The 144,179-nt window shown below is 36.4% G+C and overlaps 3 protein-coding genes across 5 annotated transcripts; all 3 read left to right on the plus strand.

Moving 5' to 3' along the window:
* Window positions 1–13,121: 13,121 nt before the first annotated feature.
* Window positions 13,122–89,628, plus strand: LOC121372455 (centrosomal protein of 164 kDa-like). Of its 3 annotated transcripts, XM_041498761.1 has the most exons (35): window positions 13,122–13,227; window positions 16,580–16,686; window positions 18,080–18,191; window positions 24,157–24,293; window positions 26,769–26,830; window positions 27,470–27,616; window positions 28,410–28,517; window positions 29,297–29,368; window positions 29,970–30,038; window positions 31,320–31,409; window positions 32,233–32,256; window positions 34,758–34,870; window positions 35,568–35,685; window positions 37,963–38,060; window positions 40,020–40,151; window positions 43,976–44,093; window positions 46,157–46,333; window positions 47,163–47,282; window positions 47,858–47,980; window positions 55,363–55,506; window positions 60,908–60,991; window positions 61,540–61,608; window positions 63,630–63,820; window positions 64,205–64,407; window positions 71,572–71,618; window positions 73,243–73,304; window positions 73,805–73,958; window positions 75,535–75,690; window positions 77,029–77,170; window positions 79,491–79,709; window positions 80,768–80,852; window positions 81,220–81,308; window positions 82,184–82,256; window positions 83,030–83,200; window positions 85,099–89,628. In XM_041498761.1, the coding sequence occupies exons 2-35, from the start codon at window positions 16,593–16,595 to the stop codon at window positions 85,226–85,228; spliced, it is 3,933 nt and encodes a 1,310-aa protein (XP_041354695.1). In that variant the 5' UTR covers window positions 13,122–13,227; window positions 16,580–16,592; the 3' UTR covers window positions 85,229–89,628. The 3 variants fall into 3 exon arrangements, with proteins under 3 accessions (XP_041354695.1, XP_041354699.1, XP_041354698.1); XM_041498765.1 differs by lacking the exon at window positions 40,020–40,151; XM_041498764.1 differs by lacking the exon at window positions 32,233–32,256.
* A 6,612-nt stretch (window positions 89,629–96,240) lies between these two features.
* LOC121372006 (leucine-rich repeat-containing G-protein coupled receptor 5-like) lies at window positions 96,241–98,610 on the plus strand. Its single transcript, XM_041498244.1, has 2 exons — window positions 96,241–97,469; window positions 98,319–98,610. The coding sequence occupies exons 1-2, from the start codon at window positions 96,241–96,243 to the stop codon at window positions 98,608–98,610; spliced, it is 1,521 nt and encodes a 506-aa protein (XP_041354178.1).
* Window positions 98,611–127,069: 28,459 nt separating this feature from the next.
* Window positions 127,070–134,844, plus strand: LOC121372010 (brain-specific homeobox protein homolog). Its single transcript, XM_041498249.1, has 3 exons — window positions 127,070–127,328; window positions 132,004–132,188; window positions 134,590–134,844. The coding sequence occupies exons 1-3, from the start codon at window positions 127,070–127,072 to the stop codon at window positions 134,842–134,844; spliced, it is 699 nt and encodes a 232-aa protein (XP_041354183.1).
* The last annotated feature ends 9,335 nt before the right edge of the window (window positions 134,845–144,179 follow it).

The raw sequence follows: 144,179 nt of genomic DNA on the forward strand, positions 1-144,179 counted from the left end.
CAATGTTTTTTTGTTTTTTTCTTCTAATCTGTACTTCCGATGTTTTGAGTACCTACGTTACGTAAGTCCGATACACCTGCCGTCAACTCGGCAACTGAGTTTATGACAGATGTATCGGACTACAAACAACGCTATAAAGTTAATCGTTTGTAAACGTGACACAATATTAATAATACGTGAATGATATAATATATCGCTGTCACGGGGATTCTATAATACCCGTAACTGAATAAAACACGATTGTCCAAATATCTCTCCTAACTGTATATCAATTAGATCTCTCTGTAACAGGCAGTTCAAAACCGCTTTGGCTCGTCTAGGTATGATCAGAGATACGATCTTATATAAAGTATATATTATTATAGCACGTTTAGTTCACTAGAAAACACAACAAAAACACAATACACTTTGGAATCTGTATTAACCTACGCTGACAAATGTACTGCCGCAGTAATCAATTAATAACAACAATAATAACAACCCAGAACTGATCACTTAATTAGTTAATCTCTAGGTGTCTAGTTTACACAATATGCGAATCACTTCACCGTGACACAACACCCACACGTGTGATAATTGAGAAACGCTAACACACACACGTGTGATAATTGAGAAACGCTTCTAGGGGAACTTAATTAATAAAGGAATTACAACACTATTCCTAACTGGTTAATTTTTAATTAACCCTTAACTACCTATTCAGTAACCTTGTAACACAGAATTAATACTGGTACCTATCACAATAAAGACAATAGCCTACAGTTTACCTAGGTCTTCTAGGATGACTGGCTAAGCTTTATATTACCAAATACTCGTATAAATATAGACCAGTAAGACTACGATTTACTTCGTCAGATGACCGAAGACACTGTCTAAATAATATTGGTATAATACAGTATTAAAATATTTTAAAGTCACATCAATCACATCAAGGTTATACAATAGAGCAGAAATAAAATATTTACCAAAGTCCAAACGGACAACGTTCCCGGGAAGCCTTCCTTTTTGGTTCTCCCAGATATCTCTCAACCCTAGCTATTTATTATAAAAAATCAGAATATCGCCTGGGGGTACAAGGCGGTCCTCCCCCTATCATCTGATATTCCACCTCTCCCAGAGTCTGTATATTTCTCTCTGATCGTCAGTCTGGCTGTCGCCAATCTGCGACCAATCCCCTGGCCATAAACAGCACTACCGGAGATATTACGTAACTACTAGCCACATGGCCTCCACACCTGCTCTGGGTGTGTATTAGAAAAGCTCGATGACCGTCGCGCAGAAGTATTACGTAACAAGTTGCCCAGCTGGCTAAGTGCAATTGGAACTGCACACGGCCTTCTAAAACAATTAATATCGCCACAGGCGAAAAGAAATTAAGAGCATGTACCATCACAATCGCATAGTTTGGTGGTGGGTTTTTTTGTTGTTTTTTTTGGGTTTTTTTGGGGGGGGGTAACGTCTGTATCAGATATGTAAACATGAATATATATATACAGTATATGTAAAAATGAATATATAATAGTGGGTTAATTCATAATCTACCACCTACAGGTAAGGTGAGGGTTAAATGACTGAACAACTGACCTAATAATGTGGTACATGATAATGATGATGATATTTGGCTAATGTCAGGGCTTTAGATTGCACCAAAGCTGCACATGTACTATATATGCTGGGGTAGATTTTGCAAAAATTATAAACTTCAGATTTCAATTATATCAGGGTAGATTTTCCATTTTATATGTAATGTTAATTTCAGCTAAATAAATGCCTTCTTAAATATGAATATGATGGATTAATCCATTATCTAATTGATCAGGGTATATTTACAATTTGTTATTTGTAATTTTCATTTTTTATTTTTATAAAAGTGGGGTGGGATATAGTCCAGTGGATTAAGCATTTGCTTGATGTGAAGTAAGTCTGGGATCAATCCCTGTCGGTGGACCCATTGGGCTATTTCTTGTTCCAGCCAGTGCTCCACAACTGGTGTAACAAAGGCCGTGGTATGAACTATCCTGTCTGTGGGATGGTGCATATAAAAGATCCCTTCCTGTCTGACGCCATATAGCCAGAAATAAAAATGTGTTGAGTGCATCGTTAAATAAAACATTTCCTTCCTTCCTTTATTTTTGTAAAAATATACCGGGTATGTGAATAACCTTACTGTATGTTTCCTATCCGTGCTAGGAATAGTTTAATAGGCTGTATTTTAGAGTACCTTAACCACCAAAAGTACAAGATCATCCACTGAGTGTGCTTTTTCCTTAGACCGGCCTCGGTGGCGTTGTGGTAGGCCATCGGTCTACAGGCTGGTAGGTACTGGGTTCGGATCCTAGTCGTAGCATGGGATTTTTAATCCAGATACCGACTCCAAACCCTGAGTGAGTGCTCTGCAAGGCTCAATGGGTAGGTGTAAAACACTTACACCTACCAGTGATCCATAACTGGTTCAACAAAGGCCATGGTTTGTGCTATACTGCCTGTGGGAAGCGCAAATAAAAGATCCCTTGCTGCTAATCGGAAAGAGTAGCCCATGTAGTGGTGACAGCGGGTTTCCTCTCAAAATCTGTGTGGTCCTTAACCATATGTCTGACGTCATATAACCGTAAATAAAATGTGTTGAGTGTGTCGTTAAATAAAACATTTCTTTCTTTCTTTCTTTTTCCTTAATATGGTATATTAATTTATGTATTTGTTAGCTATTGTATATTTCAGATAAGTAAACACTTTATGTAGACACTAATAATTAAATATGTATATCCATTATCTAACTAATAAGGGTAGATTTTCAAATTATAACAAGTTATTATTTTTTTCTATTTTTATTATTACTATTTTTTAATATTTGTGAATAAACATACTTTATGTTTACTATTAGTACTAGGGATAGTTCTAGGAAAATGAGACACTTAAGATTTCAATAGGGTGGATTTTATGGTACCGAACTACCGAGGGTACAAGATCATCTACCGAAGGTATTTTTCCCAAAATATGGTATATTAGTTTACTTATTTCTTAGCTAATATATATTTCAGCTAAGTAAACACTGTCTTATATAAACACTAATAATTAAGTATGTATATGATGGATTAATCCATTATCTAAATGATCAGGGTAGGTTTCCAAATTATAAGAAATTATTATTATTATTATTTTTATTATTATTATTTTATTTTTTTTAAATATATGTGAATAACCTTACTGTATGTTTAATGTCAGTGCTAGGGATAGTTTTAGGAAATTGAGACACTTAGGGTAGATTTTACAGTACCTACCGACGGTACAATATCATCCACTGAGTGTAGGCCTACTTTTTCCTTAATATGGTATATTAATTTATGTATTTGTTAGCTATTGATTTCTCGTTCCAGCACGACTGGCATATCAAAGGCTGTGGTATGTACTACCCTGTCTGTGGGATGGTACATATAAAAGATCCCTTGCTGCTAATCGAAAAGAGTAGCCCATGAAGTGGCGACAGTGGGTTTCCTCTCTCTCTATATCTGTGTGGTCCTTAACCATAGGTCTGATGCCATATAACCGTAAATAAAATGTGTTGAGTGCACCGTTAAATAAAATATTTCCTTTGTTGGTTAGCTATTGTATATTTTATCTAAGTAAACACCTTCTTATGTAGACACTAATAATTAAATATGTATATGGTGGATTAATCCAATGTCCAAATGATACGGCTAGATTTCCAAATTATAAGAAATTACTATTATTATTATTTTATTTTTTTTAATTAAAAAAAAAAATATATATGTGAATAACTTTACTGTATCTTTACTATCAGTGCTAGGGATAGTTTTAGGAAAATGAGACACTTAAGATTTCAATAGGGTGGATTTTATAGTACCTAACTACCAGGGTTACAAGATCATCCACCGAGGGTACCTTTCCCAAAATATGGTATATAATAATTTACTTGTTTGTTAGCTAATATATATTTCAGCTAAGTAAACACCTTCTTATATAGACACTAACAACTAAATAAGTATATCATGGATTAATCCATTATCTAAATGATCAGGGTAGATTAGCATATTATAAGAAATTGTTATTATTATTATTTATTATTATTATAATTAAAAAAAAAAAAAAATGTGAATAGCCAAATGCCAATTTGGGTTCAATGTCTGCATAATTTGGTGCACATCAATAATCTACTGGATGCCACCTGGGCACCCTTGAAGAAAAATCCAAGATGGCAGACAAAATGGTGGCCAAATCAGGGAAATAGCTATAGCTTGCTTATAATTTGTTAGATAAACAAAAATTATTGCATTTACCCTATGGTTGTAGGAGCCAAGGAGAGCAATGGTGCTATCAAAATTCAGATTTAACTAAATGGGCCATGTAATATGGTGGTCCAAATTGAGAAAATGACAATAACTTCCTTATTATTCGGTACTAAAATGTAATTCTTGCATCTAACCCATGGTTTTAGGGGTCATGGAATACGATGAAAGTGGTTCAGTTCTTCTATACAAGTTAATTTTAATTATTTCAAGATGCCAACCAATACAGGCAATGTACCTAAGGAGATGGAACTGTCAAAAATAAAGTGCCACTGTATATTTGTAAAATGATTAACACAGTCATTAAAAAAACTTGTGGGTTTAAGATAATCAATTAATAATAATAAAATAATTCGACAGATATAAAGAAGAAGTTTGTTTTGTTTAACGACACCACTAGAGCACATTGATTAATTTATCATAGGCTACTGGATGTCAAACATTTGGTAATTCTGACTCGTATAGTCATCAAAGGAAACCCGCTACATTTTTCTTAATGGAATATTTTATATGCACTTTCCCACAGACAGGAAAGCACATACCATGGACTTTGACCAGTTGTGGTGCACTGGTTGAAACGAGAAAGAACCCAATCAGTTGAATGGATTGACAGATGTAAAATGCATTGTAACATTATTTTACAGTGACCTTTTCTTGGCCAATAGAATGTAAGATATTTGGTAGTGTTGTGCGTGGTTTAGTATGCATGATGTAATTTTGTTAATTTGCAGTGTAATATTATTTTAGGTGGCCTAATACTTGCTATTTATTCCCAGTGTTATATACCATTATTGTAAAAATAAAAATAAAAAACCAGACCAGCTAAAACTGAATTCCATTGCAAACTGGCAAAACTCTATCATGCTCACTAAACAACACACACAGTACCCGAGAGAAAACAAAAAACCCAATATAGGGTCACTTTAATATAGTGTTTCATTATTCATTTCAATTCAATTTATTTCCATGCTTATATCCAATTAAGGTTCAAGCACGCTGTCCTGGGCACACACCTCAGCTATCTGGGTCATTTGTCTAGGACAGTGGGTTAGTTGTTTAGTAGTTAGTGAGAGAGAAGAGGGTGTAGTGACCTTACACCTATCCACTGAGCCCTTAAGAACTCGCTCTGGGTTGGAGCTGGTACCGGGCTGCAAACTCTGTACCGAGGCCAGTTTTTTATTATTGCATGTAGGTCATCCTCTTTAAACCAACAAGTCTTTTGTGTGACTGTTACTTTTAACAGTTCCACCTTCCTCGGTTCATTACTTATATTGGTGGCCATCTTGAATAAATTAAAATTAACAGGTATAGAAGAACTACTTTCATTGTGTTCATTGATCCCTAAAACCATGGGTTAAATGCAAGAATTACCTTTCTGTATCAAACAATAAGCAATTTATTGCCATTTTCTCCATTTGAACCACCATATTGGCAACCATCTTGTATTCAGGTGACCCATTTATGAAATCTGAATTATGAAGGAAGGAAATGTTTTATTTAACGATACACTCAACCTATTTTATTTACGCTTATATAGCATCACACATATGGTTAAGGACCACACAGATACTGAGAGAAGAAACCCGCTGTCGCCACTTCATTGTTCTTCTTTGTTTTCTGATTTGGCCATCATCTTGGCCACCATCTTGGAGTTTTCAAATTTCTCAAGGATGGCACCCAGTGCATTATCGATGTGAACACCCAACAGTGTCAGAATCCATAGATAACAACTATGTGTCAAATTTTGCACACCCAAGTGGTAATTCTTCGAGACTATCATAAAGACAATGACAATGACCTTTATTCTCATAAACTGTAGGCTTACAGTATAGAGAAGAATGAAATACACACACACACACACACACACACACACACACACACGCATATATATATATATACTACTCAAAAGAATTTAAGGGTCAGACGATATTTTCGACATTATTTTCTGAATGTCAGTTATATTAGCTAGACCATAAGGTCACGCATGGTATTGTTCCATTTTGATGAAAGTGGGTCTAAGCAACCCATAAATGAATTAAAATCCACTGTCATTGACACTATCGACTAGTTCTAATGGCGAAAACATGCTTACATTTGCACGTAAATTAGGGCGAAAGCGAAAGGTCTGCTAAGTGCCCATAACTTGCTTTTTCACAAAGCGCTTCATTTGCACGCTTTGCACGTGTATTCCATGTTCCCAATGCTGAATTTCCGTATAACTGGAGCTTGCGTTCGTGTACGGTGCACACTCCAAATTCGACAATGGTACGACTTCAACTGACTATCGAAGATCGAGGAAGGGCTATTGCTTGGCTTCAGGATGGCAATACGCAAAGAAATGTTGCTCTGAGACTTGGTGTCAGTCAGAGTGTCGTTGGCCGACTGTGGCAACGGTACCAAGCAACGAATTCTGTTCGAAATCGTCCACGTTCGGGAAGACCCCGAAGCACTACAAATAGAGAGGACCGCTACATCACCAATATGGCTCTACTCAACGCACAACCACTGCACGCCGATTACGTGACAATCTGCGGACTGCGACTGGAACTCGAGTGTCTGATCAAACCATACGCAATCGTCTGAGAGCCAATAATCTACGCTGCCGTCGCCAGGCTGTTCGACCACCACTCCTACCACGTCACAGAACGGCCAGACGTCACTGGTGCACGCTTCATCTGCGGTGGCAACGTGTTCAGTGGGGTCGAGTCCAGGTTTAGTCTCCAGTTCAACGACGGTCGGGTTCGTGTCTACAGACGTCCTGGGGAGCGCTTCGCTGACGTTAACGTTAGACAACGTCACCGTTTCGGTGGTGGCAGCGGCATGGTGTGGGGCGGCATCTCTATCCACCACAGGACCCCCCCTCTGTGTGGTGGATGGCAATCTGAATGGAATCCGCTATCTGAATGAGATTATCTGGCCGTTGGTTCTCCCAGGCCTTCAGCAGATTGGCGGCGGGGCAGTTCTGCAGGATGACAATGCCAGACCCCACCGCGCCAGGGTGGTAACGGACTTTCTCAGACAACAAGGTATCGCCAGGATGGATTGGCCAGCATATTCGCCTGACTTGGCCCCAATAGAGACCGCCTGGGACGAATTAGGCAGGAGAGTTCGGGATAACCATGCCCTCCGGCCAACCTTCATGATCTGGGTCAACTTCTTATGGCAGAGTGGCAGGCCATTCCCCAAGAGTTCTTCAGACGTCTGATCAACAGCATGAGGCAACGATGTGTCGAGTGTATTCGCGCCAGGGGTGGATTCACACACTATTAAACGAATGTTCTAATGTGTAAAATCCATCTTTGACAACCTTCAACTTTGACAGCATGTCATGTGACTTTCTTGTATACAGTGACGTTTATTTGTGGTTTTTTGTAAATATGGAACAATAAATAAAATATTTGGTGTAGTTTACATCATCAATCTAATACACTCTAAAACTTATTTGGTTATAAATTTTTGACCCTTAAATTATATATATATATATATATATATATATATATATATATATATATATATATATACATGTATGCATGTATGCATGCATGCATGCATGCATACGTACGTACATACATACATATATAATTATATATAGATGCTATGATAGGTACTATATAAAATTAGTGGGCAACGGGTGGAGTAAAAATAAGGAATTGCTTATAATAAATATTTAATGTGATTAGATACAATGTAATTGTTATTGGAAACTCCGACAGTATTTACATACATGTACTTAAAAGTTGGTATCCTGACATTAAAAGATGCAAACTCAATGTGCTCAGTCAGAATAAAATGTGTTCAGTTATGTTTGTTAATGGTTTGACAATGTAAATTCTAATCTGCTGTCAAAGTGTTGCTTAAACATTTCACTACCTGTAATTCTGGGGGTTTTTTTTTTATATTATATTTATACCATCTCCTATTAATGAGCCATAAATTTGCAAGTGCATTTGAAGAAATCATTCAGCTCTCATAGTGAAGCCATTGATGCCTCTGGGTGCCACTCATGTTTCGTTAGCTTTCCCCATTCCCCATTGTTTATAAGTGTCCACTTGTTTCTGTCAGTTGCGCTATATAAAATACTGAGCTGTCCAACACTGCCTTTTACCATCACCTAAAATTCCAGTCTCCTTACAGAAAATTCCATTAATTCTGCCTGCACGCCTGCTGACTTGTTAGTGGTATGGTCCACACTGCTTGCCACTCATTTAAGACTTTTGATTTCAGAACCTGCAGCCTGTTTTTATAACAGAACAGGATGACCACTATTATTGCAAGATTCGTCATTTTGATGTATGATCGCACAAGTACCTATAGTGACAATAGCCGATGATTAATGTTATTATAGGTGTTAAAACTGTATTGATATAGTTTATATTTTATGAGATATTGAGTAAAATAGCTTGTGGATGGTGGCCATCTTGGATTTCAAGATGACAGCCATATATTTGATGTCACCATTGGATTCTTAGACCCCTGAAATGTCAGTCTAGGTGTTAAATCTGTATTGATATCTTTACTACTAAATGAGATATTGAGCAAAATAGCAATCTAATTAAAGTTAGCTTCACTATTACATGTGGATCTAACAGCAGCCCATTGGAGCTCATGTCCAGTTGACCTTTCATTCGACCAATCAAAACCTTACTTGCAAAATCATGCGAGTGATTTGACAAGAATTTGAAAACATTCGGGATTATGCTGAGGGTATACGAAATGATTCGGGAGAATTACGAAGTATGCCGAAAACTAATTTCAATATAAAATTTTATATAAAATTTGTTTCAAGACAAAAAAAAACCTGTGATGGTATAGCCATAAAATCTGTTTATACTAGTATACAATCCAGAGTTTATTACTACACTTTCCCCCCTGTTTTTTTCAGTGTTGAAATAGACCAACAAGGTCGCCTATTGCATAAATAGTCTCGCCCGATATTTATAGAATTTGTATGCTCCCAAATAACGCTATAAAAGGTGAAGTGTAATTGGTCGATATTTAAATTGTTATTTATAAATAAAATGTCACCTGGACATGAGAGTGCACGCAATGCTATTAGATCTACTGGCGGACCCAGTAGAGCTGTTAATCAGGTTGGCAAAATAGCATGTGGACGGCGACCATCTTTGATTTCAAGATGGCAGCCACAATTTGCAAACACTTCTGTCACCACTGGATTCCTAGTCCCCTAACATGTGGGTATAGGCATTTCAACTCTCTCGATATGTGTATTAGTTCAAGATGGCAGCCATACAGGGTGCAATTTCCAGTGGGCCCTGGACTAAATATCCTTGTATTGGGTTAATCTAACCATTTGCCAATGTTCATGCTTTCACAAAAAAGTGCACAATTGATCAGCTAAGTCGCTCCACTACTAGCATGGATAGTAAACATACTGTAAGGTTATTCACATATATTTGATTACAAAATAAAAACATTACATACAATTTAGACATCTACTGATCATTTAGATAATGGATTAATCTATCACATATAGTGTCTACATAAGGTGTTTACTTAGCTGAAATATACATTAGTTAACAAATATGTAAATTAATATAACATCTTTTGGGAAAAGTACCCTTGGTGGACGATAATGTACCCTCGGTAGTTGGGTACTGTAAAATCCATCCTACTGAAATCTTAAGTGTCTCATTTTCCTAGAACTATCCCTAGCACTGACAGTAAACATACATGTACCATAAGGTTATTCACATATATTTTTAAATAATAATAATAATAATTTCTTTTAATTTGGAAATGTACTCTGATCATTTAGATAATGGATTAATCCATGATATACATATTTAATTGTCATGTCTACATTATAAGGTGTTTACTTAGCTGAAATATACATTAGCCAACATATATGTAATGTAATATACCATGTTAAAGGAAAAGTACCCTCAGTGGATGATATCCATGTACCTTCGGTAGTTAGGTACAGTAAAATTCACCCTTTTGAAATGTTAAGGATCTCCTTTTCTGAAAACTACTTCTGACATATATAGTAAATATGCAGTAAGGTTATTCATATCTATTTATTTAAAAAAAAGAAAAAAAGAAAAAGAATTACATATGAAAAGATAATCTACCCTGATCAGTTAAATAACAGATTAGGCCATCACATTCATATTGAATTGTCATGTCTACATTAGACAGTGTTTACGTAGCTGAAATATACATTAGCCAACATATGTGTAATGTAATATAAAACTACCCTCGGTGGATGATATCCATATACCCTCAGTAGTTAAGTACCATAAAATCCACCCTTTTGAAATGTTACGTGTCTGTTTTTCTGAAAACTACCACTGACATCGGTAGTAAACATACAGTAAGATTATTCACATCTACTTAAAAAATAATAATATAATTTTAATGGAAATGTAAATGCAAATATGTAATAAAATGGAAATCTATGCTGATCAGTTAGATAGTTGATGAATAATTCATATTCATATTTAATTTTCAGTGTCTACATAAATAGGAGGGGCCGGACGTAGCCCACTGGTAAAGCATGGTCGGTCTAGGATCGATTCATTTTTATTGGACCATTGTGCTATTTCTTATTACAGCCAGTGCACCACCACTGGTACATGTATATCAAAAGCCGTGGTATGGTTCATATAAAAGATTACCTGCTACTAATGAAAAAATATAGTGGGTTTCCTCTCTAAGACTATATGTCAGAATTACCAAATGTTTGACATCCAATGAATCAATGTGCTCTAGTGGTGTCGTTAAACAAAAAACAAAACACTGTTTACTTATACATATGCATTTCACACACGCACACATTTATTTCAACTTATTTCCGTGCTTATATCCAATTAAGGTTCAAGCTCGCTGTCTTGGGCACACACCTCAGCTATCTGGGCTGTCTGTCCAGGACAGTGGGTTAATTGTTAGTTGGTTAATGGTCCTTAAGAACTTGCTATGGGCTGGAGCCGTTACGGGGTTGCGAACCCTGTACACACCAGCCTGTAGTCCGATGGCTTAACCACTGCGCTACCGAGGCCGGTTACACACACACACACACACACACACACACACAGGCACACGCACGTATGTATGTGTGTATGTATGTATGTATGTATGTATGTATGTATGTATGTATGTATGCATGTATGTATGCATGTATGTATGCATATGTATATTAAAGGTAAATGAACCTTCAGTGGTACTTTATTCAAATATATTTAATAAAAATCATATTTTAAAAAATAAAGAAACAGAAATCTACTCTGATCACTTAGATAATTGATTAATTTTGTGTCTACAAAAGTAGATTTTTACTTTGAGAAAATAGACAGCCAAGAAGTGTGTAATTTATTAACTACATCAGTGGATGACTTCATGTGTACTTGGTAGTGAGATAATGTATTTATAATCCAACCTACTGAAATCTTAAATTTATAATTTTCCAAAAACCTACCGTAACTACTGTTGTGTTGTTGTTATTATTATTATTTAGGACAATTGTTATTACAAATAATTATAATTAAAAGTAGTGGACAACATTTTTCTAATCGGTTAGACCTGTACTCAATTATACAGTAATTATTTTAAATTATATATTCTGTAGTTGTTGAATGATTTTTGTTGTTGTTGTTTGTTTATTTGTTTATGAAATTAAGTTGTACAGACATTCATTGCAATTTTGACGTTTAGATAACCGTAACGACTGGTGTAAAATTCATCAAAATATCGGCGGGATTATCCCACAGAAGATTAATTGATTGATTGAATGTTTGTTTAACGACACCCCAGCACAAAAATACATATCGGCTATTGGGTGTCACAAATGGTAGCCCACAGAAGAAGAGTAGGAAAACAACAAACAACGACATTGATATACGCTACATAACATTCAATTACACAATTTATTAACCACACTGTATATTATCAAATACTTGTTACATTAATATCTACAGTTGGAATAATTTATATATATACACCAGAACATTACTCGATGTCGTAAAATCTCGATGTCGATCAAACCGTTTGCTCGTGAATATTCAGTAGACTCTCACTGGCTGACGACTCTCAGTGTCTACGATTTAGTCTCTCCTTTTGTAATGACTTCTTCTTCTTTTTAATAATCATCCACAATATACAACACTGAATTGCCCTGAAAATCCATTTCTGGGCATCTTTGTTTATAAGTTTTTGGAAAGAATGTTTGTTTTGGTTAACGACACCACTAGAGCACATTGATTTATCAAACATTTGTTAAACATTTGATATTTCTGACATATTTTTTTAGAAAGGAAACCTGCTACATTGTTCCATTAGTAGCAAGGGATCTTTTATATGCACCAGCGGACGAACAGGATAGCACATACCATGGCCTTTGGTATACCAGTCGTGGCACACTGGCTCGAATGAGAAATAGTTTAGTGGGCCCACCAACGGGGATCAATCCCAAGCTGGCCGCACATCAAGCATTACCACTAGGCTACGTCCCAACCACAAATGCTGTCAGAAATTGATGACAAAATTTACCTGAAAAACACTGAAACAGCAAAGTAAATTTTTTATAGTGAAATATAATGTGATAAACCCCATTTTAAAACCGGACGTCCCATAATGGTGCCAGATTGAATCTCATTATGAGTAAGGGCCCCATTTTGAAAAAAAAATGAGAAAAAGGCACGTCTATGACACTATGTACACCGTTTCAAAATAATTAGTAGTTATGTCATTTCTTTTTACGTTCAGTATTAACAGTAAACTGTTGCACGGTCGTAGACCGAATCCGACTACAACAATCCTCCAGTTATGTATCCCGACATGCTTTAGTAGAAACAAAATGGTGGATATTTGTTGACAGTCGCGACGAAGAGAAACATTTACAATTTTATGCTACTTTTATGCATTATGCGATCTTGGAATAATGGTAGAATGAAGTCTATATACAAAGGTTTACATTTATTTTTTCAATAATGAAGTTGCATGATTATAAGAATCCAGAAAGTTAAATATCTCTGTCAGTAACATGCTTGAACACATCATGATTCATGATCAACTTCGGATCAAGTTCAACTTGTCATGGGCGATCAGATTGACAAAGATCAAGTGATCAGCACTGCCAGTTATAGTCAGATCTAGCTTATATTTTTGTTTTCTGTTCAAATAAATGGAATGTTTAAACAATTTTGTATATTTTCGAGGTGGAGGGCGAGATCTAGTTCATGGCATGATCAGAATCATGGTGTAGTCCGAAGGCGAAGGGACTTAATTTAGAATATGTGGTTCTTCTACATCTGAACTTTGTTACATATCTTATATGTAGCTTGTATTCGAAACTTGTGGAACCATGTTTCAAACGTTTCTCAACCGAAATAGTGAACAAATGGACACACAAACCAAAAATGTGTAACCTACCTTACTCGCTAAATCCCGATTGAAGTACTTGTGTCATTATTAACAAAATAAATCTTCCAATGACAAAAGTCCCCTGCCATTTTAAATATGCTTACATAGAGAGAAGCAACTTGCCATGCACGTTAAGAAAAGTATTTGCAACATGCCCCGTTCACTAGTTCATGGTGTAGAGCTTGGGTCGAACCTGAAGGATCCACACCACACACACACAGTGGACAAATTTTGTTAGCTTTTTCCACCCATCCCAACCAGTGTTCAACGACTGGTTTGTCAAAGTATGTGGTCTGTGGGAAAGTGCATGTAAAAGATTCCTTGCTGCTAATGAAAAATAACAGCAGGTTTCTTCTGAAGATGTATGTTAGAATGTTTTTAATGTTTGATATCACAGTATTATGAAAAAAACGTGAACCATAAACCGGTCTATTTATATCTGACTTGCTTTTAAAAAATCTGCATACGATTGAACCTAAAACAAGTGAACAAATGAGTAAGAGACAAGTAGACAATCAAAATATTTGTGTACCCGATTGCCATTTTGCACTGTGCACACTATATTAAATGGCGTGTAATGTTAAACAAACCTAATAAACAAATGTTTTACACTGCTGTCATTGTCAAAGTCTTATCTGCTTCGCAGATTCATTGCATAAGAGTTTTGGTGACATGTGACTCGCGTCACTCTTGAAAACAATAGCCCGTTTTATGAGAGTAGCTGAAGAATGTCAGCATTAGACCTCGACATGCATTTAATCTCATCACAACAGAAAATGGCATGGATATGGATATTTGTTGGTTGATTTTAACAATAAAGTGAACAAGGTAAAACATTTCATCAAGGGATCATGCAACATGGGATCTTTTATATGCACCATCTTGTAGACAGGATAGCACATACCACGGCCTTTGATGTACCAGTCGTGGTGCACTGGCTGGAGCAAGAAATAGCCCAGTGGGCCCACTGATATGGATCGATCCCAAACCGACCGCGCATCAAGCGAGTGCTTTACCACTGGGCTACATCTCACCTGCATTTGACATCAGATTTACTTCTATATATAACACAGAGAGTGTTTTTGACCAAGCTGACCACATCACATTTGTGTGATATTTAACAGGCAAACTCACCATGTTTTACCAACTATTCCACTAGTTAAGTAACAAACTGAAATAATACTATTGCTCAATATATATACATACGTTATGCAGCTTACAGACAACTTAAATTTAGTAGAATATTGCTGTATAGTGCATGCTAACTAATGTTTGGTTTAATCATTAGCATGCGTACATCTCTTTAAATTTAACATTATGAACTATTAGTCTCTTGTTTAGCCTTGCTATATTTGCTAAACTTTTATGCTTGCTAACATTTTTTGATTGACAGTATGAATGTGACCTCAAACTACATGTAATAACCAATATTTTCCAGGATTTCCCATATTTAAGCCCCAAGCTTAAATGCAAAAAATACCACCTTGGAGAAAATAAAATTTTATCTGAAATTAGGCCCAGGGCTTAAAGTTAAAAAGTTGACCCCAAAAAATTATATTATAATAAAGATAAAAGGTGCAACTTAATATAGTATCAGAGCACATAATAATTATTGTTCCTAACAATTAACCTTTAGGCTTATAGTCACAAACATGAAAAATATGTTTCAATATCAGAGTAGGTAGCTAGCAGTTATTAATTTGACTTTCAGTTGAGGAGGGGCAGTGCATGCATGCATTCTAGTTACCTCGGTTTCTTAGTTGAGGAAAGAGAAGAGGTGAATGCTTCTGATGCCTATTAATGTCAATGTTTGTGTAGGGTTATTTTAAAGAAACTGTCATGAATTTGCAGCCATTTTTAAGATGTCAACTAACAGAGACATTTTAATGACTATAATTACATATTAAATAAAACATTTGTGTAACATATATCAGTGGCTGTGTATATTAAGTAAATGTTTCTGTATAACATATCGGTGGCTGTATATCAAGTGTGTTTCTGGTCGTCCTAGTGTTTGTACTAACTCAAACTACAGTTTATCAAGTGTGTTTCTGGTCGTGATAGTGTTTGTACTAACTCAAACTACAGTTTATCTCCCAATCACGGCTAGCTCTGGCACTCGCTAAATTCGCTAATTGCAAATTTTGAAAGCAGTTGGCAAATTTTATTTTCATTTGACGAAATTATTTTATGTGATAATTGACATGATGTTTACTTCATGTGTAATTTTGCTAAATTAGCTAAGGATTCTTGATGAAGTGTGTACCAGCACATTACAATTTTAATATCGAGATATTTATTTATGTAAACATATTTGATATTGATTAATTGGAATGTGTTTTATATTTTTTAATAAATATTTATTTATTTATTTTGTATCATATTTAAATGTAACAGTAAGGAAATATGACATGAATTTGTAACTATGGTAATTCATCTTTAATTGAAGTACATTTAATATTTGTCGTTAGGTGTACATTTGTTTTCTATTGTTAATAGTTAAATGTAACAGTAAGGAAATATGACATGAATTTGTAACTATGGTAATTCATCTTTAATTGAAGTATATTTAATATTTGTCGTTATCGTTAGGTGTACATTTGTTTTCTATTGTTAATAGTAAATACGATATATCATTTTTTGTAACCTAGGGGAAAGTCCTGATGTAAAATATTATCCGAATTTAGGCCCATGGGCTTAAATACGGTAAAATTTCCCATTGGCTTCATTTCTAGTGTGCTTAAATACAGGAAATACTCACATACACACGCACACGCACGCACACACAAACACAAGAATAATGTAAACTTGTCTAAACATGGAAATGTTTTAGTTCACTAATCACCAAGTATATTATTTCAGTAGTGTCAGTTATTTTTCTTCTTTTTTGTTTACAGAAATTTGATATTCATGATGGCGTTTAATGCTGGCAGCAAGATAATGATTAATGACCAGCTGATCCTTGAAGAGGATTACGATGAAAACTATCAACCTTCAGAGGCGGGTGAGTCGGTCATACAGTTTTGTTGTATCCGTGTAGTAACAATATCAACCTTCAGAGGCGGGTGAGTCGGTCATACAGTTTTGTTGTATCCGTGTAGTAACAATATCAACCTTCAGAGGCGGGTGAGTCAGTCATACGGTTTTATTGTATCCGTGTAGTAACAATATCAACCTTCAGAGGCGGGTGAGTCGGTCATACGGTTTTATTGTATCCGTGTAGTAACAATATCAACCTTCAGAGGCGGGCGAGTCGGTCATACAGTTTTGTTGTATCCGTGTAGTAACAATATCAACCTTCAGAGGCGGGTGAGTCGGTCATACGGTTTTGTTGTATCCATGTTGTAACAATACTATGTGATAGTAGCATGAATCTAACCAGCAATCCTTGACTGGTACATCAAAGGCTGTGGTATGTACTGTCTTGTTTATATGGGAAAATGCAATTAAAATATCCCTTGCTGGTTTTTTTGGTAAGATTAGCCTATGTTAGCAACCACCAGCGATTAGCACAGTTCATGGTAGCAAATAGCCATATCGTCCTGGTCAGGATTTCTTCAAAATTCCATTGTGGGTAAGCACACCACCTGGTGGTTGTGGTGGTCATTACCTATGTGGCAGTCATGGTTTTTATTCTCCTTCTCCACCCCTGTTTCTGTCTCTGTCCATCTCACCCCCCGACTTCTCTGTCCCTTGCCCTCTTTACACCAAGCAATAGTAGTTAACAATGTGCTGATGTTTTGTAAAACAAACATTCCTTTCCTTTCCAATATGATAGTCCTTGAGGCCATGCTTAAAACATTATCTACTAAGTACTATAGACTGAGGTTCATAAGTTGGATAAATTCACTATGTATATAAAGGGATGTGTTGCTACATGTATGCCTCCACCCCCCCCCCCCCCCCCCCCCCCCCCCCAACCCTTTCCTGTCCTAGACGGAGGAACTGGTTGAGGCTGGCACTTGTGCCCTGGACAGGTGTGCACTACAACAGCTTGCTCTCATTGTGCACGTTAAACAATTTTCCATTCCATACATGTACGTGGAAGGTGTAGGCTATGTGACAACAGCAGATTTTTCTCACTCTCTAGCTGGATCAAGTGCCTTTCAGGCTTTCTGTCAGAGGGTAAAACGAGTATGGTGCCATACCCAATTTTTTGTGCAGATTTTGACAGATCTTAACCCTAACCCTAACACTAAACCTAACCTATTTTCTTTCTGGAGGATGCCCCCAATACCCTCTGTCGACTGCAGTTGCATTCACAACACACATTGTAAATATTCAATTCCATAGCACCATACTCAAAAATGTCTTTCTGGCAGAAACCCTGCCTTTATCTTATCACTTGTTTGGTGTTGATTTGTAACTAGTAATTCATTATTTGTTGTTCTTTTCAGAGATCCTTGAATATGCCAACGTCCTGGGCATTGACCCAATGGCCGAGCCACACCTGATGTGGATTGCTCGAGAAGGATTCAATGCTCCTCTCCCAGAAAACTGGAAACCATGGTTAGTTGGTGTTACATTGATTATCTTATATGCACACTTGACAGAAAATACCTTCTTTTTTTGTGGAAATGTATAGATCATAACTAGAAGCAGAAGCCGCATAATGGGGTGGTATGGAGGTTCTGTATTTGAACACCTGAAATTCTTAATTTACTTACAGGAGCATACTGAAACTGAAGATTATTTTTTTCAAGAATGTACAAAGTCCCATTGGGCCCTCAAATTTCCACCTTCCAGGCCATCACACATACAGTATCAATAACCCTCCTCACTTTGAAATTCACTCTGTGGGCCCTCAAATTTCCACCTCCCAGGCCATCACACATACAGTGTCAGTAACCCTCCTCACATTGAAATTCACTCTGTGGGCCCTCAAATTTCCATCCCCCAGGCCATCACACATACAGTGTCAATAACCCTCCTCACATTGAAATTCACTCTGTGGGCCCTCAAATTTCCATCCCCCAGGCCATCACACATACAGTGTCAATAACCCTCCTCACATTGAAATTCACTCTGTGGGCCCTCAAATTTCCATCCCCCAGGCCATCACACATACAGTGTCAATAACCCTCCTCACATTGAAATTCACTCTGTGGGCCCTCAAATTTCCATCCCCCAGGCCATCACACATACAGTGTCAATAACCCTCCTCACATTGAAATTCACTCTGTGGGCCCTCAAATTCATCCCCCAGTCACATATACAGTGTCAATAACCCTCCTCAATTGAAATTCACTCTGTGGGCCCTCAAATTCATCCCCCAGGCCATCACACATACAGTGTCAATAACCCTCCTCACATTGAAATTCACTCTGTGGGCCCTCAAATTCATCCCCCAGGCCATCACACATACAGTGTCAATAACCCTCCTCACATTGAAATTCACTCTGTGGGCCCTCAAATTCATCCCCCAGGCCATCACACATACAGTGTCAATAACCCTCCTCACATTGAAATTCACTCTGTGGGCCCTCAAATTTCCATCCCCCAGGCCATCACACATACAGTGTCAATAACCCTCCTCACATTGAAATTCACTCTGTGGGCCCTCAAATTTCCATCCCCCAGGCCATCACACATACAGTGTCAATAACCCTCCTCACATTGAAATTCACTCTGTGGGCCCTCAAATTTCCATCCCCCAGGCCATCACACATACAGTGTCAATAACCCTCCTCACATTGAAATTCACTCTGTGGGCCCTCAAATTTCCATCCCCCAGGCCATCACACATACAGTGTCAATAACCCTCCTCACATTGAAATTCACTCTGTGGGCCCTCAAATTTCCATCCCCCAGGCCATCACACATACAGTGTCAGAAATTCACTCTGTGGGCCCTCAAATTTCCATCCCCCAGGCCATCACACATACAGTGTCAATAACCCTCCTCACATTGAAATTCACTCTGTGGGCCCTCAAATTTCCATCCCCCAGTGCCATCACACATACAGTGTCAATAACCCTCCTCACATTGAAATTCACTCTGTGGGCCCTCAAATTTCCATCCCCCAGGCCATCACACATACAGTGTCAATAACCCTCCTCACATTGAAATTCACTCTGTGGGCCCTCAAATTTCCATCCCCCAGGCCATCACACATACAGTGTCAATAACCCTCCTCACATTGAAATTCACTCTGTGGGCCCTCAAATTTCCAATCCCCCAGGCATCCCCCAGGCCATCACACATACAGTGTCAATAACCCTCCTCACATTGAAATTCACTCTGTGGGCCCTCAAATTCATCCCCCAGGCCATCACACATACAGTGTCAATAACCCTCCTCACATTGAAATTCACTCTGTGGGCCCTCAAATTCATCCCCCAGGCCATCACACATACAGTGTCAATAACCCTCCTCACATTGAAATTCACTCTGTGGGCCCTCAAATTCATCCCCCAGGCCATCACACATACAGTGTCAATAACCCTCCTCACATTGAAATTCACTCTGTGGGCCCTCAAATTCATCCCCCAGGCCATCACACATACAGTGTCAATAACCCTCCTCACATTGAAATTCACTCTGTGGGCCCTCAAATTCATCCCCCAGGCCATCACACATACAGTGTCAATAACCCTCCTCACATTGAAATTCACTCTGTGGGCCCTCAAATTCATCCCCCAGGCCATCACACATACAGTGTCAATAACCCTCCTCACATTGAAATTCACTCTGTGGGCCCTCAAATTCATCCCCCAGGCCATCACACATACAGTGTCAATAACCCTCCTCACATTGAAATTCACTCTGTGGGCCCTCAAATTCATCCCCCAGGCCATCACTCATACAGTGTCAATAACCCTCCTCACATTGAAATTCACTCTGTGGGCCCTCAAATTCATCCCCCAGGCCATCACACATACAGTGTCAATAACCCTCCTCACATTGAAATTCACTCTGTGGGCCCTCAAATTCATCCCCCAGGCCATCACTCATACAGTGTCAATAACCCTCCTCACATTGAAATTCACTCTGTGGGCCCTCAAATTCATCCCCCAGGCCATCACTCATACAGTGTCAATAACCCTCCTCACATTGAAATTCACTCTGTGGGCCCTCAAATTCATCCCCCAGGCCATCACTCATACAGTGTCAATAACCCTCCTCACATTGAAATTCACTCTGTGGGCCCTCAAATTCATCCCCCAGGCCATCACTCATACAGTGTCAATAACCCTCCTCACATTGAAATTCACTCTGTGGGCCCTCAAATTTCCACCTCCCAGGCCATCACTCATACAGTGTCAATAACCCTCCTCACATTGAAATTCACTCTGTGGGCCCTCAAATTCATCCCCCAGGCCATCACTCATACAGTGTCAATAACCCTCCTCACATTGAAATTCACTCTGTGGGCCCTCAAATTTCCACCTCCCAGGCCATCACTCATACAGTGTCAATAACCCTCCTCACTTTGAAATTCACTCTGTGGGCCCTCAAATTCATCCCCCAGGCCATCACTCATACAGTGTCAATAACCCTCCTCACATTGAAATTCACTCTGTGGGCCCTCAAATTCATCCCCCAGGCCATCACTCATACAGTGTCAATAACCCTCCTCACATTGAAATTCACTCTGTGGGCCCTCAAATTCATCCCCCAGGCCATCACTCATACAGTGTCAATAACCCTCCTCACATTGAAATTCACTCTGTGGGCCCTCAAATTCATCCCCCAGGCCATCACTCATACAGTGTCAATAACCCTCCTCACATTGAAATTCACTCTGTGGGCCCTCAAATTCATCCCCCAGGCCATCACTCATACAGTGTCAATAACCCTCCTCACATTGAAATTCACTCTGTGGGCCCTCAAATTCATCCCCCAGGCCATCACTCATACAGTGTCAATAACCCTCCTCACATTGAAATTCACTCTGTGGGCCCTCAAATTCATCCCCCAGGCCATCACTCATACAGTGTCAATAACCCTCCTCACATTGAAATTCACTCTGTGGGCCCTCAAATTCATCCCCCAGGCCATCACTCATACAGTGTCAATAACCCTCCTCACATTGAAATTCACTCTGTGGGCCCTCAAATTCATCCCCCAGGCCATCACTCATACAGTGTCAATAACCCTCCTCACATTGAAATTCACTCTGTGGGCCCTCAAATTCATCCCCCAGGCCATCACTCATACAGTGTCAATAACCCTCCTCACATTGAAATTCACTCTGTGGGCCCTCAAATTCATCCCCCAGGCCATCACTCATACAGTGTCAATAACCCTCCTCACATTGAAATTCACTCTGTGGGCCCTTTGAGGTACACACTCATAATCAACTGTAGCCAAATTTATGTTGAGCAGCCACCAAAGTTCTGTCAAAGTTGGCCTCTTAAAGGAATGCTTAAGCAAGGCTTTTGAACTGGTATGCATATTCAACAATATATTTTATTGCTTATCAACAAATATAATCTTATATTTCATTTGTAAAATGGTTAAATGTGATGACTGTTATATATATTTTTCAAAAAAAAATAGGGGAACCTGAAATATTAATGTTAATATCAACTATTAGACCGAACATACGTTTTGACCATAAACATCGTAGTAAAGAACGTTCAAGTCTGTTTATCAACACACTGAAACACATTCCATAGTTTGCACATGCATCACGCAGTTGCCCCGTACACGTGTGTGGGGTGTCATTCTCAATTTTGACAATTTCTAGGAAGGTCCATTAATCACTGTGGAACATCATTTCTGTCAGTCTTTTTCATTCTGTTGATCATCAGTTTTTATTGTTTTGTTTTTAGTCATTTTTATTGTTTAAATTTGCGATTTACTGATAAAAAATGTCAACTTTCAAATTTCACTTCTGACCCCAATCGTCCTTCAAAATCTTTGGTGGTCATAAAACCTACTGTAATACTAAACTACTGGTTTTAATGTTTGCGCAATTAATTCACTATTATCATATAACCATTCCCCACAGCTAATATACCTTACAATTTTGACAATTGTAAATTCTTATTAGAGTTCCCCTACTTTTTTTGAAGAGTATATAATGGGCACAGCCATTTTGTTCCATTCCCTCTAACAAGCCGGTGGTTACCTAATACTTAACGCGTAACGTCAGGAATGAGTCTTAGAACTAGAGAAACAAATGTACCTGGTTTTTGCATTATGCATGTATTACAATGTTCTGTAATAATATCCATCCCAGTAAGCCAGCAATAAGTATATATTATTTTTCAATACAAACTAAACCACTATTATCAAAGTAGCTACAGAACAAGTCAAATAATTGTACCATGTTTTGTCCATGCATTAACTTACGTACTGAAATGATACACGGAGTGTTTTCTTAGTTAATTGGTCTATTCTGTTAGTTGCATCTACCTTATTGGCAGGTGTATATTTGATAGATACCCAGACGAGCCAATTAATTACTGCTGTCTAGACACAAAAATGCATACCGGTATTGTGTAATAACCTGTTGCCCCTAAAATGGTAATGGACATGGTTTATTACTGTAAATAGTTATGTAAAACTATTGATTAAGTAGACTTTCCCATCTAAAATCACAAAACTGACCAATTACGTAGTCCTAGAGAGAAAAAATTTATCACTTGGGTATCATGGGTTGTGTTTTTTGCTCCCAGTGTAGCATGCCAATAGGCCTAATAGTGTACATTTTTCCTTTGGATTATTTAACAGAGAAAAATACTATAAGTCCATTTTGTTTCATTAATGCAACTTGAAATATATTTAATTAAATAGTTTATTATATTATCACGTCATTTATTTTGTTTTACAAGTCAGGTTGATCAAAGAGAAGCGCCTTGTCGTAAATTACTGCTTTTGTTTATACTGTGCATACAGGAGTTGGTCGGAGCTGACGTCACTTCGCCCCAAGCTAGAGTACCAGAATAATCACGTTTTTCATTTGTTAGAGTGTCAGTATGTGTTGGTGGTCCGGGTGTGCATCTTTCCAACACATAAGGCACTTGTTTGAGTTTATTTTCCTTTTAAGACAGGTGGCTGTTTAATATAGGTTACTTTTCACTACATTAAATGAATTGAGAGAATTAAAAGATGGCTGCCTTTCTCTACGTTTTCTCTGCTAATGAAGGAAACTGTCAGTTATAAGATAATTGTCCTCCCCCACTCTCCACCACCCTCCACAACCACTACCCTTGAATGTATTACCATTTCTTCATGACTGGTGTGTCAAAGGCTGTGATATGTATCATCCTTTTTTGTAAAAATGCAGTGCATTTCAGTCATGTGATGGCAGTAGATTTCTTCTTGCATTTCACTTTAAAAATGATCCGAAGTTTGGACACGTTAAATGCAAGGTAACATGGGTTTAAACAAACTAAATTTGTTATAGCACCATTCTTTACATGCCTGTTCATCTGTTCCCAGTTGATGCAAATACTCTTTAATGGCCACTTACTAAAAATGATGTGCTGGGGTGTGATTAAAGAAAACATTGTGTTGCTTTCAGTCAAGACCCGAGTGAGGATATCTACTATTTCAACTTCGCCACAGGAGAAAGCACCTGGGACCATCCGTGTGATGAGTTCTACAAAAACATGGTCAGCGAGGAACGGCGGAAACTGGCTCTGGGTCAAAACAAATCAGGTATGAAGATACGTCAAGAATATTTACTAGAACTGGCTCTCAATCAGAACACACCGGCCTCAGTGGTGTCGTGGTTAGGACTCGGTCTACAGGCTGGTAGGTACTGGGTTCAGATCCCAGTTGAGGCATGGGATTTTTAATCCAGATACCGACTCCAAACCCTGAGTGAGTGCTCCGCAAGGCTCAATGGGTAGGTCTAAACCACTTACACCAACCAGTGATCCATAACTGGTTCAACAAAGACCATGGTTTGTGCTATCCTGCCTGTGGGAAGCGCAAATAAAAGATCCCTTGCTGCTAATCAGAAAGAGTAGCCCATGTAGTGGCGACAGCGGGTTTCCTCTAAAAAATCTGTGTGGTCCTTAACCATATGTCTGACGCCATATAACCGTAAATAAAATGTGTTGAATGCGTCGTTAAATAAAACATTTCTTTCTTTCAATCAGAACAAATCAGGTACGAAGATATGTTAAGAATTAATATTTACTAGAACTGGCTCTCAATCAGAACGAATCAGGTACGAAGATATGTCAAGAATTAATATTTACTAGAACTGGCTCTCAATCAGAATGAATCAGGTACGAAGATATGTCAAGAATTAATATTTACTAGAACTGGCTCTCAATCGGAACGAATCAGGTACGAAGATACGTCAAGAATTAATATTTACTAGAACTGGCTCTCAATCAGAACAAATCGGGTATGAAGATACGTCAAGAATTAATATTTACTAGAACTGGCTCTCAATCAGAACAAATCGGGTATGAAGATACGTCAAGAATTAATATTTACTAGAACTGGCTCTCAATCAGAACAAATCGGGTATGAAGATACGTCAAGAATTAATATTTACTAGAACTGGCTCTCAATCAGAACAAATCGGGTATGAATATATGTCAAGAATTAATATTTACTAGAACTGACTCAATCAGAACAAATCGGGTATGAAGATACGTCAAGAATTAATATTTACTAGAACTGGCTCTCAATCAGAGCAAATCAGGTATGAAGATACGTCAAGAATTAATATTTAACTAGAACTGGCTCTCAATCAGAACAAATCAGGTACAAATTACGTCAAGAATTAATATTTAACTAGAACTGGCTCTCAGTCAGAACGAATCAGGTACGAAGATATGTCAAGAATTAATATTTACTAGAACTGGCTCTCAATCAGAACGAATCAGGTATGAAGATATGTCAAGAATTAATATTTACTAGAACTGGCTCTCAATCAGAACAAATCGGGTATGAAGATACGTCAAGAATTAATATTTACTAGTCATAAAATATGTCAGAAATTAATATTTACTAAAAAATTAAATACATCAGAAATTAATATTTAATAAAAATGATTCTCGTTCCAACCAGTGCATCACAACTGGACAAAGGTCGTGGTATGTGCTTTCCTGTCTGGGAAAGTGCATATAAAAGATCCCTTGCTGCTAATGGAAAAATGTAGCACGTTTTCTCTGATGACTATGAGTCAGAATTGTCAAATGTTTGACTTCCAATAGTCGATGATTAATTATTCAATGTGTTCCAGTAGTGTTGTTAAACAAAACAAACTTTAACTTTAATAAAAATGAAATATGTCAGAAATTAATATTTAATAAAAAATTATTGTTTTTTCTACCAATAAAATTTATCAAGTTCCACATGACACACCTAAATGTTACCTCTGGCTGGTGATCTTTTGCTAATTGCTTGTATTGGAACTAGAGAATGTACCAATAGGATTCGAACCTACTGCGTATTGGATACATCATTCATCTCCAGTTATCCAGGATCACATGTACATGTACTACTGATTTTTTATATGAGAAAACAAATCTTTAGTAATCTCACTTGGTAGTAGATTTTAATCTTAATTTTAACTTTCTCTGTCTTTGATTAATTTCTGATATATGTATATATATACAGAACTTCACATACGTTCTTTTCGCTTCCTATTTATTGCACAAGTTTATTTTGCGCAAGAATACGTACCACGAGACCGCGTAGCGGTCGAATGGTATGTTCTTTCGCAAAATAAACGAGTGCAATAAATAGAAAGCGAAAACAACGTATGTATGTGAAGTTCTGTATTTATTACATACTTTCTTTTATGTTTTACAAAAATGGTTTTTAATTTAACGTCATTACAACACTTTGTTAAATCTATGATCAAAAGTCCTTTCAAGGATTCATTTAACATTAAGAATCATACTCTGCGGCAGCCTTGTGTAATGTTTCAAATACAATGTGACGTCATTTGTAAATCATATATGATGTCAGTAAATAAAAGGCGCTAACTGCAGTAAAAAGAAAAATGGAATTCTCCATTTAAAAGTTCCGGTCCAGATTGCACATATGTACGATACAGAATGAATTTATTACACGGTTTCAAAAGGCCTTTATCACTATAGTAAGATTGAATAGGTATGTAATATTTTTTTTTATCTCATTGGGTTTTTCGTTTTTGTCTGTTTTCAGCTACACCCAAAAAGGAAGCCCGAAAGAAAAAGGAGAAAGCTGAAAAATCTTCAAATTTAAAGGTTCATTTATAGTTTAAAAAACAATACAAAGAGACATGAACCTAGATTTATTTATTTTAAATAACTTTAAATACATTGTTTTAATTGTTTTAATAATATGCTTGCATGAGTAAATACATGTATTTGTCTTTGTCAGCCTGTAACTACAGAACTGTCTCTTTGAAATAAAATAAAATAAAAGTATTAAGAGTTAGACATGAACAATCTAGTGTGTGAATAGTTGTCAGAAAGTAGTTTCAGTTGTTTTTAAATATACAGGTAACAATACGCTATAAGACATGAGACTGCAATAAGTTACTGTGCTGCACTCAAGTACGGTGTTTTGTACTAAAGAGACATTCTCAATTTCCTCTCTAAGCCTTTTTTATGATTAAAAGTACATGCTACATTTAAGTACATTTTAAAAATCTTTTAATATGAATATCTGTATATCCAGTTTGTTTTTGGTCATCCTAATGTTTATAGTAGCTCAAAGTTAATTTCATTCTCAGTAATTTTCACCAGAAACCCTTAGATATTGTAATCAAGAAAATATTATATTGTAATTAGTACTGTCCAAAAATTTCTATGAGCTTAAATCAAAACAAGAGTGACCACAAAATCCAGAATGTTTTTTTTTAATTTTGTTTGTTTGAACAGCATCTGGGCCCACTGAAGGCCGAACAGAGCAAGGGCATCCCGTCAGTCCACCGCGCAGGGAAGCTGGGGCCACTCAAGTCTTCTGATGGTCTGGCCGGGTCGTCCAGTCTAGGGCCAGTCCGCGGGTCAGTGGGGTCTAGCCAGCCGGTAACTTACAATTCATGATACGTTTTACTTATTACAGAATAACACAGAACCTACACACCACACACAGCTTAATACAACAGTGGGGTCCAGCCAGCCAGTAACTTACAATTCATGATACGTTTTACTTATTACAGAATAACACAGAACCTACACACCACACACAGCTTAATACAACAGTGAGGTCCAGCCAGCCGGTAACTCACAATTCATGATACGTTTTACTTATTACAGAATAACACAGAACCTACACACCACATACAGCTTAATACAACAGTGAGGTCCAGCCAGCTGGTAACAATTCATGATATGTTTTACTTGTCACAGAAACTACAGAACATACAGCTTACATACTTGCTTAGTCCTTTTCGAGTCCACTGGCACACAAGGCAGAAACAAGGGTCCTCCACTTTATCCTATCTGCATCCTGCTTTGTAGCCGGGCCCCAACTTATGTGTAGTTGTTTTATTTCTTTGTCTGCAGTTTTCTGCCAGGTTTGTTTGGGCCAACCATGTTTCCTCTTTCCTTCTGGTGTCCATCTCAGTGCAGTTTTGGAGATGCTGTCATCTTTCTTAGGCCATGGCCGATCCATGTCCATCTTCTATACAGCTTAACACAACAGTATTTCTATTTGTTTTGGGTACATTTTCTACAACAGTATGTAAGAATCTATCTGCAAAAAAGTTATATTCTGCATAAGTTATTTCTGTTTGTGTTAAAGTGTAAATGGCAGTTTTGATTGGAAGATTGATTATAAACCATCTGAATAAGACATTTTGTTTTGATTTTCACTTAGATCCGCTCCAGTATGAACACAACAACTGGATCGATGCAGTCCAACAAGAGTATAAACATCACCAGTAGCATGAGTCTGCCTATATACTCGACAGACCTTGAACAAGAGGTGTGTTCCTTACTCTAGCATTATACTAGTATTAAAATAACAGTAAACATGATTTACTTTCATTACATTAGAAGTTTGAACACTCCCAGTGGCTTGATTCTGCAGCATCACTCTGATATAACGATAGCACATTTATAAACATTGCTAGGGCTCGGTTTAGGAAGGAGCGAGCTGCCACTTCTATTTAGGACAACTAAATGCCAACATTGTCCCTGTCATATTGAAAACAAATTTTGAGTTCGAAAGTCTTGGCACCTTTTTCATGTCCTGTCCATCTGTCACAAAATCTTGTTTGGATCGCTGTAATACACTGAACACCAAAAGAACCATGGATATAATTTCCGGCTGTAACATTTACTACTAGATCGGAGAAATCTAGTCTTGAAACTGAGACGGGACTTGGTCAATCATGTATCCTGGAATTGTAGGATATTAAACAAGCTTCCGTTTCATACATTGTTTATGTCCCGAGTGAAATAACTTTGAGTTATTATGAGCTTTAGCAAGTAACAATGAAAATTAGTTCATTAAGGGACATAAACACGATATGATTTGGTAGTGAGTTTAATATCCTATTTATTACCCACAAACCAATCTTAATTTATATCACTCATCTCATTTAATTGACATTCCTGTTGGGCTGTAGTGCGCCAGTTGATATCATCATGTTACGTCGAAGTGTTACGACCCACTTGACATTCTAGTGGGACGTATCACTTTGATATGTACTAAGATATTTTTAACCATATGGGTAATAAAACTTATATATTTTCTTTCAGGGCCACGCGGATGAGCGTCCGAAGAGAATACCCGACTTCGAAGCCCAAGACATCGCAGCGCTAGGATACGAGGTATTAACCCTGGCTTTAGCAAGTGTGAAATATTTCAGGATTTTAACCTACAATGGTTTCATTCAATTATCAATTATGGCAAGTCCCATGCTTTTCTCATCATCCTGGTGTTCATACTGGTTCAAAATTAATTTCATATCAAAATGAAAAAGTACATTCCTCTCAAACTAGGGTCAGTCGCTACAGTATGTTTTTCATCAACAAGAGACTGTTTATAGTAGCTCATTTTTATACCAATAATACTATTGTTTTAGCTTTTATAAAAATATTGTTTGTAACCGATAACCCCTGATATTGTTTGTAACCGATAACCCCTGATATTGTTTGTGACCGATATCCCCTGATATTGTTTGTAACCGATAACCCCTGATATTGTTTGTGACCGATATCCCCTGATATTGTTTGTAACCGATAACCCCTGATATTGTTTGTAACCGATAACCCCTGATATTGTTTGTAACCGATATCCACTGATATTGTTTGTGACCGGTAACCCCTGATATTGTTTGTAACCGGTAACCCCTGATATTGTTTGTAACCAATAACCCCTGATATTGTTTGTGTGGTAGCTTGTTTTTGAATGTGATGTTTCTCGTTGCAGGATTCCGAGGGCAATGTGGACAGAGATTCTAACTCTAACTCGGACAATGACAGTTACCACAAAGATGTGGTGAGTTCAGTTAGGACTGCTATGAAATGTGACGTTTCATCCATGTATCCCATCTCATCCTTCTGTCCATTCATCCATCCATCCTTCCGTCCATTCATTCATGTGTCCATCCATTCATCCAATTATCCTTTTATCCATCCATTTGTTCATCCATATATCCATTCATCCATCCAATCGTACATTCATTCATCCATCCATTAGTTCATTCATCCATCTATCCATCCATTCATTCATCCATGTATTCATTCATCCATCCATTAGTCACATGTATCTTACAGGGGCGGGATGTAACCCAGTGGTCAAGTGCATCAATCCCCGTTGGTGGGCCCATTGGGCTATTTCTCGTTCCAGCAAGTGCACCATGACTGGTATATCAGAGGTTGTGGTATGTGCTATCCTGTCTGTGGGATGGTGCATATAAAAAATCCCTTGCTACTAATGGAAAAATGTAGCAGGTTTCCTCTCTGAGACTCAAAATTACCAAATGTTTGACATCCAATAGCTGATGATGAATAAATGAATGTGCTCTAGTGGTGTTATTAAACAAAACAAACTTTAACTTTATCTTTTAGTTCATGTATCCATTCATCCATCCATGTATCCATTCATCCATTCATCCATCCATTAGTCCATTCATTCATACATGTATCCATCCATTTAATCGTCCATCTATCCATGTATTTTATCCATTCATCCATGTATCCATTCATCCATCCATTAGTCCATCCATTTATCCATCCATTAGTCCATCCATTTATCCATTCATCTATGTATCCATTCATCCATTCATTGATCCATCCATGTATCCATTCATCCATCCATTCATTGATCCATCAATGTTTCCATTCATCCATCCATTAGTCCATTCATCCATCCATCGATGTGTCCATCCATCCATCCATCCATCCATCCATCCATCCATCCATCCATCCATCCATTCATCCATCCATTCATGTATCCATTCATCCATCCATCCATTCATGTATCCATTCATTCATCCATGTATCCATTCATCCATCCATCCATGTATCTATTCATCAATCCATCTATGTATCCATTCATCCATCCATTCATGTATCCATTCATCTATCCATTTATACATTCATCCATCCATTTATTCATGTATCCATTCATCCATCTGTTCATCCATGTATCCATTCATACATGTATCTATTCATCTATGGATCCAGTCATCCATCCATCCATCCATACATTCATGTTTCTGTCTTTCATCTATCCATCTATGTTTGTATGTGATTATTATATTTGTTGTGTTTTTAGGATTTTGGAATTAGCAAGAATCTGTCGGAGTTGTTGTTGACGGACATGAAGAATGTTGATGAAGAAGCCTTGCGGGGATCCTTGGAAAAGGTCAGCTTTCAGTTTCTCTATGTGGGGAAGAAACGCAATGTGTTTGGTATCTTGTTTAGTGTAGCTTACCAGCTGACTGCTACATCTTCATGTGCTTGTGTGGTCACAGCATTAGGTATCATTCTCTGTTAATGATCTTCTGCTAAGTGAAAGTTGTTTAAATATATTTTCTATATATATTTTGATCCATCATCAAAATCCACTGGATGCTACAACTTGTAATTTTGCTTTTCCCATTATACAAACTAGCATTATACTACATTGTATAGTCATATATTATTATATTTTTCCAAACTTCATTTGAATGAACTGTGAATTTACTTCATTCTGCATGTGGAATACAATCATATATACAGTCCTGATAACTGTACTGTAATATACTAATATGAGTTACGCTGTATACATGTAGCGTGATATCGCCACACTGTGTGTCACATACGTTGTTATACAGCCCTGAGGATGGTATTGCTGTATTTCACAGTAGTCTTAAGTTGTACATTGTTACTCGCCTCACTCGTGAGATATTTTCGGGAGCGTCCCTGATTTTTAAAAACTGAATTCTCTTTATAAAGCACTATATAATCAAAGAGCGGGATTTAGCCCAGTGGTAAAGCCGATAATTACGATGATTAATAAATCAGTGTGCTCTAGTGGTGTCGTTAAACAAAACAAACTTCTTTCTAAAACAAATGAATTTCGGTGTAATATTTGATGTGAGTTATGTTTAAAATGAATGGTTTTGTTTTGTTTTGCTTTACTAAAATTAGATGTATTATTGTAGATTATTTTGTTATAACTATGTGTAATATATATTCTTATCCAGCTTTACCAAGGAGCGGTCGTTCGGGTATAAATGTTTAACTTTGTCTACAATGCACATGGGTTCCCTGGGTTTTAATCGGTGTGACACTGTTTGCGCTTGTTATATAATTTTTTATTGCACCCTGCTTTATAAACACACTTAGATCTTATCGGAAAACATTTAAGAAATTTAATTTAAAAATTAGCCAAATCCTTTTCATGGAACAATACATCAACTGAATTATGCTAACATTATTTGAGTTTCTTATTAAAATCATTTTTCCATACACTGTCATTGACAACTTTTATCACTGTTTTTAACATCTTCATATTATAACATCTTCATATTATAAAGTGGCTATTTTATGTTTGTATCCAATACAATTTGGATTTCGCCAAATTATCTGTTAAATTAAAAACAATTGCAGAATTTTGGTTACTTTTTTAACAAAATAGCAATTATTACATGAAATTATTTTGCCAACTTAAAATAAAATTTGCTTCTTTTCTTATAATTTGCAATTGACAAATTTGGCGAGTGCCAGAGGTAGCCCAGCAATATTTTTTAAAACCATCTTTCATATTTGGTTTTATATCTTCTCGTCCGTTGTCTTAAAACCATCTTCCATATTTGGTTTTATATCTTCTCGTCCGTTGTCTTAAAACCATCTTTCATATTTGGTTTTATATCTTCTCGTCCGTTGTCTTAAAACCATCTTCCATATTTGGTTTTATATCTTCTCGTCTGTTGTCTTAAAACCATCTTCCATATTTGGTTTTATATCTTCTCGTCCGTTGTCTCAAAACCATCTTCCATATTTGGTTTCATATCTTCTCGTCCGTTGTCTCAAAACCATCTTCCATATTTGGTTTCATATCTTCTCGTCCGTTGTCTCAAAACCATCTTCCATATTTGGTTTCATATCTTCTCGTCCGTTGTCTCAAAACCATCTTCCATATTTGGTTTCATATCTTCTCGTCCGTTGTCTCAAAACCATCTTCCATATTTGGTTTCATATCTTCTCGTCCGTTGTCTCAAAACCATCTTCCATATTTGGTTTCATATCTTCTCGTCCGTTGTCTCAAAACCATCTTCCATATTTGGTTTCATATCTTCTCGTCCGTTGTCTCAAAACCATCTTCCATATTTGGTTTTATATCTTCTCATCCGTTAAGATGGTAAGTATTGCAGGCTACAAATATAGCAAGATTTCGTGATCCAGCAAACCCAAGATTTTGGTTTGGAAGTGCAAGATTATGAGATGGCATCCCAGAACATCTAGATTATAGTTGTTCATGATTCCAACTGAATATGTAAAAAAATCCCCAAATCCATTACTTGATCCACACTTCTGCCCTTTTAGCATACAGTTTGAAAATTAAGTGCACTGTCACAATAAAATCACTGTTTGCATTAACTCACATTCACAATGTTTGCATGTTAATCTGTTAAAACCAGGTTTGCTTCATAATTTACTGAATGAGAGTGTTCAAGATCGTTTCACAACTTACAGTATGCATGTGTATTACTTGATTCATTTGTGTCACTGTGCTGTGAGTTATTAACCTATCATTCTTATATTGTAAATCATTATTAATAATAAAATTTTAAATAAAGTAAGATTTACAGTATACATTTTTAACATTCATTCATTATTCATTTTGACACCCTATAGCTGATGTATTTTTCATGCTGGGGTGTCGTTAAACATCTATTCTATTCTATTCATTATTCATATATATATATACTGTTTCAACAAAATGTTTGTATTGACTAGTTCATTCACTGACTGACATTTATTTCTTTTTGTACTGGACTGGGGTGTTGTTAAACATTCATTCATTCATAATTTAATTTTTGATCTTAGTCAGTATATTTTCAGGGATGATCCAAGGGTTCATTTAGCCCTGTGCAACTTCAGACATTCATAGATTCTATAATGACTGCTAAATATTTAACTTGTTTATATTAAAAATAGAGATGGAAGAACTGTGTTAATTTTAGTGATACTTAAAAACTGTTCGTCTGATTGTTCTTTGATGAAAAGCTTACAGTAACGCATACTTTTCAAAACCCTGCAGAGTTTTCTACATTGTTTTTTTAATATTATTTTCATCTATGAAAACTCCCAAGAAGACCATTCAAGTAGACCTGTGTTATTCCAATCTAAGCTCCATTATTGTTTTTACGTTGCCCTGTGAACAAGTATATATAAAATATAGTTTTACCCAACTTAGACGTATTTGGTAGCCTGTCTGACTTTGTGTCTCAATTATCACTTTCTCTTCATGTACCTTAACCTGACCTCACAACTTACTGCATTTCTTCTTTTACCCATGGGTGGAACTCAACTCAGCAGCAGCCAATCAAAAATATTTCATTGTGTTGATGCATCTTAGACAAACCATTTCTGTTTAATAGTAAAACAATGTACTTCATAATCAGGTACATTATATATCTTGGGAGCTAGTGCATGTCTTTCTATCAGTGGAAGACAGGAATGTAGGTGTGAGCCACTGACAGTGATTGTCTGTATATTTTAACAGGATTCACAGTCGCTCAAGTCCACAGGTCGAGATGAGTCCGCTTTGAGTCCTCTCGACTTCACCGACGACGACCGTAAACGCAAGGCCGAAAAGCTTGCTGATGCTGCCAGCAGGTTGGTTGTCATTTATTACACAGTACTTCCGACCCTTCTATTAATTTAAAGTGACAGACCCTATTTTTTAAAAACACTATGACCTATGTTTCACAGTTGGAGCCGTTTCTGATCATTGAAATCAGACATTACTTACATTTTGTTGTTTATATAGACTTGAAAAAGTCTGTATTGTACAGACGAAATGTCAAGTTTTAACTTTGTGTTGTGTTTTTTAAAAGTGGATGGTTTTAGACAAAGACTTTAGGTTTTAAATTTTATTGTTTAAAATATCCATTTCCTTGCAACCAAGGTGTTTATGGTCATCCTGGTGTTTGTAATGCCACGAAATGTATTTTGTCATAATTCTAAAAATACACATGCGTCTGAGAAGTAACAGTTGTGGAGATGAGCTGTAGTGTATTTTTAATAATGTATTTCCCCGTATCATCATCACAGACTCTTGTTTCACCCTATTGCATCTTTATTTGGGTGTGTTACAAGTTTGTAGATTAACCAAACTTAGTGTCTTGTTTTAACGGGTTCAAACTGGGGTCCGCCACTTTAAAGTTTACAACGGTCACAGATAACATCTAACTACTGAAGTTGAAAATATATGGCTGACTGTAAACACAATAATTATAATGGGTCGTGCACTGTACAATGTGAACCATAAAGGAGAGTATGTTAATAATGTAAAGTTTTGTTTTTGTTGCAGACGGGTTGAGCTGAAGGATGAGGAGACAAAGACTCGCTCACAGAATGACAAAGTTCTGACTGAGTTGAAGAAACGGCTTGGAAGAGAGCTGGAGAATGAGAAGTTAGAGCTCTTGGAGGTAAAATGGTCGTTAGACATGTACAAGCTTAGTGTAACTAAAGTACTTTGTGGGGGCATCCCAGCGGTAAAGTGCTCACTTGATGCGTGGTCGGTGTGGGACCCATCTCCGTCGGTGGGCCTATTGGGCTATTTCTCGTTCTAGCCAGTGCACCATGACTGGTATATCAAAGACCGTGGTATGTGCTATCGTGTCTGTCGGATGGTACATATAAAAGATCTATTGCTATTAATGGAAAAATGTAGCAGGTTTCCTCTCTAAGACTATATATAAAAATTACCAAATGTTTGACATCCAATATCCGATGATTAATAAATCAGTGTGCTCTAGTGGTGTCATTAAACAAAACAAACTATAGGTACTTTGTGACAATTAGACATGTACATCCTTAAGGGATGTAGCACTTACCTGATATATGATAAGTGACAGGTTCAATCACCTTCACCTTGAGTTTGTGTATGTGCAATGTGTATATATACTCTTCAAAAAAAGAAACGCAAAAGGGTACAAATTGGTTATAACTCCGATTTTATGTTTCCTACCGGTTCATGCTTTGTGAATATAAGGTCATTGCATGTCCCAAACACATTCCCACGGTTACATTCGATAAAACGCAGCTACTGTACAATAAAGTTCCAAAATGTGAATATTCGCAAAAACGCAGCCACGTGCAAACCATGTCACCACTGCACGTGCGTTGTCTGCACGTGCAACATGAACACCGACAGTATAAAAGTGCAGGGTGTTCGCTTGCCTGGCCTCTGTATCTGGCCGACAGTTGACAATCCAGGACATGCCACGTCTCAGTGAACCGCAGAGAAACAATGCCATCGGCCGACTAGACGCAGGCGAATCCAGAACGGCCGTTGCCAGGGCATTCCATGTGTCCCCAAGCACCATCTCCAGACTGTGGGACCGTTACCAGCAACATGGATCAACACGTGACCTCCCTAGATCCGGTCGACCACGGGTCACTACCCCCGGGCAGGACCGCTACATCCGGGTACGCCACCTTCGGGAACGATTGACTACTGCCACCTCCACAGCCGCAGCAATACCAGGTTTGCGCAGGATATCCGACCAGACTGTACGGAACCGCCTACGTGAGGTAGGAATTCGTGCCAGACGTCCAGTTCGAGGTGTCATCTTAACACCACAACACCGTCGACTCCGACTGCAGTGGTGCCAGATTCATCGACAATGGCCTCAACTGCGATGGAGACAGGTGTGGTTCAGTGACGAGTCCCGATTTCTGCTCCGACGTCATGATGGAAGATGTCGCGTGTATAGGCGTCGTGGTGAACGTTATGCGGCAAACTGCGTGCAGGAAGTGGACAGATTCGGCGGGGGTAGTGTCATGGTGTGGGCAGCCATCTCACACACTGGCAGAACTGACCTGGTCCACGTGCAGGGCAACCTGAATGCACAGGGCTACATTGACCAGATCCTCCGGCCACACATCGTTCCAGTTATGGCCAACGCCAACGCAGTGTTCCAACATGACAACGCCAGGCCTCACACAGCACGTCTCACAACGGCTTTCCTACAGAACAACAACATTAATGTCCTTCCTTGGCCATCGATATCACCGGATTTGAACCCAATTGAGCATCTATGGGACGAGTTGGACCGACGCCTCCGACAGCGACAACCACAGCCCCAGACCCTGCCCGAGCTGGCAGCAGCCTTGCAGGCCGAGTGGGCCACCATCCCCCGGGACGTCATCCGTACTCTGGTTGCTTCAATGGGCAGGCGGTGCCAGGCAGTTGTCAACACACGCGGAGGCCACACCCGGTATTGACTCCAGATGACCTTGACCTTGGTGGTGTGTCCTATCACTTACTCACAATGGACTAGAGTGAATTGTGAACAATCCTGCAACATTTGGTAATTATCGGACTCACCATTCAATAATTAAATCAATTCTCCAAATGTTACGACAATGTGGTTTTGCGTTTCTTCTTTTGAAGAGTATATATATATATATATATCTATAAATAAAGAACAGGATAATGCTGATATCCTACGTCATTAACCAGTTATCATCTTTATCCTGCAGAGCATAAAAATTAAGGAGAAAAGCTATTATTTCTGTTATTTTAGCTACATTGTAAGATGACCTAGAGGTCAGATGAGTTGTAATGTAGCTGTATGTGTGATGTCATACGAGTGATGTCAAAAGTCATGATCTGCTAGTATATGTTTATGACTTATGTTTCAGAATAAATAAAGCAGTTTTGGGTAGCTCTTGTTAACAGTGTCTGGTTTTCTTAACAGGAGAAATCAACAAAACTTCGGAAAATTAAAAGTGAAATGAAGCAGGAACAAGTTGAGGCTGAGCGTAAACTGCGGGCCGAACGGGAAGGGAGTATTAGGTGAGTCACAGAAAGAGACAGTAACAGTAGAACTGATCACAGTTGCAGTGCTCTCACGTTTACTTCTCATAATGATTACAGGCAGAGACACAAAGTAAAACAGGTGTAATATTATCAACAATATCTTGTTCACATAAAACATTTTTTTTTTTTTTATCTGTTTATTTAAAAAGATGTTACTAAACAATATTAAGTACAAATAAAAATAAAAAAAATAAAAAAAATTAATTTATTTATTTATTTTATTATTTTATTATTATTATTATTGTATTTATTTATTTATTTATTATTATTATTGTTGTATTTATTTATTTATTTATTTTATTATTTTATTATTATTATTATTGTATTTATTTATTTATTTTATTATTTTATTATTATTATTATTGTATTTATTTATTTATTTATTATTTTATTATTTATTTTATTATTTATTTATTTTATTAATGTATCAACAAATTTATTTATTTATAAAGATGTTGCTGAACAGCCAAGGGTTGTTATACATTAAAATGTGATTATTATATATTTGTTAAATCGACACTATACTGAACCCTTTTAAGAGTAATATTAATTTTCAAGATATTTTTTGTCATTCTAAATAATATTCTGAACAAATGAGTGGAGTTTTATTCCTTTTTCATTAAATGTGACAACTGATGAGTAATGCATTATTTCAAGTCTGCTGTTTCATGCCTTGCTCATTTTAGCTAGGAGATAATTGTGCTAGAACTTAAAAACTATTTTTAGTGGCATAGCTTTTTTATTTTAGAGATAGTATATACTTGTACAATTACTGTAATTCTGATTTAACATTTCCATGTTGCAGTTTATCTAGACTAATGCCATTTTACTTTGAGGCTGTTATTGCTTACTGTAGTTCAAAATGACAAAACAATACTGTGTGAATTGATTGCAATTGTTTCTACACACACACAGTGTTCACACTAACTCTAGATTTTAAATGTTATTGAATTTTAAAAATAGTAGAAATAAATCAACATTTTCTTGTTTGCATTTTTAATTATTGTGCCTGAAATTGGAATACACAATGTACACCATGTAGAATCTTGGAATTTTTATCTAACATTTTCATTTTCTAACACTTGACTAGACCAGGTAGCTCTGCTAGAAATTAATCCAAACAAGCCATCTAATAAAACATGGAATATTTGTGAGGAAATCTTTAGTGGGGGTGGAATCTAGGGAATAGCTGTATGATGGCTAGAAAAATATCATGAACACAATTTACTGAGTGATACATGAGATATGAAGGATTTATAGCCACTGAAAAAGTTGAAAACAATTTTTTAAAACAATGTGTGTGTGTTTCTCTATTCAGCTACTTTCATACACTTAAAAAGAAATTATTAATTAATTGCAGATTTGTTAGTGTAGCAGGATCGAAACTCCTCGGTTGACCCATCCTCTAATTGGGGGTTTTCTTGTCACAATCAGTGCCCGACATTTGGTAATCAAATGCCATGGCATGTGCTGTCCTGTTTGTGGGAAAAGTGCATGTAAAAGATTTCTTGTGTACATGTGACTTTTCTCTGAAGACCACGGGTGGAAATTACAAAATGTTTATCATCCAATAGCCGATGATTAATGAATATCTCTAAAGGTGTCGTTAACAAAACATACTTTAACTTTTGACAAAATATATTATATGTACCCAGTAGCAGATTAAACTATAAGAAAAAAGGCATACATTTCTGTATATAGGGGATCACATAGCTTTAATTGTGTGAGAGTGATTTGGCTAGGGATTTTCAAAGCTATCTTAGTGCTAAAAAATGGTAAAACCATCGTAGGCTATGACAGCACAATTACCATGGTTTATGATTTTTGTTTACGATTTCGTAGGACAAGATTATTTCACAAATATGTGCCTTTGTTGTCTGTGTTTACTTTGACTTGATGTTCTCACACCACATGCAATCAATCACTAACAAACAGAGAGCTGGAGGAAAGGCTAAAAGAAGAGGCAGAAAGTCGGCTGTCGAAACTTAACGATGGGACGAGTGACGAGATCAAAACCTTGCGAGAAGAGTGTGAGAGAAAGGAACACGAGGAGAAATCAAAACTGTGGTATGCTCTTGCATGGGAGAAGGAATTTATCAAATTATTTTGTGTTTTATTTTAATAAATGTACGTTTTGTGATATTTGGGTTTATACATGTATAATTTAATTTTATGATCCTTTTTAGTTTTCAGTAATAATGAATTTAGTAATGCTTTTAGATATGTAGCTTGAGCATGCATGCTTTAGAGAACTAGATGTTTGTTTTATACTATTAACTTTCTTTTCTTTTTAAAAAAATCTAAAACAGAAATGTTTATTTTTTATTGAGCCAGGTTTTGTTTCGATTTGTTTTATTTTTTGCATATTTTATTACTAATTAAATGACTAACCTGAAATGTATGAAAAGCATTTTAATTTCACTATTGTGTCACAAGAAACTTGAAGTTTGATTTTACATTAATTGTTTTGTGTTGTCATGTTTGTCAAATAATATCTGATAGCCAGACCAGTGGTACCACTGATGCTAGTAGTGAACATAAAACTCAGTTTTACTTTCATTACAATAATAATTAAATTTCCATGACATTCATTACAATTTAACATCATCCCATTGGTCTAACTATAGCAACGCGAGTTTGTTCATTTCTCTATGAATGTAAAAAAAATGCTGTCAGGGAACTTCATACCTGACGTCACTTTATATTGGTAGTTTGTCTTACTGAGCGTTATTGTTGGTGAACCAAAAAATAATTCAAAATAAAATATGAACTTTTGGTGTTATTATTAGTAAGTATATTTGAAATTTAATTATAAGTATTGTCTGTTATTTTTTTTACATTCATCTGGGTATGAACAAAAACAATTACCTGCAAACTTCTGTGAGAATGGCTTTGCCGATTCACACAGTTTGCGGATTATTTTTTGGGATCCATACCCAGATGAATGTAAAAAGAAATAGGACAATCTTAAAATAGATGTATAGTTAGCAATAGGACAATGGCATGTTGATTTACATATAACTGGCACATCTCAGACACCAACTTGTAATGTGCATTGCATATATTATAATTAATAAATTTTTCTTAAAAGAATTTCACAATATTTGTCATTTAGTCATTTTATTAAATAGTTACTCTCATTATAGATTTTTATTTTATTGTGTGAAAACTGAATTGGACATGAATTGAAATATATTTCATTTGGTAAATAAATTTAAGAAAACATTTTGCACCACATATTACATGTAGATATCAGCCTTTATGCAGGAGCATGAAATACATTCTGACCCTAGTACTATATGTTATCTGTGTATTTAGGAAATACATTCTGAACTTAGTAACATATGTTACTTATATATTTAGGAAATACATTCTGAACTTAGTAACATATGTTACCTGTATATTTAGGAAATATTTTTTCTGAACCTAGTAACATATGTTACCTGTGTATTTAGGAAATACATTCTGAACGTAGTAACATATGTTACCTGTGTATTTAGGAAATACGTTCTGAACCTAGCAACATATGTTACCTGTATATTTAGGAAATACATTCTGAACCTAGTAACATATGTTACCTGTGTATTTAGGAAATACATTCTGAACCTAGTAACATATGTTACTTCTGTATTTAGGAAATACGTTCTGAACCTAGTAACATATGTTACCTGAATATTTAGGAAATACGTTCTAAACCTAGTAACATATGTTACCTGTGTATTTAGGAAATACATTCTGAACCTAGTGACATATGTTACCTGTGTATTTAGGAAATACATTCTGAACGTAGTAACATGTTACCTGTGTATTTAGTAGTAACATATGTTACCTGTATATTTAGGAAATACATTCTTAACCTAGTAACATATGTTACCTGTATGTTTAGGAAATACATTCTGAACGTAGTAACATATGTTGCCTGTGTATTTAGGAAATACGTTCTGAACCTAGTAACATATGTTACCTGTGTATATAGGAAATACATTCTGAACGTAGTAACATATGTTACCTGTGTATTTAGTAGTAACATGTTACCTGTATATTTAGGAAATACATTCTTAACCTAGTAACATATGTTACCTGTGTATTTAGGAAATACGTTCTGAACCTAGTAACATATGTTACCTGTATATTTAGGAAATACATTCTGAACCTAGTAACATATGTTACCTGTGTATTTAGGAAATACGTTCTGAACCTAGTAACATATGTTACCTGTGTAGTTAGGAAATACGTTCTGAACCTAGTAACATATGTTACCTGTATATTTAGGAAATACGTTCTGAACCTAGTAACATATGTTACCTGTGTATTTAGGAAATACATTCTGAACCTAGTAACATATGTTACTTCTGTATTTAGGAAATACGTTCTGAACCTAGTGACATATGTTACCTGAATATTTAGGAAATACGTTCTGAACCTAGTGACATATGTTACCTGTGTATTTAGGAAATACATTCTGAACCTAGTGACATATGTTACCTGTGTATTTAGGAAATACATTCTGAACCTAGTAACATATGTTACCTGTGTATTTAGTAGTAACATATGTTACCTGTGTATTTAGGAAATACATTCTGAACCTAGTGACATATGTTACCTGTGTATTTAGGAAATACATTCTGAACGTAGTAACATGTTACCTGTGTATTTAGTAGTAACATATGTTACCTGTATATTTAGGAAATACATTCTTAACCTAGTAACATATGTTACCTGTATGTTTAGGAAATACATTCTGAACGTAGTAACATATGTTGCCTGTGTATTTAGGAAATACATTCTGAACCTAGTAACATATGTTACCTGTGTATATAGGAAATACATTCTGAACGTAGTAACATATGTTACCTGTGTATTTAGTAGTAACATGTTACCTGTATATTTAGGAAATACATTCTTAACCTAGTAACATATGTTACCTGTGTATTTAGGAAATACGTTCTGAACCTAGTAACATATGTTACCTGTATATTTAGGAAATACATTCTGAACCTAGTAACATATGTTACCTGTGTATTTAGGAAATACGTTCTGAACCTAGTAACATATGTTACCTGTGTAGTTAGGAAATACGTTCTGAACCTAGTAACATATGTTACCTGTATATTTAGGAAATACGTTCTGAACCTAGTAACATATGTTACCTGTGTATATAGGAAATACATTCTGAACGTAGTAACATATGTTACCTGTGTATTTAGTAGTAACATGTTACCTGTATATTTAGGAAATACATTCTTAACCTAGTAACATATGTTACCTGTGTATTTAGGAAATACGTTCTGAACCTAGTAACATATGTTACCTGTATATTTAGGAAATACATTCTGAACCTAGTAACATATGTTACCTGTGTATTTAGGAAATACGTTCTGAACCTAGTAACATATGTTACCTGTGTAGTTAGGAAATACGTTCTGAACCTAGTAACATATGTTACCTGTATATTTAGGAAATACGTTCTGAACCTAGTAACATATGTTACCTGTGTATTTAGGAAATACATTCTGAACCTAGTAACATATGTTACTTCTGTATTTAGGAAATACGTTCTGAACCTAGTAACATATGTTACCTGAATATTTAGGAAATATGTTCTGAACCTAGTGACATATGTTACCTGTGTATTTAGGAAATACATTCTGAACCTAGTGACATATGTTACCTGTGTATTTAGGAAATACATTCTGAACCTAGTAACATATGTTACCTGTGTATTTAGTAGTAACATATGTTACCTGTATATTTAGGAAATACATTCTTAACCTAGTAACATATGTTACCTGTGTATTTAGGAAATACGTTCTGAACCTAGTAACATATGTTACCTGTGTATTTAGGAAATACGTTCTGAACCTAGTAACATATGTTACCTGTATATTTAGGGATGAAATGAATCGAAACCTGGAGAAACTGCGAGAAGAAGTCCGTTCGCTGACGGCCGAAGAACAGAATAAATTACAGGACGAGAAGAGAAAAGCTCTTGACAGAATAAACCAGCAGGTTTGTAGAATCAGCAAAACTTTGGTTACTTACAGTAGGAGGTCAAATAAAATAAACATTATGTCTGGTAACTCTTGTACAAGTTATGGTAAAACATAGACATGGTAATGGCAAATTTATAAAGATTACAATTCCCCAAATGAAAAAAAGTTTGTTTTGTTTAATGACACCACTAGGGCACATTGATTAATTAATCATCGGTTATTGGATGTCAAACATTTGGTAAATCTAACACGTAGTCATCAAAGGAAACACACTACATTTTTCATATGCAGCAAGGGATCTTTTATATGTACTTTCCCACAGACAGGGTAGCACATACCACAACCTTTATTCAGTTGTGGTGCACTGGTTGGAACGAGAAAACCCCCATTCAGTTGAATGGATCCACCCAGGTGGTTCAGTCCTGCGACACAAGCACTTCAAGCAAGCACTCAACCGACCGGTAAAGTCATCCCCTTCCACAAATGAATGCTGTGCGATGCACACACACGTACTCTTGAGAACACACACAAACTAGATTCCTCTCTGATTAATGTTATTATGAATGCTGTGCGATGCACACACATGTACTCTTGAGAACACACACAAACTAGATTCCTCTCTGATTAATGTTATTATGAATGCTGTCCGATGCACACACACGTACTCATGAGAACACACACAAACTAGATTCCTCTCTGATTAATGTTATTATGAATGCTGTCCGATGCACACACACGTACTCATGAGAACACACACAAACTAGATTCCTCTCTGATTAATGTTATTATGAATGCTGTGCGATGCACACACACATACTCATGAGAACACACACAAACTAGATTCCTCTCTGATTAATGTTATTATGAATGCTGTCCGATGCACACACACGTACTCATGAGAACACACACAAACTAGATTTCTCTTTGATTAATGTTATTATGAATGCTCATTACACACAGAAATATATAGGTTATCGATGTTCCTTGAACATAGTTTTAGATCAACAGTAATGTGTTTGTGCTACCAAGATGGACTACAAATATTGCACACCAGATTTATCTGTCAGTCATGTGTTTTCTCGCAGTGACAATAAGGATGAGAGTACTGATTTTGTTATGGGAACTTATGATTTTTATGACAGGACTACTGATTTTGTTATGGGAACTTATGATTTTTATGACAGGACTAGTGATTTTGTTATGGGAACTTATGATTTTTATGACAGGACTACTGATTTTGTTATGGGAACTTATGATTTTTATGACAGGACTACTGATTTTGTTATGGGAACTTATGATTTTTATGACAGGACTACTGATTTTGTTATGGGAACTTATGATTTTTATGACAGGACTAGTGATTTTGTTATGGGAACTTATGATTTTTATGACAGGACTAGTGATTTTGTTATGGGGAATTGTTAATTTTGTTAGGGAACTACTGAGTTTGGTATGGGAACTAGTGAGTTTGTTATGGGCACTAGTGAATTTATGGGAACTAGTGGTTTTGTTGTGGGGGCTGCTGGTTTTGTTATGTGAACTAGTGATTTTGTTATGGGGACTATTGATTTTGGGGGAGGAACTAGCGGTTTATTTATGGGGACTACTGATATCAAATAGTGATTTTACGGGAACTTGTGAATTTGTTATGGGAACTTGTGATTTTGTTATGGGGACTAGTGGTTTTGTTATGGGGACTAGTGATTTGTTATGGGGACTAGTAATTTTGTTATGGGGACTAGTGGTTTATTTATGGGGACTACTGATATCAAATAATGATTTTACGGGAACTTGTGAATTTGTTATGGGAACTTGTGATTTTGTTATGGGGACTAGTGGTTTTGTTATGGGGACTAGTGATTTGTTATGGGAACTAGTGATTTTATTATTGGGATGGGAACTTGTGATTTACTTTTGGGGACTACTAACCTTTCTAGGCTTCTAGTCACCTGGGAAAGTGAAAATATTTTGTAACTTTTTGTCATATTGTAATTGAAACATTTAATATGTAAGAATTGTTGTGTGTGATGTTCTCACTTGAGAATTGTTGTGTGATGGTTCCACGTGTTTGATCTGCAGGTTTCTGATGCTATATCTGGAGAGCGACGGAGACTGGAGGACGAACAGACAAGGCAGATTGAGAAACTGAAGAGTGGCCACGCCCAGGAGTTAGAGGACACTGAGAACCGTCTGGAGAAGAAACACAGAAACATGCTGGACGCGATGAGGGCGGAGATGGAGGAACGACACAAGAAGGTAAGGGAATCACTGGAGGAGAAACACAGAGACAGAGATGGAGGAACGACACAAGAAGGTAAGGGAATCACTGGAGAAGAGACACGCTCGACACGATGAAAGCAGATGGAGTAACGACACAGGAAGGTAAGGGAATCACTGGAGAAGAGACACGCTCGACACGATGAGGGCGGAGATGGAGTAACGACACAGGAAGGTAAGGGAATCACTGGAGAAGAAACACAGAGACATGTTTGGCTCGATGAGGGCAGAGATGGAGGAACGACACAGGAAGGTAAGGGAATTACTGGAGAAGAAACACAGAGACATGTTTGGCTCGATGAGGGCAGAGATGGAGGAATGTAACGCAATCAGTCACCAACTGGAGGTTAGGACAATGTATTTTGTGAACACTTAGGTTTAGTTAGGTTCTGTACAAAACCAGTTTTGGTTTCCTGTGCGTTGGAATTCTTCTATTATATATCTGATGAACAGAAATTATTTTATTTATTCATGTTCAGGTTAGTTTTTTAAGTGAACAAAGCCAACTTACTTCATTTTATCTGTGGAAAAGAGTAAATCTTTACACAGGAATGTTGTTTTCTAATTTTTTTGTTTTGTCTTAATTCCAACACAAGGTCTTTGTCAGGCAACGTTGCCTTCTAATAGCTATTCTTATAACTGGGGTTTTTCAAGGATGTTTATTAATTTAACATTTAATTAAGAGTGTAATAAGAAACCACTTAAAATAACAGTTTTATATTCATTGATTATAAAGTGTTAAATACCTTCAACTTCAAACTTCCAAACACCATGTTGTACAGTATGTCTGTACGTTGTTTTACCCTAGACAATGGAGAGTTTGGACGTGGAGTTGAAACAGCTCCAGGAGGAAGATCTGGAGAGACAGAAACACGAGCTAGACGCCGCTCGGAAGAGACAGAAAGCCATTGATGACCTGGATAAAGGGGTTTGTGTTTACCTGTGTTTTAATGTCAGTGGTAGAGTGATGGCTGGAGGGGTGGTGCTCACTCTTGATGGACAGTCTTGTCTATTGGAAAGTGCTTATAAACGATTCCTTACTGATTTCTGGAAGGAGTAGCCTGTTTACTCTCGCTGTGTGTGTATCTGTCTCTCCCTTTCTACACCTCTCTCTTTCTTTCTTCTTCCTCTGTATCTCTCTCTTTCTTTCTTCTTCCTCTGTATCTCTCTCTTTCTTTCTCTCTTCCTCTGCATCTTTCTTTCTCTCTTCCTCTGTATCTCTCTCTCTCTTCCTCTGTATCTCTCTCTCTCTCTCTCTCTCTCTCTCTCTCTCTCTCTCCCTCTCCCTCTCCCTCTCCCTCTCCCTCTCCTTCTCCCACTCCCTCTCTCCCTCCCTCCCTCCCTCTCTTTCTTTCTCTCACTTACTATCATTAAACTCCTTTTGTATTTTAACCTATATATAACTGTGGCCTGTTCTAAAGCCAGGTCTCTATCAGGGTTTTTTATAGACAAGTTTCTCTGTACCATGAATCTAATTCCATGTTCTACTGATATGTTTTCTAGCTTGATGAGGTGCTCCAGGAACGAAGGACGGAGATGAAGCAGATTCACCAGAAAGAGAAGACCCGCCTGGCTAGAGAACACGAGAATGAGCTTAAACGACTCCAGGATGAGTACGCTCAAAAGGTGTGGCTTGTATTGTTATTTAATTTTAGAAGGTGTGTCTTGTATTGTTCATTACTCTCGGAAGGTGTGACTTGTATTGTTCATTACTCTCAGGTGTGGCTTCTATTGTTTATTACTCTCATGTGTGTCTTGTATTGTTTATTACTCTCGGAAGGTGTGGCTTGTGTTGTTGATTTCTCTCGGAAGTTGTGTCTTGTATTGTTCATTACTCTCGGAAGGTGTGTCTTGTATTGTTCATTACTCTCAGAAGATGTGTCTTGTATTATTCATTACTCTCAGGTGTGGCTTGTATTGTTATTTAATTTCAGGTGTGTCTTGTATTGTTCATTACTCTCAGAAGGTGTGTCTTGTATTGTTCATTACTCTCAGAAGGAGTGTCTTGTATTGTTCATTACTCTCGGAAGGTGTGGCTTGTATTGTTCATTACTCTCGGAAGGTGTGTCTTGTATTGTTCATTACTCTCAGAAGGTGTGTCTTGTATTGTTCATTACTCTCGGAAGGTGTGTCTTGTATTGTTCATTACTCTCGGAAGGTGTGGCTTGTATTGTTCATTACTCTCGGAAGGTGTGTCTTGTATTGTTCATTACTCACAGAAGGTGTGTCTTGTATTGTTCATTACTCTCGGAAGGTGTGTCTTGTATTGTTCATTACTCTCGGAAGGTGTGGCTTGTATTGTTCATTACTCTCGCAAGGTGTGTCTTGTATTGTTCATTACTCTCAGAAGGTGTGTCTTGTATTGTTCATTACTCTCGGAAGGTGTGTCTTGTATTGTTCATTCCTCTCAGGTGTGGCTTGTATTGTTATTTAATTTCAGATGTGTCTTGTATTGTTCATTACTCTCAGAAGGTGTGTCTTGTATTGTTCATTACTCTCGGAAGCTGTGGCTTGTATTGTTCATTACTCTCAGAAGGTGTGTCTTGTATTGTTCATTACTCTCAGAAGGTGTGTCTTGTATTGTTCATTACTCTCAGGTGTGGCTTGTATTCTTATTGAATTTCAGAAGGTGTGTCTTGTATTGTTCATTACTCTCAGAAGGTGTGTCTTGTATTGTTCATTACTCTCATAAGGTGTGTCTTGTATTGTTCATTACTCTCGGAAGGTGTGGCTTGTGTTGTTTATTACTCTCAGAAGGTGTGGCTTGTATTGTTTATTACTCTCAGAAGGTGTGTCTTGTATTGTTCATTACTCTCGGAAACTGTGGCTTGTGTTGTTTATTACTCTCAGAAGGTGTGGCTTGTATTGTTCATTACTCTCGGAAGGTGTGTCTTGTATTGTTCATTACTCTCAGAAGGTGTGTCTTGTATTGTTCATTACTCTCGGAAGGTGTGTCTTGTATTGTTCATTCCTATCAGGTGTGGCTTGTATTGTTATTTAATTTCAGATGTGTCTTGTATTGTTCATTACTCTCAGAAGGTGTGTCTTGTATTGTTCATTACTCTCGGAAGCTGTGGCTTGTATTGTTCATTACTCTCAGAAGGTGTGTCTTGTATTGTTCATTACTCTCAGAAGGTGTGTCTTGTATTGTTCATTACTCTCAGGTGTGGCTTGTATTCTTATTGAATTTCAGAAGGTGTGTCTTGTATTGTTCATTACTCTCAGAAGGTGTGTCTTGTATTGTTCATTACTCTCATAAGGTGTGTCTTGTATTGTTCATTACTCTCGGAAGGTGTGGCTTGTGTTGTTTATTACTCTCAGAAGGTGTGGCTTGTATTGTTTATTACTCTCAGAAGGTGTGTCTTGTATTGTTCATTACTCTCGGAAGCTGTGGCTTGTGTTGTTTATTACTCTCAGAAGGTGTGGCTTGTATTGTTTATTACTCTCGGAAGGTGTGTCTTGTATTATTTATTACTCTCGGAAGGTGTGGCTTGTATTGTTTATTACTCTCGGAAGGTGTGTCTTGTATTGTTTATTACTCTCGGAAGGTGTGGCTTGTGTTGTTCATTACTTTCGAAAGGTGTGGCTTGTGTTGTTCATTACTCTCGGAAGGTGTGGCTTGTATTGTTTATTACTCTTAGGTGTGGCTTGTATTGTTTATTAATCTCGGAAGGTGTGGCTTGTATTGTTCATTACTCGGAAGGTGTGTCTTGTATTGTTCATTACTCTGTGGCTTGTGTTGTTCCTTACACTCGGAAGGTGTGGCTTGTGTTGTTTATTACTCTCAGGTGTGGCTTATATTGTTTATTATTCTCGGAAGGTGTGGCTTGTATTGTTCATTACTCTCAGAAGGTGTGTCTTGTATTGTTGATTACTCTCAGGTGTGGCTTGTATTACTCTCGGAAGGTGTGGCTTGTATTTTAATTTCATTACTCTCGGAAGGTGTGTCTTGTCTTGTATTGTTCATTACTCTCGGAAGGTGTGTCTTGTAGAAGGTGTGTCTTGTATTGTTCATTACTCTCAGAAGGTGTGGCTTGTATTGTTTATTACTCTCGGAAGGTGTGGCTTGTATTGTTCATTACTCTCAGAAGGTGTGTCTTGTATTGTTCATTACTCTCAGAAGGTGTGTCTTGTATTGTTTATTACTCTCAGAAGGTGTGGCTTGTATTGTTCATTACTCTCAGAAGGTGTGGCTTGTATTGTTCATTACTCTCAGAAGGTGTGTCTTGTATTGTTCATTACTCTCAGGTGTGGCTTGTATTGTTTATTACTCTCAGGTGTGTCTTGTATTGTTTATTACTCTCAGGTGTGTCTTGTATTGTTTGTTACTCTCAGAAGGTGTGGCTTGTATTGTTCATTACTCTCAGAAGGTGTGGCTTGTATTGTTCATTACTCTCGGAAGGTGTGTCTTGTATTGTTTATTACTCTCGGAAGGTGTGGCTTGTATTGTTCATTACTCTCAGAAGGTGTGTCTTGTATTGTTCATTACTCTCAGAAGGTGTGAAGGTGTGTCTTGTGTTGTTTGTTACTCTCAGAAGGTGTGGCTTGTATTGTTCATTACTCTCAGAAGGTGTGTCTTGTGTTGTTCATTACTCTCAGAAGGTGTGGCTTGTATTGTTCATTACTCTCAGAAGGTGTGTCTTGTATTGTTCATTACTCTCAGAAGGTGTGGCTTGTATTGTTCATTACTCTCGGAAGGTGTGGCTTGTATTGTTCATTACTCTCAGAAGGTGTGTCTTGTATTGTTCATTACTCTCAGAAGGTGTGTCTTGTATTGTTCATTACTCTCGGAAGGTATGGCTTGTATTGTTCATTACTCTCAGAAGGTGTGTCTTGTATTGTTCATTACTCTCGGAAGGTGTGGCTTGTGTTGTTTATTACTCTCAGAAGGTGTGGCTTGTATTGTTTATTACTCTCAGAAGGTGTGGCTTGTATTGTTTATTACTCTCAGAAGGTGTGTCTTGTATTGTTCATTACTCTCGGAAGGTGTGGCTTGTGTTGTTTATTACTCTCAGAAGGTGTGGCTTGTATTGTTTATTACTCTCGGAAGGTGTGTCTTGTATTATTTATTACTCTCAGAAGGTGTGGCTTGTATTGTTTATTACTCTCGAAGGTGTGTCTTGTATTGTTTATTACTCTCGGAAGGTGTGGCTTGTGTTGTTTATTACTCTCAGAAGGTGTGGCCTGTGTTGTTCATTACACTCGGAAGGTGTGGCTTGTGTTGTTTATTACTCTTAGGTGTGGCTTGTATTGTTTATTATTCTCAGAAGGTGTGGCTTGTATTGTTCATTACTCTCAGAAGGTGTGTCTTGTATTGTTCATTACTCTCAGAAGGTGTGTCTTGTATCGTTCATTACTCTCAGGTGTGGCTTGTATTGTTTATTACTCTCAGAAGGTGTGGCCTGTGTTGTTCATTACACTCGGAAGGTGTGGCTTGTGTTGTTTATTACTCTCAGGTGTGGCTTATATTGTTTATTATTCTCGGAAGGTGTGGCTTGTATTGTTCATTACTCTCAGAAGGTGTGTCTTGTATTGTTCATTACTCTCAGGTGTGGCTTGTATTGATATTTAATTAAAGAAGGTGTGTCTTGTATTGTTCATTACTCTCAGAAGGTGTGTCTTGTATTGTTTATTACTCTTGGAAGGTGTGGCTTGTGTTCTTCATTACTCTCGGAAGGTGTGGCTTGTGTTCTTCATTACTCTCAGAAGGTGTGGCTTGTATTGTTTATTAGTCTCGGAAGGTGTGGCTTGTATTGTTTATTACTCTTGGAAGGTGTGGCTTGTATTGTTCATTACTCTCGGAAGGTGTGTCTTGTATTGTTCATTACTCTCGGAAGTTGTGGCTTCTGTTGTTCATTACTCTCGGAAGGTGTGGCTTGTGTTGTTCATTACTCTCGGAAGGTGTGGCTTGTGTTGTTCATTACTCTCGGAAGGTGTGGCTTGTATTATTCATTATTCTCCAAAGGTGTGGCTTGTGTTGTTCATTACTCTCGGAAGGTGTGGCTTGTGTTGTTCATTACTCTCGGAAGGTGTGGCTTGTATTGTTCATTACTCTCCAAAGGTGTGGCTTGTGTTGTTCATTACTCTCGGAAGGTGTGGCTTGTGTTGTTCATTACTCTCGGAAGGTGTGGCTTGTATTGTTCATTACTCTCGGAAGGTGTGGCTTGTGTTGTTCATTACTCTCGGAAGGTGTGGCTTGTATTGTTTATTAATCTCAGGTGTGGCTGGTATTGTTTATTACTCTCAGTTGTGGCTTGTATTGTTTATTACTCTCGGAAGTGTGGCTTGTGTTGTTCATTACTCTCAGGTGTGGCTTGTATTGGTTATTATCCTTGGAAGGTGTGGCTTGTATTTTTATTAGTCTCAGAAGGTGTGGCTTGTATTGTTTGTTACTCTCAGAAGGTGTGGCTTGTATTTGTTACTCTTGGAAGGTGTGGTTTGTATTGTTTATTACTCTTGGAATGTGTGGCATGTGTTGTTTGTTACTCTCAGAAGGTGTGGCTTGTGTTGTTTATCACTCTCAGAAGGTGTGGCTTGTATTGTTTATTACTCTCGGAGGGTGTGGCTTGTATTGTTTATTACTCTCGGAAGGTGTGTCTTGTATTGTTCATTACTCTCAGAAGGTGTGTCTTGTATTGTTCGTTACTGTCAGGTGTGGCTTCTATTGTTTGTTACTCTCAGAAGATATGTCTTGTATTGTTTCTTACTCTCAGAAGGTGTGTCTTGTGTTGTTTGTTACTCTCGGAAGGTGTGGCTTGTATTTATTACTCTCGGAAGGTGTGGCTTGTATTGTTCATTACTCTCGGAAGATGTGGCTTGTATTGTTTATTACTCTCGGAAGGTGTGGCTTGTATTGTTACACTCGGGTGTGGCTTGTATTGTTTATTACTCTCGGAAGGTGTGGCTTTTGTTGTTCATTACTCTCAGTAGGTGTGGCTTGTATTGTTCATTACTCTCAGAAGGTGTGTCTTGTGTTGTTTATTATTCTCAGAATGCGTGGCTTGTATTGTTTATTACTCTCAGTAGGTGTGGCTTGTATTGTTTATTACTCTCAGAAGGTGTGTCTTGTATTGTTTATTACTCTCAGGTGTGGCTTGTATTGTTTATTACTCTCAGGTGTGTCTTGTATTGTTTATTACTCTCGGAAGGTGTGATTTGTATTGTTCATTACTCTCAGGTGTGGCTTGTATTGTTTATTACTCTCGGAAGGTGTGGCTTTTGTTGTTCATTACTCTCAGTAGGTGTGGCTTGTATTGTTCATTACTCTCAGAAGGTGTGTCTTGTGTTGTTTATTATTCTCAGAATGCGTGGCTTGTATTGTTTATTACTCTCAGTAGGTGTGGCTTGTATTGTTTATTACTCTCAGAAGGTGTGTCTTGTATTGTTTATTACTCTCAGGTGTGGCTTGTATTGTTTATTACTCTCAGGTGTGTCTTGTATTGTTTATTACTCTCGGAAGGTGTGATTTGTATTGTTCATTACTCTCAGGTGTGGCTTGTATTGTTTATTACTCTCGGAAGGTGTGTCTTGTATTGTTTATTACTCTCGGAAGGTGTGGCGTATATTTTTCATTACTCTCGGAAGGTGTGTCTTGTATTGTTCATTACTCTCAGAAGGTGTGTCTTGTGTTGTCCATTACTCTCAGAAGGTGTGGCTTATATTGTTCATTACTCTCAGAAGGTGTGTCTTGTGTTGTCCATTACTCTCAGAAGGTGTGGCTTGTATTGTTATTTAATTTCAGGTGTGTCTTGTATTCTTCATTACTCTCAGAAGGTGTGTCTTGTATTGTTCATTACTCTCAGAAGGTGTGTCTTGTATTGTTCATTACTCTCGGAAGGTGTGACTTGTATTGTTCATTACTCTCAGAAGGTGTGTCTTGTATTGTTCATTACTCTCAGGTGTTGCTTGTATTGTTCAATACTCTCAGAAGGTGTGTCTTGTATTGTTCATTACTCTCAGAAGGTGTCTTGTATTGTTCATTACTCTCAGAAGGTGTGTCTTGTATTGTTTATTACTCTCAGAAGGTGTGTCTTGTATTGTTCATTACTCTCAGAAGGTGTGTCTTGTGTTGTCCATTACTCAAACAAGTCCTCTGTTTCAGTGGTTTCAAACAATCAGATCTTTGTTATAAGAATCTTTAGTTTGTAGTTTAATGTATAATCTCAGTTTTCAAACTTAAGACTCAGTTGGCATCCCAGATAAATTGTAGTTCTATTCAAATCTCTGTATATAAAAGCATAATAATCATTTTGTTTTTTAGATTAGTCTTGAAACAATTTCTCTGCCATTTGTGGCTATTTTCTAGTCATCAAAATGTCCCTTAACATCACTGCACAATGTATAACAATATATGACCTTTGGTCAGGACCATACTCAGTGGGGGTGGGTGAGGGGATTTGCTGTGTCCTTTCTGTCTGGCTGGAGAAGACCCTGTATACTGTGATCTGGTTGTGTTCTGCTGACCCCTACATACTTTAGGCTGTGTGCTAGAGAAGACCCTGTATCACTGTGATCTGGTTGTGTTCTGCTGACCCCTACATACTTTAGGCCGTGTGCTAGAGAAGACCCTGTATCACTGTGATCTGGTTGTGTTCTGCTGACCCCTTGATACTTTAGGCTGTGTGCTGGAGAAGACCCTGTATCACTGTGATCTGGTTGTGTTCTGCTGACCCCTACATACTTTAGGCTGTGTGCTGGAGAAGACCCTGTATCACTGTGATCTGGTTGTGTTCTGCTGACCCCTTAATACTTTAGGCTGTGTTTAGCCTGGTGCTTGGAATCATTTCCATGGGATAGCTATTTTTTGGAAGTGGATTGATATGGCTTTTTGTTATTCTCTTCATACTACCTTTGCACTCATCTGCATATGAACTTTGAGCATTGAGTCTGCAGTGATATATATAATGTTTTCATATGGAAATAAAAAGCCATGCCCTATTGGTTCTGAAGACTATTTTATGAAATTGTGCATGTTCAATAATCTAAAATTATTTTTAATTTTACTTCAGATTGAAAAGTTAAAGAAGTCGTTAGCGACAAACCTCGACACTGAGACGAAGAAATTGAAAAGACAGTTTGAGCGAGAGATAGAAGAAATCAAGCGGCAGTTTTCCAGGAAGAAAGAAAGCCTGCAGGACCAACTTGAAGATGAGGTAAACATATAGTCACTGTTCTCACTTGTAACTGTGGGTGATGGTGCCTCTGACATCTGCGTCAAAAAAAGCATTTTTGGTTAAATGACATCACCACATAGTTTGGTTTATCCTGCAAACACTTGTTCTATTGGCCGATTAGGATGCCCGATTAAAGCAAAGTCATAAACGTATACAAGCAGAATTTTCCATTCTTACCACCACAAGGTAAAGGCGATATCCTACATCATTAACTAGTTCTTCCCTATATACCAATCATTTCATTTTCCATTCTTACCATCACAAGGTAAAGGCGATATCCTACATCATTAACTAGTTCTTCTCTATATACCAATCATTTCATTTTCCATTCTTACCATCACAAGGTAAAGGCGATATCCTACATCATTAACTAGTTCTTCTCTATATACCAATCATTTCATTTTCCATTCTTACCATCACAAGGTAAAGGCGATATCCTACATCATTAACTAGTTCTTCTCTATATACCAATCATTTCATTTTCCATTCTTACCATCACAAGGTAAAGGCGATATCCTACATCATTAACTAGTTCTTCTCTATATACCAATCATTTCATTTTCCATTCTTACCATCACAAGGTAAAGGCGATATCCTACATCATTAACTAGTTCTTCTCTATATACCAATCATTTCATTTTCCATTCTTACCATCACAAGGTAAAGGCGATATCCTACATCATTAACTAGTTCTTCTCTATATACCAATCATTTCATTTTCCATTCTTACCATCACAAGGTAAAGGCGATATCCTACATCATTAACTAGTTCTTCTCTATATACCAATCATTTCATTTTCCATTCTTACCATCACAAGGTAAAGGCGATATCCTACATCATTAACTAGTTCTTCCCTATATACCAATCATTTCATTTTCCATTCTTACCATCACAAGGTAAAGGCGATATCCTACATCATTAACTAGTTCTTCCCTATATACCAATCATTTCATTTTCCATTCTTACCATCACAAGGTAAAGGCGATATCCTACATCATTAACTAGTTCTTCCCTATATACCAATCATTTCATTTTCCATTCTTACCATCACAAGGTAAAGGCGATATCCTACATCATTAACTAGTTCTTCCCTATATACCAATCATTTCATTTTCCATTCTTACCATCACAAGGTAAAGGCGATATCCTACATCATTAACTAGTTCTTCCCTATATACCAATCATTTCATTTTCCATTCTTACCATCACAAGGTAAAGGCGATATCCTACATCATTAACTAGTTCTTCCCTATATACCAATCATTTCATTTTCCATTCTTACCATCACAAGGTAAAGGCGATATCCTACATCATTAACTAGTTCTTCTCTATATACCAATCATTTCATTTTCCATTCTTACCATCACAAGGTAAAGGCGATATCCTACATCATTAACTAGTTCTTCTCTATATACCAATCATTTCATTTTCCATTCTTACCATCACAAGGTAAAGGCGATATCCTACATCATTAACTAGTTCTTCTCTATATACCAATCATTTCATTTTCCATTCTTACCATCACAAGGTAAAGGCGATATCCTACATCATTAACTAGTTCTTCTCTATATACCAATCATTTCATTTTCCATTCTTACCATCACAAGGTAAAGGCGATATCCTACATCATTAACTAGTTCTTCTCTATATACCAATCATTTCATTTTCCATTCTTACCATCACAAGGTAAAGGCGATATCCTACATCATTAACTAGTTCTTCTCTATATACCAATCATTTCATTTTCCATTCTTACCATCACAAGGTAAAGGCGATATCCTACATCATTAACTAGTTCTTCTCTATATACCAATCATTTCATTTTCCATTCTTACCATCACAAGGTAAAGGCGATATCCTACATCATTAACTAGTTCTTCCCTATATACCAATCATTTCATTTTCCATTCTTACCATCACAAGGTAAAGGCGATATCCTACATCATTAACTAGTTCTTCTCTATATACCAATCATTTCATTTTCCATTCTTACCATCACAAGGTAAAGGCGATATCCTACATCATTAACTAGTTCTTCTCTATATACCAATCATTTCATTTTCCATTCTTACCATCACAAGGTAAAGGTGATATCCTACATCATTAACTAGTTCTTCTCTATATACCAATCATTTCATTTTCCATTCTTACCATCACAAGGTAAAGGCGATATCCTACATCATTAACTAGTTCTTCTCTATATACCAATCATTTCATTTTCCATTCTTACCATCACAAGGTAAAGGCGATATCCTACATCATTAACTAGTTCTTCCCTATATACCAATCATTTCATTTACACCTACCCATTGTTAGTGGTTAGCGAGAGAGAAGAGGGTTCCATTCTTACCATCACAAGGTAAAGGCGATATCCTACATCATTAACTAGTTCTTCTCTATATACCAATCATTTCATTTTCCATTCTTACCATCACAAGGTAAAGGCGATATCCTACATCATTAACTAGTTCTTCTCTATATACCAATCATTTCATTTTCCATTCTTACCACCACAAGGTAAAGGCGATATCCTACATCATTAACTAGTTCTTCTCTATATACCAATCATTTCATTTTCCATTCTTACCACCACAAGGTAAAGGCGATATCCTACATCATTAACTAGTTCTTCTCTATATACCAATCATTTCATTTTCCATTCTTACCATCACAAGGTAAAGGCGATATCCTACATCATTAACTAGTTCTTCTCTATATACCAATCATTTCATTTTAACTTATTTTTGTGCATATATCCAATTAAGGTTTAAGCATACTATCCTGGTCACACACCTCAGCTATCTGAGCTGTTTGTCCAGAACAGTGGGGTAGCTGTTAGTGATTAGTGAGAGAGAAGAGGGTGTAGTGGTCTGACACCTACCCATTGTTAGTGGTTAGCGAGAGAGAAGAGGGTGTAGTGGCCTTACACCTACCCATTGTTAGTGGTTAGCGAGAGAGAAGAGGGTGTAGTGGCCTTACACCTACCCATTGTTAGTGGTTAGCGAGGGAGAAGAGGGTGTAGTGGTCTTACACCTACCCATTGTTAGTGGTTAGCGAGAGAGAAGAGGGTGTAGTGGTCTTACACCTACCCATTGTTAGTGGTTAGCGAGAGAGAAGAGGGTGTAGTGGTCTTACACCTACCCATTGTTAGTGGTTAGCGAGGGAGAAGAGGGTGTAGTGGTCTTACACCTACCCATTGTTAGTGGTTAGCGAGGGAGAAGAGGGTGTAGTGGTCTTACACCTACCCATTGTTAGTGGTTAGCGAGGGAGAAGAGGGTGTAGTGGTCTTACACCTACCCATTGTTAGTGGTTAGCGAGAGAGAAGAGGGTGTAGTGGTCTTACACCTACCCATTGTTAGTGGTTAGCGAGAGAGAAGAGGGTGTAGTGGTCTTACACCTACCCATTGTTAGTGGTTAGCGAGAGAGAAGAGGGTGTAGTGGCCTTACACCTACCCATTGTTAGTGGTTAGCGAGAGAGAAGAGGGTGTAGTGGTCTTACACCTACCCATTGTTAGTGGTTAGCGAGAGAGAAGAGGGTGTAGTGGTCTTACACCTACCCATTGTTAGTGGTTAGCGAGAGAGAAGAGGGTGTAGTGGTCTTACACCTACCCATTGTTAGTGGTTAGCGAGAGAGAAGAGGGTGTAGTGGTCTTACACCTACCCATTGTTAGTGGTTAGCGAGAGAGAAGAGGGTGTAGTGGTCTTACACCTACCCATTGTTAGTGGTTAGCGAGAGAGAAGAGGGTGTAGTGGTCTTACACCTACCCATTGTTAGTGGTTAGCGAGAGAGAAGAGGGTGTAGTGGTCTTACACCTACCCATTGTTAGTGGTTAGCGAGAGAGAAGAGGGTGTAGTGGTCTTACACCTACCCATTGTTAGTGGTTAGCGAGAGAGAAGAGGGTGTAGTGGTCTTACACCTACCCATTGTTAGTGGTTAGCGAGGGAGAAGAGGGTGTAGTGGTCTTACACCTACCCATTGTTAGTGGTTAGCGAGGGAGAAGAGGGTGTAGTGGTCTTACACCTACCCATTGTTAGTGGTTAGCGAGGGAGAAGAGGGTGTAGTGGTCTTACACCTACCCATTGTTAGTGGTTAGCGAGGGAGAAGAGGGTGTAGTGGTCTTACACCTACCCATTGTTAGTGGTTAGCGAGGGAGAAGAGGGTGTAGTGGTCTTACACCTACCCATTGTTAGTGGTTAGCGAGGGAGAAGAGGGTGTAGTGGTCTTACACCTACCCATTGTTAGTGGTTAGCGAGAGAGAAGAGGGTGTAGTGGTCTTACACCTACCCATTGTTAGTGGTTAGCGAGAGAGAAGAGGGTGTAGTGGTCTTACACCTACCCATTGTTAGTGGTTAGCGAGAGAGAAGAGGGTGTAGTGGTCTTACACCTACCCACTGAGTTGTAAAAAGTCGTTATGGGTGGGAGCCGGTACCAGGCTGCGAACCCTGTACCTACTAGCCTTATGTCCGATGGTTTAACCACGACACTAACGAGGCCGGTATATATCAATCATGGGGCACTGGTTGGAATTGGTAAAACCAAATGGGTCAGTTAAATGCAATGTGCCATATTCTGCATGCTAAATATTTTTAAATCCCTTTCTTAATGCAGAAGCTTCTATTAAATGTATGTCATTGATGATACACAAATTATTTCTTTTTTTGAAAAAAACACCTCTGAGAAGAAAATATTCAATTTGTGCCATTTGGGTGTTTCAAACCCCCTCCAATCAAAAAACAACAACAAACCTGAATTGCTTGCCATTAATTCCGTGTGATCTAATGCAGTTGAAATTCCCCTTCATTAAGTACAAAATGTATTAATAGTTTGAATTTCCCTTGTCTAAGAATTCAAATTCTTGTGACCTACTTTGTAAGTACTCAATGCCTCAAGAGTTCAAGTTCCCCTGTATTAAGTAGCCAATCCTTCAGATGGCTGTTTAACCTGTTTGACTGATGTTTACGCGGACTCTTTTCAGGAGGACCAGCCTCGGTGGCGGCGTGGTTAGGCCATCGGTCTACAGGCTGGTAGGTACTGGGTTCGGATCCCAGTCGAGGCATGGGATTTTTAATCCAGATACTGACTCCAAACCCTGAGTGAGTGCTCTGCAAGGCTCAATGGGTAGGTGTAAACCACTTGCACCGACCAGTGATCCATAACTGGTTCAACAAAGGCAATGGTTTGTGCTATCCTGCCTGTGGGAAGCGCAAAGAAAAGATCCCTTGCTGCTAATCGGAAAGAGTAGTTCATGTAGTGGCGACAGCGGGTTTCCTCTCAAAATCTGTGTGGTCCTTAACCATATGTCTGACGCCATATAACCGTAAATAAAATGTGTTGAGTGCATCGTTAAATAAAACCTTTCTTTCTTTCTTTCTTTTCAGGAGGAGGAGCTGAAGGAGAAAAGTGCTGCTTTGGACAGGAAACAGAAGGAGATCGAGAAAGCCTTGAAAAATCTTCAACTTCAGGTACATGGCTGCATGCGCAAAGTTGCAGTTTTTCCACCTTTTTTTTTTCTTCGTTTTTTTTATTATGGTCTTGATAAAGATATTAAACAATAGATGGTTATCATTGAGAACTGTTCCAGTAAGTTAGTGTTTTATTTCTTGAAGCAAGAGCATCTATTTGATTAGGTGTCTGTTTGTTTGTTCACGACGGTTGTATTTTAATGAGAGTGGATGCTGTATTTCATGGGTAACAGCTGCTGTGACTTTACATTAAAAATGTGTTCTTTTCCTTGCACAGCAAGTGTTAAACAGATAATAAAATTGTTTATACATGTAGTTACCCATTCATGTCAATTGAAAAAACCAGTAATATACCTTGCTTATTAATAATTTTTATAAGCTTATAATGGGTTATAAAAAGAAAATGTCTTATAAACCTGTTTAATGTCAAAATATTTTTGGTCTTACCAATTTTAATTTGTACAGAATTGTATGCTTAAACATAAACATTTGTGAAATGCATTTACTGACATTACAAAATTAATATTATTATTATTTTATTTTATTAGGAGAACAAGTTGGAAGAAAGGAAGAAAACATTTGCTGAAGATCGAGAAAAATTTGAACAACATCAAGATGTGAGTTTGAAATGGTGATGAATGAGTGAGTGATTGAATGAATGAATGAATGAATGATTAAATGAATGAAGGAATGAATGATCTGTCACCAAACAAATCAGTGGCTAATTGTGTTGTCCTTGATGTTAAAAGCGGATCAAAGAGACTAATATGCATAGTGATTTCCCTAGAAATTAAGCAAGGTATGGTAGACCAAACACTTTTGGGGTATTTTCACCATTTTCGGGGCACTTGTATTTCATTAAAAATACACAAAAATTAAAATTAATGTAATTTATGTGCTTGCTTTAATAAATGAATGGCAAAAGATATAAAAGGCATATTTTATTAATTAATAATACCTTTTTTGGTGTTTTATAAAGGCAATTTTAGAATTAATTACTGAAATGGGCTTGTTTAATCTCAGGGCAGCATGGCGCTGATTAAGGCAAGATGGTGCTAGGCTATTGAGGCATGGTGCTGCACCATGCTAAAACAAGCTAGGGAAAACACTAATGCAAGTATTACTTGAAGTACACATGTTGTTTGGAACTGGGCGTGACCTTTGATTTTGAACACATCAACAAGAGGAATCTGAAACCGTGAAAATGTGCATGTCTCTCGTTTCTTTGTAAGGTATTCCAACTCAAACAGATATATAATATGGTCCATTAGATATATATTGTTTTCAATGTTTTCTTTTTCAATAATGTTATAAGATTTTATTTTTTAAAGAATCATTTATTCCTTCATCAGACATAGCATGTTGTACATGAACGTCTTACTACATATTCATTCCTTTTAATTTGTACATAGTTTTCGGGGTTTTTTTTAAGGGTGTTTAAGCAGTGATTTTTATTGATATATCAATAATAACCCATGCAAGTTAAAATTTTAAGTAAGCAGACGTCACTGTAAAAACAAGTGAGGGGAGTGATTAATTGCTCCCCTAACTTAGATTATGGGGAGTCCTTTACAATCATTTAAAAATGACTCTCCTTGAACTCGTTCCTAGGGAGTCCTTTACAATCATTTAAAAATGACTCCTTGAACTCGTTCCTAGGGAGTGAGGTTGAGCGAGAGTGATACCTCCCCTTAAACCGCGAGGTGCAGTCTTAGCCAGGAGCTAAATGACAGTCAGCTGTAGAACTCTGTCCTCAAATGGTGCTAGATCAGAAATCATATGGCTTTTAAATAAAGTTTATTAAAAATGTCATTGCAAGGTGATCGATTTGATACTCTCCTAAAACTTATCAGTGACTGGAGGGGCACGGGAGTGACTAGAGGGATGGGGGAGTGATGACTGGAGGAGCTCGGGAGTGACTAGAGGGACGGGGAAGTGATGACTGGAGGGGCACGGGAGTGACTAGAGGGACAGGGCAGTGATGACTGGAGGGGCACTGGAGTGACCAGAGGGACGGGGAAGTGATGACTGGAGGGGCTCGTGAGTGATGACTAGAGAGATGGGGGAGTGATGACTGGAGGGGCACGGGAGTGACTAGAGGGACGGGGAAGTGATGACTGGAGGGGCTCGTGAGTGATGACTAGAGAGATGGGGGAGTGATGACTGGAGGGGCACGGGAGTGACTAGAGGGACGGGGAAGTGATGACTGGAGGGGCACGGGAGTGATGACCAGAGGGATGGGGGAGTGATGACTGGAGGGGCACGGGAGTGATGACTAGAGGGATGGGGGAGTGATGACTGGAGGGGCACGGGAGTGACTAGAGGGACAAGGCAGTGATGACTGGAGGGGCACGGGAGTGATGACCAGAGGGACGGGGGAGTGATGACTGGAGGGGCACGGGAGTGATGACTAGAGGGATGGGGGAGTGATGACTGGAGGGACTCGGGAGTGATGACTGGATGATGACTGGAGGGACTCGGGAGTGATGACTGGATGATGACTGGAGGGGCTCGGGAGTGATGATTCCCCATGCTCTATGAAGACTGGGGTCTGAAGTTAGGTTTTTTTGTTATTGTTTTTTTCTTTTTTGGGGGGGCTGAAGTTAGTTAATACTGACGACTTATTGGTTGATTTCAGGAGGTGTTTGGTACCACACAGAACCTGAGTGTGCTGGAGCTGGAGAGAATGAGGGAGGAGAGGAAACAGCTGCAGAGTGAGATTCGGATGGAGAGAGACGAGCTGGAGAATGTGAAGACAGACAAGAGGAAACTTGAGACGGACGTATTACAGCTGAGAATGACCATCGACCAGAACACGCACAAACTCAAGTAACTAATACTGTAGTTGGGAGTTTTCTAATCACAACACAGAAATCATAACAAACGTCAGGTACTCTGCACACACACACACACACACACACACACACACACACACACACAGACACAAACACACATACATGGACACGCACACACACACATGCACACACGCACACACACATACATGCAATAACATATACACAAGCTGATGTGAGTAAAATATTAGGATTTTTGAAAAAAAAAAAAAAAAAAAAAAAAATTCCGATATCCTGCACCCGGGCGCCAGCAGGTTTCCAGTTTCATTACATGACTGGGTGATCAATGCTGTTTGTTCTAGAACTGGAAACATTCCTCACATAGAGCTTTTTAACAATATTTCTTTGTTTTCATTTCCAGAGAGCTGAGGCAGAAACTGGATAAGAAGAGTGATGAAATGGACAAACTGCACAAGAGAATCACCGACGCTATAGACGAGGAGGAAACATCCCACGCTCAGAATTACCAGAGTTCAATGCGGCTAGGCAACACAACAGCGGGGAGGTTGTCGATTGAGGATCTGGGGAACTCAAACAGTGATGAGGAAGAAATTTTTAAACCTGGTGAGAACTGATTGCTTGTAGTCATGGTTACCACAGGAAGTTCAAAACAATTTTGATGAAATTTTAAAAACTTTTTTCCAATGATAAATTCATTTTAATTTTCAGTCTGGCTTGTTCTAAGGACCTGCGTATGTTGTTTGTTTTTATTTAAGGGTTGAAGTGTCCTCTGAATTTTTAAATTAATTCCTAACTTTCTTTTATAAGAAATATAAATAATTATTAGAAACCTGGAGATAAACATGGTTCATTTACATGTATTAGCAATAACAGAACAAGTCTGGTTGATTATTTTATTATTTCTTCATCTATATTTAATTTAATAAATGATATGATAGTACATTCTAGAACCAAGTCGGATCATCTCCCAGTTTCCTGTGTTTTAACATTTACCGAAACTGACCATAGTAAGTGTATTGTTCCAGAAGTGGTAGTCACAGAACCAGTAGTTAGATATAAGTGGTCTGATGATAGTTTTAAAAAATTTCAACAAATGCTTCACTCGGATAGGGCACAGGTTGTCTTTGATTCATTTGATCACTTAGTGGATCTGATTCATTCATTAATTTATTATGTTTTGCTGGAGACCATATGAAGTGTAGATCTTCCATTATTATAAAGGAATATACAGTACGCGAACCAACCATAATTGCGTCTAGACGGCGACTGTCCAAGCTAGATGGCGTCTAGACTAGTCGGCAAAATTTAAAAATTTCCTGTTTAGACGGTTGATCGACGGTAGCTGCAGACACTGAAAACGTGCACGAGCTACTTGATTTGAGCCTCTAAGCTTTTTTTGTGGGTTGTCAATTGCCACTACATGATGTTATGAAGTAAAAAAAAAAAAATATATATATATATATATATATTTTTATTTCACGTGTTTTTTCTTAAATCGCGATTGACGTGTTTACAAGGCATTCGCACTACATTGTTAACCAATAGCCCTTGTATATCGTTCAGTGGGAAACGATTACAATAAACAAACAATGAACAGGAGTGTATGGAGAAGGAAGATTTCTTCGGTTTACTAAGGAAAGAAGTGAAATCGAGAGAAAAAGGTGGAAAGGAAAGAATAAGCTTGCTTTTGCGTACGTGATAATTAGCACAGCAGTGGACAGTTCATTTCATTTGTGAGGGGATGTCGAATCTGTTTTTACGTTTACTCCATTTAAAAAAGTTAAATAAATAATAATAATAATAAAAGAGAAAATGATAAAAATAAGTGTTTTTAAAAGGAGGGGGGGGGAATACTGCGTGTTAATACATATTTAAAAATAATAATAAGTTTGCTTTTGCCTACGTGACGATTGTCATGGGCAGCTATGGATATTGTTTTATTTGTCGGAGGGAATCAGGTTCCCAGGTCCGTAGGAATAATATCTGGGAGAGGGTGCACAACTTAGCGGGGGATCACAGCCCCCATAGTGTGGAGATGGGACACGGGCCATATTTTTACTTTATTTTTGTCCTCGGGTGTCTTCGTTAAAGTTTTCAACAATAATAATAAAATGTGACTACAAAACTCATTGTATATTCACCGCCGATGTGACCAACAATCCCAACGATCGCGGGTTACATGTCGTTTACGAGTTTTGTTAAATAAATGTGTGTTGGCGTGATTTCCAAAAAGAACATGGGTACAGTTTTTTTCTTGAGCTGTTGTTGTTTCAGGTTTATTCTCTCTAGCACCCATTTATATTTTCCTCCATTAACTATACCAATATTACCTGTATACGTTCACCACCGATGTGACCATCGATCCCAACGATCGCGGGTTACATGTCGTTTACGAGATTTGTTAAATAAATGTGTGTTGGCGTGATTTCCAAAAAGAACATGGGTACAGGTTTTATCTGGAGCTATTGTTGTTGCATATGTATTTTCTCTAACACCCATTTACCTCATCCTCCACTAATTGTACCAATATTACCTGTAAACGTGTACCGCCGATTTGACCAACGATCACAACGATCGTGGCTTACAAATAACGTTTACGAACTTTGTTAAATAAATGTGTGTTGGCGTGATTTCAAAAAGGAACATGGGTATAGGTTTTATCTGGAGCTGTTGTTGCAGATGTATTCTATCACCCATTTACCTTTTCCTCCACTAATTGTACCAATATTACCTGTATACGTTTACTGCCGATTTGACCAACGATCACGAGTCGCTGCAATTTTTAAGATGTTATTGACTAACAGATACTTTTTAACGATTGTAATTACATATCAAACATATTTTTCTGCATAAAATATTAGTGGCTGTACAGGGCTCGAAATGCAGTGTTAGTACATGCACCGGTGCATGCTGATTTTTGCGTGTGCATGTAACTTTTAAAACTGGGTGCACGCGGTGCATGCTAATATTTTTCAAGTACTGTGTATTGTGTATACTAGTATCCTGTTGTCTACCAGATTCAGACTCAAGTTGTTGAATTTTGCGTATGCATTTCGTAATCTGTTTGCCACATGAAAACAATAACTTATATCTTATGGGCGCATCCATTTTGTATTCTATAATCCTACTTACAACAATGGCGCCCTTTCGGTCATTTCCGTGAAATATATTTGCGAAAATTGCCGGCAATATCTCAGTTATATCCGTGAACAGTATTAGGGAAGGTGATCAAGACCGACTTTGGGGTATCCACGCGCATAACACAGTTGTTGTCGTCACTGACAAATTGAACTCCGCCAGATCTGTGATCAATACAAAGTACCGTAACTGCCTTGAACATTTTAGACCTCAGATAAGGTAATTAAAATAGTATTTTCCTCATTGTTAACAGGATTTACCTTATTTTTGTTGCATGCAGAATTTTAATGGTGCATGTAACTTTTTTTTCAGCATGCACTTGGTGCATGTAGAATTTTTTTTTCATTTCTAGCCCTGCTGTATATTAAACATGTTTCTGATCGTTCTAATATTTGTACTAGGTTAAATTTCATTTTATTTCCTCAAATATTTGAAATTATTTGAAGACAAAATCCAGTTTGGGCTTCTTACAAATATTAAGACGACCAGAAACACATTGAATATACAGACACTGATATTCTAAACGAGAAAATATATTTAATATGCAAGTTTAATCGTAGAAACATTTTATTAGTCGGAAACTTCTTATAATGCGGCAAACTCAGGAATGTCCCTTTAAAGGGACATTCCTGAGTTTGCTGCAATTTTTAAGATGTTATTGACTAACAAGAGACCTTTTAACGATTGTAATTATATATCAAATATATTTTTATGCATAAAATATTAGTGGCTATATATTAAATGTGTTTCTGATCATTCTAATATGTGTAAATTTCATTTTATTTCCTAAAATATTTTTGTCCCTTTAAGACAAATTCCAGTTTGGGCTTCTTACAAATAGAAACACATTGAATATACAGACACTGATATTTTGAACAAGAAAATATATTTAATATGTAAGTTTAATCGTAGAAATATTTTATTAGTGGGAAACATCTTACAATGCAGCAAACTCAGGAATGTCCCTTTAACACAGGCACCAAGCGTTATCAAGCAGAACAATACCGTCGAATTACGTACTTTACATGAACATGCACACTCTTTGAACTGAATACACATTACGCAATACGGTTTTATGGCTCTTTGCTGTGTCGCTTTGTACTTGCTTTGGTGGGCTGTATGGAAAGATGGTAAGAACACATGTACGTACACCTGGTTGTGATGCAATACACATGAACACCTGCATAAATGTGCATGTGCAGATGCAGACAACTAGATTTTGAATACGGGGTTGTTGGAGTTTTGTTTGTTTGTTTGTTGTTGGGTTTTTTGGTATGTTTGTTGTTGTTGTTTTATCTGTTGCTTTGATATTGCAAGGACTGTGCGGTCACGATCAAGCTTCATTTTGTGAATCCAATCTTGGAATAGTGGTAGTCCTCTTACTGCCGGTGCAGGAAGGATGAAGTTGTCTTGTGCCTTGCTCGGACGCATTCATTTAAGTCTAGAATCGTGGTCGATCCCCACCAGTGGGATTATGTCTCGTTCCAGCTACTAAGTATGTACTATCATGGGGGGGGGGGGGGGCAGGTGATATTTATAAATAATAAAATTGAAGTGAAAATATTTTATTTAGATTTTTTGGGGGTGGGTGGGGTGGGGAGGGATATAGCCTATAACAATGACCGCAGGGTATATTTGAAAGGTGTGGAGAGGGTGGGGGCATGGTGTCAGTTCAATGGCCTGGGAGATGAAAATAAATATATTTCACGGTCTGAACCTGCTTCTCTGAGAAAAGTTTGAATTTCAGGTGTTAAAATGTCACATTTCCGGCCTTCTGAAAAGTGGGAGAATGAGGACTATTATGTCGATACCTTTTAGGATATAAAAGGGACATTCCTGAGTTTACTGCATTATAAGAAGTTTCCGACTAATAAAATATTTCTACGATTAAACTTGCATATTAAATATATTTTCTTTTTCCGAAACTGCCGAGCCGACCGCCGAGCCGATCTCCGATATTGCCACTATGGTTGGTTCGTGTACTGTAATTTAGGATAGCCTGTTTGGTTTGATAGAGATTGTTGTGAAGCTAAACAAAATAAATATCGCTTATTAAATATGCTCAGAAAGTGCCCAATTAAATCAAATGTGACTGCATATAATAATGTTAAGAATTTTTTTCGAAAATTATGTAACAATAAGAAAATGTTGTATAATTAAAGTATTATTTATGATATTGATTTTGCTGTTAAAGAAAAGGATGGTCAAACATTCTGGAAAAAGGTAAAGTCGCTATTATTTTGCAAAAGTTGCCAATTAAGCATATCTCTAGAGAAGTGGCATTCATATTTTAAAACCTTGCTTAATCCTAGTGTTTGTCATGGTTCATCTTTTGATGATGAGGTAAATGATTTTATTATTAATCATGACCCTGTTGATTGTGTTGACTGCATTACATTTAATTCTACCTTTGATGCTATTAATGATGAAGAAGTAAGAATCAGTTAAGTTAGGTAAATGCCCAGGTGTGGATGGTGTGCAGTCAGAGTTTTTTAAGAATGCATTATTTATTATACCATATCTATGGATGTTATTTAATTCTGTTGTAAATAGTGGTACATTCCCAGATTCTTGGAATGTGGGCTTAATTATTCCATTGTTTAAGAAAGGAGATATTACAGATCCAAATAACTTTAGAGGTATTTCGTTATTAAATATTACTGGAAAATTATTTACTTCTATTTTAGAAACTAGGATTAGGAAATGGCTTGAATTTAATAATATTATCCATGAAGCACAGGCTGGTTTCAGAAATGATTACTCCACAATAGATCATATATTTACACTTCAGGCATTGTGTCAAAAATATCTTAGAAAGCCTAGACATAGATTTTATGTTGCTTTTATTGATCTTCGCAAAGCTTTTGACTTGGTAGATAGGAAAAAGTTACTGTATGTGTTGCATATGAGGGGTATTCAAGGTAAAATGTTTAACATTTTGAAAGATATGTATGAAAAGGTAAAGCCTTGTGTTAGAGTAAAGAATGTTAGGACATATCCCTTTACAACATCTAGTGGTGTCCGTCAAGGGTGTATGTTAAGCCCAGTTTTAATTTTTATTAATGAATTTATAAATAAGATGAATAATAGTAATCTTAGAGGAATTTTTGTGAATGAAAATATTAATGATATATTAATGCTTCTCTTTGCTGATGATGGTGTACTTATTGATGATACAGTAATAGGTTTGCAAAAAAAGCTTGATGTGCTAAATAATATTTGTGTAAAATGGGGATTAGAAGTTAATGTTGATAAATCTAATATAATTGTATTTAGAAATGGTGGGTACTTAAGACGTAATGAGAAGTAGTTTTATAAGGGCAGTCAGTTAACAACTGTGTCATATTATAAGTATCTTGGTATAATATTCTTCTCGTTTGAAATGGTCTAAGGCTTGCGAGACTTTATCTATTCAAGCGAGAAAAGCCTGTTTTCCTATTTTTACTTTATTCAAGAAATACCCTACATTATCATATAGTATTGTCCAGAATATATTTGATACTAAAATAGCTCCTATTTTATTATATGGCTCTGAAATATGGGGATTTACTTACTGAGAATCTGTTGAAAAAGTACAAAGTAATTTTTTAAAATGTTTTTAGGAGTTTCAAAGAGAGTATCATCAAATGCTGTACTTGGGGAAATAGGTAGAGATCATTTGTGTGTGAAATACTTTAGCCGTTGTATAAAATATTGGTGTAAATTGTTATATGTGGATTTATCCAGATATCCCAAAGCTTGTTATGATATGTTGAAATGTCATGATGAAACTGGTATAATTAATGTAAGAACACTATTGTTTCAAACAGGGTTTTCTTATGTTTGGAGTGCTCAAGAATGTGGCAGTATCAAGTTACTTATGTTCAGCTTTGTACAGAGATGTAAAGACATTCATTTTCAACACTGGCATGATAAAATTAACTCTTCTCATTTTTTAAAGACATATTGTTATACATCTCTTTTAGAAACAGAAAACTATATATTATATTTGTCACAATACAAAGATCTCTTGAGAATTGTTTCTAAATCTAGGTGTTTGTCATATAAATTAAAAGTACAGAAAAGCAGATATAATCCAGTAATAGAAAGAAATGAAACTATCTGTTTAAAGTGTAATCTTAATCAAGTGGAAGATGAATATCATTTTCTTTTAGTATGTCCATATTATGCTTTGAGCTGGAAATATTTCATCAGAATACTTTATAGTAAATCCTTCAAGAGAAAATTTAATCTATTGATTTCTACCCAAAATATAAAATGTATTAAAGGAATAGCCTTGTTTTTAAAAAGAAATCTGCCAGTTTAAATTGATTATACATGTATTGTAAATTTGTACACGCGTAGTGCACAATTAATTTGTTTTTAAAAGTAGTTATCTTGGTCATGTGGCCTCGATAACTGAATAAATGTCTTGTCTTGTCTTGTCTTGTCTAAATAATAATTATTTTATTAGTAAAAATTGTAAATATAAGTAAAAATTGTATCATTAATTCATAATGTACACGAAGTCCAAGATAAATTTAATTAAAAGTTGTGTTTGGGTTTTTATCTTAATTTTAATTTTTAGAAAAATATTTGGTCTTTACAATTGCATGTTTCATTTTTAATTCTTCTTTTTCCTTTTTCAAGTAAAATCCAAGAAGAAAACCAAACGTACTCATGTGCCTTCCAGTTTTGTGAGTAGTCCAGTGTATAATTAATTACTTTGAAATTATTAATTACAAATTATATTAAAACTGTATTCTCAGGTCAGTTTATAGAATAGATTTTAAACTTTTGTTCTTTCTTTGTCCTGATGCACCATTTTGTTTTTAAATTTAAATCTTGAGGTTAAAACAAGGTCGCATTCAAATGCACTGAATGTTAAATAGCCATGGTCTGCCTGAGCTTTTCTGCCCCGGATCGGGTCCCTGGCTATCCAGAGATGTGACCCGGGACGGACATGCTCAAAACTTTCATGGTATATGAGCATGACAAAATTATCCGCTCCGCCAGAGCTTTACGAGGGAGAGAGATAGATTCCCATGTTAGAGATTACGTGCCCATTAACTGTGCAAAGAAATGTTGAAGTGCTGAAGTTACCTTGCACATCTTGTACTGCATAGGGGGAATACCTGTTGCAAATAAGAAGTAATAAAATTCTGCAGCTGATTTGTGTTAAAAATGGTGAAGAGGTTTGTGAAATGCAAAGGTAATTGATAATATCTGTGGATAGCAAAAACATGTGAATATAAAATCTGTAGTTGTGTTTGTATTTTGCATTAGTAAAATGTATCATAGGATGGGCTAAGGAGCCATTTCAATTTAATAATGAGAAAAAGTTACTGTACATTATTCACAAAGGTTTCAAAACAAGAGGCTACTCGATGAGGTTATGCTTATTAAATATACATTTTTGTGCTTTTTTTGTATAAAAAGTGGGAGTATTTGGTTAAGGAGTATATTCTTATGATATCTGTTTGACAATCATTATATTGCAAAATGTCTGTGTTGTTTTGTTTGACAAGTAGTATTTCATGTCAACTCATTATTTAATGTTTTACTCAAGACTGGTTGCAATACATTATGTTAGGATTTTAATGAATTATGTCAGCATTAGAATAAATTATGTTCATATGTGATTAAATTGTGTTAACATTTAACTAGATTATGTTAACATTTAACTAGATTATGTTAACATTTAACTAGATTATGTTTAAATTAGAAAACATTATGTTAATATTAGACTACTTTATGCTAATATTAGACTACTTTATGCTAATATTAGACTACCTTATGTTAATATTAGACTACTTTATGTTAATATTAGACTACTTTATGTTAATATTAGAATACATTATGTTAATATTAGACTACTTTATGTTAATATTAGAATACATTATGTTAATATTAGTCTACTTTATGTTAATATTAGAATACATTATGTTAATATTAGACAACTTTATGCTAATATTAGACTACTTTATGCTAATATTAGACTACCGTATGTTAATATTAGACTACTTTATGTTAATATTAGAATACATTATGTTGATATTAGAATACACTTTGTTAATATTAGTCTACTTTATGTTAATATTATACTACCTTATGTTAATATTAGACTACTTTATGTTAATATTAGAATACATTATGTTAATATTAGAATACTTTATGTTAATATTAGAATACTTTATGTTAGTATTTGACTTCTTTATGTTAATATTAGACTACTTTATGTTAATATTAGACCACTTTATGCTAGTATTTGACTACTTTATGTTAATATTTGAATACATTATGTTAATATTATTTTTCCAGGCCAGTAACATGGAGGACCTGTTCTCGGATGATGAATCTGTTGGGGCGGAGTTAATAGCAGTGTGAGTCGGTTAAAGTGGAACACTTTGTTTTTTTAGATAACTCTGCAGTGGAATTACGGAATTTTTTTTTTTTTTAATGGACACCTTTAATAGGAGGAGGAGGTAGCATAAAAGTGTACACTTGTGAAATGTTGATAATTACCAGTAGTTATCTACCTTTACAATATAGACATAGCCTTGTTGCATGAGTGTTTCTGCCTGAAAGAAATTTTTGGGTATGGCACTATGGAATTGAATGCAACCACAGTCAACAGTGGGTATGGGGGGCCAAGACAAGAAAGAAAGTAGGTTACGTTTAGGGTTAGGTTTAAGAAAATTATATATTAATGATAAAGAGTAATTAATTTTATCAAAAAATTTAGTTTAAAAAATAAAATCTTTTAAAATATTTGGGTATGGTGCCATACCTGTTTTACCCTCTGGCAGAAACCCTGTGCATGTTACTTGTTCCATGCGTTTGACAGATCAAATACTGAATGTTCTGTTTGTGTTGTGTTTAGTGGTATCCGTAGTCGCCTCAAGAAGGAAAGTGGATCCATCGAGCTGGCCAAGGCATTTCTCAGGAAACAGCGACAGTCGTTGAAGCGCAGACAGGCAGCTGTGGCCGCAGCGAGACAACAACTGGCCTTGGACTTCGCCAAGATGAAGCAAGGAGTAAGTAGTTTGTGTTAGAAACAAAAATAGTGTATCTTAACGAACACGGACCCAAGTTAGTAGGCAATGTGAAATATTTTTGGCTATTATATCTTTTTTACCATTATGTTAAATATTATTTGTCTCCTGCTTAAATGAGGAATTGTTGCAAATCCCATGGGTTTTTTGTTGCGATTTTAGTAGCATGAGATTTATGTGAAACAAAATGAAATATGTACAGTCACAGTGATATACCCAGTTTTGACAGAGTTATGGCCCATGAACTTAGGAGATACAAAATTTGTTTTTCACATATGTTTTTTAACAATGCGTGAAATTTATGTGTATAGCTTTATCATGTACTGTTACAGATTAAGTTTGACTTTTATGGCGATTTACTCATTGTTCACAGAATTATGTCCCTTGAATTTGTTGAGCCCGGTAGCAGTGCTCTCAGAATGCTTGTTTCAAGAAATGTAGGGTGAAGCTTTAACTCTTTGAGGCCTGGCGGCCATTTTGAATTCCAGCCCTAGGCAGTGTTTACCTGCTGGTGCCCTAAAGCATAAACACAGATTTCATGCACTGCAGCAAAAATAACTCTTTAACTTAATCAATAAACAAATCTGCATCAAATTTTGTGAGCTATTTAATTATGTGCAATTAATGAAGAACATATATTATTTTATATGATGTAATTGTAAAAAAGTAGTTTAATGGTCTATAAATAACAGAAATAAACAAAAGTTTTAATAAACGTTACTGGTAATTGTCAGGAAGTTCTGATTGATTTTGGGGTTTTTCACTGAAACAATGCTGGAAATCTGGATTTGTGGTATTGCTTGAAACATCCAACACACAGGTTCACATTGCACTGTTCACAGCCTGTGGCTGGCTCACATCGAATGCCTTGTGTACTGCATTGTTTACATGTCCGTTTTTTACCCAGCACAACAGGCCAGTGTAAGAGTCCTACCGATATTCCGTCTATTTCGAAAATGTGACAATGGTATGTCATCACTATCGCTACTTACATTTGTAAGTCTACATCCGAATGACTGTTATTTAAATCGAGTACGTCATCGTTCGTGAAACCTTCAAATTCCGAAATACTATCATCATCAGAATTGAGAAATACGCCGTCGTCCATTTTGTTAAAAAAAAATTCAAAGCGAACAAAGCCAAACAAAGCCACGAGTGCATGAACAAACCCAGCTGTAAGACTACTTTTTATTGGTCACTGGATTAATCTTCTACAAGCTGGTAATGAAAACTTCTAATTATATTAGCCAATGACGTCTCGTTTTACATGTACAGTCGGCCACGCCTCCAGTCGGCATTCGATAATAGCTACTGCTTGTAAACCACGCGTACAGGCGGGACTCGACATTTCGCGCAAATTAACATCACGACGTGAATCGGGATTTGGCCCCAAAGAGTTAATAGATGTTTTTCACAGTTGGTCAGTCACAAACCTGATGGGCGGTCTTGTCTGTAGGTTGAGATAACTGTACTCTGACTGAACTGTAGGTATAAATCGCCCTATACTAATAATGTTATGTTGTACAGCAGTATTATTTGATTGTGCTGGATGTTTCAGGGTGACGGCGGGGGCCACATTCTGGAGGACGTGAGGAGCAGCCTGGAGACGGAGGCCCGCGAGGTGGACGAGATGATGTCACATCTGCAGGTCGGCAGTCAGCTCATCCACGAGAAAGAGCACAAACTCAACATGCTGCACAATCTCAACAGAGAGGTCAGTTATCAAGTCAGTCATTCTGTTATCAACTCAGGATTCTTGTTATCAACTTGATTTTCTGTTATCAACTCAGGATTCTTGTTATCAACTTGGACTTCATGTTATCAACTTGGTCTTCTTATTATGAACTTGGTCGTCTTGTTATTAACTCTGTTATTAACTCAGTATTTCTGTTGTCAACTTGGTCTTCTTGTTATCAAATCTGTCGTCTTAGTATCGGCTCAGTCTTTTTATTACCAATGTTATCATTTTACTATCAAGTCAGTTTTTTTTTTATGAACTCAGTCTTTTTATTATGAACTAGGTATTTTTAACTTGGTCTTTTTCTTTTCATCATGGTATTCTTTATTATCCTTCCAAGACAATAAACACCCTGTTACCAGTATTCACCTCACTGCATTCAGTAGTTATAGCTTCCAGTGTTTCTCACACAGCCTCCTACCTTCAGATGGAATGAACATCCCAGTGGCCGATCTAAGGGGAAACCCCAGGTGTCCGGGCCCATCTAAATTTTGCGACAGTTTTTATTTAAATGTTTTAATTTTTTATGTTGGAGAATCCAAGGAATCTCGTCAGGAATGTTTGTGGCCTTCAGCCACATGTGATTGGGATCCTTCTAAATGGGTCTTCTAGATCTGCCACATGTCATCGGGATCCCCCTAAATGGGTCTTCTAGATCAGCCACATGTCATCGGGATCCCCCTAAATGGGTCTTCTAGATCGGCCACTACATCCTATTTCCAGTATTCACCTCACTGATTTCAGTAATTACAGCCACCTATTTCTTCAAACAACCTCCTAATATCAAAGATAATAAACCATCTGGATTAAGCTATCAATTGGTATGTAGTGGGTTCAAGTCCCTGTACCATTTCCCACCTATCTATATTGTATGTGGTGAATTTTAACAGTGAGGAAGAGTTCACAACCCAGTACCAGCTCCCACCTATCTATACTGTACATGGTGAATTTTAACAGTGGCGAGGTGTAAAGCTTGATCCAGGGATTTGTTCAATATCATGTCACAATTCACTACCCAAGTTTCAGAGATCGCTATGCAATTTTAAAACATTAAACACTAGTTGCTAATCAATTTTTATATGACCAAAAATATCACTAATCAAGATTTTGAAAACAAAATGTTCCCTGTAATCATAATTGTAATTTTTAAAAATAATTATTGCTTTGTTTTTAACCATATGTATGAGACCTTATAGCCTCTCGGCCATGATGAATTTGAATTATCTCCCCTTAGACATGCTTATCAACCTGTAAACTCATGCTGACTGTTCAGTAGTGTTAAAAACTCACAAGTTTCTTTTTTTATACATTTAGCCTCTGAGTGATGAAGAATTGGAGTTCTCTCCCTTTGAGCATGCGTATCCACCTGCCAGCTTGGCGCCGTTAGATCTGACGGATGATGACGCCAGTAGCGGAGTGAGCAGCAACGATTTCAATCTGGAGCAGTTTATTCAAGGTAGGTCGGTTCTATAAGAGTGGAGTGGTTTTCACGAGGCACCGATACAACTCGAGTGTGGTTTGTACACGTATGTGTGGCACAGACTGATTGTGGCTTCTCACAGTGCAACTTTTAGTCATTGGTACCCAAAAATTGTTTTGCCAGTGGATGGATAAATGGATGCATGGATAGATGATGCTTTGTTGTGGATGGACAGACAGATAGACGAGACAACATTCATAGTGTTCTGTAATGATTTTAGTTAAATATTCAAGTTGTCAGTGAGAAAAAATTATGAGAATATTTTCTATATTTTAGAAATAATAAACAAATCATTACTAGAAATTGCATTTTATGAATGCAACTTTATTGAGATAATTTCTTTCTTTCTACATAGATTTATAAAAAACAATTTGGTTCATAGTTTTCTCTATACATAGTAATAATTATATTTTAAGCAAGGAACAATTAATGATCATGAAAGACGTTCAGTGTTCAAAACTATGTTTACAAACCCATTAAGAATTTAGACAGATAGACAGATATAGACTGTCCATATGGAGATGAAGTATAATATAAATGTATCATCTTATAGGCTCCAAATTTCCAAGTTACATGCAATTCAAATTTTTATATTGCACTCATAATTTTATTTGTTTGCTTTTAGCACTAAAGTTATTTGCATGCATCATCTACTATACTATTTGCAATATTTTAAAAAACGGTTTCACACCTTTGTTATGTTATTTCTGTATTTTGCATTACTGGTGATTTAGTTTTGTCTAAGGTCATCCTTAAAAAAAATATTTGCTTTGCTGTAACCAAAACTGTCGGATTTAAGAGACTGTGTCAACATTGCATAATAGCAGCTTACTACAAGTTATTTTAATTTTAATTAATTTGTTTGTTATGTTACATAAAAATTATACCAAATCATTTAATTTAGTAGCAGATTTTGTATTTGTTATTAAATTTTGTTGGAACATTTCCAGCGGGTATTGTGTTCTCATCCATAATTTCAGGGAGAAGTACTAGCTTTTTAAAAAAAATCATATTTTATGCACAATTCTTGAAGAAGTCTACAATTATGCAAAGATCATTGTTAGATTAAATTAATTGGTAGTTATTTATCACAAATGTAATTGTACTAACAAAATATTTGTTCCAGCCAGTGCACCACGACTGGTACATGTATATCAAAGGCCGTAGTATGTGCTATCCTGTCTTTGGGTTGGTGCATATAAAAAATCTCTTGCTACTAATAGAAAAATGTAGCAGGTTTCCTCTCTAAGATTATATGTTTAAATTATCAAATGTTTGACATCCAATAGCTGATTATTAATAAATCAATGTGCTTTAGTAATGTTGTTAAACAAAACAAACTTTAAACCAAATATTGACTTGATAAGGCACCTTTAACAGTGGGATGGTCAGTCAGTTGTTGGTATCTTTATGTGATTATTTTAACACAAATATTGACTTGATAAGGCACCTTTAACAGTGGGATGGTCAGTCAGTTGGTGGTATCTTTATGTGATTATTTTAACACAAATATTGACTTGATAAGGCACCTTTAACAGTGGGATGGTCAGTCAGTTGGTGGTATCTTTATGTGATTATTTTAACACAAATATTGACTTGATAAGGCACCTTTAACAGTGGGATGGTCAGTCAGTTGGTGGTATCTTTATGTGATTATTTTAACACAAATATTGACTTGATAAGGCACCTTTAACAGTGGGATGGTCAGTCAGTTGTTGGTATCTTTATGTGATTATTTTAACACAAATATTGACTTGATAAGGCACCTTTAACAGTGGGATGGTCAGTCAGTTGTTGGTAGCTTGATGTGATTATTTTAACACAAATATTGACTTGATAAGGCACTTTTAACAGTGGGATGGTCAGTCAGTTGTTGGTATCTTTATGTGATTATTTTAACACAAATATTGACTTGATAAGGCACCTTTAACAGTGGGATGGTCAGTCAGTTGTTGGTAGCTTGATGTGATTATTTTAACACAAATATTGACTTGATAAGGCACTTTTAACAGTGGGATGGTCAGTCAGTTGTTGGTATCTTTATGTGATTATTTTAACACAAATATTGACTTGATAAGGCACCTTTAACAGTGGGATGGTCAGTCAGTTGTTGGTAGCTTGATGTGATTATTTTAACACAAAAATGGACTATAGGTGAAAAAAAACCCATGTCATTACCATTTTTGTGATTTGAACTGGTTACAACAAACACTTCATGTTTTTTTAAGGATGCCCTAAGCCATTTGTGTGTGTTTTCTGTTTCCAATTATGTTTTGTTGTACGACTCTTCACCCAGGCCTGTCGAGAGAGCCGAGTTCTCAGCATGTGGGTAAACTGGCCTCATCGCCACACACTGTCCGTCCACCGCTCGGCGACCAGAAATCTCAACCTGATATAAAGACGATCGCTGGGTCTCTGAAAAAAATCAACTCTGAGCTGTCTCGCGTTCTCAGTGCTATCGGCAGTCAGAGCACGCCCAGTCTGCCAGTACAGGCTCCGGTGTACACTCCACCAGGTATGTCGCACGTTCTCAGTGCTATCGGCAGTCAGAGCTCGCCCAGTCTGCCAGTACAGGCTCCGGTGTACACCCCAGTAGGTACAAGTCATAACAAGGGACACACAAACAAAATTATTTTTGTCACAATATATTTTATTTTTAATTTTTATTTGTTTTTGCATTGTGTTTTTTTTTCATTTGTTTTAAGTGGAGTGTCATTATATTTGATTTCATGTTTCCTTGATATACTCTGTATAATTAATAATTAGTAAGAACAGTAGTTCTTTTAATTTTCTTCTTGATATAGTGTTTTAAAACATGCATGTGGTACCATAGACAGCTGACCTGAATGGTACAACAAAATAGGCTACTACCGCTATATATATATTTGTACGTAATTTATCCTCAAAAGTGTATAGTTCAACCAGCTACATACAGTAGCTGTCATATCCTACTTATTATTGATTCGTTTTTTGTGTGTCTAATTAAATGATGGATATGTGGTCATAAATTAGAGAAAAATAAAACTATTTTTCATTGGTCTTTAGCATTGGTCATTCAAAAGTGTTTCCAAAATGGTTTATGCTAACTTGTGTCGTGCAAATAAAATCACTGAGCAGATATTGGTATTGACTACTTTGAAATTATTACATTTATATGTTTATTGGTTATGCTATTTAATATTAAAAATATAGAGTAACTGTGTTTGTTAATATGAAGCTCAGAGGTATTTTATTTATATTTCTCTAACATTTGCATATTGTACAAAAATTTAAATTAAAACCATTATGTAGTAATATTAAATACAATACACTACATCATTTGTCAAATCGATTGTTGACAAGGCATTAAATAGTGGATTACTTTCATACACTGCAGGGGGTAAGAGCAGATAACTGATGTTAGTTTGTCTCTAAAATATCCTCATGCAATATAAATGTTACTTAACAGATATGTAATTATTTAGGTTAGATTTATGAATTTGATGATTCATTGCAATCAAATTAATTACCTAAGTTTGTGCAACTGTTGAATGGAAGTATAATTAAAATGCCCCCCTGTTGTGTGTGTTTCAGACATGCCAGCCAGTCACGTTCCGATCTACGTGCCTCATCCGCCGTCCGTTCAGTCTTCCAACTTGACCAGCTTGAACCCATACATGTACGTACACTGCTAATAAACACTTGTAGCCATAGCAACATGTTTTCAGCTGGCCAGTACCTGTGTTTTCATGCTAATATCTGTGTATTCAGTGTAGTTCTGGTCATCCTTGATGGAAAGATCCTTTGCTGCTAATCGGAAAGAGTAGCCGCCCATGTAGTGGCGACAGCGGGTTTCCTCTCAAAATCTGTGTTGTCCTTAACCATATGTCTGACGCCATATAACCGTAAATAAAATGTGTTGAGTGTGTCGTTAAATAAAACATTTCTTTCTTTCTTTCTTTCCTTGATTGAGTTTTGCCTCAATAATCTTATATGTAACAATTTATTGTTTGCTTCCAACTGAAACATTCCTTTCTTTTAATTAGCACCAACCCTCAGCACCATGTTGATTACTCTCGACTGGTGAGTTCAGCAGAGGTGTCGCTCGAGAGAAAGTGGAGAAAATACTTCGGAGGTTTGTGTTTATTTTCCTCCTCTGTTAAATATACAGCTGAGTTTGCTATAAATATATTCTGATACATATTATATATATTCTTTGTTAAATATATACAGCTGGGTTTGCTATAAATACATTCTGATACATATTATGTATATTCTTTGTTAAATACAAGACTGGGTTTGCTATAAATATATTCTGATACATATTATATATATTCTTTGTTAAATATAAAGCTGGGTTTGCTATAAATATATTCTGATACATATTATGTATATGCTTTGTTAAATACATGACTGAGTTTGCTATAAATATATTCTGATACATATTATGTATATGCTTTGTTAAATACATGACTGAGTTTGCTATAAATATATTCTGATACATATTATGTATATGCTTTGTTAAATACAAGACTGGGTTTGCTATAAATTTATTCTGACATATTAAAGAGAATCTTTGGGGTGAGCTACACAAGTGTTAAGCTGTCATTCAATAAAAATAGTAAATGCCAATTTAAGTTGAATATGACAAATATATTTCAATATTAAATCACTCAATCTACATTATTGGAGCCAAGTTCTTTTAGGTGGACTGACACTTGTGTGTTTACTTTCTCCCTGTGGATGACATCCCTAACACTGGTGGAGTTTCAGTTATCTCGGTGTTCATTATCTGTGAGACATATCACTTTGATATGTAACAAGATGTTTTGAACCATATGGATAATAATTGTAAATATAAAGAGTGGACGTTAGTAGTAGCAGCAGTAGCTTCCGAAATCCAGTGACTGCTGCCTGCAGTTGAACAGTCTGTGTCAGCCAGTGTTCTGCAGGTAGTTTCTATTGTTATTGATGTTAATGAGTTTATCTGTTCTCGATGGTTTGTTCTAGATCGTCGGCCGCCCATGATGACCAGTGCCAGCATTCTTCCAAGTTCTACTGCTGTCGGGCCGGGCCCTGTCAGGTGAGAAAATTGATTTAAATTTGAATTACTATAAAATTTAAATTTTAATATCAGCTTGGGACAAATTTAGGGCTGATGCTACCATATAGAGCAATAATTATCAAAAGTTCAAAATTTTCTGAATGTACATCATAAATTATTAACCCTTGTTCAATTAATAATAGGTTTGATATATTTCTAATTCAAAGAACAAATATCTATTTACAATATTTATTGACCTTCCTTTCTGCTGTAGATTTTCAGCTTGGAAACAATAAATCAATTCAGATTGAGTCTACATTTATTTTTCTTAAAATAAATGTACTCTACAGTTTCAAATATAGATGACAAACATTACTTCGGACTCGGTCTTCGTGTGTATATCTTTCAATGAGTGTTCATTATTTTCAATCCTGAGTAAAAAGTTAACTTTCTTTAGATACCTATATTTGTAATATAGAAATATGTTATCAATTTAGACTGAGTCTTCGTGTATTCATCTTTCTTTCATTGTTTTGTATTTTTACTGTAGAGACCATCCACATAATTTAGACTGAGTCTATATGTATTTATATTTCTGTCAGTTTTGTGTTTCTACTCTAGAGACAGCTAAGTTACTTCAGACTGAGTCTGCATGTATTTATCTTTTTACTTTGTCTTTCTACCCAGAGACCAGTTCAGACTGAGTCTGCATGTATTTATCTTTCTACTTTGTGTTTCTACCCAGAGACCAACTGTGCCAGTTCAGACTGAGTCTACATGTATTTATCTTTCTACTTTGTGTTTCTACCCAGAGACCAGCTGCGCCAGTTCAGATTGAGTCTGCTGGAGTCATCGTGTCGCGCCCCGTCGACGGTGGACCGACTGGCAGAACACAAGGACTGGCTGCGCCGCTTCCACCAGGCGGACGTGACGTTCGGGGCGTCGGTTGTGAAGGCCTCGGCCGGATCAGACGCGGGATCTGTGTATCCTTGATCTCATCACAGTCGTAACGGGTTAGGTTCAGTTTAAATCTTTGTATGCTGTGTATCCTTGATCCCATCACAGTCGTAACGGGTTAGGTTCAGTTTAACTCCCTGTATGCTGTGTATCCTTGATCTCATCACAGTCGTAAAGGGTTAGGTTCAGTTTAACTCCCTGTATGCTGTGTATCCTTGATCTCATCACAGTCGTAACGGGTTAGGTTCAGTTTAACTCCCTGTATGCTGTGTATCCTTGATCTCATCACAGTCGTAACGGGTTAGGTTCAGTTTAACTCCCTGTATGCTGTGTATCCTTGATCTCATCACAGTCGTAACGGGTTAGGTTCAGTTTAACTCCCTGTATGCTGTGTATCCTTGATCTCATCACAGTCGTAACGGGTTAGGTTCAGTTTAACTCCCTGTATGCTGTGTATCCTTGATCTCATCACAGTCGTAACGGGTTAGGTTCAGTTTAACTCCCTGTATGCTGTGTATCCTTGATCTCATCACAGTCGTAACGGGTTAGGTTCAATTTAACTCCCTGTATGCTGTGTATCCTTGATCTCATCACAGTCGTAACGGGTTAGGTTCAGTTTAACTCCCTGTATGCTGTGTATCCTTGATCTCATCACAGTCGTAACGGGTTAGGTTCAGTTTAACTCCCTGTATGCTGTGTATCCTTGATCTCATCACAGTCGTAACGGGTTAGGTTCAGTTTAACTCCCGGTATGCTGTGTATCCTTGATCTCATCACAGTCGTAACGGGTTAGGTTCAGTTTAACTCCCTGTATGCTGTGTATCCTTGATCTCATCACAGTCGTAACGGGTTAGGTTCAGTTTAACTCCCTGTATGCTGTGTATCCTTGATCTCATCACAGTCGTAACGGGTTAGGTTCAGTTTAACTCCCTGTATGCTGTGTATCCTTGATCTCATCACAGTCGTAACGGGTTAGGTTCAGTTTAACTCCCTGTATGCTGTGTATCCTTGATCTCATCACAGTCGTAACGGGTTAGGTTCAGTTTAACTCCCTGTATGCTGTGTATCCTTGATCTCATCACAGTCGTAACGGGTTAGGTTCAGTTTAACTCTCTGAATGCTGTGTATCCTTGATCTCATCACAGTCGTAACGGGTTAGGTTCAGTTTAACTCCCTGTATGCTGTGTACCCTTGATCCCATCACAGTCGTAACGGGTTAGGTTCAGTTTAACTCCCTGTATGCTGTGTATCCTTGATCCCATCACAGTCGTAACGGGTTAGGTTCACTTTAACTCCCTGTATGCTGTGTATCCTTGATCTCATCACAGTCGTAACGGGTTAGGTTCAGTTCCTGCTAGAATCGGTGTCTCCCCACTATTGTACTAAAAGTTAGAATCACTGTAACCCACTTGAAATGTTTTTACTAGTTTTCTCACTGGGTAGGGATGGAGGATGTCTCCCTTAGCAGCAACATGTAAAATGTATTGTTATACATGTATATTACTTGTTTTTTGGAGGGGTGGATGGTGATGGGGAACATATATATAATAAGATTCAAAGTGAATAAATAAATAAATAAATATATATATATATATATATATATATATATATATAAATTGCTTTCATTTCTGATTAAGGCCCAAAACATTTTGAAGCTGGGTTTGGGTTTGGCAAATATTGTATCGAGCAAAAATGAAATGCACCGAATTGAATGTAACAAAACGTGTGTGTGTGTGTCTATGTCTCTGTCTGTCTCTCTCTCTCTCTCTCTCTCTCTCTCTCTCTCTCTCTCTCTCTCTAGCTCTCAAAACCAAGTGGAATTGTTAAACATTATTTTCCTTTGAACTAGTTTTCACAGTGACTGTTACAGAAGGTTTGTTAATGCTGTTGTCTTTGTTGTGTTTTCCTCCTTAACTTGAAACAGCACCAGTATTGGTGTCGGGTCTGAGCACAGATTCAGCGAACCTCTGTCATCCAGCTCCCCAGTCCGTCACACTGTGCCCCCTCGCTTCAACTTGGACGAAAACAATGAAGTGAGGGTGACGCAGTACTGAGTCTGGGCCGTCTACATGTGCGTCACACAGAGCCTTACAGACTGAGTCTGGGCCGTCTACATGTGCGTCACACAGAGCCTTACAGACGTGCCTACCGTGTGGTGGTGAAGGAATCTCAAATGTCTCATCTTCGTTGTAATCAGCAATTCTCACCATGACAAACTGAAATCTTTAAATGGACTTTCTAGAGTTGACTGTTATTGTAACTTGTTTTCAAATAATAGAGCTATTCTATCAACTGAAATAACATTGTAAAATTAAGAAATATTCACATTTTGCCTCATTATGTCACGGTCACTTACTAAATATATAAATTAAACATCGATTTCATTTCTCATCTGATTTTCATGAATGTTGACATACAGAATAAGGATTTGCAGCATTTCTAATGCCTTGTTTATCGAGAGAGATACTAATATTCTAAAAAAGAAAGAAAATGCATTTAATATATCTATATCTATTTGTTGGTAAAAAGTCTCTGTTAGAAACATTTTACAATGGATTTAAACTCAGGAATGTCTGTTTAACCCTGTGGCTCATGATGTTGTTGATGCTGAGTTGAAATGTCTGTTGACTTGTTATTAACCCTGTGACTGGGGATTTTGTTCGTGCTGGGTTCATGTTAAACATTCATCCTGTGTGAGGAACACCGCTGAAGAGAAACATTTGAAAGTGTCTCAGCTCAAGATCGAGCTGCAATATTATCTAATCATTTATTATTGTTAACCCCAACAGGTGACGTTTTTCTTTGTTCTTATTAAATTGTCATTCATTTGTTAGTTATTGTTAGATAACCTGTTATTGGGGTAAATCAAAATGAACTACAAGTGTATACATACCTGTTGAATCTAGAACAAACAAAGGTTTTGATTTTGTATTTTTATTGTTGTTGACCTTTTTTAAATGGATGACTTTTATATATAGATTAATGTAATTTTGTATGCAACAGGGTGGTATTTAAAGTGCCTTTTATAAACATTTTCAACTGTGCTTTAAAGTGATGAATTCAGAACCACCAGAATAAAATATGCATATTCTATCAGCTTGGAGATATGAAGGGGATTGTGATATGTACAGTTTATAATATAACATTTACGGTATTAAATCATGAGACTTGATCCGATAACAGAAGACTTCTGTGGAATACAGGAGAGATGACAGGTCTCAATAAAAAAATTGTTTTAACACACTGAGTAGGAAGGAATTTGAGTTTGACAAGCACCAAGTTTTTGGTGGAATGGTAAAAGAAATTTTCAGTCTTTTTTTTTTTTTTAATGAAAGAAGCTTGTTTGGGGTTTTTTCTGATGATTCTGCAAAATTGATGGTGCTCTATATCTGAAATTTAAAGTTTTCAAACAGATTATTTTGTACATGCTGCTTTTTAAAATTATTTTCTTAATTTAATTTTACAGAAATTATAAATAGAAATGACAACTTGTATATAATGTTATAAATATTATTATTTTAAATGGATACAAGTCATTTATCAGAAATGACTGCAGGTATTTGGTGTGCTCAGCATTTGGTTGAGACCATCTCGTTTCCCAGGCATCGTATAGATGGTATAGAAATGTTGGTATGTTATTGGTATTAACATGAAGACTCATGGTTCACATTAAACATGTACGAGATAGCCAGGATTCATTCACCCTTATGTCTCATAGTATCATGATCCTTTGAAAATCATGAGAAATAAGTAGCTGCTATGTTATTGTGTGTTCTCATTTGCAATATGTTTATTATTTTTACAAGTAGTATTTGGTAGTTGTTTTAGAGTACAATCACTGAAATATTAAAAGTGTAACATCGCGGCAAAGTCAGGTGATTGGAAAAGGGACGTTACACTGGTCAGGTCAGGTCAGGTCAGGTCAGGTCAGGTCATAGGGTTTTACGTGCACGTTCAGAGCAAGCAGTCGTAGCACACGCCTGTCCAGGACAGGAGACATTACTGTTAATTGAGGTAGTTAATATAAGCAGGATCTGAAATGAACATAGCCCTTGCCTTCGTTATCCTCCGGGACCAATGAAAATGTAGCAATGACTACAACAGGACCGGATACATGTCCCACTAGCGAGTACATGAGACAATCATTCAAAACTGTTATAATCTGGGTCATTTAGTATTAAACATGCTAATTCCAGACACTAAAACCAGCAAGAACTGACAATTTCAAGCAAGTATTTGAGATAGTCATTAGTTGTCCAACAATAACCAGATGTTGTGGTTAAGTCATCAGATCTAAGGCTGGTAGGTACTGGGTTCACATCTTGGTACCAGCTCCGACCAGAGCGAGTTTTGTGCAGCTGTAAGGCCACTACGCCAACTTCTCTTTCACCAACCACCAACCATCAACCACAAACCTTGCACAGGCAGTTAACTGAGGTATGTGCCCAGAACAGATCTTTGTTATTTTAATTCTTAAAGAAATAATAATAATAATAATTTCCTAAGTAGATGGACATGTGTATCGGTATATGTACAATATTAAAACAAAGATGATGATTTTAAGTAACTTTTGAAAAGGTTTTGTGCCAATCACTTTATTCAGATGAAGTTTGTCTTGTCCTTTAACATACAGGTAAACATTATGGCAATGTCTTAGTTTAATTACTGGTAGGAATAAAAAGCAAAATATTATCAAGTGTGTTTAGTTAATTGAGGCCATTTAATAAGTATGTAACACTGGAGGGTTGTTTGCATTTAAAATACATTTAATGTTATGGAATGGGGGGTGGGGGTTGGGGGGGGGGGGGGGAGTGGTAATTGTTGCCTTATGTTGTTATATAATTGTTGAACGGCCCCTTCACAGAAATGTGTATTGAAGTAGTCTTTCTTTTTCTTTTTTATCATGTATGTATGTGTGTATATATATATATATATATATATATATATATATATATATATATATATATATATATATATATATATATATATTCTCAACCCCTGCAATTAAAAATGTCTAAGGCAAAAACCATGCCATGGGAAAATATTGAATATAGTCCAGAGCAAAAAAGTGCCATAGAGAATTGCGCTCTCCCCAGCATTGCCGATTGCCATGGGCAACTGCAGGGGCTGGTATCTTACAAGTATACAGTGTGGAATATACAACTTGGAATCTATTATGAATGGATATGTTAACTATGTAGCAATATCTGTGATAACGTATATTATGTATTCTGTTATTTGGCGATATTAATGACATTATTTGGGAAATGTTGATTTGCTGTACTAAATAGAATTTTTATAATTATAGTTTTTCTGTCTTCCTCTTAGTGTATCTGCTCTCCGTTTATAGATATTTTCCGATGTCGTTGTTAATCCAGTATCTTCCCTCGCTTGTCAGGGAATTATAGATAATGTTTACTGTGAACGTCGGGATTTGTACATACTGTTGTTGCTGGATTTGTGATGAATGTATTCCTTGTTTTATTTAAGAACCTGAATGACTTGAAGAAGATTGGATAATTTTATTAATATGATTGTTATTTCCTGAATCTTAGTTTTTACATTCTTTTATTTCTCGTCCACACACTGATCTAGTTTTGAAAACAAAAAGTATAGTTTACCAAACAAAATATGCAGGCAAATTAAAAAGGGAAATATTTTTATTTAAAAAAGAAATCCATTTTCTTTGGAAATAAGAAAGGGCCTGGAATTGTAAGGATATTATGTTTACCCTGGTGTGGTGTGAAACGTGTATGTCTATTGAGAGAGAGAGAGAGAGAGAGAGAGAGAGAGAGAGAGAGAGAGAGAGAGAGAGAGAGAGAGAGAGAGAGAGAGAGAGAGAGAGAGAGAGAGAGAGAGAGAGAGAGAGAGAGGGGAGAGAGAGAGAGGGGGGGGGGGGGGGGGCACAGAGACACACACACACACACAGAGAGAGATGCACACACACAGTTATTTTATAATTTATACAGTCCTGGGCCTCCTCCTACGAATCGATCTTAGCGCTAAAATCTTTGAAGTGCATTTCGACCTTATATACTTAAGATGATCTTAGCGCTAAGATCGCATCGTAAAAAATGGGGCCCTGAACGGTAGGCTTTAGGGTGCCTAAAAAAACAGAACAATTTTTATGGTGTTTACGTTTCTTGTGAATAACAATTAAGAGTTGAGTGAATAAATCAATAAATTTTATAGCCACCTTATAAAAACTTTTGTCATAAAGTTAATCTTTTAATCAAATTCAAATCTCAAAGGGCTCATTGATTTTTTTACGCTGGTTCTGAAAAACCACCACTGATGCACTTGATACACTCAACGTCATAACTGTGGTTCATTGTGTCTTACAGTCAGTCCCCTAGAAGATCTGATGTAATCAAAAGTCAAAGATAACCTTTGTAAGTAGTATTCGAATGTGTAATGTCAAATCCGTCCATATTATAATAAATGATTAAACCTTTGTTTCTGTTGTTTGATGATTGCTTTTTATTTAATTATGTTTTGTGCTGGGGTGTCGATAAATATTAATTTTATCGTTCATTTTTACTTAATTATTGATTATTACCTCATAAACCTATATTGAATAAATTAATTTTCTGTATCTCATATTCTTTGGGGTGATAAAATATATTAGCTGAGGGTTTAGGCCAAGCACAGTGTTTTCCAGTTGTTTTTTTGTTTTGTGTTTGTTTTTCTTCTTCTCGTTATTTGGGGGGGGGGGGGGGGGGGTGTCTAGTTTCATTTCCATCCGTACCTGTCTGAATCCACTCTCAATATAGGTGTTAATTTGTTCTTTAACGTTTGTAATCAGAATGAGCCTTCCTTAAAATGTGGCGAGTTATAGCATGTTGTATCACCACTGCCGTAATCTCGTTTTGTGTAGTCGTACATGAACTAACTGGCACATCATTTATTGATGTCACTTAAACCAGGACTGTACCCAGTACCCGCTCCACACCCCAGAATATATGAATAGTGCTATTTTTAGTTTGAAACATCACTGGGATGGGGTGAACGATATGCACCTATCCTCTGGTAGTCATTCTATGATATAGCATTCCCTTATAGCTGCTGACCATAGTTATTAGTGTAAATTATTTCATCTATGGCCGGGGGTGGGGGCGGAGTTAAATTATAACATACCTTTTTGCATAACATCAATATTGGTAAAATCAACGTGTCTGGTAATATAATATACGAAGTAATATACAGTGTTTGAATAATGGCATACCTCCCAGCCCCATACCCACTTCTCCCCTCCCAGCCCCTTGCCCACATCTCTCCTCCCAACCCCTTACCCACATCTCACTAGACTGGTTTTCTAGTGACCCCTTCCCAAACACTAGCAAACAGATCTGATTAAAAATTTAAATTCCTAAATCAGGGCCGAAAAAAATTATAGAAACTTAAAGAAAATTATCTTAACCGTTTAAGGAGTTTTAGCCTATTAACTACTCGGTTGCCCGCCCCCCCCCCCCCCCCCCCCCCCCCCCCCCCCAAACAAAAAATCCTAGCTACGGCCCTGGAAATGCGTTTATATAGAACTAACCCTGACCAGGTGTTAAACGTAATGGTTAGGGTCATCCATAAAGTACATTATTATCAAAAAGTATCAGAAACACATGTTTCTGTCCACCTGTTCGTGATAGGTGAAAATTAATGTTATGCGAAACAAAAAATGAATTTCTGAGAATAGTGATTGACTTGATCTAGTGGATAACGAATTTGTATCTGTATTACTGGCCATTAGCAACATGTACAACATATTGTTTTATTAAAGCCACACTCTTTATGTATCAAAGTTCGTGTTTTTATATATCTATGATGTTATCGCCTACCTATCTTCCCATGACAATCACCGTCCACACTTCGTCATCGTACAGTGTGGACCAAAGTCCCGAGTTTGCCCCTGAATAGAACTGCGGAAATATCGGAGCAGTTCTTTCCATATGGATTGTACGCATTTCATAGAAACATAATGAGGTAAGTGTATCCGTTATACGGAACTCTTATTCGTTTAATTAACTAATTACAAAGAAGAGGAACAGAATACTTGATTAACGGTCATATACAGTGAGGACTAATTAATTACATACCTCCCAGCCCCTTTGTTTGCTAGTCGCCTTCCAGAACACTAGCAAACAGATTGGATTTTAAAGATGGTTTCCAAAGCAGACGATATGACTGTAAATAGCGGGAATAGATTAATATGAAGTATAACGGTGATCGGGTGGAAAACGTAATGGTTAGGAGTCATCGATAAAGTACATATGCCCACATGGAGGAGGTGTTTCGGGCATTAGGTACGAACATGGTACGAGGAGGGGGTGTTTGCTAGCTGATAATGTACATATGCCATTGTGTTGTAAACTTATGTTGGCGGTACACTCTATGAGATACACATTAAATTCCAATTAAATGTAAAGTTTGTTTAAAACCTTTAAATAAACTTCTTTTTTTCTTGAATATCTCAGAATTATTGGTGTAAAATATTACGCAATCCAACAACCGAATTGTATCCAGTATATCTTTTATGACACCTACAGCTATCTGGTCATTTTGACATTTGGTCTAGATAGTAAGAGAAAAAACCCGCTACCGCCACATTTACCAAATATGACCGAGACGGGTTTTTGCCCACTTTCCATACACAGGACAACAAAATGGCAAGACACATTTTAATTTAGTTTCGTCCGTATTTTCAATAAAGATTGGGCACACGATTGAGCTGGGTTGTCAGTAAGAACAGAGATTGATGATCAATTGAATTGTTTTTGTTGATTAGTAATGCATTCACTCTGAGGGCGTGGGCGGGATTTAACTCAGTCGGTTGTGTGCTCGCTTGTACTGCGGACAAAATGTTGCCAATATACACAAAACTATTCAATGTTATGCTAAATAACAGTATTTTCCCAAATGAATGGCTGATAGGAATGATTAAGCCAATCTTTAAAAATAAAGGAAGCCGTTCTATACCAGAAAATTATAGACCAATAACCTTATTATGCTGTAACTCAAAACTATTTACAACGATCCTAAATAAACGACTAAATGACTACCTTGAAGAAAATAATATCTTAACTGAAGCCCAGACTGCCTTTCGAAAAGGCTACTCCACAACCGACCATCTGTTTAATATATATTCTTTAATCGAAATTTTAAAAAGAAGAAAAAAGAAATTATTCTGTGCGTTTATTGATTTCCAAAAGTATATCAAGAAGCTTCCTTTGGCAAAAATTATTAAAATTATTAAACTATAACATAAACGGCAAATTCCTTAGAATTATCCAAAAAATGTATCAAGGTATAAAATCCTGTATCAGTTTAAATAACGAATGCTCACAATTCACCTGTCCTATTTTCACTTTATTTAAATGACTTAGAAAACCACCTACTAAATTCTAACTGTTCGGGGGTAGCCACCGCTATAGATGACCACGATTGCTTTCTAGACATCGGTATCCACTTACTTTGTCTCCTACGATACTGCACTACTAGCAACCAATGCTCACGATTTGCAAAACAATCTAAATGTCTTTTTGGAATACTGCAAAAAATGGAAACTTAAAGTAAACAGTGAAAAAACAAAAATAATAATATTTAATGGAAATGCAAATGACTATAAGAAAAAGTTTACTCTCGGAGATAAGTCTCTTTAGAATGTTAAAGAATACAAATATTTAGGTTTAACGTTCACTAAACAAAACAAATTTAAAATAACAAAACAATGTTTAATTCAGCGTGCAACTAAAGCAATATATTTTGTTTTATCTAAAGCCAAGGATAATAATTTGCCAATTGATTGCAAGATTAAATTATTTGTTCAATGGTCCTCCCAATACTTTTGTATGGCTGTGAAATCTGGGGATACGAAAATGTGGACATAATAGAAAATATTCATATAAATTTTCTTAGACGATTATTGCCAGTAAAAAAGGGTACGTCTATTTTTATGTTATATGGGGAACTTGGTAGAACGCCACTAAAACTAGTTATAGATCAAAGAATTATAGGATTCTGGGCACGTATAGTTAAAGGTAAATCTACAAAAATCACTAATTTAATTCTTAATTATATGATAAAAGAATCTGTTGCAAACGGGCACAGCTATAACTGGCTAGAAAATTTAATACACCTGTTAAATAACCTAGGCATGACCGATATTTATATGTCGAAAAATTTCCCATCCGTAAAAATACTAACTGAGCATGTTAAACGAAGGCAACTAGACCAGTACCTACAAACATGGCATAACAACATCGAGTCTACATCCAAAGGCAAAACATATTCTATTTTTAAACAAACTTTAAATTTGGAAAAATACTTTATTAAATTACCCGAAAAATTGTGGACCAACCTTCTGAAATTCAGAACATGTAATCATTATTTACCCATAGAAACAGGACGCTGGAATAGCATCCCAGTCGAAAATAGATTATGTACATTGTGCGAAGAAAATTATATTGGAGATGAATATCACTACTTATTTAAATGTAATTATTTTATGAATACACGCAAAAGGTTTATAAAGCCATATTATTATAAAAAAAACCTAGCACTCTTAAATTCAAAGAACTGTTTAATTGTAATAAAATAAGCACTCTCCGTAAATTGTCAAAATTAATCTCTGAAATTACAAGTAAATTTAGTAAACCATAGATAAACATCTTCGATATCATTTTATACTTTTAAAAGTACTGACGTATAAAGATTTATCTGCTTTATTTAAATGTTCTGTCACCACGTGTCTTCTTTTTAAAATGTGTATATAGCTATTTTGAATTATGTCTGTATATATTCTATGAAGAACTCCTGTTGTCATCTTGTCACTGTAAATAACTGTTGTAAACTATGTCCTCATATGCTGTCGTTTGACGGCCTGAGTGAATCGAAATAAAGTTTGAAAGTCGCAGGATTGAATCACCTCTGTGGATCTTGAACTGATTTGGATTTTTTCTCGTTCCACCAAGTGCACCGCAACTGGTCAAGGCCGTGGTAGGTGCTTTTCTGCGGCCTCGGTAGTGTAGTGTTTGAGCTATCCTATGGAAGACCAGTTCTCTGATTGGTTTTGATCCCGTTCCAACCAATGTGACATCCAATAGTCGATGGTTAATTAATCAAATTGCTCTAGTGTCGTAAAATAAAATATAAAAAATAATGTTAACAAGTGCCCCACGACTGATATATCAAAGGTCTTGGTATGTGCTGTCTGTCTGTGGGAAAGTGCATATAAAAGATCCCTTGCTGCTAATTAAAAAATGTAGCTGGTTTCCCCTGATGACTACGTGTCAGAATTACCAAATGTTTGACATCCAATAGCCGATAATTAATTAATCAATGTGCTCTAGTGGTTTCGTGAAACAAAACAACCTTTCACTCTCAGGTTGGCGTCGCTACTGGAATACGAACCCCATAAGCCTACCTGCTGGACATAAACCTGATGACTTGCCCACTAAGCCACCGACGCCTAGCTTGGCAAGTGAGTCGTTTGGTCCCTTACAGTTTTCAATATGATTAAGAAAAAATCCACGAGAAAACGACAAATGTTTTCACGTTTCAATTTGTCCCATCCTAAGACTGCTGCATGAACGAAAATGATTATGTACCATTTAGAATGTATGAGTGTTGAAGAGGGTGTCATTTTAAATGTTTGCTTTGGGGTTTTTTGTTGGGTTTTTTTTTTTTTTTTTTTGGGGGGGGGGGGGGGGGGGGGGGGGGGGGGTTGGGGGGGGGGGGGGGGGTTTTGCTGCTGCTGCTGTTATTTTTATTTACCTTTTTGTTTTTTCAAGTTAAATGATTGAACCAGTGTAGGTATTCCGAATCGGCCATTGTAGTGTTTTTATGGCAACAATAAACGTGTAAGTCACAGTGTTTTTATACCATTTTATCATGCGATGCGCTTATCAAATTGTTAGATAACTGTGTAGCATGCCATACTGCGTGTGAATACTTGTTATCTAGAGACAGGACACCTTAATACCCTCTTAGTTCTATTATTATTATCAACACATCAGCACACCACCTACATGAAAATATTCCAGCGATATTTAAAGGTAGTAGTATTTTATTTACTTTAAGCCGTGTGGCTCATAAGCATACAAGTATATACAATATTATAAATCATATATAAATAATCATCAGCATAAACATAAACAAGTGGATGTGTATTTGAAGGATGGACAGTTATACATGTTGCAATCTTAAATATTTTAAATATTTTCCAAGGTTACAAAGTTGTTTTCTATTCTGAACAGACAGTAATTGTATTAATTTAAAAACAGACGGTCTTAACCAGTAGTATTTTTTCACATACAATACGCGAATATGCAAATACAATGGACATATTAAAATAAAATGAAATTCATCTTTAATGTTATCCAGATTGCACATACGACATTTTCTCTGTGATCGTTCAGTTCCACAATACCTTTCTTGTTCAATGAGTAATTTGTGTGATGAAACACGAAACACGGTATTGGTTTACCATCTCAAAATAAATTGTGTAGTAGTACAAAAAGGTATACTAATTAATGTTGTAGTTGTAATATCGTAGTAGAGCTAGTAGTAGTAGTAGTAGTGGTAGTAGCAGTAGTAGTTGTTGTAGCAATAATAATAGCAGTAGCGGTAGTAGTAGTTGTTGTTAGTATCATTTCTCGTATATTAATGTAAACTCTATATAATTACAATTTTCTCTTACAGCAGAGAAAGGCTGCTGCTACTGTGACACTATCACCAACAGCTGAACAGTATAATATTGTCTCTCTAAGAGTCATCACCAACACACAAACAGCTGATCAGTATAATAGTATCTAATCTAGTAATCACCAACACACAAAGAGCTGGTCAGTATAATATTATCTACTCTAGAGTCATCACCAACACACAAAGAGCTGGTCAGTATAATATTATCTACTCTAGAGTCGTCACCAACAGATCAAGAGCTGGTCCGTGTAATATTGTCTACTCCAGGGTCATCACCACAACACAAACAGCTGATCAGTATAATAGTATCTATCAAGGGCCAGTATACTGGCGTCTTCTCTAGAGTCATCACCAACACACACAGCTCGTCATGAAACCGTGGGCCTGGTTTGCATTCTGCCTTCTGCTAGTGACAGACCCTCTTCGCTGTACAGATTACGAATGTCGAACCATTCACCGAGAGGGCGGGAACCTGTGGTGGAACTGCTCGGACACGCTCTATCCTGAATTCCCTCACCCGGACGAGATCCCGAAAGGCGTCAGTTTGATAGATCTGAGTTACAACAGGATTTTGGACCTACACCGGATAAACATCACGTGTGACGGATACCCAAAGTGTAACGCGTGTTTGGCAGTGTTGGATCTCAGGGACAATGAGATAGAATCGATAGACAAAGACACTTTCCAGTCTTTGTTTTGTCTGCACCAGCTCGATCTTTCGCACAACAGGATCAAAGGGGAAATAATAAACGAAGAGACTTTCCAAGGACTACACAAACTGAAATCTTTATCCTTAAAAGGGAATCCTCTGGTTTCTGTACCAGACAGTTCCTTTCTGTTTACAGAGCTTGGCGATTTAGTTCATCTTGATTTATCGAACTGTAAAATATCGACTATCGAAAAACTTGCGTTGTCGGAGCTCAATGTTTTAGAATACATTGATCTGAGTGGAAATGAACTGGTTACTATTGACCCGGAAGTGTTTAGAGGTCTTCATTTCCTGCACACTCTTGACCTCAGACATAACAAACTGGTGAAACTAGGTGCGGAGAGTTTTGAACCTCTTCTTGTTTTACAGACGTTACTTCTCGATGAAAACCACATCGAGGTGATCCACCCAAAGGCGTTTGACGGGTTAGGCATTCTTGAGACCCTTTCTCTAGGAACCAATCGGCTCAAACAAATTCCATTCCTTGCTTTGCGGGCGATGAACAACCTTCAGCTGTTTAACTTCAGCGCAAATGTCGCTGGGACCTTATCCCAGAGTCCAGTTCGGGATCTGAAACTGGCCATCACAACGCTGATCATAGAAGACATGGACACGCTACACGACATAGGCAACCACGCCTTCAGTGCGCTCCATCAGCTGAGATACGTGCACATCACCCGCAACAAGTTTCTCAGCAGCATCGGCCACGACGTGTTCAGCTCGAAGCACCTGCGTGAAGTGTTTCTCAACGACAACGGACTCCTGGGACTGCACGAGGACCTGCTGTCATGGGATGACCTTGACGAGCTGACCTTGCAGAACAACCGCTGGAGGTGTGACTGTAACCTCAAGTGGATGCTGGAGAGCTCGCGATTCAACTACTCCATAACGTAAGTTAGGTCCAGCGCGGGACGTAGCCCAGTGGTAAAGCGTTCGCCGTTGTGTGTTCTATTCTGTCTGCCGGATGGTGCATATAAAAGATCCCTTGCTACTAACGGAAAAAATTAGCGGGTTTCTTTGTCAAATTACCAAATGTTTGACATCCAATAGCCGATGATTAATAAATCAATCTGCTCTAGTGTTGTGGTTAAACAAAACAAACTTTAAACTTTATGTTAGGTTCAAACTGAACCGGGACCGATCTACACATACCTTCCCACAGACACGCCACAGCATTTGATACACTTTCTTTTTTTAACAACACCACTAGAGCACATCGATTTATTAATCATCGGTTATTGGATGTCAAACATATGGTTATTTTGATACAGTCATAGAGAGGAAACCCGCTATATTTTTTCATTAGTAGCAAGGGATCTTTTATATGCACCATCCCACGGACAGGATAGCACATACCCCGGCTTTGATATACCAGTCGTGGTGCACTGGCTGGAACGAGAAATAACATTTTAAAGGCAGTATTCACTTTATCTTACAGATGCCGTACGCCCGATAAATACAGAGGACGTGATTTAATTACCTTGACCTCCGGTGATCTCCGCTGTCCAAGGTCGCTTCTTACCATCGTTGTTGGCAGCGTGTTTGGCATTATCGCCGTGGCTGTGGTGGTGGCAGCCATTTTGTTTTGGAAATACAGACGTGATATCTGGTTCCAGAGTGTAAAAGGGAAATATATTAAAAGATGAACCTATTTCAGTTTTAATACCGATCGAATGAATGAATGTTAAACGAGACCCCAGCACGAACATTTTAAAGGCAGTATTCACTTTATCTTACAGATGCCGTACGCCCGATAAATACAGAGGACGTGATTTAATGACCTTGACCTCTAGTGATCTCCGCTGTCCAAGGTCGCTTCTTACCATCTTCATCAGCTGCATTTTGGGCATTGTCGCTATATCCCTGGTAGTGGCAGCCATTTTGTGTTGGAAATACAGACGTCATATCCGGCTCCGGAGAGTAAAAGGGAAATACATATCTGTGTATCAGAAGGATGTGGGTGACGAACCGACAACCAGAATAGAACTGGAAGAGACTGATTTGGTCAGCAAATACGCCACTGATGACTGACACAGAACCAGCTACAGCTAGTATGAACTATGTCGCCATTTTATAACAAAAGCAGATAACTCGTATACTTCTGAGATGTCGGTTTCAAGTGCAATATAGAATTTATAGACCTTCCCGGCCTCCATGAGCATTCTTTTGGGAATTAAAAAAATTATTTCAGGTTCATTTGACATAAGAAGAAAATTAAAAGTGTTTTGGAAATAACAAAAAACTAAAATGTGTGTAATTTAGAAAACATTCGGCTCAAAAATAAATAACTTGTGGTTTATACTATAGTAAGAAAACAATGTTCCCTGGTGGGAAGGACTATAGATGTCTTTTCTTCACATTTCTGATTGGTATGTTGGCTAACACGTGTTACTTTGCCACCAATCAGACAGGACCTAGAGGCTCTTGGGACCGTTTAAGTTTTTATCGGATGGTTTACAACACCTTTGACCGTATAAAGTCAGGCACGGCGGAAGCAAGTACACATTTTGAAAAATAGATGTCCTGAAATGCAATTTCCTGCATTCTACAAGTAAAATTCAGCTCTGCCTTAAGATTTACTACTACTAATATTTTTGATTCAGAATTATTGACGGGGCTAGAGCCACCCCACCCCACCCCCACCCCCAGCGTATGGGGGGGGCGTATAAAAGATTCCATGCTACTAATGGAAAGATGTAGAGGGTTTCCTCTCCAAGACTATATGTCATTATTACCAATTGTATGCCATCCAATAGCTGATGATTAATAAATCAGTGTGATCTTGTGGTGTCGTTAAACAAAGCAAAATTCAACTGTTGTTTTGTAGTGAACCATTATGGTTTTTAACTTCTCCCCTGGATGTTTTGTAATTGAACCATGATGGTTTTCAACTTCTCCCCTGGATGTTTTGTAGTTGAACCATGATGGTTTTCAACTTCTCCCCTAGATGTTTTGGTCTCCTATTTTCAAAACGTTCGCTAGTCATTGTGTAAAATAACATGTGCTCGTGAAATGTGATGTTATTTTAATTGTCACGTAGTTGGCGGAATAATCTTTATATTTTAAGACAAACATTACTAAATACTTATGCCTGAAATCGCCATTATGCAACTTTGAATGAACCTTTTAATCGTTTAAAAGTTAACACATAAATGACCTAGTCGCCTACGTGCCTCTAAATGCTATACCGAGTAGGAAATAAATCGATTATATAATGTTATTTGTTGGGGATGTTTGTGTGTGGTAGAAATGAGTTTATTTTGTGTATATATGTGAACTTATAATGTTGTATTAAAACAAATTCACCGGACGTTGGTTCTTGTTTTTAGCCACAGATAGTATAGGTGTTTCGTTTGTGCGGCTGTGCGGAAAGAACCAAAACAAAGTGAATGTCATATGATCACTGTACAATTAGTAGGGTGAGAGGCGTGCGTTGACATCAATTTGATTAATTACGAGCCGGTTTATTTAACAAGACATTCTAAAAGAAATTAAAATCCTAGGAAAGAAAGCCTACCAGCATGGGTGGGGTATCCGCATATACAAGTCGGGCAAATATTTTAGATAGCTAAAACAGATTAGTTTTATAATTTAAAATCTAAATAGTTAAAGGGACATTCCTGAGTTTGCTGCAGTTTTTTAAAGATGTTATCGACTAAAAAAATGTTTCTACAATTAAACTTACATATTAAATATATTTTCTTGTTTAGAATATTAGTGGCTGCATATTAAACGTGTTTCTGGTGGTTCTAATATTTGTACTAGGTTAATTTTCATTTTATTTCCAATTTGGGCTTCTTACAAATATTAAGACGACCAGAAACACATTGAATATACAGACACTGATATTCTAAATAAGAAAATATATTTAATATGTAAATTTAATCGTAGAAATATTTCATTAGTCGGAAACATCTTACAATGCAGCAAACTGAAGAATGTCCCTTTAAATGTACAACCAATCTGTTGACCTGTGTGTTTATAATGCTGTAAACGTAAATTTATAACAGGCACAGACCTATGCGCAGGGTGCTGGGGTACAAATCCTCTCCCAAACATCGAAGTGCAAGAAAATTAAGTCACAGGTGCATTTAATTATTTGTTTGTTTGTTTGTTTGTTTGGAGGGGGTAAGGAGGGCATATATGATAGCTTGGTCAGCTGTCTTTCTACATAATTATGAAACATATTAATGTATTTTGGAATATTGGAGATGACTTTTTCTTAAAGACTCAACTCTCCATAAAACAAAAAACACAACAACAAAAAACCCAACTAAAAACATTTTTATAGATTCTACTTCGGATTACCCCTGTGTATGAAATTGTTCTTATTATTCATAACAAACACAATTCTTCTAATTTGCATATCAATGTGATGAAGACCGAGCTGGCTCATGTACACTAATTTCGGGTTCGTTTAACCTCGTGAATACGGGGCGGCTTGCCGAATTAAGCACAGCACAGTCGCGCTGGCTTCGTAATTAATCGTCCTATTAAGCTCTCTGCTGGAGGTAAATGAGGGAGTTACTCCCCTTTGCTCGCACGGAAGGATTGTCGTCTGATTCTTTAAGACCAGCCAAAAGTTAGTCGTAATCTAACTGAAGATTGCATTTTAGCACAGTGGGGCAACTGGCTCGGTGATAACTTTATTAATTTATACGACGCTGAACATCTGCGAACACAAGAGTATTTTCATGGAACCGTTTTAATGGTGAAAGTTTGACGCGACCGAGAGAGAGACAGAGACAGACAGAGAGACAGACAGAGCGAGAGAGAGACACACAGAGAGACGCAGAGAGAAAGAGAGAGAGAGAGACAGAGAGACAGAGAGATAGAGATAGAGAGAGAGAGAGTAAAACATTTGTTTAGCGATTAGAGCATAGTGTTTTATTTATCAATTAAACTGTTGTCAAACATTTGGTAATATGTAACGTAGTCTTCAGAGGAAACCCGCTACATTTCCCCCTTAGCGGCAAGGAATATTGCATTTTCCCACAGAGAGAATAACATCTACCTTAGCCTTTGATAATATACCAGTAATGGGGTGGGGGAAATCTAATCAGTGGGTCCACTGATGGGATTTGATGACTCCATATAAGCATCTTAGGCGAGTGTTATACCGACAAAGCTAGATCCCACTCCCTGAGAGACAGAGAAGGACAGAGACAGACAGACAGACACAGAGAGACAGAGAGTTAACAGCAGCAGACAATGTACATGCACTTGTAAATTAATGTTTCATTATGTCAGTCAGACAGAGAGAGAGAGACAGAGAGACAGAGACAGATAGAGAGAGGAGAGAGAGACAGGGAGAGAGACAGAGGGAGAGAGAGAGGGAGAGAGACAGAGGAGACAGTGAGTGAGAGAGAGACAGAGAGAGAGACAGAGAGAGGGGGTGTGTCCTCTACCAAAACCTAAACTACTAGAAAGGATATTGTCTGCATTTTCCAACACACAGAATAGCACATACCACGGTTTTTTATGTACTATATGTGTGGCGCTCAGTGGGACTGGAAACAATAACGACGGATCCACTGAAGACAATTGATCGCACGAGCCATGGCAACCCAGGCGAGCTTTCTAAGGCACAACGACATCTCGCTCCACCTATAGGCCCGGATTCTTCGTTTTTAATCTTTAATAGCTTTCGATTTTTTTCTTTTTTGTTAAAAACTGACGGTACACTTGAGTATAATTGCGGGCTTCTTTTCTCTCTGTCTCTGTCTGTCTCTGTGTGTGTGTGTGTGTGTGTGTGTGTGTGTGTGTCTCTCTCTCTCTCTCTCTCTCTCTCTCTCTCTCTCTCTCTCTCTCTCTCTCTCTCTCTCTCATACATTCTCTTCTCTATTTTTAAAGTGTTTATCATACTCAGTGTGAAAAGACAATGTTTGGGATTTTTTTAATGGCAAGAGGACATCGTTCACGCCGTTTTTCACTACACCTCAAGGAAACCATATTGTTTTGAAGCCGGAAGCCGGGCAGGGATTGGAGTGTAATCCCGACTCTTTTGGAAGATGTGAGCCATTCTTAAGAGGTGGAGCTAAACAACGCGCCGAGTTACACGGGCATAATAGCATAATCGCTTTTAATAGCAATACCATTGAGTCTCAATAGATGCTCCGCTGTCATTAGGGCGAATTTGTTTCAATTAATTTGCTGATCAAACAAGTCCTCTCTCCCAAGTGCGCCTCGCAGACGGAAGCGTCTTGAGGGTGGTTCAGAGAAACTAACAAGCGCGAGAGTGCACGAGGCAGCTGCGCGCGGTCTTTCGCGGGCGATGAGCGACGGCAGTACACCGGGAGCTTCCGCCAAGAGAAGTCCACAGACAACTGAGGCCCGACAGAGGAATTAGGGATGAGGAGGGGTAGATTTCAGCTGGCCGTATGAAGGATTGTTCAGCAATAAGAATTTAACGAGAAGAGCAGGGGGCACGGAATGAGACCTGTCATCCGTTCAGGAAGATTCCTGGCATTAGAGCTCGACAAAGGCTAAATGAGCAGTTTTGTCAGGAACTATTACCAGTAACGCAGACGTCATCTGGGTCTTACGGTATTTGTACATCCGGGATCTTCTGTATCGTTAAGTAGCTGGTGTGTAGTTCAGTATGAAAACATACCAATTTTTGTCGCGGTGTATGTGTGTGTGTGTGTGGGGGGGGGGGGGGGATACCAAAATAAAAATAAATAAATATCAGGGCCGAACCAAGAACAATCTTTAGTAGGGGACTAACGAGAAAGAGCATATAGATCAACTCATGAAAAAGGCAACCTAATGAAACTTGAAATTAAAATGAGAAGAAACAGGCACTTGAATATACTTAGGGGAGACGTGTCCTAAGGTCCACACCCTCTGGATTCACCTCTGTAAACGGAACAAGGACATGATTAACAGACAGATGAGCTTCTTACACAGATAATGATGTTGCTGATATTCTTTTTCGACCATGTATTAATCGCCAAATAGCCATAGTTTAGAGTGAAACAAATATTTTTTTCCTCTGGTGACAAAACACTACGCATATCTTGTTGACAAAAGAAAAACTCTTATTATTTAGCTGAATAATTTCTGAATCATATTAAATATTCACCGGCGTACAAACAATATGCTATATATCGTGGTCATGGCACACGATAGAGCTATACCATAAGTGAGTAATTTTCCATCCCACCCCACCCCACCCCTCCCCACCGAAAACAAAGAGAAAGAAAGTATCTGTAGCTAAAAAGATCCTCTATTATTGTCCTAATTATTTGGTGGCTGTAACAACCCCATCCCTTGTATTATTTTAGGCTATGTAGGCTCTGTCAGAAATAAAGGATATTTCATGGGGGTTTTGTCAAATATCATTTATATCTCATCGACCGGTCTCGGTGGCGTCGTGATTAGGCCATCAGTCTACAGGCTGGTAAGTACTGGGTTCGGATCCCAGTCAAGGCATGGGATTTTTAATCCAGATACCGACTCCAAACCCTCAGTGAGTGCTCCGCAAGGCTCAATGGGTAGATGTAAACCACTTGCACCGACCAGTGATCCATAACTGGTTCAACAAAGGCCATGGTTTGTGCTATCCTGCCTGTGGGAAACGCAAATAAAATATCCCTTGCTGCCTGTCGTAAAAGAGTAGCCTATGTGGCGACAGCAGGTTTCCTCTAAAAAAACAGTGTCAGAATGACCATATGTTTGACGTCCAATAGCCGATGATAAGATACAAAAAATCAATGTGCTCCAGTGGCGTCGTTAAATAAAACAAACTTTACTTTATATCTCATCGAGTGAAGTTTGCAATCATATCTAGCTTGCGCGACGAGTCTGATATGATTGCAAACTACACGAGATGAGCTATAAATCATATTTGACAAACAACATGAAATGTTCTGTTTATTATATAACTTTTGGCAATTTACCTTTATTTTTAAAATGTCAGCAGTAAAATAGTTCCGGCTTTCTTAAAGTGAAGGTAACACTTTCTACAGTGACGATAACATATTTTAGAATGAAATAGTGAAATTTTCACTCTTAGCTGTGTTATCGTGACTGAGTGACTGATAACACTTTTATTTCACTGATATTTTAAGATATCCATTAAATGTTGTATAATAACATTTATCTCACGAGTTGTTTTAAAATGTATCTAACGAGCGAAAGCGAGTTTGATACGTTGTTACGTTTTTAAACGAGTTGTGAGATAACTGGTATCTAACGGACACGAATGTATTATTCTATTTCTTACATATCCTAAAAAAAACCCAGGTTTTAAACTAATTTTAACATCTTTTTCGACTAAAAGTTATTTATAGCTGTTACACTTGTAGCTGACTTACGCGTCACAGACACATGATTGTTAGGTTAACTATACGTCAAAGTGTAATCGATTGCCATCGTGTAGTTTTTTATTGGATGTATGGCATTGGTGATCTGGTCATCACCTAGGAGCAGCCAGTCATATATCTTGAAATTGTTAACAAACGTGCGTGTGTTATAAAAATAGCGCATGGTGTTCTAACCAACGGGCGTGTAAGAAAGTAAAAGAAATGCTTGTGCCAGTCTAACTGAAGCGCAGATCTTCGGGGCCCCGTTCCATGAAGCGATCTTAGCCCTAAGATCAACTTAAGTGCATAGGGTAGCTATGCGCTTAAGGTAATCTTAGGGCTAAGATCGCTTCGTGGAACGGGACCCTGGTCTCTAAATCTAGATCTAAATCAGGTCTAACCATCGCCCATATAGCACAGTGGTAAAGCGCTCGGTTTAGGATCGTACCCCGTCGGTGGCCCCATTGGGCTATTTCTCGCTCCAGCCAGTGCACCACGACTCCAAAGGCCGTGGTATGTAATATCATGTCTGTGTGCTGTGCATATAAAAGATCCCTTGCTGCTAATCGAAAAGAGTAGCCCATGAAGTGGCGACAGCGGGTTTCCTATCTATATATATATATCTGTGTGGTCCTTAACCATATGTTTGACGCCATATAACCGTAAATGCAATGTGCTGAGTGCGTCGTTAAATAAAACATTTCCTTCCTTTCTTCTATTTAATACATAGCCATGAAATCTCCAGAACCATATGTGTTATTGAGGTTAGTGTGGCGTCAGTGCTTTTCACCTTGACGATGACCAATGTATCTGATCGTGTTTAAAAACAAAGAAAGAAGTCATTTAAAACGTGTACCTATTAAAAATGGATATGAAGTGCAGTGACGGTAAAATATCTAAAACCGATTGTGTACAAAGCCGAAGTCATTTAAAACGTGTACCTATTAAACATGGATATGAAGTGCAGTGACGGTAAAATATCTAAAACCGATTGTGTACAAAGCCGAAGTCATTTAAAACGTGTACCTATTAAACATGGATATGAAGTGCAGTGACGATAAAATATCTAAAACCGATTGTGTACAAAGCCGAAGCCATTTAAAACGTGTACCTATTAAACATGGATATGAAGTGCAGTGACGGTAAAATATCTAAAACCGATTGTGTACAAAGAAAGAAGTCATTTAAAACGTGTACCTATTAAACATGGATATGAAGTGCAGTGACGGTAAAATATCTAAAACCGATTGTGTACAAAGAAAGAAGTCATTTAAAACGTGTACCTATTAAACATGGATATGAAGTACAGTGACGGTAAAATATCTAAAACCGATTGTGTACAAAGCCGAAGTCATTTAAAACGTGTACCTATTAAACATGGATATGAAGTGCAGTGACGGTAAAATATCTAAAACCGATTGTGTACAAAGCCGAAGTCATTTAAAACGTGTACCTATTAAACATGGATATGAAGTGCAGTGACGATAAAATATCTAAAACCGATTGTGTACAAAGAAAGAAGTCATTTAAAACGTGTACCTATTAAAAATGGATATGAAGTGCAGTGACGGTAAAATATCTAAAACCAATTGTGTACAAAGCCGAAGTCATTTAAAACGTGTACCTATTAAACATGGATATGAAGTGCAGTGACGGTAAAATATCTAAAACCGATTGTGTACAAAGTCAAATAATCTCTCGTCGATAGCTTTAACTTCGCGTCATGTTTTGTTTGTTTGTTGTTGCTTTTGGGGCTATTTTTGGTGGGGTTGTTTTAAAACTTTGATGATCGCTTTGTCAGGTATGTTTCCACAGCAGTTTTATTAAATAATTATTAATTTAACTGTACTTAAATAAAGGTTAACTTTGATTGAACTTTTTTTTTAAACATCCATGGACAAGTAATGTTTTTTGCAAAAGTTCCCTCGAAACATTTTATAAATGTATTATGACGTTACGTGTTTTCGATAGGATAAGAGAAAGATATTAAAAAGTGAACTTTTTTTTGTCAAAAATGAGGAAAGGTGTATATAATAAATAGACAATTTCGTGGTGTATTTTTTTAACACGATATTTATGTCAACTCGCGATGTGTGAAAACCATAATTTCACTCATTCCTTCGCAGTTCGTGAAACTATGGTTGGGTTTGTGTATACATATGGAGGAGGGGGTATTAGTGTGGATATTTTGTGTGTGAATGGATTGCCAGTTTATTAAACAATATATGACAGTTTAAGTCAGCCTGTAACGTCTGATTGTTGTTCTAAATAAAATCCTAAATATTAGTAAATATTAATATAAGCTTGATTTGTTTTTAATTGTTTTTTATCTACACCCACACCAACCCCTACACACCTTGATTAGTTTTAGGAACACCCCTTAGCCATGAAAATGTCATTGCGTACAGCTGAACCACTCGCACAATTTGTAAAACTTTATTTTAAATACCCGGACATATTAAATTTCTCCATTTCTCACGGCAGCTTAAATACCAGTGGAATATTATAAAAACTTCAACGACGGTTACGGATATTAAACCGAAACGAAATTGAGCAATAATTAAAACAAGTCGAATCTTACAAAACGAATTAGACTTGCTGGGACTTACAAATCCTGTCTCATTTCCTCTACTTCAATTGGTCCCTCTTAAGTCCAAACAGTCTATTCAAAGTGGGCTTGATTAACGCGGAAAATATCGAATTCATTGGGAACGTCTCTGAGACGAGCCGGGAAGAGGTTTCTATATTACTCTCTGAGCTGCCCTTTAACAGGAATTATGGCAAACACGGAATGTCACACACGCAACACAAACAGGCGTCTAATTTGGCTAATGAAGCGCAAAATTGACAAAATTGCATCAAGATGTGGCTTTAAATGCATTGTTGTGATCTTCGGTTTGACTATCACGCACGAGATTTCGCGCCATTTGGCGAGATGTCCGATGGAGCCGTGTCAATCATTTCATAAGAGGCGTTACTACACTATATTAGAAACAGCGCATTTCTCACTCCATAAAACTCCCATCAAAAAAAATAAAATACTTTCACAATTTTGAAGTAAGTAGTAGTCTTAGAAACGCAGTAAGCTGCCTTTTAAACATGTTGTACCGTTTATAACAGCATCTGATCAATGTAAACATGTTGTACCGTTTATAACAGCATCTGATCAATGTAAACATGTTGTACCGTTTATAACAGCATCTGATCAATGTAAACATGTTGTACCGTTTATAATAGCATCTGATCAATGTAAGAATTTACCATTATCATTATCTTTTTATATTCTTTTACCGAAATTTGTCAAAATTTAAAACTTTAGTTTTCGTTTTAGACCTTTACTTTAGTTTCTGCTTTTAAACAGTTTTCTTATGACAAGTGTACATCATTTGACTAATAGCTAACGGAGTTAGATCATAGTATCATGTTGAAACCTATTTAATAATAATAATAATAATAATAATAATAATAATAACTTGTTGTTAGATTTATGTATGTTTATGTAGAGCCAGTTTGGGTAGATTAAATTAAAATCTATTGCGTACTATGAAAAACCTCAGTGTACTTGAAGGGAAAGGGTAGATAATAAGTTTAGATATATAAAATAGAATTAAAAATTTCAAATATTTTAACAAATTTGACATGAATTGAACAAACGCTATTAATGCTATTAATAAAAAAAGACCAACAAAAGTGCTGTCCTGAGTATGTTGTTATTGCAAGGTCCTTCCGACTAACAGTGCCTTTTGAACGAGGACAGACCCTAGTCTCAACCCGTGACAATTAACACTAAGTTTAGTTAAAATCTACAAATCTGTACATAACACATTTTGATAAAGTTACAATTGAGTGAAACATGAGTTTGTGACTTTGAAATGGTAAAATACCCTCTAAAAATAGAGTAAAACGACTCAATATCGGTTACTTCTCAGACGCATGTGCGTTTTAAAAAAAAAAAGAGAAATGCATTTAGTGATATTAAAAACACCAGGATGAACAAAAACAAGCTAAACAATAAAATCTAAGTATAGCATGATTTCAGTTATTAAAAAACGGCTCTAATAGTAAAAAATATGTCTTAGTGTTTAAAAACTAGGGTATGTCCCTTTAAAGGTGGAATACTTTTTGTTATTTACGATACCAACAGCTGTACATGAATGTATATGGTCCTCAAACCTCAGTCATATGGGATGTCTGTCCACAACAACAGCTGTACATGAATGTATATGGTCCTCAAACCTCAGTCATATGGGATGTCTGTCCACAACAACAGCTGTACATGAATGTATATGGTCCTCAAACCTCAGTCATATGGGATGTCTGTCCACAACAATAGCTGTACATGAATGTATATGGTCCTCAAACCTCAGTCATATGGGATGTCTGTCCACAACAATAGCTGTACATGAATGTATATGGTCCTCAAACCTCAGTCATATGGGATGTCTGTCCACAACAATAGCTGTACATGAATGTATATGGTCCTCAAACCTCAGTCATATGGGATGTCTGTCCACAACAATAGCTGTACATGAATGGATATGGTCCTCAAACCTCAGTCATATGGGATGTCTGTCCACAACAATAGCTGTACATGAATGTATATGGTCCTCAAACCTCAGTCATATGGGATGTCTGTCCACAACAATAGGTTAATGGTTAGTAGTTAGTGGGAGAGAAGCCGGTGAAGTGACTTTACTCCACATTGAGCCATTAAAACACGCTCTGTATTGAAGTGGGTGATGGCTTAACCACTACACCTGATGGCTTAACCAAAATTAATGTTTTTTGTTGTTTAACGACACCACTAAAGCATATTGATTAATTAATCATCGGCTTTTGGATGTCAAACATTTAATAATTCTGACACGTAGTTTTCAACGGAAGCACGCTACAGTTTATTTCTATCAGCAGCGAGGGATCTTTTATATGCATTTTCCCACAGACAGGCAGCACATACCAAGACCTTTGATATATCAGTCGTGGGGCACGTATTAAAATTGAAAATTTGTTTTATTTTACGACACAACTAGAGCAATTTGATTAATTAATCATCGACTATTGGATGTCACACTGGTTGATACGGGATCAAAACCAATCGGAGAACTGGTCTTCCATAGGATAGCTCAAGCACTACAGTACCGAGGCCGCTGGTGGCCATGTGATAATGTTGTTATCTACCTGGTTATCTCGTAATGATCACGCAGGTGTCAACACGGGTGGCGGGTCATCTACAGCTGATTAATAAACTCATTAGCACGTCGGCTCCACTGACATTGTCGTCAACAGGTGAAAATACCATAAGTACGCATCCCTATTGTTTATCTCTTATTATAGTTTTACACGCGGTGTGCTACATCTTTTAATCGAATTACATTTTGTTGCCTCTCTTTTCAAGCTACTCTGATGTGTGAATTAGTTCTCCCTCTCTTTATTTGATCCGATGCGGTGCTCACGTAGTAAAAGGCTGGGTCGATCTAACTGGGTGCACTTTCGTAATCTCACGGAAATCTATTGAACCGTGGCTGTTTACGCGCAGAGGTAAACCAGACGGCAACGTAATTGCAATTTGTCAGTCTGGTAGCAGAATAGGTGTCAACTACCTGACGGACAAAATAACGTTCATGTGTGTGTACGTGTATTTGTGCGTGTTTGTGCCTGTGTGCAGAGGGAGGGGTAGAGAGAGAGAGAGAGAGAGAGAGAGAGAGAGAGAGAGAGAGAGAGAGAGAGAGAGAGAGAGAGAGAGAGAGAGAGAGAGAACAAAAAGCGAAAGAGGGTGGGAATAAGAATCAGCGTGTATCCCTGTTCTAAACAGATGTCAATGTAACTGAGTGAGTTTCAGAATCAGTGTCTTTGTATCTCAAAGAGATGAAAAATAAACTTAAAACAAAAGAATAAAGATTTTATTTAAAAGGGCAAGCATTAACAAAATTATTCAAATTCAGTTGTTATGAATCAGCCAGTGCTTAAAGGAAATAAATTATATTTTAAATTTTAATTTGTAATATTTAAAAAAAATAAAACAAAGGAAAGCTTTCATGCTTAAAACACCCCTCTAAAAGAGGAATAAGAATATAATTTATATTAAACTTTATAAATATATAATTTTATTTACTTTAATTTTTCAAAGTTTGTTCAGTTATTTTATTAGTTCTTCTCAACACTAAATCATTTTGAAACAAGATGGCCGCCTAGCGACGTCCGGACGTGTACTAATTGATGACATAATTACTAGCTGTTCGACCTACTGACAGCTGAACAAAAACGATGAAAAACTACCTGACAAAAACAAATGAATAATTATTATTACTTTTTTGAGAGGGTTACATACTTGTAAAATGGATTCTCAATCGTTTTCGAGAAAAACAAATGAAAAATAGTCCGACCTGTCTAGAATGAAGACACGGTTGACGAAAACCAGACGACCTAACTGCGTCCGGTGAGGGCCGTCGGAATACCCGACTAGTAATTATCGTCCGGTAATTATCGGCATACCCCGTAGATACATGTAATGGTTCCCATTCGCTGACTGGGGTGCATTTCTATGTGAAAGATTAACGTGAGGAAGTGTTAGCAAAAATAACGACGAATTTGTGGAGGGACTATTGCTTTTAGTGAGTCGTCAACTGGGACACGTGTTTGACTCCGAATTTACCTGTGTGGAAGAAATACAGCTCCGTTTTGTTGACATATCATGGGATTCGCGGAACGTCCCACAGCTTACTGGCAAAACCAAGAGGTAAATCAGATACAAGTATACATACACCAGTGTGGCTCTATATAATAGTATATATACAGAACGACAGAAGAAACCCGAATATTATTATTAATTTAGTTTGATCTTTAATTTATTTATTTTTAATCCCATTAAATTTTGTCTATCAAAATTAGCAGTGTCTTGTGAACATCTTAGGCACCTTTTGACTGTCAATTTACCGAATTAATTATATTAAGAAAACAATCTGTATTAAACATATTCACGGTTCTTTCGTTGTTCAGTGTATATACATTTATCATTTTATACAAATGTATCAATTTGTAAAATATACACGGTTATATCTGACAAATAATTTTAAAAGAAAACTATTACATTAATAATAAATATCACTTTTTTAATATTTAACATTTCAATGGAATAACGTTAAATGAAATTACGCATAAACTAAATTTAAAGTAACTAAAATGTTATACATATAAATAAATATCGTTTTACAATTCCTAAGCATAAGTAAAAAAATTTATAAATGTTTGTTTATAGGTAAAAACAGAAATATTAACAATGCTTCTGAAAAAAACAACATTTGTATAGATAAATATAATAATGTTATATTTCATGTTATTTAAATATAGCACAAAAAATTTCTATCGAATAGGTAATCGGTAAAACAGTTTGCTTTACAAAATAAACAATAAACATAATAAATAAACAAATAAATATACGTTTCACTGAATAATAATAATTACAAAATATTATGTGTATATTGTTTCGTTTAAAGTTGTAGTTTTCTGTAAAATGACACTTAAAATGTTAATATATATTGATTAAAAGTTGTGAAAATGTTTTATTTTAACATTACACTACATTCGATTTCTCAGTTTATTATTTCTAATTTTTGGAAGTTAAATTAATTACTAATTAATAGAAAAAATGATATTCTGGGCTGTCATTGTTAAAACATTTTGGACTGGCAGAGCCGACTACATCTATAGAGTAAAATGCTTCTTTTTTTTCTCGTTTAGAATATTAATGTTTATATGTTCAGTATATTTCTGTTCCTCCTAAGTGTTTGTAGTTGTTGTTGAAACTTTATTTTTCTTAATGTTGTTTTCTTTTTGTTTGTTGTTGTTTTGTGGTTGATATTGATGCGTTTGTTTTTTTTTTTTTTTTTTTTTTTGGGGGTGCTGTTTGTTTGTGGTTCTTTTTGTTTTGTTGTTGTTGTTTTTTTGTTTTTTTTCGTATAATGAAATTACTGACAGGTAAAGTTCAATTTTACTATACACGAACTATTGATGGGGATTGGTTAAACTCTATTTTCGATATTCGGTTATAATCGGCTGGCTCCAACTAATCAACAGTCGATTTCACAATCGGTGAGAATTATAGGAATATAAGAAGGATTTTTAATTATAAGGACCATGTACCCACTCGCGTCTTCACCAAAGTAGACCATACAAATATCTAATTTTAATAACTAATTGCATCTATCAACATCTTTTGTTTCTTTATGTACCTATGAAAAAAAAAAAACCCAATACAACATATTTCCTTCAGTTCGATAATGTAAACTGGAAGAACAATTGTAGTGAAAATTTTCACACAAAATCGATTATGGATTTTTATAATCGATCATTGGAACATCACTAATTTGGTCGACGAGAAAGACATTACAATTAGAGACACTGATGTTATAAGCAAACAGAAAATGCATTTCAGTCATTCAAAAGTCTCAGTCCAAAACATCATTACAATCCCAGTATACTCACCTTTCGCGAACACCTGATGTCATCACTGTTTTGACCGTCATTCATGAGTGCATGTCATAACAGCTGTACTTATTCCAATGAGCTCTGTCCTGTGTTAGTTTTTATTTATTAAAATAGTCTAGGAGTGGCAGTCCTCTTTTGAGGGTGCAGGAAGGATACATTGTCCAGTAAAGGATCTCCTCTGGAGTGGCTGTCCTCCTACAGACGACTGCGAAGTACTAGATAGAAATTCAAGGAAGCAAGCACTATTTTGCCAAATCCACGTTCCACTGTATTGTGAAGAAATAAGATTTTAATCGCGCATAAAGGTTTTGTCATTCCGATTTAAGCAGCCACCAAATGTAGTTTCAAACATTGGCCTGAGACAGGTGACTGCTTCATACAGGCATGTAGTAAGTTAGATGGTTTCCGAGTATCAACATGTGGTCTAGTCACCTTTTTTGTTTACTCCTTGTTTTTACTATTAAATTTTACTTATGACGAATGTACATTATTTGACTATTTTCTTTCCATTTTCTTTTCCCTTCTTGTCTGTTCAGTTTAAGCTTGTATCCTCTTTAACATTGTTGCTATTGATAAACTATATATAATATATTATCTCACTGTGCATTTTCTACATGTAAAACATAATTTTTAAATAGTTTATTACCTGGACTATGTACATGTTCGTGAATGGAAGACAGTGATATTAGAACATCCCAGCCTTGATATTATGACCTGCCTCGGTGGCGTCGTGGCAGGCCATCGGTCTACATGCTGGTAGGTACTGGGTTCGGATCCCAGTCGAGGCATGGGATTTTTAATCCAGATACCGACTCCCTGAGTGAGTGCTCCGCAAGGCTCAATGGGTAGGTGTAAACCACTTGCACCGACCAGTGATCCATAACTGCTTCAACAAAGGCCATGGTTTATGCTATCCTGCCTGTGGGAAGCGCAAATGAAAGATCCCTTGCTGCCTGTCGTAAAAAGAGTAGCCTATGTGGCGACAGCGGGTTTCCTCTAAAAACAGTGTCAGAATGACCATATGTTTGACGTCCAATAGCCGATGATAAGATAAAAAAATCAATGTTTTCTAGTGGCGTCGTTAAATAAAACAAACTTTTCCTTGATATTATAATATTGGTGTGGTGATAATAAACAAGTATTTAAAGCACCCATGTCCCTCTATCCTACCCAGGCCAGGGATTTAGTGTCGAGAACAGCGTGCTTGAACCTTATTTTGGATATAAACACGAAAGAGCTAACATCTTCATTAACCATTGAGTAATCAAGATTTTGTCATGAGCCCCTTTCGACTTGGTCTTACGCAGAGATACGGAAATCGGTTTTGTCGTTCATGTGTATATACTGTAAGAATATAGAGCACCCATTTTAAAGACAGTAACCATCACGGAGTACAGTGGTGGGAAAGTGAGGGCCCCAAATGTCCACTGACGCAGTGTAGGAAGGAAGGAAATGTTTTATTTAACGACGCACTCACCGGCCTCGGTGGCGTCGTGGTTAGGCCATCGGTCTACAGCCTGGTAGGTACTGGGTTCGGATCCCAGTCGAGGCATGGGATTTTTAATCCAGATACCGACTCCAAACCCTCAGTGAGTGCTCCGCAAGGCTCAGTGGGTAGATGTAAACCACTTGCACCGACCAGTGATCCATAACTGATTCAACAAAGGCCATGGTGTGCTATCCTGCCTGTGGGAAGCGCAAATAAAAGATCCCTTGCAGCTAATCGGAAAAAGTAGCCCATGTAGTGGCGACAGCGGGTTTCCTCTCAAAATCTGTGTGGTCCTTAACCATATGTCTGACGCCATATAACCGTAAATAAAATATGTTGAGTGCGTCGTTAAATAAAACATTTCTTTCTTTAACGACGCACTCAACGACGCTGTGATGGGGTCACGTGACGAAACAGGTGGTGGCAAGTTCAACATCCCCTATCTAATTCCCATTCAAAATCTAGCTTTGAAATGATCTCACCGTGATAACGATGGATAGAGGGTGAGACTGCGTAATGAACTTAGGAGTACTATTACTACTGGAGTTCACTGCTTATGCTACTACAAACTAGTAGTCGGCACCATTCTGCAAAATCCATTTCAAGGAAAAGATTTCCCAACTGAATGTAAAAATCCCAGCTTTCTATCATTAACAAAAACGCATTTAAATAAATACAATATGACATTATTTTAACTTATTATTTAATATATTTGCCAAGTAGACTGAACTACCTATATAGTATATATCGTATTAATATTGCGTTATTTCGTGATAGCTTCATTCTGCGTTTTTGAACTTGAACGCTAAATTTCCCCCAAATCAGATCCATAGGCAATTTCAGAATGATAATCTTTATTCACATCACTGAAAATAACCGTTAATAAAACAATTGGCTTTGTGATGATCATTCTACAGCAAACATTGGTCTTACAATCAGTTTAACACCGCCGTTGCAATTTCAGAATTATAATCTTTATTCACATCACTGAAAATAACAGTTAATAAAACAATTGGCTTTGTGATGATCATTCTACAGCAAACATTGGTCTTACAATCAGTTTAACACCGCCGTTGCAATTTCAGAATTATAATCTTTATTCACATCACTGAAAATAACAGTTAATAAAACAATTGGCTTTGTGATGATCATTCTACAGCAAACATTGGTCTTACAATCAGTTTAACACCGCCGTTGCAATTTCAGAATTATAATCTTTATTCACATCACTGAAAATAACAGTTAATAAAACAATTGGATTTGTGATGATCATCCTAAAACAAACATTGGTCTTACAATCAGTTTAACACCGCCGTTACAATTTCAGAATGATAATCTTTATTCACATCACTGAAAATAACAGTTAATAAAACAATTGGCTTTGTGATGATCATCCTACAACAAACATTGGTCTTACGATCAGTTTAACACCGCCGTTGCAATTTATCGCCGTTTGCATGGCTGTCATCACCAACGGGTTTGTACTTTAGTGGATGACTTCACTGTCTGACACCTAAAAGCTAATAACTACTAAGTAACTAATTAAACTGTGTTGCATGATGCTGATGCTGATGCTGTGAAGTTAAATACATTTTCGTTCCTCTATTTGTATGCACTGTCTGCATGGTCGAGCATACATTTTTATTTTGAGGATTAAAAAAGTGCACTCAGACCACCAAAAGTGTGAAATGATTGGGAAAATTGCTCCTCCTGCCATCTTTCCATTAACCACAATATTAACGTAACAAACAAGCCGCGTGGAAGAAGGAGTAGAAAGAGACGAAATTACATTTAAATAGACCTAAGAAACCAGCGGCGGATTTTCTTTATCAAATCCATTCTGGCGATTATATCGTGATTATATCGTGATTATCTTGTGATTAGACAGCGGACGCACTTCCTCGCAAACGGCCTCCGCTTCCTGCGACAAACATGCGCTGTGTCCTCGGGTGGTTTGAAGCTTATTTTCAAAATTGGTGCTCAAACCGGGAACAAATGCGGACGTCTGGCGGACAAGGCAAAAAGCGCGGCTTTCACAATCATATAAACCCAGGGAACCGGATTAGATCTTCAGAAGCAATGCGTCAAAAATTATCCCAAACAGTGCTCGGCGCCCTCAGATTACACAGGAAATGAGGCTGTAAGAGACTTTGGAATACCTAAATGGCTCCTTGCTTCCAGCTTTTGCTCTCTGCTCCCAGCTCTCTCCTACTCATTTAGGCAAATTAAGTCAAATCGAAGAACTAATAGGAGTAATTGAGCAATTTCGCTACTATTTACGTCATTGGAAGGCTTTCGGTAATTTCTCGAACGCGATGGCAGAAAACTGAATATCGAGTTTCAAGCATGCGATATTTGTGTAGATCAACCTGTGTTAAGCAGCCCAAAGGATTATTAAAATGTCCTGTGAAGACAGGTGGGAGAATAATGAGGTCGTCTGAAGTGACTGCCTAATAGAGATCAATGATCTTAGTTTCGTTCTATTTTTAGGCATGTCTTCTTACACCGGTTGAGGAAAGCTAAAGTTTGGTTTGTTTAACTAGATCATATTGATTTATTAATCATCGGCTATTAGATGTCAACATTTGATAATTCTAACAGTCTTAGAGAGGAACCCGCTGCATTTTAACAGTAGCAAAGAATTTTGTATATGCAACATCCCACAGACAGGGTAGCACATACCACGGCCTTTGATGTACCAGCCGTAATGTAACCTCTCTCTCTCTCTCTCTCTCTCTCTCTCTCTCTCTCTCTCTCTCTTACTCCTCATTCTCACTTTTACCTTTCTCACTCTGTCTTTCTTTATATCTGACTGTCTCTCATTCTCTTTATATCTGATTCTCTCTCTCTCTCTCTCTCTCTCTCTCTCTCTCTCTCTCTCTCTCTCTCTCTCTCTCTCTCTCTCTCTCTCTCTCTCTCTCTCTCCGGAGTTCTCGATTAATATTACGTGATATCGTTGCTCATAATGCATCATTGTTTTGTTTATTGATCACACATCTTATTGTAACAGTAATTTTATGACATTTTTATCTTAAAAATTACAAAATATTTGACATCCAATAGCCGATTATTAATAAATCAATATGCTCCAGTGGTGTCATTAAACAAAACAAACTAACAAACTTTCAAGCAAGCGCTTTAGCATTGGGTTACGTCTCGCTCCGAGTCGGCAATAAGTCGACATCTGTATAATCTGAACCAAAACCAAAATAGGTGATCTAGACCGTATCTCTGCACAATGTAGAGTCCAATGGGTATTTGGCAAAATAGTGGTTGATTCCACGAATCTCTATCCAGTGCCTCGTCTACAGGAGGACAGCCACTCCCAAGGAGATCCTTTACCGGAGATCCTTGCACCGCGACAAAGAGGACTGCCACAGCCAGACTAGTTTACTAAATCAAACCTAGCATCGGTCAAAGATCATTGGATAGCATACACTCTGGAATTACTGTCAAAACAGTGATGATAGCAGGTGTTCGAGAAAGATGAACATATCCTGCCTCGCCGGTGGCACCCATCATGAGTACAGCCACCACAGCTGTCAAATTCGTCACCTCAGCTAAAACCAGCGTGTGAAGTGTTCGAGCCCTGTCTGGGTTAGAGACTGATGCAAGCCGACGCAGAGATACGAACCCAGCGCTGTCCAGACTCGACACACTGCGCCATCAAGACCGAAATTCCATTCAGTCCCTCACGCAAATGCACTGTTCTTGGTGTCTCTATCAGACATGCAAAGAACGAACAAATCTGTGTGTTTGATTTCCAGCCACAATCACGGGAACGAAATCAAATTCATCTGCCCTTATTCAATTATTTCCCCCATCCGTTTTACGGACATACGAATTCTGTCCACGAAGAATCATTAAGCGGAAATTAGCTGTTGATTTCTGTAACTGGCCTGTATCGCGCCAGATCCGCCACCTCCTGACGCCCTTACTGCATTTCGGCCAGAAATCAAGCGATCCGGTTTTAAAGGGAAACCCAGGAGACCAAATGAGTATTCGACGCTCGCCCGTCCCAGGTGATTTTGTTTACACAAGTAATTGGCATAATAACGCCCGATCGAAGATCTTTAGCAATCGGCTACGTCCAAATTGACAGGACTCACGAACATGGCTACAAATGATGGGCATGATTATAAAGTGAGATCACGGCAGCTAATTCTCTAATTGATTTATTCAGTTTTCACATCCGGTTGTGGTCTCTCATCTGAGCACGCCAAAGCAGACGAGAATTGAACATAAAAAAGTTTCATAATCTCAAATAAATAATAATGATAAATAATTATAAATAAATAAAATAAAATGAAATAAAATAAAATAAAATAAATAAATAATACACTTATTAATAAATACACAAATAATAAATATATAAATAAATAAATAAGTATATAAATAAATAAAATAAAATACATTTATTATTAAATAGAAAATACCAGTGATAATATAACTGCTGCTGCTGCTGCTGTTGCTGCTGCTGCTGCTACTACTACTACTACTACTACTACTACTACTACTACTACTACTACTACTACTACTACTACTACTACTACTAATGATAATAATAATAATAGTTTTTTTCTGCAAAATGTGTGAAATAAATATAGTTATAAACCTACTAATAGACCAGTAATATTTAAGTTTACTGAAATAATTTGGTTCATTTTAGTAAAGGTTGGTATTACACATTAAAATGGCTACATGAATTAAATAAGTACATACTTGTATCAAATGATATTATATGGCCTTAGAAAATATATATGAACCTTCTATGGTGGTTGTACTATTTGTATTAATTTAAGGTTTTCAGTGAATAATACTAAGAAAGTTGTTTATGTGAATACAACCAATTCTAGGTAAAACAATTATAACAATAAAAACTATATAGTCGTCTAGCCGTATTTACATAACACGAAATTTACAAATATACCTACAATTAGTTGAACCTTAAAATGTCAGGAGAATTATTTTGAAACTGTATATATAAGAAACAACTTAAAATTAATAACAAACTATCTAAACCAGACTAAAAATTTGAAATTATAATTTCGTTTTTGTTTTTGTTTTGTTTTGTCTGATTTGTTTGTAAGTTTTGTTTTGTTTTGGTTTGGTTTGGGATTTTTCTTGTTTGTTTCAGTTCGGATATATATTCATAAACACTCAGCTATATTGGTAAATGCATGAATAGTTATGTACCAAAGGAATTTAAAATCCTAATGAGATTTTTTTTTTAAAGTGTAATAAGTATGTAGTATCTATTTGACAAAAACTTATTTTTGTCATTCCAGATTATTTTTACTCCTGACAAATAAATGGAAATACTAAACGACAGTCAATAAATATTATTTCAGTGCTTGAGATACGTACGCAAATATTGTAGTTGTTTTCACCTGTCTTCTACTTAGAACTAGCTACAGAAGAATATCTGTGATAATTAACTATTGTCGTTGTTTTCACCTGTCTTCTACTTAGAACTAGCTACAGAAGAATATCTGTGATAGTTAAATATTGTTGTTGTTTTCACCTGTCTTCTACTTAGAACTAGCTACAGAAGAATATCTGTGATAAGTAACTATTGTCGTTGTTTTCACCTGTCTTCTACTTAGAACTAGCTACAGAAGAATATCTGTGATAGTTAAATATTGTCGTTGTTTTCACCTGTCTTCTACTTAGAACTAGCTACAGAAGAATATCTGTGATAAATAAATATTTTTTTACGCATGTAATTATTGTCATTCTACAAAAACCCTATTTCGACGTCTGTATCTATGTATGTTAAAGATTTTCACTTTAATTTTTTATTTCTTATTTTTGTTTGGTTTATTATTTATATACACTTTTAATTTGTTTTCATTCGTTTGGAGAATGAAACATTTCTTGTATTCTAGCTTCTTCTCCCTTAGTTGATTCGTTTTCAACGTTTGATATATCCTTAGTTGGCCGCTCTTAGCAATCAATGGATGTTTTCACAAATATCTAACAATGAGTAACATAATATACCCAGGGATGTGTTACTAAATTGAATAACCTTTTAGCCATAATGGGGGTGTTTTAAGCATGCATTGTTGTTTTACTGACGAATAATGTTAATAGTGATGGAGTTTTAAAAATATGTTAAACTAGTTTTCACGTCTTACACCAGTCTCTATCTTCTAGCTAATATATTGCATTACACGTAGGTTCACACAATAGTTTTCACGTCTTACACCAGTCTCTATCTTCTAGCTAATATATTGCATTACACGTAGGTTCACACAATAGTGTTCACGTCTTACACCAGTCTCTATCTTCTAGCTAATATATTGCATTACACGTAGGTTCACACAATAGTTTTCACGTCTTACACCAGTCTCTATCTTCTAGCTAATATATTGCATTACACGTAGGTTCACACAATAGTTTTCACGTCTTACACCAGTCTATATCTTCTAGCTAATATATTGCATTACTCGTAGATTCACACAATAGTTTTCACGTCTTACACCAGTCTCTATCTTCTAGCTAATATATTGCATTACACGTAGGTTCACACAATAGTGTTCACGTCTTACACCAGTCTCTATCTTCTAGCTAATATATTGCATTACACGTAGGTTCACACAATAGTTTTCACGTCTTACACCAGTCTCTATCTTCTAGCTAATATATTGCATTACACGTAGGTTCACACAATAGTTTTCACGTCTTACACCAGTCTATATCTTCTAGCTAATATATTGCATTACTCGTAGATTCACACAATAGTTTTCACGTCTTACACCAGTCTCTATCTTCTAGCTAATATATTGCATTACACGTAGGTTCACACATTAGTTTTCACGTCTTACACCAGTCTCTATCTTCTAGCTAATATAATGCATTACACGTAGGTTCACACAATAGTTTTCACGTCTTACACCAGTCTATATCTTCTAGCTAATATATTGCATTACACGTAGGTTCACACTATAATTTCAAATGTTGTTTTCAATCCAAGTTTAACTACATGTTTAATAAGATCGAAAATAGTTTTTAAATAATTATTTTGTAAATAAATACTTTCTTTAATAAGAGTATAATAATTTAACAGTATCTAATAGTAATAGTATAAATACAAACTATAGTGGGTTGGGTTTTTTGTGTTTTTTTTGTTGTTGTTTATTTTTTTTATTTTTTTTTTGTTGTTTTGTTGGGGGTTTTCGGGGAGGGGGGGGGGGCGTGTAAGTATATTTTCCCCCTTTTATTAAAACCTATCTTTCCAAAAATATATGAATTTAATTCCCGTATAATTTCTAAATCCCCTTTTGACGATTTGTTTTCTCTGTTTTTGTTGGCAACTCTTTGTTTCCAAAAAAAAAGTTATAAAATGTATTACTTGATTACATTCGTCTGATGATGTCCGTGCTGGCTGGCACTGTGGTCAGGTTATTTAGTCATAAATGATGTAATGAAGCAATATATAGGTGATGACCCGGGAAGTAGAATTTCCTATTTTGGGTAGTGCCGATAAGCTGAATAATAAATGTCCGGGAAAGTAGAAGGGTCTAATTGATTTGCATGTTCTTCATTGCTGCACGAGTCGCGTTTTCTTTAACAATGAAATGAACATAGGACTACAAATATTGGGTTCCCGTACCCCTATGGAACTTGTTTTTGTTTGTTTGTTTTGTTTTGTTTTGTTGTTTGGATTACCGTTCGGGGTATTATTTGTGCTTGTACGTTTTATTTTATTTTGTTGTTATTTCATGTTAATTGCTCGTATTAGGTTCTACTATTTGTAACTGTAACTAATTCTGTGTAAATAAATGTCCTTTCTGAATGCGACATGTGGATGTTTTAACTGTCTAACAGCTCGGTTACCACATATAATGTTCTAGATCTGTCATGGGACAAATGTTCGAACAACCGCTGCACATAGAATCAAAGTTAAGATGCTGAATTCATAAATATATCTGTCTACTGTGTCGGGTCATTGACCAATGGGTCATTGATCATTGGGTGGTGTATTTTCAAAATACTTTTTTATTGGGCAGCAGTCCTTTTTTCGTTTCTGGAATCCTGTGAATATACTACTACCAAATTCATTTGCTGATGTTCAATCATTTGCATGTATAGTCGAAGCATACTGGTATACTAGTAATTGCCATGTCATGATGAATATTGGTGTCGCACTATTACACAGTTTGTGACATAAATTGTTTTGGTAAAAAAAAATACAACAGTGATGTATATATCAATTATATAGAGATACAAATGATAAAAGTATAAACACCAGTCACTTGTGATTTGCTTGCATATATCCATTAATCAAAGCAGGGTTGGCATTGTGAACTACTGTGGCCCATATCATGTAATGGTGTATGTAGATGGGTTTTGTTTAGACAAAGTATTGACTTACTGTTAAAACTTAGCAGTTGGTTTTAAAATGATTGTTTTAGATGATTCTAAACATATACACTGGTCATTTCTATGTTTTTGCAGCCATTTTATAATTTTAATAGAAAGTGAATGCGAGAACTGAAATCCTTGTCCCACAGAGAACCCTGTATTTGAAGTATAAATTATTGTTTGGGGAAACTAATATTATAGAATCTAAGATATTGCCACGTTTTACTATTAGCGGCCAGTTTTGTGGCCATCTTGGATTTAAATAATTATACAATATCTCAGTTAGCAAGAGGTCCTTATGAATTAATTTCATGACTCATAAAATTAAATCATTAAAACAAACGCAAAAGTATCTTCCTCGTTGATGTAAAATCCGATCGTGATTTATTGTGATTTTCGTGTTCTCGCTGCTACCGTCTATTATTAGATGGGAATGGTCGAAAATTAATTTCTGGTGAATGTTAACAAGTGCATTTTGGTTTTCTGACTGCTCACATCGACACACATGTAATGGGAGCAGTTAACTGGTGCCGGGAAGTAGATATTCGTAATTGGTAAATACCAAGTGGTCCCACTATGTAGAATTCATTTTAGGACCATTTATACAAGCTTATATACTTCCCGAGCCATAACCGTTAAACACGCTTACCAAGCCTTGCACAGAAAGTCCAAGCAATACTGAAAGGAATAAACTATTAAAACATGCATGGAACATGACAAACAATATATACACACACGTGTAAGTATATTGAACAAAAATTACAAGGAATTTTCATAGACAATTTTCAATCAAAGGTGCATTTTTTAGCTTCGCAATAATTACTACCAAAGATATGCTTATGCTTTCACAAGAACTATATTACCAAACGTGCATTTTAAGATACTTTCACGAGAATACACTATCTAACAAAGCTGTATTTATACTTTCATAATAATTGCTACTATGGCTGTATTAATATTTTGACAATAATTGTTACCAAACGTGCATATTGACTCTTTTATAAGAAGGGCTGCTAAGTTTTCGCACAAATTACTAAAAAAAACCTGTATTTATAATCTCACAAGAAATGCTACCTTATGCATTTTAAGATTTTGTCACACGGATTTTTACCAAGCTTTTGTCAGCATTCGAAATAATTTCTTTCAAAGTTGTCTTTTCGTTTTTGTAAGAACTGCTAGCAAATATGCATCTTAAGATACTTTTTTTTTTTTTTACAACACCTTCTACCAAATAAGCATCTTAAGATTCCGTCTCAAGAATTTTTACCAAACGTTGCCTTGATGCTTGAACAGGAGCTGCATGTTAAGATGCTGCTGTGACTAGAATCGCACGCGGCGATGAGACGACAGCACCACGGATCATTATGTCTGCGAGAAAATTTATCTCGTCCACACAGAACAGTGGGAGGAGCACAAGCTTCTCTAAGCCAAGCGCCAGTGTATTATAATTAACTAATTTAAGAGTTATGTTGTGACGATAACAGCTGATTCTCCAGAGAGACGCGGCCACATTAAACATCTTCATGCTAGTTTCACGGTAAATAGTTCGGTCTTCTTCCTATGACGTCTGTCACAAGGCAGCTGGACTATTGGAACCACGCGTGTAATTTAGCAACTTTATAGACAGGTCCATCGAAACCGTTAAAAAAGGTTTGTTTGTATTTTTGTTAATATATTACATCATATTTTTTCTCTGTATAATTAGATTTTTTTGAAACACTGCTTTAAAATATATATGTTTTAATAAACATATATTTATTTTATTTATTTTGTTATATACATTTTATTTATTTTATCTTATTTATTTTGATTTATTTACTTCATTCTATTCTATTCTGTATTATTCTACACTACCGTATTCCATTCCATTTCGTTCCGTTCTGTCCCACTTCGTTTGGTTTAATTCTATTTTTATTTTATTTTAATATTTTTTATTATATTTTAATTTATGTCAGGACATAAATATTAAAATATTAACTGTTATCAGTATCAATATAAATTTATTGTATTAAAATACATTTCAAATTAAACTTTAAATCTATTAGCATTGTGGCGTTATAAAAGGTATATTATTTAAATCTATTAGCATTGTGGCGTTATAAAATGTATATTATTTAAATCTATTAGCATTGTGGCGTTATAAATGGTATATTATTTAAATCTATTAGCATTGTGGCGTTATAAAAGGTATATTATTTAAATCTGTTAGCATTATGGCGTTATAAAAGGTATATTATTTAAATCTATTAGCATTGTGGAGTTATAAAAGGTATATTATTTAAATACAAGACAAAATGCATATAATATTCTATTCTATTCCTTTTTGTTCGATTTCGTTTGGTTTCATTCCATTTTAAAAAAAATTGTTATATTATATTTTATTTTATGTCGTGACATAAATATTATAATATTAACTGTTTCAGTTTGAAAATATTGTATTAAAGCACCTTTAAAATAAATGTTTAATTCGGTTAGCATTTTGTGTTATGAAAAGTGTATTCTTTAAATAAAAACAAAATACATACAATATAATATAATATTTAAAATAAAATATCTAAGATTGTGCTTACAAGGTGGCTTTTTAATCAAAATGTATCATATAAAATCGAATATAAACGTAAATAATGTGATTCGTTTCTTACAAAACTGCATTACATGCGACTATTTTGAATAGTTTATTAATGTTGTCCAATACATTGTATTATCAATATGATTTTGAGTTTTGAAATATATACAAATTGTATAAATCGCAATAGGCTTCCCAAACTACATGTCTTTTGACATTTACTTCACAATTATACATATAAACGCTAGTATGTCTGTTCTGTTGAATTGTTTCAAACGAGGATTGGTCGTGGAAAATAAGGTTTCATTCGATTTTTAAATATTAATGCTTATAATTATTTGGATTTTGGAATATAAATTATATTGACTTTTAAAATATATTTGTAATAAATGATTGCTTAAATTTTATCATCTAGAATAGTTATAATATTGTTTTTGTGCTGAAAGGTATTTTGTTCTTTTTCTTTTCTTTTCGTTCTTTCTTTCTTTCTTTCATTCTTTCTTTATTTCTTTTCTTTCTTTCTTTCTTTTTGTTCGTTTTGTCTTTATTAAAATAAGGAAAGTTGTTATATATGTTAAAATGTAATTACATATATAATGATTTCTTTTTTAAGAACAGTTATAAAAGTTTATTATGAATTAGCTGCTTGTATCACTTATTTTAATGAATTTGAAAGACGGCCGTTGTATTTATACTATTTCCATATACGTACCTTGTATGACACCTAATAGCCGATGTGTATTTTTGTACTGGGGTATCGTTAAACATTCATTCATTCATTCATTCATGTTATACGTAGTTGAGCAATTATATAATGTTATACATACATGTATGATTATTTGTTTGTTTGTTTGTTTGTTTCGATGTTGTTGTTGTTGTTGTTGTTGTTTTCACTAAGTATTTTTAAAGATAGATTTTAAAAAATATATTTATTTGTTAGTCTAACATATAGGTTGTTATACTTTACAAAATTCCATCCATCTGTCCATCAATTTAGTTCAATTTATTTTAACAGAATTATAAAATTTTAATACTAAATAAAATAATGTGTTACTCTTTTTGGAACGTTATTCATCCTTACATTCATCCACCCGTTCATTCATCCACTCATCCATCCATCCATCTATCAATCCATCCATTAATCCAAATCATGGATTGATGGATGGCGTTCCAAAAACATAACAAATTATTTTATTTATTTATCCATCCATTGATCTATTCATCCATCCATCTACATATTTCGTTTCATTTGGACAGAATTCCTTATCAACTGACACGATGAATGTTCCTGCGTTTTCGGAGCCTTCCCCCAATCGTTCTACCTCGTTCTTCATAGAAGACATCCTCCTCAACAAACCCAAACAGCTGGCCAGGGACTTCAGCACCGTGTCCACCCTGAGGTCAGCCTTCCCCGAGTACGGATACGCCTGTGTCCCCGGGGCCCCGGCGTTCTACACCCACCCGTTCCTCACCCACGGGGCGAGCTTTATACCGAAACATCATCAGGACCACCCAGCGTTCTTCATTCCAACTGCAAGTGAGTACTTACTAATAGTTTTCGTTCTTCAATTATTGTTCTTCTGTTGGTTTTTCCTTCTTTCTTTTTCTTTTCCTTTCTTAAATTCAATTTTTCATTTATTTTTTTAATTAGTACTTTATATTTTTCCTCTTTAGACATTTTTTTCTTGCTTTTAATGTTAATTATTAAATTTAAAACAATATATACACACACACACACACACACACACACACACACACACACATGCATCTATCTATCTATCTATCTATCTATATATATATATATGTGATGTATGTGTGGGGTGTGGGTGTTGGTGTGGGTGTGGATGTGGGTGTGGGTGTGGGTGGGTGTATGTTTACTATTCACTAGAATTCAATATAAAGTAGAAACAATTTAATGATTTAGCACATTTCAAAGTAGAAATAAAATGAAATATTTAAGTTTGTAACACTGAAAAAAACCCTGTTACTATCTCAGAAGGTATGTCATCTTATTCAATAACCAAGGTCTACAAATAGATACAGTACAAATACAGGCGGGGCTTTGCCTTAAGTGAGTGACCGGCCTAAAGGCTGGTAGGTACAGGGTTCGCAGCCCGGTACCGGCTCAAACTCAGAGCGAGTTCTTAAGGGTTCAATGGGCCACTACACCCTTTCTCTCTCACTAACCACTAACCAACTAACAACTAACCCACTGTCCTGGACAGACAGCACAGACAGCTGAGGTGTGTGCCCAGGACAGAGTGCTTGAACCTTAATTGGATATACACATAAAATAAGTTGAAATAAATGTAAGTGGCTGACATTTTGCTTGTTAGTGAGGGATAAGTACAAACTCGACGTGTGACAGGTAAACCAGGCAGTCGGTGTAATTGCAATCAGAAGGGTGGCTTATCCAACCAGTAATCGGAAATGATCACGGCGGCGAAATGATGATGTTACACGCTACAGTAAACATGGGCGGATCAGTGGGTGTAGCCGTATCGTGATCAATTACTTGGTTTGGCAGGACACGTACCTCGCAGTGCTGTTTTGTAAACCGGAGAACAACTTTAGAATTGTAACTATAGTATGCATTATGTATCCTGAATATTATTTTAAATTGTCCCTAAACTTTTGTATCTTGTATATTTTATATATTATACGTAATTTTTGTTATTGAATATATTATATATTTTTGTTATTGAATATACAGAACTTCTATAAACGCTATCTTTTCAAAACAAATTTAATGATTTCTTTTTTTCTGTTTGTTTTGTTTTGTTGTTGGTTTTTTGTTGTTTTTTTGGGGGGGAGGGGGGGGGGGGGTGGTTGGCGGTTTAACTTTTCTCCTATGTTGTTATTTTTTTGTAAACAGTCCGACGCACTTTACTTTGGCAGCCCGTCTAAATTGCTCAAATCACCCTAAAACCTTGTTGCACGAGCAATCTAATTTATTTTTGGCTTTAATGGGTATTTTTTTTTGTCCAGACATGAGTCGAATGTAGCAGCACCTTTCGGCCTTAGGTCCCTTGACCTAACTTCTAAATTTTATTCCAAATTCCGCCCACCTCAAACTTACCCCCCCCCTCCTTCGGACTTAGTCACTGGTCACTTGCGAAAGTTAGAGATTAAGCCCGTGACAGGCGTGCGTGAAGCTTCAGTCGCATATACGCACGTTAAAACTTTATTCGACCCGATAGCCAAAGTAGCTGAGGTGTTTGTCCGGGGCAACGTGCTTGAACCGTATTTTGATATAATCACACAAATTTGTTTAAAATGAAAGAAAAAATGAAATGAAATAAATTGAAATGAAATGAAATGTTTTTGGCTTAACGTAATGATAAAGATGTATACGTGGTCCATAATAATATTTGCGTACTTATGAACTGGTGGGGAGCATTAAAGTAAATATATAAATATAGGAATCAGCATTAAAGTAAATATATAAATATAGGAATCAGCATTAAAGTAAATATATAAATATAGGAATCAGCATTAAAGTAAATAAATATATAAATATAGGAATCAGCATTAAAGTAAATATATAAATATAGGAATCAGCATTAAAGTAAATATATAAATATAGGAATCAGCATTAAAGTAATATATAAATATAGGAATCAGCATTAAAGTAAATAAATATATAAATATAGGAATCAGCATTAAAGTAAATATATAAATACAGGAATCAGTTTAACGCCAGACACCACTGTTATCTCATTTAAATGGTGACTGCGTGTAATTAATATATGAACAATCTGAATGTAAACTATGTATTAGTCACTAAAACATAAGATTTGTTTATGTATTTATTTATTTATAAATACTTTTTTTTTTAATGTATTTATGCATTTATAATTTAAATTATAAATACATCAGTAAATGAAGGGAAGGTACTTTGTTTAACGAGAATTCCGCAAATGTTGCAGCACGACAGTTTGTAGTGTAACCTAATACACATGTCAGGTTAATTCAAAACATCACCTACAGTGTGGTATAGAAACCCGCTGCCTCCACATAAGCTACTCGTACTAAATAGTAGCAAGGGACCTTTTATATGCACCTCCTCATAAACAGAACGGTACATACCGCGGAGAAGCATTGGTTGGGACGGGAAAAACACAACAGGTCCACCGTGGGGGATCGATCTTATAGTCTCACGACCCAGCACGCCTTACTCAAACGGTGGAGCTGTGCCACGCCCTCTTACATTTAAAGACACAACCCAGTAAACATAGTAGAATGTGCTACCCTGTATATATGAAATATAGTCTCTCTCAACCAACAATAACAATAGCTATACAGAAAGTGAGTTTCGGGGGGGGGGGGGGGGGGGGGGGGTGGGTGGTGGGTCTCATTATCCACAAGTAGCGTATTTACATTGTCGTTTTTTAAAATAACTGCTGATTTAACAATGTGCTGGGGTGTAAATAAACAAACATTCCTTTTTTATTACACCAACTTACATAACTGCTATTCTCTGCTATAAATCCAGCTTTATGTAAATGAACATACCTAACAGTACCAGTATTAAACAATAAACCAGTCAAAGTTCGAAGTGCACCAAACTTTTCATTTCACAGTTAAAGCTACCAGTCCTGTCATTTGTGATAAATATGTTTGTTGTCATAAAATGTGGTTTCATCTGGCCAGTAAATTAATATAACTTAATTTGAAGTGGTCTCTATGTATAAAATACTATTGTGCTTTAAACAAGTGGGGGATCTTATTAAAAATAGGACGACAATTTTTGTACGGAACTAAAGTCTGAAACCAATTATTATTATTATTATTATTAGTAGTAGTAGTAGTAGTAGTAGTAGTAATAAATATTTATTTATTTTTATTATTATTATTAGTTGTTATTATTGTTATTATTATTATTATTATTGTATTATTATTATTATTATTATTATTATTTTGAAAATGGGAGCGGGGGGGGGGGGGGGGGAGCGAGGCGATAGTATTTATATATAGTATTTATCTTCATGGTCTACATGTTGACTGGTCCGGTGCTAGTAGATGTGTTAGCCACATATTACTCTCGTCGCCAAGATGTTATATGAATTTTGGTATACACCTTACATTCTTTTCTTTTCTTTTTACGATTTGACACAAACTTCCTATGTTTTAATTTTAGAACTTAATTTTGTGTTTGTAACAGCCATACCTTTTTATATACATGTACATAATAGTGTTATGATTATTATGTTATTTACATAATAGTGTTATGATTATTTTATTTACATAATAGTGTTATGATTATTATTTTATTTACATAATAGTGTTATGATTATTATTTTATTTACATAACAGTGTTATGATTATTATTTTATATACATAACAGTGTTATGATTATTATTTTATATATATAACAGTGTTATGATTATTATTTTATATATATAACAGTGTTATGATTATTATTTTATATATATAATAGTGTTATGATTATTATTGTTATATACATAATAGTGTTATGATTATTATTTTATATATATAATAGTGTTATGATTATTATTGTTATATATATAACAGTGTTATGATTATTATTGTTATATATATATATATAATAGTGTTATGATTATTATTTTATATACATAATAGTGTTATGATTATTATTGTTATATACATAATAGTGTTATGATTACTATTTTATATACATAATAGTGTTATGATTATTATTGTTATATACATAATAGTGTTATGATTATTATTATTGTTATATACATAATAGTGTTATGATTATTATTTTATATACATAATAGTGTTATGATTATTATTGTTATATACATAATAGTGTTATGATTTTTTTTTTTTTTTTTTTTTTTATTGTACATACATGTAATTTGTATTATTTAACTATGCTGTCTTATAATTCCATAAGGAATGGCTTAATACTTTTATGTTTGTTTTACTGTGTGTGTGTGTGTGTGTGTGTGTGTGTGTGTGTGTGTGTTTGTGTATTGTGTATTGTATTGTGTGCGTATGTATGTATGTGTATTGTGTATGTGTGTATTGTGTATGTGTGCGTGTGTGTGCGTGTGCGTGTATGTGTGTGTGTGTATGTGTATATGTATATGTATATGTGTGCGTGTGTGTGTGTGTGTGTGTGTGTGTGTGTGTGTGTGTGTGTGTGTGTGTTTGCTATACATAAGGTGAGATTTTTTATACAGTATCTGTCTGTATATAACACTGCGCCTGGCATGTTTCAGGTTTGCCGTTGACCCCGCTGTTCCAGCACGACAGTCCGGGAAAACACTGTCGCCGACGTAAAGCGCGGACTGTGTTCAGCGACCAACAGCTGAACGGACTGGAGAAACGGTTCGAGTCGCAGAGATACCTGTCCACACCGGAGAGGATGGAGCTTGCGTCACAACTCAGTCTGTCGGAGACGCAGGTCAGACGACATTTAAAGTTGAAATAGTCGTTTATTTATTTTTCATTTTTAATTCTTAAATATACCTCTTTTTCTTTTCCTTTCTTTTATTATTTTAAAAACAGTTCTTAAATAATAATTTATTATTATTTTAATAGTAGTAGTAGTAGTAGTAGTAGTGGTAGTGGTAGTGGTAGTGGTAGTGGTAGTAGTAGTAGTAGTAGTAGTAGCAGCAGCAGCAGCAGCAGTAATAGTAGTAGCAGCAGCAGCAGTAGTAGTAGTAGTAGTAGTAGTAGTAGTAGTAGTAGTTTAATTTATTTCATTATTTCATTATTTCATTATTTATTTACATTTAATTATATGTATATTTATTTAGTATCAATTTGCTTATTTATTTTATTCCTGGTCCTTCCTTCCTTCATCTAGATATGTTTTATATGTGAAATTCTCTTCAGATGTTGCTATTTGAGGTTAGTGTTTGAGTATAGATAGTTCAACAGGTTGGACACTACATAGGCTTCAAGGGACATTTTACGCCTTGCTGTTATACGGGACACTGTATATCGTGTTTTTAAATTAGCTCTATCTTGTATAATAGTAGAACACTTTTGACGAACACATAAAGCGTGCGCGTATATCATGCTTGTATATTACATTCAAGTATTGTTTTCATCTGTAGGTCACTGCTCTTATTAAGGGCATATATTTATGAAATTGTATTCTTAAAAAAGAAGCCATATTATATAAATGATATTTAAAAGAGAGTTTTTCATTCTATTTAAATAAAACACAACCATTGTTTACCTTAATCGAAATATTCGTAGAAATGTTTTGACTACAATTATACATATTAGGCCTTATCGAGTTATTGAAATTTAGAAGTTTTACGTTTATTCATCTGACAACGAACCTTTTGAAACACCCCCAAGTACCCTTGCTTAACAATCAAACGGCTGTTAACATACGTTATCTTATTCACTTTATCTGCTAAGTACCAATATCAGAAAGGGACGTAAGCCTCTTTGGCGGTGTAAGCCGATAAACTGGCTATTATCGGTGGGCACGTTGAGAAACCGCGCGGTCCAAAGTGTTTAAACGGTATTCTTATTCGTCCACGACTGCCCACTGGAAACCCCAGTTCCTGGACGTTGGACGATAAACTTCCCGCATGGCATATTGTTTTCGTAATAAGTCGTAATAGACGCTGACAGGAATATACAAATATATGTTATGTTCAACATCAAATTTAGGCGGTAATATATTTTCGGTCACGTCACTACTTTTGCGTTTGTGTAAACAGAACTAAATAACATTAACATTTAATTTTCCCCAACTCCTGACTTACGACGGGTGCGCTCAGATTAACAACTAATGAATTCTACGACGAGAATTGAGTTGTACGAGCGCTCAGATTAACAACTAATGAATTCTACGACGAGAATTGAGTTGTACGAGCGCTCAGACTAGCAACTAATGAATTCTACGACGAGAATTGAGTTGTACGAGCGCTCAGACTAGCAACTAATGAATTCTACGACGAGAATTGAGTTGTACGAGCGCTCAGACTAACAACTAATGAATTCTACGACGAGAATTGAGTTGTACGAGCGCTCAGATTAGCAACTGGACAGAAGTCGTGACAGCAGAATGTTGGCCTACTTTGAGCTGGGAGTTGGTAGTCTGATATTAGCATTAGACACCAAAAGCCGTACTTAAAAATGTGAAGTGTTTTCTTAAACAAACTTCATACGCCTTTCCTTTACCGTTCGTGGGAGTTAATTTTTCTACCAATAGATTTCTTAATATTTCAGCTGTCAAGTAAATTCCGCGATATCTAATTATATAAGCTGTGTGTGTATTCTTGTTATTATCAATGTGTTATTGCTAAGTGTCTCGATTATAAAGAAATGTTTTAATATTGCTTTACACCGGGGACAACATCACAATTACATGTTAATTAGGAAAACAGGTGATGAAAAAAAGATGAGTTTTTCCGTGACACTTGTTTCAGAAATGTGTTAATTCTGTCTGAGGTATTTTGACACCAAATCCTCGATTGCCGAGCCGTCCGTGTTACACCGATAAATCTATACGGAGTGAAAGCATCGGGAGCTCTGATTGGTTAAAACAATAATATATTGGCGGTGTAAAATATGCAATTACGATTTTTAAAAATTCTTTAAATCTATTAAATAACATATTATGATACCATGTATAAATGTAGGATGAGAGAGAGAGAGAGAGAGAGAGAGAGAGAGAGAGAGAGAGAGAGAGAGAGAGAGAGAGAGAGAGAGAGAGAGAGCAGACAATGTACATTTTGTCATTAACCGTTTTATGGGCACATTCTGCCACTGATTACATTCTGCAGTACTGGTGTTTTAAAACAAAATAATATAAGTAGTTTGTTTTTTCTTTCCTACAGGTAAAGACCTGGTTTCAGAATCGACGAATGAAACAGAAGAAGTTGCAACGCAAAACGACCGGCGACAGCAACGACGGCGCCTCTCTCGACAAACACAGCTTGTCTGACGACAACGACGACATCTCAGAACGAGGCCACGACGGCCGAGAAACGCCCACGTCGTCTTTGCGACACGACAGCGCATGCTCAGACAACGAGGATACGGAGGAAATCAATGTAGTGGATGCTGACCCACTGACGTCATCGCCAATATGAAGTGAACTAACTGAGCGAGAAGTTAACCGTGATAGTGCGACCAAAACAGTTATCGTCTGCTTCGGTATTCATTTTTGTGAAAGACGTTACAATATTTAAGAAACAGATTCATGAAAAGACAATTGTTGGAAACAAATTTGTGAAAAAAAGATGTTTTAACATTTTTTTCAAAACGCTAACGGAAAGATGTTAAACAGTTTGCAAGAAACACATTCATGAAAAAGACGTCATAAAACTAGCAAAACACAAAGTCATGAAAAAGCTCTTACAGCACATATAAAAGATGATACACTTGCAAGAAACACATTCACGAAAAGGCCTTGTAGCACATATAGAACACTCTCAATATAAAAGTCACGAAAAGGCCTTGTAGCACATATAGAACACTTTCAATATAAAAGTCACGAAAAGGCCTTGTAGCACATATAGAACACTCAATATAAAAGTCACGAAAAGGCCTTGTAGCACATATAGAACACTCTCAATATAAAAGTCACGAAAAGGCCTTGTAGCATATATAGAACACTCTCAATATAAAATTCATGAAAAGGCCGACTCAATACTCGAATGACACAAATTCATTGATTGGTTGATACAAAACTTACAAGAAACATTCACGGAAGGACTTGTTATATCACTCGCAAAATATAAAGTCATGAACAAAATTTTACATCGTTCAAGAATCGCGTTGATTAAATGACATAATTTCAGAACAATAACCTTGAAATGAATGCGTTATATTCATGAAGAACAATACTGTGTGTGTAACTTAATTAATATTCATGAAGTGCAGCGTTTTAGCTTTAATTTTGTGAATATGAATTGAATATATGTGTTCTATTATATAATACAATTGTAATATAAACATGCATATTCATAAGCGACAGAATTCGTGTTATAGCGTTATGGACTGTGGTAAATTTTCACGTGTGTTCTAGTATGTTATAATATAAACATGATTATTTATGAATAACATCTTTTGAGCTGTTGGCTTTGTGAACAGTCGTAGCCACTTTACAATGTGTGTTCATGAAGAATATAGCTGTAGTAGCCATGAGCTTTGACAATACTAAACAAACAGTCCTATCCTATCTTATACCGTTATAGAGAGTGTGTATTGTGATTTAGTTAGTAAAATATGAGTTATCCCATTAACATTAACAGTATTACAGGAACATGGCCACAATAGACTGCGGTATGGATGGGATTTTCTTCATAAAAAGATGTTTGGTCATACTTGTGCTATTAAATGGTATTACCGTTTAATATTACTGGTGTTTGCTAATGTTATTGTCACAGTGCTTATCAATACTACAATATTTTTTTATGATATTGAGATTGTTACTCATTTCTGAACGGAGTACCTGGAGTTCGTGGCAATTGTAACATGATTTCGGCTAGTTTAGCATTTTAAACGACGATACTTAGTCTAAAGTAGTAGGGAGAGGACAGTACAAACATAATCATGGCACAGTAAATCTGAACGACAAAACTGTATTCCGATATCAAACTCGTACCTCAGCACAAGATAGAGTCGAAAGAATGTTAAGCGAAGTTGGGATTGCTTCCATGTTCCACTATCCGCGCCTGAAATTGAACAGATATGTGCATTCTGTTTAGTTTTATTAACAAATTAAAGCTGCGTTGTCATGCATTTATTAAAATACAAATTGACTTTTATTTTGAATCGCATAAAATATTAATAGCTCAGGACCATTAAAACTGTAATTGTCTGTATACTTTACATGAGTAATAAACATTATAAGACGAGGGGAGAGACACCATGTTTAAATTTATACAAAAACCATAACAAACAAACAGAAAGGAAACTGTAACCAACAGAAACAACGGGGATTATCTATTATCAGTGCTTCTCTTTATGTCAGATGTAAGTTTATTGACATAATTGTTTTGATCTTTGTCATAACTGTTCATTGTGGAAGTAAAATATTTATAATTTAGTAACATAATGTGAACATTCCCTCCATGGGCATTTAAAACAATATAACACATGCACATTTACAGTACATACATTGAGGGTATTTCATGTTTTTTGTCAAATGTGATTTATATCTCATCGAGTAAAGTTTGCAATCATACGTCACAAGTCGCACTTGCGCGTGCAAATTATATGTGACACCTGTAGCATTTAATTTGCACTCCCCAAGAATATGCACTCCCCAGTCATTATTATACGTATAATTTGCACTCCCCCAGTTATACGTATAATACGCACTCCCCTTGAATTATTTGCACTCCCCTAGTTATTATTATACATATAATGTGAACTCTCCACTACTATGTTTGAATACTTCAACGAATACAATCCACATTCATTATTAATCCCCTATCGGACCAACCGGAAAGGTCATCTATATATAGGTTTCATCTCGGTTCATCTGTCTGTCCGTCTGGAGTCTGTCCGTCCGTCTGTCCCACATAAAGTTTTGTGGATAGGTTTTTTCCACAATGCTTCGAGATATTGAGCTGAAATCTGGTATATAATTTTATCATATACCATAAGAGATCAAGTTTGACTTTCATGACGATGTAACCATTTTGACCGAATTATGGTCCTTGAGCATACGAAAATTTGTTTTCCAGACTCCCTCTCCCCCTCAGTGCCTAAACATACTGACTTTCTTGACGATTTACTTTACATGTAGCTTTATCATATACTATTACATATCAAGTTTGAACGTAGAGTAGATTATATGTATATTATACGTATAATTATGAATGGGGAGTGTGGTTTATACGTATAATATTGAATGGGGAGTGTGGATTATACGTATAATATTGAATGGGGAGTGTGGATTATACGTATAATATTGAATGGGGAGTGTGGATTATACGTATAATAATGAACGGGTAGTGCGAATTATAATAATTTATAGTAATTTAAACTAAATTAATTTAGTGCTATAGAATATAAATCTAATAATGAATGTAGAGCTTTGCAATGCTATCTCCACATAATTATTGTCATATTAATGGGAAGTAAGGGAAGCAAGGAATGGGTGAAGAGATTCTGGGATCCAGGAATGTTTTGGCCTCCTTGGATCCGCCCCTGATTCATATATCCATCTAGCTTCGCCACTGATATTTATATCAACTTTTATAAAATGCACTGACCATACAATCATCAAAAAACGCTAAAAAAAATATAATTATGTGAATGTTTAGAACATTATTATAATCTATGTGTAATATAAACTGGGGGAGTGCATATTACTCAGAAGGAGTGCATATTATACATATAATATAGACTGGGGGAGTGCATATTACATGTATAATACGCACTGGGGAGTGCTTATTCTACGTATAATCTTGACTGGGGAGTGCAAATCCAGGGCAGTGCAAATTATATGTGACACCGGCTTTCTTACAGTGAAGATAAAAAAAATGTACAGTAACAATAACATAGTTTAGTGAAATCGTGTAATTTTCACTTTAAAATGTGTTATCGTCACTGAGTGACTGATAACACCTTTATTTCACTGATATTTTACGGTACACGTATTTCACTAAATGTTATATAATAAATTATTTATATTCTCTATTTCTGGGGATGTTAATAATCTGTTGCACGGCAGGCGCCTGTGCAGCAATGTTGGCAGGGAAGGTGCAGACTTTGGCACTTTGGCGAGTGACGTTTATAGGGCGTGGGGATGGGGGTCTATCTCTGTGATAGAGCTCGTCTGAGGTGCGATTGATCGCAGGATCGATCGGAAAATGCATTGCAAAATATCTTGAGCGGGAAGGGGGGTCGACCCCTAAAACCCTACCCCGTGCAACACGTGCCTGGCACGGCTTGGTTTTCAATCCAGAGCTTGGTTTAATGGTTTAGAGAAAGCTAGCTATAGAGCCACAAAAAAGTTCTTTCTCGCCAGCTAACCATTAACTTAGCCGCAGAGGTGTGTGTGTGTGTGTCCAGATGAGCGTACTTAAATAAACATGAATGAAGAAAGGAAAAGACTATTTGTTTCACGACACTTCAACACGTTTTATTATTCGGCTATTGGGTTCTACATACGGCTATTTGTGTTTGTCATATGACTGTGTCGAAATTTGGTCGAGATAAACACAGAAATAGAATAGAACACAATAGATGTTTAACGACCCCAGCACGAAATACATCGACTATTGGGTGTCAAACTATGATAAATACATCGGCTATTGGGTGTCAAACTATGATAAATACATCGGCTATTGGGTGTCAAACTATGATAAATACATCAGCTATTTGGGTGTCAAACTATGGTAAATACATCGGCTATTGGGTGTCAAACTATGATAAATACATCGGCTATTGGGTGTCAAACTATGATAAATTCAAAAAAAATAATATGATGATAAACATCAATATGAAAAATTCAAAAGTTAAATTAAAACACAGTGTAAAGAACAGTGCGAAAAATACAAATATCATAGATAGGTAATTAAAATTTAGAATAAAAGTCGGTATCACGTTGAAATTGTAATATACGTTCTGGATGATATCGAAAGGATTCTATAAAATTTCTTTGACCAAATATATCTTTTCTAGTTTCCTTGAGAACACAGAAATAGAGGAAACCTGTTACCGTCACATAGATTGCTTTTACCGCAAAGGATCGTTTGCATGCTCTTTCTCATAGGCAGTACAGTACATGCCACGACTTTTGAAGTATCAGTCGTCGGGCCCTAGTTGGAACGGGATAAAATCTGAATCCTCAGAGGACGATCGATTCTGCGACCCATCGCACCTCAGACGAGCTCCACCACAGAGCTAGACAAACACCCCTACTCCCATACCACCCCCATACCACCCCCTTACCAACCCCATATCACCCCCATACCACTCCCATACTAACCCCATTCCCCTGAGAATGAATTACCAAGTCTAATGAACATAATAGTTACACAATCTTAGTGAAAATTTGTTGTTGTTGTTTTTTTTTTTTTTTTTTTTTTTTTAATTACATTCCATGTGCAATTGTGTTACGTATATTTTTATCATCCAACTAATTTATTATATATAATTATGATTATATGTAAATTACATGTTGTTTATTTGTATTGTTATTAAACTATAATTTAAACATTGACATTGTTTAGTTTTTATTTCATTTGTTGAGATATATAGAGGCGTGTAATTATTATTATCATTTCATTTTTAAAACAATATTCAAAAACATTTTTTTAAATTATTATTTTTAAATTATTTTATTTTAATTTATTTTATTTATCTCGTTTTATTATATTATATTATATATTTTCATTTTATTTCATGTTTTGTTTTGTTTCGAATAACTTATAAATATATATATATATATATATATATATATATATATATATATATATATATATATATATATATATATATATATATATATACACACACACACACACACACACACACACACCAATAAAGAAAACCTAGAAGCTCAATTGCTTACACCTGAAACAGATGTAAATATGTATATGTATGTATACACACACACACACACACACACACACACACACACACACACATATTTATTTATTTATGTATTTATCTAATTCTTTAATTAATTTATTTATCTAACTGCTTAATTGCTGTTTAATTTTCAGAAGCTCAGGGAAGTTATTTTTATTTATTTCTCACATGCTTCTTTGAAAAGCTAACACAACTAGACATATTAAATATTCAACAATTACATTTAATATGTTTATGAGTTAAGTATTATGAATAGTTCACCATAACCGTATTTTGTCCTTGTCAGTCTATTTACGTGTTTGTATCAATTTGATGTGAAGACACGTCAATCTCGGGTGCAACAGCTGATATCACCATTGGCTGGGCAGGGACTAATCCAATGGTACTTAAATTCTCGTGTATCACATAGATTTGGTTATGGTAAGGCTAGGATCAGACTATCAGCTGTCACTACGGAGTTGGCCAACTCGACGGTTGCGTTGTAATTTCCCAAACTCCTGACTTACAACGTGTGCTCTCAGATTAACAACTGGTCGGTCGTAGGAGTTGTATACGACTAGAATCGAGTTGTAAGAGTGCTCAGACTAGCAGTCGGACAGTCGTTAGAAGTTGATAGATTGGCGAGTTGGCCAACTCCGTCGTGACAGTTGATAATTAGACTCTAGCACTAGATTTTACCTTGGTTAATAAAATGAAAACTCTCGCTATTTTTATGGACCAGCATTGCTATTACGTCTTCTCTAATGATCATTTATCGCCGGTCCGACTTTAATCTAAAATAATATTGGGCTTTTAAAAGGGAGTCTTCTTTTCAGCGCTGATCTTCCTGCAGGGTATAAACTTTATGGCCGCCATATCGAGGCGGGTACAATTAACCGAGCTGGATTACGCGAAATGAAGCACAACAGCTTCACGGATCAATCAGCGGTTGTTACACAGAAACTACCGGCTAATGGTAACGAGATAATTGCCCCGCACAAAAGTCTCTGGTCTTTGGCTCTGTGTTTTCCACCCAGTCTTATTGACGGACAATCGCCGCTACTCGTTACTTACGGAAGAATAGAAGCAAACGGTCTTTACATATGAGGAATTATAACACAAAGGGAAAAGTCGGGTATAATGAGTTACTGTCAGAATTTGTAACCTCGTTATGTAGTTGAACTCATGCTTCGCTTGGCATTCGCGCAAGCTGGAAGAAAAATAGCTTTTGTTTGCCATTGTTCGACAAGAAAGCCCCCTTACGTTTTGGTCTGGCCATTACATAGATTGTAGCTAATGTCGCGAGAGGCCTGGATAAAATTTTACTTTACCTGTATTATGTAGTAAGCATATGTAATAAGTTTGCAGACTTCTATGGTGTGTTTGTTCACTTGTTAATATAGAGTATTTAAACCGAGAATAACGGTCTGAGAGAATAAATCCCACAACCTTTGTAACTTTTGATCTGTCTCAAGAGCTGGATTAATTTTCGTGTCAGATTTGTTATACGTCAAAATATGAGGAACGATGTTTAATACTGGAGCTACCACAGGGAGACCGACAGACCGACAGACATACGGAAACAGAGACAAAAACATACAGAGATACACACATTAATTCATTTTTATCATCATCATCATTATTATTATCACCATCATCATCATCATCATCATCATCATTAATTATTAATAATGGTACTGCTACGCAAAAATAAAGTTAGTGAAACAAGATTTAGTATGTATGAACAAAATATCATACATTTATGCCTTAACATATACATAAATAAAAAATTAACAAATACATTTTTAAATAAATAAATAAACAGATAAATAAATAAATAAATAAATAAATAAAATTAATTTAATAAAATCAATACATAAACGTACAGAACCTCCATTTAATTGCGTTTCATAAATATAAAAAATGTAAAAAAAACAACAACCGCCAGTTGCAATTGCTAAAAATATCTTATACTAATCGTACGATCGCAGAACTTAACTAAGTCGTTGATCCTTCCGAGAAAAAGTCTTGCCTCTTCGACGGACACCATCGATCGATAGACCTGTAAAGCCTTCCTAAGTTCAAGAGAAACTGGCTTCAAATTAATCTCTTGGTGCCAATTAGACAGGAAGATGTTCCATAAGGGTCTCGGGACGGCCACAAAGCCCGGCTATTGTCACCATACCTAATTTGGTTGGAAGGATTATGTTTGTTTCCGTTAGTCGCGTTTCTGATTAGTTTAACTTGGCCTCACGCCTCACCGTTGACGTGCAAATTTCCCTATTAGTTTAGACTAATCGTGTATTAGTTGGCTGAATATGTCATCAAATCGCCTCCATTGAAGAGAATCTGTAGGAAATGCGATGTCTTCGCCACTCGTGTCTTGTTACACTAGTTCGAGATAAAAGGTGTTCGTGATATAGATGTTCGTGATATAGGTCGAGGAGGTCGTTTTACCAGTATAAATATAACAACACCGTTTTTTATGGTTCCACGAATTTGCCTTTAATTGCGGTGTCCGTTAATACTGTCGGGCTGAGTTACCGGCCTCGGGGTGTATTAAACAACGGACTTCTAACTGGCAGGTAGTGTCTTCGCATTCAGGTGCTGGTGAACGATTTTGAATTGGTCATTGCACTGGAATATCCCAGAACCTTTATATCTTTCTGTCACCCTATAACACCACTCGTAGACAGAGTGGCTTTTTCCAACGAGGGGTCCAACCCCAAACTCCCATATAAAACCATGGCTGTAACCGTGGCTCACTGGGAAGGTGTAAGCCTAGTACACCTATTTTTCTCTCACTAACAACTAACCATTGATTCGCTGTCCGGGGCAAATATCTACGTCTATGTCCGATAGCGTGTTTGAATCTTAATTGGACATGGGCACTAAAATATAATTTAAAACAAACAAAAAACAAATAATGGCGTTCTAAATTGTCAGTGCAACCAGTGCGAGTCGTGTTTTATACGTTCATGGCGAAGACACACGAGTTTATTCAAAGTGTAGCTGCCTTTGTGTTTTGCATTAGTAAACAATAACTATAAGTTATACGATGGCGACTATTGACCACAGACACAGTCACTGGTGACGTCAGAGATTGTGCCCCCCGGGATGGGGGTGGGGGTCATGGGCGTAGCCCAGTGGAAAAGCGCAAATTCTCGATCTCTGGTGGGCTATTTCGTCTTCCAGCCAGTCCTCCACAACTGATATATCAAAGGCCGTGGTATGTGCTATCCTAGAATACATGTCAGAATTACCAAATGTTTGACGTTCAATAGCCGATGATAAATTAATCAATGTGCTCTAGTGGTGTCATCAAAAAAAAAACACCTTTTAATTGTAGTAATAGGTAATAGTGGTAGTAGTAGTAATAGTAATACTAGTAATGGTAGTGGTGGTGGTGGCGGTGGCGGCGGCGGCGGCAGTGGTAGAAGTAGTAGTAGTAGAAGTAGTAGTAGTAGTAGTAGTAGTAGTAGTAGTAGTAGTAGTAGTAGTAGTAGTAGTAGTAGTAGCAGTAGTAGTAGTAGTCAAATCTTGTATGAACAGTGCTTGACGTACAAGTTGCCATGGAGCAGATGTTCAAGATGAGATAACTTTTGGGAAAGCAGTATCGCTGTAGTCCTGTCTGATCTGCCCTAATTGCCTCCCCTGGGACTGCCCTGTCTAAAACTGACTCTTCTGTGCGTAACGCAGGGGCCAATTACTTTTCCATGATGAATTAACGAACGTTTTCAATCTGCTAATCAACCCTTAATCAGTGGTAAATGCCCAATTACACGGTTTGAACTGTGACGAGGGAGGTATTCGTTATAAAATATCACAGGTTAATATTCGAAAATACTAATTTGAGATGACGTCAAAATCTCGCGAGATTTGATAAATCTGTGCT

Source organism: Gigantopelta aegis, chromosome 4 (assembly GCF_016097555.1).
Source record: "Gigantopelta aegis isolate Gae_Host chromosome 4, Gae_host_genome, whole genome shotgun sequence".
NCBI lineage: Eukaryota > Metazoa > Mollusca > Gastropoda > Neomphalida > Peltospiridae > Gigantopelta > Gigantopelta aegis.

What these genes read in the sequence shown, in the direction of transcription:
- LOC121372455 (XM_041498761.1), top strand. Translation starts at nt 16,593, where the DNA reads ATGATGGCGTTTAATGCTGGCAGCAAGATAATGATTAATGACCAGCTG. An exon ending in CTTGCTGATGCTGCCAGCAG is followed by an intron (nt 34,871 to 35,567) that starts GTTGGTTGTCAT and finishes TTTTTGTTGCAG; the next exon opens with ACGGGTTGAGCTGAAGGATG. An exon ending in TCCGGTGTACACTCCACCAG is followed by an intron (nt 79,710 to 80,767) that starts GTATGTCGCACG and finishes TGTGTGTTTCAG; the next exon opens with ACATGCCAGCCAGTCACGTT.
- LOC121372010 (XM_041498249.1), top strand. Translation starts at nt 127,070, where the DNA reads ATGAATGTTCCTGCGTTTTCGGAGCCTTCCCCCAATCGTTCTACCTCG. An exon ending in GTTCTTCATTCCAACTGCAA is followed by an intron (nt 127,329 to 132,003) that starts GTGAGTACTTAC and finishes GGCATGTTTCAG; the next exon opens with GTTTGCCGTTGACCCCGCTG. An exon ending in TCAGTCTGTCGGAGACGCAG is followed by an intron (nt 132,189 to 134,589) that starts GTCAGACGACAT and finishes TCTTTCCTACAG; the next exon opens with GTAAAGACCTGGTTTCAGAA.
- LOC121372006 (XM_041498244.1), top strand. Translation starts at nt 96,241, where the DNA reads ATGAAACCGTGGGCCTGGTTTGCATTCTGCCTTCTGCTAGTGACAGAC. An exon ending in CGATTCAACTACTCCATAAC is followed by an intron (nt 97,470 to 98,318) that starts GTAAGTTAGGTC and finishes TTTATCTTACAG; the next exon opens with ATGCCGTACGCCCGATAAAT.